The 107,723-nt window shown below is 40.6% G+C and overlaps 2 protein-coding genes across 2 annotated transcripts; one reads left to right on the top strand and one right to left on the bottom strand.

The window, feature by feature from the left end:
* Window positions 1–13,896: 13,896 nt before the first annotated feature.
* Window positions 13,897–54,078, top strand: DISP1 (dispatched RND transporter family member 1). Its single transcript, XM_034061074.1, has 8 exons — window positions 13,897–14,024; window positions 21,080–21,616; window positions 37,271–37,300; window positions 41,331–41,454; window positions 42,706–42,833; window positions 43,277–43,374; window positions 45,440–45,537; window positions 50,423–54,078. The coding sequence occupies exons 2-8, from the start codon at window positions 21,111–21,113 to the stop codon at window positions 54,065–54,067; spliced, it is 4,629 nt and encodes a 1,542-aa protein (XP_033916965.1). The 5' UTR covers window positions 13,897–14,024; window positions 21,080–21,110; the 3' UTR covers window positions 54,068–54,078.
* Window positions 54,079–83,843: 29,765 nt separating this feature from the next.
* Window positions 83,844–87,470, bottom strand: TLR5 (toll like receptor 5). The gene has a single exon (XM_031051634.2). It carries the CDS (start codon window positions 87,468–87,470, stop codon window positions 84,888–84,890), a length of 2,583 nt encoding a protein of 860 aa, XP_030907494.2. The 3' UTR covers window positions 83,844–84,887.
* Window positions 87,471–107,723: the final 20,253 nt, after the last annotated feature.

The following is a 107,723-nucleotide window of genomic DNA, read 5'->3' on the forward strand; positions in this document are numbered from 1 at the left end:
GTTGTTTAATGCTTGCATTTTGTTCGTCTTTCCTTAGGTTTTTTGATTAAGCTTTTACTGAATCCTTATCTATAACAGCAGTCTAATTCTTTGAAAGGTAAATTGAAGTGGCATATAGGGTGAAATAGCTTTTCAACAGCTTAGTGCTAAATGCTTCCAGATAGAGATGCAATTTAATCACATCTGTGCTTTATGACAAATGTAAATCTGCAGTTTCCTAAAGAATGTTTATTAATACCTTTAATGTTTATCATTGTGCATGAGGAAGGTATGTGCATAATCTCTCTGTGTTAGAAAGCCCCTTCGATTTAAATTTATTAAAGATTACTTCACCCTGTCATGACCAAAGTGTCCCCTAAATCCAGTTCCCTCTCATGAAAGCGTGAGAATTTCTCCACTACTTGGGGTCTGTGCAAATCATCTGCACTACAAAAGAACCCCGGCTCCTTCCATTTTAGGAATCTGGGAAGGGTAAATATTTAGAAGTGCTGGCATAACAATAGCAGAAGTAGAAGGAAATTAAAGTTTGGGATCCAATACTGAGACATGTTTGGTTTAAACTGGTGAGTGGAAAGAAAAATAAAAGCTTTTTAGTGATTTGGTGAAAGGTTACAATTTTTGTTTTTGGATTAAGGAATAAGCAGAACTGTTTGATGTAGAATAAATTACCCAGTTTCACAGACAAGAAGTCTCAGTTTTGCAAAGGTGGCCTTTTTAGTTCTTGTTTAGGTGTTTTGCTTATTCTGCCAGACTTGACTATGTTGTTGCTCAGTCAGTTTATGACAGGTTGCAGGAACGGGTATTTCACTGAGCAAAGATTAGCACTGTGAAGGGAATAAGTCTTTTTATGGAAGACTGCTGATGGTATGGGAACATCTTGAATGTAAAGGTTAGAGGCTCCAGGTTGGATGCATATGTAAAGTAAACTGAAATTAAGACCATGGCATAGAAATTGATTTCATTCTAGAAATGCTGGTGTATAGGTTGCTAAATAGTTTACTCTATAAAAGATTCTATTGTAGAATCTCTTGGAGAACTTCCAGCATCTGTTGTTTGCAACAGCTGTTAGATGTTGAGCAGAAAAAGATGTCTGTCCTCAGAATAGTAAGGAAAATGTATTCTTTATCTTGATAAATTCAGTTCAGGTTGAGTAACTCTTCGGATATTAAAACCAGTTTTCCTCATGGATTTCACTTATCTTTGGGAGATTTTTGGCACTCTGTTCAAATACCTAAATGTGGATGTTCCAAAGTCTGACGTCTGTTTCTGCCAAAATTTGCCGCGTGACTTATGAGCCTATATAAAGACCATTACAGTAACTTAAGCTGATACTTGGCTTGTGTTTATGCAAGATATCTCCAAATAATCCTTTAACTTAATTTTGAGCAGTGCTTTGTTCTTCAGAGAGAAACCTTATAGAGTTGACTAAAGAAAGGGATCTGTGCTCTTGCAATGAATTTCAGTGTTTTGAAAGTAGATTTTTATTTTTTTTCTTTTTAATCTCATTTAAAAGTTAAACCCCAAAATTCTGCATTTCATTGTAGAAGGAAATAGTTTCTCTCCAGGGCATTTATCCCCACAGGTAGGAGACCCTGCTGGGTAGCCTTATCTGATGCCTCAGGGCTCTCAGCTCACTCTCAGCTTGCTCTGTGGGTCATCTGAAAAGGCAAGTTTCCAGTTAGTTCTATTGGATGGCTGTCAAACTTTACCATCCCCATCATGTTTTAATAGTATTTTTTGTTACCCTTCATATAATTTTGATTTTTATGGTTTCCAGATGGTAGGTAATTCAGCACAGCCCTTGACGCAGTTTGCATTCCAGATCACCTAGTGTCTTATAGCCTGGCAGAAACTTCAGATTTAGGTGCCAGTTGCTGCAAAGGGACCCACAGAACATACAGTGAAATGTATTAGTGAAATATAGAGTAAGAGTATTTGGAGATAATTTAGACCACTCCAGCACTTCAGTGCCTGAGTTTTCTTGTGAATTTCTCTGTATTTTGGTTACCTACCTATGTGGATATTGGTTATCTAGAAGTTTCATTTGTGGGGTGACAAACACTTCAGTATTTAAGTGCCTGTCCCCTCTTCACTTACTCTTACTGAGAGTACTCTGCAAATTCAAACCTGAAGAGGTAAACCCAGTGCCAGGAGGTAACTGAACATTGCGGTTTTACTCTGTAGCACAATGATACAGGAGCTGGCACAGCAGAGAAGAGGTGTTTGCCAGCATTGTTCTGAAGCAGATGTGCCCAGCACAAAAGGTGATATTGAATCTCACAGTTGCTAAATCAAGCACTTTTTTCCAGTGTTTTACATCATTGTCTGTTACTGGTAAAATAAATTATAACAGAGCACAGCTTAAATCTATTTAAGGGTTGTGGAACTATGAGAACTTTGGTAGGTACAGTACTACAGTACAGTACTGTACTGTACTACTGGACATGGCTCAGTTGTGACCAGTGACACCCATGGAAGATTCACCAGGACCGTTCTGTGGGATGTTCCATTTCTACCCCAGTAATTTGGTAATAGCACCATTTTACCAGTCTGCTCCTTAGGAACCAGCAGAGTTAAAGGTGTTTATTTTACCCTGTTTAAAAATAGAGATTTCAAAATTTTTAGCTAGGGTAGAGCATCATTACTTGTAGAAGTTCTTAAAGTAACATCTGACGAAGTAGATCAGAACTTAAGGAGGGACAACAGGGATGAAGTTCCTGCATACATGGGGAGGAGTGGAGAGAGCTTGGCCAAAGGTCCTTGCTCCAGTCCAAGCAGCATGGTGTACTGATGTGTTGTCGAGCAGAGGCTATGCCCAGTGCAGGTTCTGCATGCTCCAGTGTCCAAGTGCTGCTCCAATAGCAGTGAAGAAGTGTCTACAGATGCCTTGCAATGCTTTGATGGAATTGCTGGACAACTGATTACTCCAAAGAAAGGATGAGTTGGATTTTATGCTGAAATCCATCTGAAGAATTTCAAGCTGAGGTTTCTCACCAAGCAGTGCTCTCTTAACTGCTCAACTGTTCACTGGATTGGGATCAAGGGCATCCGTTGTACAACTAGGAATACAAACTTTATAGGACCCAGAGTGAGGGAAAGCACAAGCAAGAGAAACAGGACTTTGTTATGCAATGATGAAGTCACTTACCTGGGAGGGGGGAAACACAGGCTGTACTTTGAGGACTGTGTATTTTACATTAAACAGTACAAGAGTTTATTAGCAGTTTTGGAAGCTTAAACAGAACTAAACATAGCCTATAAAATAGTGGCTTAAGCAATTTCTATCTAAGGTTCTTTGTAAATAATTGAGTGAAGCTTTAAAATGACAGTAATAAGCATGGAACGAAAGTAAGATTTTTGTGCATGTAGTTTCTTGTTTGGTGGTTGGTTTGTTTCATTTTTCTTTTTCCCAGATCATTGATATTTGTGATATGGGTTAATTTCATATCAGAATTTTGCATGGTGAAAGCTTCTGTTTAATCCTATTTTAAGCCTCTGGTTGATCTTAGTTTAAATGTGCTCATCCAGCTAGGGTTTATGTACTTGCCAGAAGTGATTCTTGGTCTGTGTTATAGTTTTAAGAGAAATGAGCATATTGAAAGTTAATCGAAATTCTCCATCTACATCTGTGGATATAAAAGGTTGATGCAATAGTGATGCATACCAGCAGTCGTGTGCTGCTCAGTTTATAACTTTGAAGTGAAGAAAATGCAAATGAATTGTACTTCAGTGCATGACTGAATTTAGGGTGTTAAACCAGGTTCTTTATTGTGTTTACCTCTAATTGTGATGGTTTAAAAAACTCACTTATTATTAGCCAAATTTACAATGGCAGTTTTAGGTTTCTAGGAAGCTCTAGTGACCTCTGTAAAGGGGTAATTCAGTGAACCTGTCACTAATAATTTCATTCTGTAGCTAATAGTAATGGGTTTAATCCAGAAATTATGAGCTGGGCCCCCCTTTCCTGAGGGAAGTATTTCTTTCCATCTTTAAATGTAAGGGGGGTGAGTAGTAAATTTAACAGGACCTGGCTGTTCTTTTATATTTGAAGTCAGGAGGTTTTGCTAAGTACTGTGCAGAATGCAGTAATGCACAGCACGGTTTTCCTTGCTTTCCCTCCATCTGAAGGCAGACACGTTTCTCCCATGCCATTTGAATGCAGTACAACTTTGTTTGCTGTTGCTCATGTGTTTACCTGCACCTTGCAAGCTAGCCCATGGTGGCTGGTATGTTTTAGATGTACTCTGTGCACAAGAAGCATTACCGTTCCAGTCATGCTATGACTGAACAGTATTGATGGCTCTGCTCAGTATTTCCAGTAGCCATGCAAGTAAGTTAGTAATGCAGTACTTGTGAAGAAAGTCATAAAAGATAGTGGCATTGTGAAAGCGTTGACTTGTTTAGCTCTGAAAGAAGTGCAGTCATTCACCAACAAAGCAAGAAACCTGGGAAAGTGCCTTCAATAGCTTTACCAATTGTACCCTGCTATGTTTTAGTGTTGAATTAGAATGCTAATCACTGAGTTCTTCTCCATCTTGTCCTAATGAAAGAAGTTCCTGTATGTAGGGGACTGGCATTTCAGTTTGTAAGCATTTCAAACACAGCCCTTTGTTTCTGCTTTGGGTATTTTGTGAGAATTCTAAACTAGCTCAGCAATAACTTCTTTTATAGAAAACTTGCACCAAAAAAATATGCATCATGCTTATCCCTTTGATTTGCAGTTTACATTTTAGTTACATTCTGTGTAGTATGTTTTTTTTTCTTAAGCACATTTTTAATAACTTTCTACTTTGTGCTAATATCAACTCTAAAGCCTATTGCTTTTACAGTATGTTATAATATACACATTATGCATGTATACTCTCCTAAGCAGAGTGAAATCATTGGTGCCTCTAAAAGAAGCACATCTCCACATGCCTGCTGGTTATTCTTGGCTGTTATGGTGGCCATCCTTCAGCCAGCAAACAAGCTTGTGCAGGTATGTGGTGAACTGAAGTTGGGAAATTTTATTGGGATTAAAACTAATGTATGAGGAGGAAGTGTGTGGGTGAGCGTTTTAGCACATGCTCGCGTGACAACACACTTGCCTCTTAAAATTATCGCCTAGCTTTGAAATTCCTTGTCCTCTGACCTCAGCCAAGCATTCCAGGTTCCTTTCTCTTCCTTCTTCCCTGCCCCCTTCCCCCTGAAATGCGCAGCTTGCTCTCACCTCTGGCTTGTAATATGCCAGTAACCAAGGAGCTGAGGGTCACCAGTTTCCCCTCACCATACACAAATACTGCTGTTGCTGCTCCTGCCCCACATCTCTCACTCAGTTGTACAGGAAAGGCAGGAAGAACACTGGTGGATATTAGTCTTTTCTAGTGCCTAGCAATAACCTTGTATGCATTTGGCTTTGAGTACTGTCACCAGATCCATGGGATACTTTTTTGTCCACTGTGAGGAAAAAAGGGTAGCAGATACGTCATGCAAGCATGAAGAACCAGTCACCCAAAATTGATTGGGATGCTTTCCTCAAGGTTAGCTTATTTTTTCCTTATCTTCGTCTCTAAAGCAAACTCTTTGGGGAAGATTTTTTTGCTGGTAGATTTACATCAAAGTTGTTTTGGCAAGGGATATGCAAGGATGAATATCTTCTGACAAACAGAACAATCTATCTGTGGCTGCTTTTTGCTTTCAATAGCTGATTGGGCTGCAAGTTCTTGCTGGGAAGGTCAGTATCTTATGTGTGCATTGCTCATTAAAGTAGTATTTGGCTGGTGACTGTTAAATACTGTAGACTAAACAAGGCTGTTCTGTTAAATAAGATTTAAAATAGTAAAAAGAATATTCAGCTTTTAATATTTGAACACTGCTATAAAGGTTCAACGGCCTGGTAGTAAAGCGATTTCTTAGCTTTATTAAAATTAGCAGTGCCCGTGCACTGGAACAGGTACACAGCCCAATTAACTGAGCTGGAAGGGAGAGAACTGCAAAGGGACCAAACACTTCTAGCCATGGAATGGCTGTGCAGCTGCTGCAGCCGCAGGGCTGCCAGAAGCCTTCTGCAGCTGCTCTATGCCTGTCCCTGATACAGAGGTGGTTTACTGGTGCTAACTCTGCAGCTGGGGTGCTGCTGGCATCTACCCAGGCACTCACTTTGCCAGGATATGAAAAAATATCTTCATGCTTTTACTCTGTAATGACCTAGTGACTAGTGTTCTCTCAGTTCCCATAGCCTGGTTTCCTGTGCAGACTGGTATCAGTCCTGGCTGCTTCAGAGTCCTGGAATGCTTCATGATCCACAAATCCTGGGTATGGAAAGAAACTGTACTCCTAAATACATTACAGCATATGAGCCTCTTCAGGTTCCTTAATTCTTATGTGGAGAGAGTTACCTGATACTACAGTTCACATCACCAGTAGAGAACGAAATCATGTTCCAACGAATCTCCCAGAAACAGCATGTATAGGACATACAAAATTGGTAGGCTGTAGTGACAGGAAAAAACATTATTGTCTGACTGAATTTGCTGCATACATCACAGACTGTAACAGAAGTAATCTGATTGAGGTCTGGTCTTGAATTTGATCTTTAAGCAGCTATCCAACTGTACTTACCAAATGTAAATCTCAAGTGGTACCATCACAGTTGAAAAGCCTTCAAGTACATAGTCTTGGACATTTGGTCAGTACTAGACATCTTCAATATAAAACTTTGGTTTGTTAAATGGACCTCATGCAGAGAAATAATATATCTGGGTTTGTAATACAACTGTAATGCAGTTTCTGTATCTGCTGTGCTTTTCCAAAGGTTGTTTTAATTTGAGAACTGATCAGGAAGGTATAGAGCTGCAATTTGGTACTAATAAGAATGTAGCTCAGAACTGTGTGGCAGAAAATGCCAAATCAGGTTTCTGAGAAAATAAACTTCAGTATCTGTAGGCATAATACAAAAAGGGTAGTGATAGTGTTAAACCTCAAAACCAAACATGATGGGGAATGCTACTGTGTTTCATAGTTTAGACTTGTCTCAAGGTTTTTGACGTAGACTAGCACATAAACCAGACACTTATCAAGCTTACTTTAGTGAAGAACTTTGGAAATGATGTGACTTGCTTATGAGAGGCAATAACTATAGTTTAGTCTAAACAGCGTGAAATCAGAGGGTCAAGAGAAATCTGCCATCTTCTAAGGCCATGGAGGTTGGTGCTCTGAAAGGTCTGGTTCTTGATTTATCTGAATGTATGAGAAATTCCCAGGCTCACATCTATTTGCTAAGAGACAGCTAGAAAAGATTGACTTCCCATTGCAGGAGCTGTGTTTGGGTAACCCTCTGGCAGGCAGGCAGCCTAGTGAGCAAACATTGAGTTTGGGCTCAAATAGCTTTTTCTCTTGCCTTGTCTGTCAGGCCTTCCTTAGTGTGTCAGGAAAGCTCACACCAAATAAAAGCTCCTCTGTGGGCTCTAGCATTGCTTGTTTACTCCAAACACTTAGATCTTTCTTTTTCTGAAAAGAAAAAAGATTAGCTTTGATGCTTATTTCACTTTCCTAATGAGGAAAGGTGAAGGTGTGATGTGGGTTGTGCACAAAAGGGGGGAAGCTCTTTCATGCATTATTTGAAGATATAAAGCAGTTAATTTTGAAAATCCTTTAGGAAAATGAATAATTAAGCAGCTGCTAGGGGGCTTTCTCCTGTTACTTTTACTAAGCGAAAGGAATAGCACTAGGTTGAAGGTTGAACTTGCAATAGGTAGAACAAATGCTTCAGAACTACAGTTGTCGCTTAATTTGCTCTTAAAAGATTAGCAAGAACCTTCTGCTTTCTTTGCTGTGAACATGAATGAAATGAACAACAAAATGAATGGTTTCCTGATGTGTGCAACATAAGTGTTTATTTTGCACATAACTGTTTATACTGCAAACATACTATATGGCAATATTTACGCAGTTGCAATAAACATTGATACTACATTATTAATTTCCCTGAAATGAGGTGCAAAACAATGGTCCCTACCTTAAAAGTCATTGATACCTTAGTGTTTTCAAAGCATGTCTTATGTTTCAAGACTTTGTTCCTGAGCTGTGAATATGAATCTGAAAAACTGACTTTTTCTTTGCTTCTCTGGTTGAAATAAACAGTGGTAGTTGTGTTTTCTGGACTGTTGCTATATGAACTCCTCCAGATGATGGGAGAAATTCAGCTCTTTGCTATTTCCTTGGTTACAGACAAGTTAATATAGTTGTTCCTGTATCAATGTTGTTAAAGTGCATTTCTCCTTTACTGGGAAGAAAAATAGACTGCAGTAGTTGCGTTCACTATAACGTCAGGATGGTGGTTGTAACTTAAGTGCTGGTGTTGTGCAAGTGATGGAATTACTGAGTTTTATGTCACTTGTTTATTTTATGCTCAGATAAAGCATTCTGTTAGTTTTTCCCTCTGGTCAGTCTGGACTATTTTACAAGTGACATTATACATGTGTGCGCTTACATAAGATAGGCTTAAGTGTAGTTAATTCATAGTGGAAAAGGTACACCTGTGAGAAAGGAATGTGAATGAGAAAATGTAACTGTGTAAACATGTTTATGCAGCTGCATTTTAATGTAACTTATTGGAGTGCTGGGTTTGGAGAAGAATAAAACTGCTACAACTGAAGACAAGCTATTAAACATTCCTTCAGAACATTGGGAGCTGTAGCTAAATCAAAAGTAGAGGTCTTCAATTCTGCTTCCACATTTATTTGTACTTTTAACAAGTTTTCTTCATGTTAATATCTGAAAACTGGTTTAGATGCTAATAAAACCATCTTAACTTTCCATATTAAAGTATTTTGCAGAGTATCACATCTGGGTTTTTTCTGGTTTTCATGATAAATACATAACTTTTTATTTTAGCTATGTAAATAATTGCTTCCAATGTGGGGGATTTTTAAACTTAATAGCTTTTTTAATCTTATGTGGGACTTAAATTACTGTGGAGCCTCAAGATAGGTATTTCAATTCAGAGTGCTTTGGAAACTTGCAAAATAAAAGTTGTCTCGATTAGATCTTCTTTGCAAAGAAATCATTAAATTGATGTTAGTATTTCTGTTGTGTAAGTAGATAAACCGAGATGGTCTTATATTTCATACAGCTTAACCTTCACATGTCCTGGTTTAAACCTCAATGAAAAAAGTTAGACAAATACTGCTGGAGTGTGTCTCTTCAGCTGGGGGAGAAGACTGGAAAATGTCACTTTCGTACTTAGAGCTTTTTAAACAATCGATAAAGAGTTTAGAATCCTGATGTAGTTGTTTGCAATATCATAGTGAACTGGCTCTTTAATTACACTTGGGACTGAGAGGCCATTGTTCTAGGCACTTCATGGACAATAAAGAACCCTCTTTGCCCTCCAAAATTGATTTCTGTGCTTTGACTTTCAGTGATATTTAAGATGATGTGACCTTAAATATCCAGTTTCCAGAATATTAAAAGAATGTGTTGGTATCTGTTTTATTGAATGTAATGTGGAGAGTTAAAATTGCCCAATTGCATGCCAGGAGTCCTCTGTTTATCTAAAAAAAACTCCAAATAGAGCATGATCAGCAATAGTGTCTTAACATTTCCCCTCTCACTAGTGCTGGAGGAGACTGCTTTGTAAGGCTTAAAGCTTTTTTCAGCTTCTCTACACACTTAACTCACCCTTTCTTGAGGATATCTGTTATGAAAGATTTTGTGATAAAGTCTGGATGAGTGGAAACAAGCATTTCTGGACCCAAGAGCACCATAGAGGCACTTGGCTATCTCTTGAAGAATTATCAGGTGTGACACAATCAGTGGTGGTCTAGACTTGGCAATCTCTGATGGATCAAACTGACTCAATCCAATTAACTTCCTCAATACTGTGCTCCTGCATGTCCCATGTACTGCTAGAATCTGGAAGATCCCACTATGGGCCCTGTGTGCCCCTGAATAATTAAAGTAGTTGCCACTCTCTCAGTATTACCTGAAGTGCAGCACAAAAGTACACTGTAGTGCAAAAAGCAGTAAATAAATGGTTGGTCCTTACTATGTTTCTCTTACTGCATTGTTTGTTTTACATGTCATTTGGTAAATTTCCTACGTGAGTATGGCACTCTAGCAGCTAAGATGTAGTAGAGAATATTGCGTCCAAGGCAAAACCACCGGTCAGGAAATTCTGTAGGTGGATAGGAATTATAATAAAAATTCAATGTAGCTATAAAATGTGCCATGTACAGAACTCATGCTGTCATTTTAACCTCTCATTAGCTCTTTACTTCTAGTCCATATTCCCTTATTCTCTCCATTTCATTACAATTCAGCAGAACTTCTGCAGCACCTCTGGTACCCTGTCTGGCCTTCATAGGTTTCAAAAGCCTCTGCACTTTTTCCCTGAGCACTTAAATAGTACTTCAGCATCAATCTGTCCCTAGAGCACCCAAAGCTGTCACCAGCTCTCCTATTAGTGTCCAACACTGTCAAAGTCCTTCAGCTTCTTCTAAGTCTCTCTTTCTCTTTAAAAGACACTGCTGTGACAAGAAGAATCTGTGATTAACATCATGTTAAGCGTCAAGAGTGCGAGCCAAGAAAAGGCTCAGAGAATGTTATGCTGATATAATTGGCAGGGTGGTAACTTGGGAGCAGCTCTTGAAGGTGGGCAGCCAAAGTTTGCAGAAGTGGTTGGCTCTTGATAGCATGGCCTGGGGTAACTCCAGTTTAGGAAAGGCTAAGAATGGATCATGGCCAAGAACTGCAACTCTTGATACCTCACTTAGAGAATGGTCAGACCTCATACACTACAACAGAGTATGTCAGCTGTACTTTGTAAATATGAACATAAGCTTCAATTTTTTAGTCTCATCTTCTTAAACCATGACAGTATTTACAAACTGATTTACTTGAATCTCTGATGTAGTTATCGTATTCTATGATTCTACAACAGCTGTTTTGGGTCCCCCCCAAGGATTGTATATAGAATACTGCAAACTATATTAGTATTTTTACTACTATTTGGTTTTATTAAGTATACTATGAAAAATATTTTAAAATCTCAGTTAAAAAGCTGCTTATTGTCAGAAGTTGATAAAAGATGCTTTGCCCATTTCTCTAAGTTCAAAGGATTACTCTTTGAGCAGAGCATGCAGAGTACTTTTGCTCAGAGTAGCACGTCTCTCTTCAAAGACCTTGAAGTTCATATCACAAACTTTTAAGTAATCACTGAAATCTAAAGATAATAATGAATTTGCACAGTGGTCAAATTTTATTCTGCTCATTTCCTCTTTAATGCCTAGTGAAGCTTTCAGAGTTTGTTTTCTCTATGATAGAAATACTGTCACTTGGAAAATGCATTGCTAGATCCGTAGGTAGGTGGAACTTTCTGGTGGATCAGGGATTGTATTGACTTAAGCCAAGGCTGAATTAGTAACGCAGCTGTCCTGCAGATTCTCTGCACATGTGCATTTCCAGGTGGTGGATAGAGCAGAGTGTTAACTCATTTATCTTTTTCAGGCTTCTACAGATTAGATTTGACATCCTGATATGCCTTTAATCAGCCTAAATTCTCCCATTTCTTTCCACCTTCCCCTTGTTCCTGGACCTGTGCTGCATTGCTCAGTCCTATTTCCTGATCACTTACAGATAAAGAAGTCAGTATTTGACTGCTATTGCTGGAGATAAGCAGTGGGATGAGTAGCAACATTCAAAGTTGAATGAAGAGGATGTGAAAGGGTGGAGGTGTCCAAACCAGGAGTGTGCCAGGGGGACACTGGACAATTAAGGCTCTGCAGGGACAGAGGGTAGCATGGGGAAGAGGTTTCTCCGCACTCATGCTGCCGAGATTGCCCCTCAGATACTGAAAGGCAATAATTCACACAAACATGATACATTATATAAGTTGCACAGGAATCATTTTATTAAGCATAACCTATGAATGTACATTATGCATTCATTTTACTATTGTCCAGTAAGTTGATGTGCTAAGATAGAGATATACTATTTTGTGCAGTGCATATAATCTGGGAGTTTTAATAGACTCTAAATCCTTTAGCTTTTGATAGCCCTTTTCCTCCTAGGGATCAAAGCAGTGAGATATATGCCTCTTGTCATCTCTTTGAGGTGGCTGGTAAATAGAAGTGATGCAGTACCTGGTATACAGGCACATTTACACATTGAATAAATACTTTCATTAGTAGATAGGTTTTTCAGGTATATGTAGAGTTTGTGTCTTTGGAAAAGTAGCTTTGAGATTATTGTTGTGACACTTCTGGGCTTATTCTGTGTTTCAGCTGCTCAGAGAGTGAGTATCATATTGTAGTCCTGCTTCCATTTTGAGTTATGGTTGAACGTTATCTGCTTTGTAGTATTGCTCTTTGTTCAATGAATGCATGTGAGTTTCTTGTGTAAGAACTGTGGGATGGAAAGCAAGGTTTCTATTAGAGAGCCTATCAGTGTTAGAAAAATGTTGTTCTAGGGAGGATGCCGATGGTATGTGGGAGGTGGAGACAGGGCAGCTGATGCCTGGAAAAGTGACATTTTCCAGTTGAAGCTAAGTGAGAAAGGCAGGGAACAGTGGTTTAATAAAGTAATGTTTCCCCTTAGACATGGAGAAGCAGCACAGTCCTTCACCACCTGTTAGAGACCAGATCCAGTAAGCAGGAAGAGCTGCTGTGTGTAAAAACTTAGACCAAAGTCAGGATGAATAATTCTAAGGTCACACCAAGGGAAACAAGAGTTCCCTTTGGTAAGACTTTTTTGCTTTACAAGGAGTAAGGATGCATGTAGATGAGAGATTCCTTTTGCTACAAGTTCATCCTGACCCTGAAATCAGAGCTCTTGTGTTTCGCAGAAGGGAAAGAGAGCTCTTCTGAAAAGCCAGTCCCAAGTGGGTTATGATCTGTTTCAGATCTGGTTTATAAGATGTGCCCCAGGAAGATGCCGGTTCTGAGGTTTGCATCTAAGATACCCAGAGCTGAGGAAAAACCAGAGGTTGGCTCCCAAAGCACGAGGCTTGTGAGCATGTTCCTTTAGCAGTTCCTTTGAGCATACCCTGGCAGAGCAGGCTGAGAGCAGCCTGTAGCATTTCCCCTGCTAACAGTTTTGTAAGCTCCTCATAATACAGCTTTGTGAGCAGAGTGAGGACAGCGTTCCCCACCTTAACACTGAGCTCTTCCAAAACTCAACCTGTCACTTTATTTCTGGGGTCCTACAATTGAGGGTTCACATATCCACATACTTTGGCAATCTGTTGTTTCATTTTGGCTCGTAAGTGACCAGGCAGTTTTCAGCTTTTTGCATGAACAGTCTGTAGTAATTCAGTTTCTGTGCATAGAGCCTTTAAGAAGATATATCTGAAGAGAGTGTGGATAAGTTTACTTTTGGACTACTGGGTTCTCAAGTGCTTGAGTGTGAAGGAAGCTCAAGAAAAGGTATGTAAGGTACAAATATCTGAAAACCTGGTGGGGGAAAAGCACATTTTTTTTCAATTCGTTTTATTTGTTGCTGTTGGAGTGTCAGAGGTATTCTGTAAGAAATGCCTGACAACCAAAGGATGAAGTAAAAGCTTGGGGCTGGGGGACGAGGCGTTGCCAGGAGCTAATGAGGCCCGAGGTGAGTTTAAAAACCGCTCTAGATGACTCTATTTCCCAAACGCCGGTGGCGAAGTGCTGCCGCTTGTTTGCGCTTTCCGCCTAAGGATGCGCGGGGCAGCAGGGGCATGGGGAGAGGCAGGGGACGCGGGGCGGGCGGAGCGCGGCGCTCATCTCCACATCAGCCTCAACCCAAGCGGATCAAAGAGGGCTGGGACCGAGGGCGGGGAGCGCCCCGGGGCTCCCGCAGCAGTGGGGAGGAGTCGGCGGGGCGCTGCCAGCTCCCTGACCTGCAGCGGGGAGGGGCTGGCTCGGCTCTGTGCTCCCAGCCGGAGTTAGGCGAGCAGCGAAGCGAGCCCGGCTGCCGGTGGCTGCGGGAAGAGCGGGCAGCTTCCCCCGTCAGTGAGCGGGGATACCTGGATGAGGAGGGAGCTGCCTTCTCCCTCGAGCTGATCACCCCTGGTAAGCGTTGAGGACTAGGTTCGTTGTGTTGGATCGTTTCAAATCTGGCCGTGCGCTGCCGTGCTGTGCTTTAGGTTACAGCTGCAGCAGCTCGGGCTTTCAGCGAGCGTTAGCGCGGAGGTTTAAGGCTGTTGTGTACCGTCGGTTTATTTACACTGAAATGTTACTTTGTAATGCAAGGAGGGTCCTGGGCTTGTAAAAGACTGCAGCTGGGCAGAAATGCCGGAGAGCTTAGAGCCGGACCTTCCTAGCGCTGAAGAGCCTGGTGAGAAAGAAAAACACCCCCCGGGGTGGCGAGCCAGCTATTTCAACACATGTGCTATTATTCAAGTGGTGTATGAAGTTTATCTTTTGGCTCAGCAGACGGGAGACGTAAAACCTACATGGGACATGAAGCGGGAGGGAAAGAAATCAGTTATGGCATGTTTAGCTTTCGAAGAAAATGATTGTTGGGCTGCTCGCGTAAACTGCTCTGCTGTGTCTTCTGTAGCTCAAGGTGAAGAACGCTCTGCTTACCAGCTAGGTGTGAGCGTTCCCACCAAGAGCTTTGCTTGTTTAATATACAGTAGTTGTAAAATTGTTAGGGCTTCTGTTAAAATACGAAGAAAAAAGCGCAATTATCAGTAATAGATTCTTTAAAGAGGTTCAAATGTAGCATTTGAATTTGGACAGAAAACACAAATCTGATTCTAAACAGATGGTCCAGAGGTTTCTTAACCTCTTTGGTAAGGCTGATATGGCCAAGATGATGGTAGGCATAGCTGGAGCTGTGTCCTTAAGAAGTGCTTGTGTCCCTCTACAACTGTAATACTTTAGATGTTAATCCCACAGCGTGATGTAGTCTGTGGAACTTTTAATACGAATAACTCCTTTTACATCCAGTAAGAGACATATTTTGGTTTCCCCCACTTCTTCGAGCAGGATTAGAGCTATTTTGAAGCCAAATATTTGCAATTACAGAAACTTAAATGCCTTTCATATGGTAATGGAAAGGCTGCAAGTTGTGTAAATAAGATTTAGTGTGATGACAGTCGCAGTTTTAAGAAATGTTTGGGGTGGTTTTTAACAGCTTTCCATGCTCTTAAACTGTGCCGAGATATACCTGCTCCAAAGAGATATGCATGTTATTTCTTGTAGTACGTTTTGTTCCAATCACTTCTGCTTGTAGCTGTATCTCATTCCAAAATTCAGGGTATTTGAAGCTCTTTCTGTTCTTTTTTTTTTCTTCCATTTCCCCCATATATATAGATACCTTTTCATCGAATTTTAGGCTGGTACAAAACTTCCGGAAGAGAATTTTCAGGGCTCCTTGTTGTTGCTTCTATCTATAGTTTAATTACTTATTGGCAATTCTGACTTTGAAAAGACTCTGTAGTTAAAGCACTGCTATTGATTTCTTTAGTCAAAGCCCTGCAAATGGTCTGCTGTTGTTTTACTGTCTGTGCCAGAAGTAACTTTAGCTTAAAAGCAAAGCAAAATCTATTTCTGATGTTCTGTTTTCCCCACTCTTCTCAGCCTTTCCCAGCTCCCTCACCTCACAGCTGCTGCTGGTGGGTCAGTTCATGTGCCAGCTTTTGGCAGCACTGGTTCACTGGTGCCCATCTGCAGCATGAGCTGTGGTCCTGGCATGGTGACATGTGGAAACTCCCTGTCACAGGAACTGCAATTCCCCAGCAAGCCTGCGACGCAGGAAATGAACTCATGTTGTCTGGGGTGCAGGATGGGGCAGCTGCTCAAGTTCTGAGGCTGCTCAGAAGGATGGAGGTGCTGCAACAGCTCTTGAAACTCCTGGTACAAAATGAAGGAAGGGGGGAAATTCGTCTTCTTAGTTGTCTTCTAACTACTAGTGTGTGGTGCAAGTACTTAGATTGCTGAAAATCTGCTTGTTAATAGGGTGACATTAGTTGGGAAAATGAGTATTTATGGACTGTGCAGAAAATAAACTGACCCTAATGGCATTTCTCAAAAACAGGAGCTACACGTCATGAGTCCTCAAAGCCAGATGGCTGCATTAATAAATATATCAGGTAAACTTGTGTACTGATGAAGTCAGAATTCTGGAGTCTTCTTGGAGGTGAAATACACATACTTAAAACACACTATAATACCTGAAAAAGAAATGGAAAGGGCAGGGAAGGCTTGTTCTGGTAGGTGACTGTATTTTGTGTAGTGAAAGCTTTTCAGGGAAGACCCACTGTTTAAGAACTGAGATGGAAAAGTAAGAACCAGGCTATTGAGAGCAACCAAGCACCGCATATGAACACATAGGGGTAAGAGCTAGAGAATTTGAAAAATGCCTAGCTGAGAGCCAAAATAGAGCTCAACAACCATAAAACATGAAAAAGCTGCTTGACTTGCTAAAGACCATTGCAGTGATAGATAACTAGACGTCTCCCATAAAACCCAGTATCAACCACCAGGCACCACCTGCTACTCCTGCGAGCACTGAGAAATAGCAAAGATGCAAAGAATTTCGGTGATGTGAAGGAGGAGAAAACCCTCCTTAAGAGTGGCTGTTCACTGGTTGGCACAGCAGATAGCCCAGAGAGGATTTAACTGAGTTTACACATTGAGACCATTTGCCACAATGAAAAGCTTCAGCGTCTTAAGGGACTACAAGGCCATTATAATATTTCATCTGGAACGAGACTTAATAGGTAGCACTGGGATTGTTAAGCGTTGCTTATTTCAAGAATGCACTGCTTTTAGAATCCAGCTGGTTTAGATGAACTTTTGACATGAAAAGACTTTTGTTACTTCAGACATCATGTTCATCTCAGAACCGTGACAGGTCTGGAAAGCTGGTTCAGCTGGCTGAGTGGCATGATGCTTTAGGATAGCATTTTAAATGAAATGTGAGTTTTGTCCTCTATTAAATGGTAAATGTAAAGTCTTATAACCAGCTTAGGTTTGGTTTAGTGCAGTGTATAGTTTGTTTTCTTATATGGTAAAAAGACCCTTCAACAGTTAGCTGTTCTCCATCATCTTCAAAGATCTGTAGATTACCTGTACTAATACACTAGTTTATCCTAAAATCCTACAGTTTCAGTGTGGTACAGCATTACTGTATTTGCTGAAGTGGATGGCAGATGTCTGTTGAGTAAGCTGTGTTCATTGTTATCCCCACAAACGATAGGGGGATTACTCCATGAAACCCTTGCCTCTGCAGACCAAGGTAGTTTCCAGATATGACACTCCTCCCAGCTGCTGTTTTGAACCGTGTGCCTAAAGTGCATTCTTAGCAGTTACTCTTAAGAAGAACGCAGTAACTAAAGATGATTTTAGTTTCCTTAGCAGTCCAGCTGGCATCATTTCTACATAGATGTTAATGTTTGAAATGTCTTGTGTCCAGCTAGAAAGGTGGCTACCCAAGTGTGATGTATTAAACATGTAGATGAGTGCTGTTTCTAATTGTTTTTAAGCTTCTCTTAAGTAGGGCTGCCTATATTAAACCTGTATTATTTGCAGCCTCATTATTCAGAATACATGTCCGCTACTTCAAAACCTTCAGGTAGAAATTGATATAAGCCTGAAAAATCTCACTCAATTGAGAGTTTGCTGTTCCCGATTGGAGAATAGCAAATACTAACAGTCTGAGGAATGCAGCAAAAATAAATGTCAACAGTGAAAGAATTCAGAATTCTCTAAGAGTGTGTTTTCAAAGATTCTTATTTTTAGATGTTTTTCATCATGTTTCTTCATGATGAACAAATTGTTTGATTCCCCACATCCATGTGTTATTAAAATCTGTGCTTGTTGCATTTTAACCAGCTTAATTGTGCATCCTCTAGAAGAGGGATTCTCAGTTAACTCTTGCCTTGGACCATTAGTACATTTCTTAGTAAGTTCCCAGTCACTGTAGTTATGCCAGAGGAGACAATACAGCAGAGAGATAAGACTATAGCCTAAGAACCTTTTCAAGGCCAGGTTGGATGAAGCCTTGCGTGGCATGCTTTAGTGTGGGTGTCCCTGCCCATGGCACGGGGGTTGGAGCTAGATGATCTTAAGGTCCTTTCCAACCCTAACTATTCTGTGATTCTATGATTCTAAGAATGTATTTTGGTACAACAGCTACAGGTGAAGTTTTGCTGTCAATGGAATTGCAATTGGTTGTAGAGAGACACAAGTGCTTAATTTTTAACACCCTCAAATGTGAGTGAAACTAAACTCAGATGACATTAGACTTGTCAAATGACATCAGCCATCTAGCGTCTGTTTAAAGGAAAGCTGCTTAACCAAACACAAGTGTACATCCCAACTCATTCTGAAGAATTAGCTTGAATCCTGGTTCTTAGTGGTGGCTGAATAAAATACTGAATTGGATGGCTACCTTAAGTATGTGGAGTATTTTGTCTGGCTTTAATATGGCATTGAAAGACCTTCAAGATAAGCATGTGCTTCCATTGCCTTGCTCAAAGACTTTGTGAAAATGGACAGAACTCAATAGTTTCTCAAGGCTTTGGAAGAGAGAATCAGCTTGATCTGTTAATATTTTTGTAGCTTGAAATTGTTCATGAATAGCCTTGTTCAACAGGAGAACAAAGGCAGAATTATATGTTGTGCTAGGGATGATGATGATCCGTGGCTTTTCTTTGAATGTATTAGTTTCTGATGAACATTTCTGAACACTCTACTGAAACTGAAAAGGCATGTAGGTAGATACTGCATTTGTTGGGAATACTGCATTTTATCTTTGATCATATTAAACGGAAGCTGGCTGGAACAAAAGTTCTAATTCCCATGTTGGTGTTCATGAGGGGCACAGATGCACCGAAGGTCCCAAGCCTCTGTGTCTGTGCTGGGATTGCCCAGCTTCTGTGTGCGTGCATCTCTGTTTGGCACATGTGTGCTTTGCATGTAAATGCGTCGTTTCCTTTATAAACCGATTTGAAACAGCTACTAAAAATTATGTCCTGTTATCTCAATGGCTGTATGCTGCAGATATCCTGGGCTTAAATAAAAGGATGGTGCATCTGCCTTCTTGAAGGGGTGAGCTATCTGGAGTATTTCCCTACCTAGTTTTCAGTTACAGTAGTAGTCTGTGGGACAGTAACTTTGAGTGTACAGCATTTTCAAGTGATACAGATGTGTCAGACTAACTTAGAAACCAGAATGTAACAGCATCACTGTGCAGTCTATCCCAAATATAGAAACAAGCAGCCAGAAATTCCCAAAATGCTGCCAGATGCCTCAAGAGGAGCTTTCTCTGCCTTAATGTCCAGCTCTTGCTCTGTCCACTTCAGCAGGCTTTGAAGCTGCCTACAGTGCAAGAGGGAAACAGCCTGTTCAAACACAGTGGTATTTCACACAAATAATATATCTCTTCAGACCGAAGCAAAGTTTAGCCAGCCACTTGAATTCACTCTCTGTGCTCAGCAGAGAGTCCTCCATGGGCTTGACTTACCTGCGCCAGGGTAGGGGGTACCCGGCAGGAATGTGTGGAATTGAAGGCTGGAAAGAATACACTCGTTGAGCAGCATATTCTCCTGTTCTGAGCAGTTATCTACATGCAAGTGATTTCCCAGGGCATCTGGCTCTGCACATGATCTAGAACAAATAACAGAGGATTAATCTTCACTTCAGAAGTGAAGGATTTAGCTATGTCTAGGAGAGATGCTGTGTGGAGCGGGGGTGCTGCCGGGGGCAGCATTCCACTCTCCAAAGCACTTGCTGCTCAGAATTGGCATTCAGGTAATTAAGTAGCTCAGCTGGCTGGGCAGGCTCAGCCCTCTGAGCACTCAGCAAAGGTATCAGCGAAGAAAATGAGTCAGAAGCTTCCTCGCTTACCTGTTCTAATCTGTATATTGTCTTTCTGTGAAGTTCAGTGTCTCCAATGCAAGCCTTGCAATTTGGGTTTGGGATGATTAAACTCAGTAAGCAGTTATATTGCTTAAATTCAGTGTTAAAAAGGTAATGTTAAGTTAGCCAAAGCAGTTGCAATTAACTGACTTTTTAAAGCAAGAGTTAATTTATTCTTCTAAATAGCACATAATTAGTGTTCTTTCTCCTCTTCCCTCCCCCCCACCATGTAACTTGGGAAGTAAATTCCTATCTGAGTGTGATGTTTGACCTTTCGTGTTATTTATCAGAATAATAATCTCCAACTTACTTATTAAAACATGATTACAATTAACAGGGGGGAAATTGGCTGCTGCAGGCACTTCAGGCGAGTTCTGATTTTGAGCCAAGCTGTTTGGTCACCCTTCTAGTGATAACAGTTTTTTTACCTATTTACATTCTGCTTGAAAAAGACAAGACTTTGGAAGAGAATCTTTAATATCCTTTATTTGCAGCACAGTGCATTTCTTAACTGCCTTTGGAATACGTGTCACTCAGAAGCATGAGTTTCTCAGTCAGCCTTAGTTGAATCCTGAGTCTGTTTATTTTGGAGCTTGGGAAGAGCATGGTTGTGTTTAGTGTTTGTAACAATTCATTTTGAGCTTCTGCTAAAACCATAGTCCACCCTCCAGAAATTCTGACAGATGTCTGCTGGAGTGGTTTGAGTTATTTAAATAAGGTTTTTTTAAGGTAATTCCTTCCAAAATACAAATATGTCTCATTTTCAATAGAAATTTGAGATGGGAAGGGAGGTTACTGAAACCGGCACATTAATGATTATTAAACAACCTCTACTGTGTGGTCCTGTCTCCTGCTGGCTTTCAAGGCACACAGGCAGATTGCAGTGCAAAGTGTGGATGGTTACACAGGTTATACCAAAATCTGTTTTCATAACCAGAGGCTGTTACTTACTCTTGTTCCCGTGCATCTCAGTCACTACTTGTTAGCTGTGACCCAGAGACTGTCAAGTGTCTATTCATTTGACTTATGCCTTGGTTTATTCACTGAGCATTTGTTCAACTTCACTCTTAGCTTTTTGTTAAACAAACGAAAGTCCTTCAAAACATCCCTGGCAGCGTGTGAATGACTCCTTTCTATTTCCTTGTCTTGTATAAGGTGAAGATGAGAGAGGAGCTTTACTCATTTTGATCTGAAGTTATTTCGAAGCATCTGAAAACACCACAGCTCTGTAAACTTTGCTTTATTTGTTTCTTCAGGAACACTGCATATCCACTGAGAACTTGGAGCATGGCTATGAGCAGCGTCAGTGACTCGGTGGTTCTGAGTAATGGCAGCATCTTGTCAAACGCTACTGGCCCAGGTATTGTTGCAGCTTCTGATGGAGATGTCACGGCCCAACAACTCCCATCCAAGGAAACACCAAGAGCAAAAGCGAGTCCAAATGGCTGCCTCCAACTTAATGGTACAATCAAGCCATCCTTTCTGCCTTTAGACAACCAAAGAACTCAGCAGATGTTGTCGCAGTGCTGCCACCCTTGTCCATACCATCACTCTTTAAGTAGCCATAATAACAAGCAAGAATGTCATTCAGTGGTTGGCAGCTCAGCACCATCTCCTATGACTTCGTGCTGCATGCAGCCACATACTGAGTATTCAGCATCTATTTGCCAAAAACACACCCCCATATATCAGCCTGCCTGCTGTCTTCAGCCTTCCCCATCCTTCTGCCTTCACCATCAGTGGCCTGACCATTTTCAGCATCAGCCTGTACAGCAACACGTAGCCAGGATAAGGTAAGCAGACTGTCTTATTTGTTAGTTCTCGGTGTGGGTAAACTTTTCCAGAATTATTTCATTTTCTTACACACACAGAAGATGAACCAAATTTGTTCCCCAGTGTTTTCACAAGTTAATCTGTGCTGTATTACCAACTTTTTTCTTTGCTGGAGAAGTCAGGTTGGGGAACTAGTTTTGCTGGGCCACATGAATAATCCTGAAGTAAATCAGCTCTTTTGGGGGGTGGGGGGAGGATGTTTTTTCTTCTTGGGGGTAGTTTGGAAGCTCAGTGACTCTTTTACAAGACATAGTGTGCACCTATATTTGTGTAAGACAAACCAATACAGAGATAACTAAGAAAACTCTGGCACAACTGCTATTTCTACGTAGTCTAATCAAACCTTATACTTCCTCAAAAAGATGTGTTGAAAAACACTTGCAATAATTCTAATTATGAGGGTGATTTTTCTTCGTCATGTCAGTTGGTTCAGTGAGTTGTCTCCATGGCTTCTCAGTTTATGTATCTGCTGAACTTCAAAGCTGTGCTCAGATTGAGGAATTCTGGATTGTTTCAGGTTTTAATCCTTTCTATCCTCCACTTCATATGAACTTGCCTCTTTATCTGTTTGCTACCTTTGGCATTCCAGTGACTGTAGTCCCAGCTATAAGGAGCAACAGTCATAATCTTCTACAGCCAGCAGATCCTGGGCAAAAGTGGTCCATTGAGGAGGCAATGTCTAAAATCCAAATTCCCTGTTGTAGTAAGACACTTCTAAGCTTTTATGCAGGGTTATTTTTTCCTGGGTTGCTATTGAGCCAAACTGGGTGAATTTTCATGGGGGTAATAAAATCTGCCCTTCTTCCTGTCAGCCGACATCTGCATCCTTGCCTGAAACCTTGGAGCTCTGAGTGTATCTTCAGTCAGTTCTAATCGTTTTACCTTGATGAAATGTATGAACTAATTTTAAACTTCTGAGAGTATCAGTCTGGGACAAATATGTAATGTGGAAAAAGTCAAAGTGAATAAAGCTTTTTCCTTGAGGTGAAAGCAGATGAAAATAAGGGTAATGATACAATGTGCAAATCAGCTTCCCTCTGCCAGAAAATGGAAAAAATCTCAGCTGCTGGAACTGCTTATGATCAGACATGTTTTTTCCACCCCATACTTGTTTAAATGTTAAATAAAGATGAAAACTCTCATATAATTTTGCATGCAAAGGTATGCAGGATGTTGAGCCATTACAGAATCAGTCATACTTTTCAGACTGTCAGAATGGGTGCACTGATTTCACTGTTTTATTCCCTCTGCAGCAGGACTGTTAAACTTCATCTCTATTCCACAGTCTTAAGGGATGGAACAAATATGATCCAGAATCTGGATTTCTGTGCTTACTCATAAAAAAAAAGAACAGATACGGTAAAATAATGTTTTCCATAGCACTTCATAAATACAAAGACTTTGTTTGAACTGCTGTGATTGGGATCTTAAGCCAAGATGCCTTTTTTTCATCTTGCACTTCCTTCCCATAGTGTGCATTTGTACATAAATGTTCAGAAATTAAGTAATGATTTATGATAAATGTTCATCTTACTGTTAGCAGTCAAAATGAGGATACAGTCTCACCTTTAAAGCATCGGTACTTCCTTACTCAACTGTAGGCATTAGGATACTCTATGTATTCCTATCAGATAGTTACTGTTTAATTTCTGGGCTTGCTTCTAGATAAGGCCATCAGTTTTCTCAGTCAGACGATACTTGCAGTATGGCTCACAGGTCAGCTAATCAAATGAGTCCATCTTCTAAAAGCCACCCAACTTCGGGTAGCCATTACTTGTTCTTTTAGCTCTAAATATGTATTGAATAGGAGTTGGGTCCTGTGTCATGTTGGGGAAGCTGGACTTTCAACTCTTTAAACTGGCCATGGCTGCATTAATGGACAGTGCATGCATCTGACTGTATCACTTATGTAATCAGCATGGAACCAAAGACATCTTTTTTTTCTCTGGATAGTATACAAGGCATGTCTAATGTAATGGTGTCCTGTTGCGTTGTGAGTCTGGTTTGTCATACTGAGGTGCCACTGTCAATGAGACATGTTGGTAGATGGTAAAAACAGGGAGTGACTGGATGTAGCCTTATAGGTAGATTAATGCATGCTTAGGAAGAAGCAAACTGTCTGGTACTTTGCAGTGCTGAAGAGAGTAGGTGATAAATATGTATTAATTCCTTACATGCCCAGGTAACTTTCTATATGCCAGAAGAGTAATGCTTCGGGGTCTGATATTTTTACATCATCTTTGTTCCACACTCTAGTTTTATTACATTTTGAGCCTATAATCTGCACAACAGCTTCTTCTCCAGATACTTTTCTTATGAGGCTAGTTGGAAATCATCCAGTTTTCTAACATGTGCATGTTTTAACAGGGTTATTTAAAATGCAGGTTCTCATATGATACATTAACTTCAGTGTGTAGTGAAACTGGCTTTCATTTTGGTTCTTTGTTTTTAAAAAATGCATTCAAATGTTGTTGTAAGTTTAAGTGGGGGGGAAGATGTGATTAGATAGAGGGGGGTGAATGCTTTCTGCAAACTGTATCGCTAATGCTTACAGCTCTGGGCAGGTAACCAATTGTTTCAGCACGACAGGTTTTGTCAGGTTTTGAAGCCCAAGGCTTAACGTTTGTCAGTGACCTAATATTAAAGGAATGTGGCTCTGGTATATCATTGCAGATTGGAATATATAAAGAAGACAGATTGAAATAATGCCACACTTGTCCTATCCTCTTAAAGCTGGCTGGATCTGGAATTTTGCAATGTGTTCAGCTTTGAAGTTTGAAGTAAATTACATGCAACTGTCATCTCCACATCATAACTTGAATGTCTGGGCAACTGGTACCTTTTTTAAATTGGTGAAAAGAGCTTTGTAGCCCAAAACAAAATATTTGTAATGGTTTACAAAGTGATTGTGGTAAGAAATTCTATTGTAAAAGTAGGTAAAATACCTCAGCTGTTGGTTGTAATGATTCTGATGTAGATTAATCTGTAGATGATTTTGTAAGGCTGGAAAACCTTGAGCAAAGTTCTCTCTATTGCTTTGTGCACATATTTAAGATGTGGTTCATTCAGACATATTCATACCTCTTTTTGTAGTGGGCATAATATCTTGACCATGCAAATACTCCTTGAGAAATTCCAGCTGTCTGTCCATATCGGAATGTAATTGTCCAGGGACTTGATTTGCTCTCTTACAACAGTTTCTATACTTACCTGTTTGGAGCGTGGCATGAATAGTTCTTCTTTTCAGGTACTATTGGAAGATTTTTTTTCTACCTCATCCCTTTCGAGAACTCATGCTGAAGTAACCCTTTTTGTCTGAATGCACTTATGTATGTCTAGAAAACTGTGGGTCTTAGAGGCACTGGAAGGTGGGTAGTTATTGCCCCTGCTTTGCTGCCCTCTGCTTCTATATTCATCAGCAACCTTCACCAGGTAGATAGCAGAAATGAGAAAGGAGAACCAAGTAAGACTTAGTCTGAAGAAGTGGAAGAAGAATGAAGACTGATGCTTGACAACTGAAAACACCAAGTTAGGAGTCACTAGGGAAGAGTAAAACTGTGCAGCCCACCAGCATGTTTAGTGGGATGAAAGGAGAATAAAACAAGTAATGAAGGGCTGCATATTTTAGCAGAACTGAATACTGCAGTAAAGAAATGCAAAACCAGAAAACTCTTAAAATCATTCCTGGTATTTTTCAAAATCTGTTCTTTATATAGGCATGTGTGCATGGAAATAGTGCATTGTGCATAATAACTTAAGTACATTCAGAAGAGGAAGAATGTGCAGAGATTTTTTTAGTAAGTCATCTCAGGGTTGTGGAAAGTGTGGGGTAACAGTGCTGTGCATAGCTATTGTCTCTGGTACCAAGTTGAACTGCTTCTCTCAGACTTGTATGTGAAATGGGAAAACACCAGTTAAAAGCTGCTTGTGTCCTTACTAATCTTGGTGTCAGCTCTTTTGGGATCTCTCTTTGGTGATACAGTTTAGACCGATGGACTCGGAGACAAAAGGTAGGGGAGAAAGAGGTCAGGGAGCTGCGAAAGAACCGATGGATGCTGCTGCTGAAAAGGAAGCTGCTCTAAACTGCCAGTGCCTGTAGTGCTTGTGCTGCTGCAATATCAAACCAGTAAACTCATACAAATACTCTTTGCTCAGAGGAGACCTGCTCTATATCACCTACCGTTATTTACATTTCAAGACTGTTCTGTTAATGCTTTTAGCTGAAGCAGATAAGTAAAAACAAGTGTTCTGAAAAGCGTTGTAATGATCTTCGGTAAAAAGGACAGAACAAAAGGCCATGTGGGATAGAATAATCTCACCATGATCATGCAGTCATCTCAAACTAGAACGCAGAAATACAATCAGTTTAAAGCCTCACAGAACCATTAGCTTGACTAAAATTTAAGATTTCAGGATATATGTGAATTGTTCCTCATCCCTCACCAGCCTCGTTTGGAAGTTTTATGTCCTAAAGCTTTGATAGTTTGAATTGCTGGGTTCAAAGTTTTTGCTTGCTAGACCAATTTCTGTTCTAAGCAAGGCAAAACCCCTAGTGCTGTAGAGTCTGGTAAAGCATTAATATGTCCAGACTTACTGTGCATCTTCCTTTCAGTTAGATTTAAGCTTTCTTTTGAACTGTTTTGGCATTTCAGATTTATCTGCTGGTTCTGGGATTCTAAGTTCTGCTCAGAATCAGAAGAGAGATCAGAGTGAGTTCTGTGCCGCACACTGTTTAAACAGCATTGCAGATAGACTTGAATGCTTGCACTTTAATTAATACTTTAAAAAGGAGATCTTCAGAAATGAAAAGCTGTGAAGTGAGGGCAGCGTTGTTGCTGCCTCTTACATTATAGATGCCTCTTTATATTTTCCCTCTAGTTACTTGGCATAAAGATTAGAACCAGTAAGAAAGAAAAAGCCCTTGTTTTTTCAAAAAGCAAGGGAATGTTTGCCAAATACCAATCCTAATAACATGACTTTGTTATGAAACAGCTCCCTGCTTGATTCCAGGAAAAGGATAACTGTTATCTAGTACATTCTGCATGGCTTGCAGAGCTGATTATGCGTATACACGTGTATGTAATATTTTCAGATATTCTCATTTCAGCAATATTTGCTCCACAAGAACTATGTGGGTTTTTTTAAACAAAGCAGTTCCCACCTGTCTCAATTATTTTCTCTTTTGGAAGTTGTTAGCTTCTTCTGTATCTGATGCAATAAAAGATACTTTTGGGTTTGCTTTTTATATGAAATGTATGTTAATGTCCTTTGTACAAAACACATGCATATACTGTGCTATGAATGAGTAAGACTTGCTCCTTCCTCCAGGAAGATTAAAAGTAGGTATCTTTAAAAACGAAAATGCTTAGGTCAGGTTTTGGAGGTTGTTTCTGAAACTTTGTATCAACCTTCTATGAACCTTGAGCCACTAGAAGGCAAAAGCTATTATTATGATTTCCAGAAAGGCTGGTTCAGATGATCCTGGAGGTCCCCTCCAACTTGGTATTTTACGATTCAGTGTTCAGAGTATTGCAGGTATCTTGATTTGTGCTGTAGAGCAGGAGTTCCTGCATTTTGGTAATTTGTATGGAACCAGTACAAATTCCATCTGTATTCTCATTTAAGCTATATATTCCTTGCTAAAATAGGAATTCTTTAGCTAATAGCTTCCCAAAATGGCAAGGCTGGAGGCACAAGGTAATCACAATCTAGATGGTCCCTTTTGTGTCACAACATTAACAGTCCAGTGTCATAAATGGGGATTTTGATGTAGTTAAGAAAAGGAAAGGGCATGTGTAACATTCTCATGCATCCTTCTCAATCTGAGTCCAAATGTGGGATTCTCTGTTGCACAGATGTGGAGGAAGAGCTCTCCCCGTGACCAAACAAATGAACTGGTTCTTTTTGTTTCCTGGAAATAATTCTTCATGGCAGTCAGTAATTAGAGCTCTGTTTTCTCAGTTTTAGTCATCTTGCTTACTTTTTACTTTTAGTCTTGTGTTATCCCTCAGTGTGATACCTTTAGCATTTTCTTCTGGTTTTATTAAATCACTTACCCTTCCCATGATAATTATTGTGCATTGTTTGCTGTGCAAACACCACACTGCACTTTCCATTAGTCTTGCACAGAGCTGAAAGCAAAGGGCTGACGTGCAGAGACCAGAATACAAATAAAAAATGCTATTTATAATGCAGTGGCTGACCAAATTAAAAATAATGCGCCTAGCAAAATATTAAGTGCACTTAAACCCAACCTCAGTCACTAGGCAGTCCAGGGGATCTTTGCAGGCTTTTAATTGTTCTCATTAAGCATTAATAGTTGTCTAGACTTCAGATTGCTCTGAAGCAAGCAGTTTTGCAGTATGAAAAAGGGACTTGGAAGGTTCCTACTCTGGTCTGAGTGTGGCTGAGTACCAGCCTGGCCCTCTTTTGACCTTTAGTCTCTGCCACTTACAGAGTCCAGGTTCTGTGTGTGCTTGAAGATGGATTTCCCATGCCCTGTATCCCTCACCTTTCCTTGAACAACAGAAGAGCTAGTACTTAACTACCAATCTGCCGGGCCTTTGAAGTACAGTCTTCAGAAGAGCTAAAGCTGATAATGTGAGGGAAGTAGTAAAACATCATCCTTTCTTTTGTACTTAAATTGACTGGAAAACCAGCATGGGCTGTGTTCCTTCTTGAAAAGGTCTGATCCATGTGAGGTTTGAGATGACTTAAAACTGAGCATTTATATACAAGTATTTATCAACCCCCACCCATACAACAACAGCCAAAGGATGGCAGCTTGTTTGAGTGTTTTGCCCGTGAGTAGTTGTTCTCTTGCACTTTTAATAGTAGGTTGTGATAAGGTTCAAATGTGAAACAAGACAACACTAGAGAAGAAAGATCAAATGTCTGAACTAAATGGTGCCAGTGACCTGTTTCAGCACTCTTAGATGGGGTTTGAAATATGAAAAGTTTCCAGTCTTGCTTTTGATGGGAGAAAAGTGCAGAGTGAGGGATGTCAACTTTGGAAAGCTCATTGTAAGTTACTGTCATTCTCTCTATCTCTAGCTCCTTCCAAAATCACTCATCCTTCCTTTCTGGTATGTCAATGTTGTTTTCATTTCCTAGTAAGTAATAATTGATGTGCAACCCAAAACAAACCCTAAATACAATGCAAGAGGGAAATACAGAGAGCGCCCAAAGAATTTGGCATTCATTTTGCTGCACTAAGGTTGCTGTGAGATTTCTGCCCTGGTTGTCTGCTGAATAAAGAAGTCTCTTAAAGACTTGACTATCAATGAAAATAGAAATGAGATGGTACCACTAACAGTACAGGTGAGGGAAGTTACAGGTACAAATCCCAGTCATGTTTCAGAAGACTTGGTCTGTCTATTTGGAAATTAGGTTTTGGTTTTTAATAAAATGATGAAGAGCTGAATGTACTGGACTAGAAAAGCTCTCATGCATCACTGCTTTGGCTTTCCCAGTACTTTCAGTGATATTAATGGAATACCTTTCCACAAAATTCTTGCATTACATTTGCAGTTTTTAGGGTGTTTAGTTCATTCAGTCAAATGGATGAACTTTGGTTAACGGTTTTGATTTTATTATATCTGTTTAATGGTCTGGTTAGTCTTACAGTGCCTGTTTAATGCCTCAGCTACAACATTGAAAAGCTTGAAATGTTCAGTAAATATTCCCTTTTTTGCTTGCTTACTGAGCAAACACAACAAATTTAATCTGAGAGGTACAGAGGGTGATGTTGCATTATATATGTAGTTTTTCATCGGTGTCAGCATAAACTAGAGAACCTTCTTTGTACAGCTGCTGACTAAATCCTTTTAACTCTAATTGTGTTGAAGAGACTCTTGGTTTCTATAATTTAAAAAATTATGACATTCTAAATGACTGCATTCACAGACATTGGAACAGCAGCTCAACACCAAAAGATATGTTTGAAGTGAAACACTTTGCTGAATTTAGAACAAAATTGCTTAAGTAACTGTATTTTCATTTGCTGTAAGAGTTTAAATATGTAAAAAGATAAAAGCTAGTGTTTGTCCCCATAGTCAGTAGAATAATTTGGAGCAATTGGAAGGGCTTGTAGTCTAGCTTCAAGAAAAGGCCTCGAGTTAAAGGAGGTTTTCTGAGAGCAAAAATGAACCCCCTGGTGACTTACATTCACAAATTCTTACATCTGCATAGGAAGGAAGACTGAAGCATGTACCACTTGAATTGTGATATATGACAGTCTGAAGTCTCCCAAGTTCAGCGTAAAACTTACATATGCTTAATGTCACTCATTAATGCCTATAAAAGCATGGATTTCAGCCTCTGTGGAGAAATACCTTGATAGAAATAGGCACTTTCGTACATCTTTCATTCTCTTTAGTATCATGGGATGGAGTTTTTCTGGTGTGTATGTTGTGATTTCTTGGGTCATGTTAATTTCCTATCTGTCAGAGATATACAAGATGTGACCATGACCTTGCGTTGCTCCATTCAACTGGGAAGTGTAATAAAACAGCTTTGAAATAAAATATTTCTAAGGAAAGAACTTTCTGCTAATAAAAATGCTGAAAACTTCTCTGGTCGTCATTTAAATCCCAGAACATATTTATTAATTTCACTGTAATTACCAGGAAAAGAAAAAAGCCTGATAGTTTTAGACTTGTAAAGGATCTTGAAATAATATTAGTCTGCTCCAAATTAGCTGTTGGCTTGTTTTCAAATAATGATTCATGGTGGTATTTTACTAACCCTATTTTATTGTCTTGAATAGTTCAGAACTTTTGTTTAACTTGCCAAGCAGTGCTGTAAGTAGTCCTGCCCTTAGTACTTCAGAACTTAAAGGAATATATATATATTTTTTGCTTCAATTAAGCCTTTTGAAGAAGAATCCACTTTATATTATGTGTAAACTTTGTCATTTAAAGCTGGGACAATCCAATTTGAGTATGTGTGACGGCAGTTTTCTTGACAGCTGTGTTTAAAAGTGGCTACACTCATTGGAGAAAAGTTTAGGGAAAGATGAATGCAAGAAAATTAGGGTGTATGTTACCTGGCTTCTACATACACTGTCAATACTTCCTACAAAGAAGATGATTTACTTCCCCTTCAAGACAAGTGAACCAAGTAGGTGCTCTTGAGAAAAAGAGCTTTCCTCATAGATAATAATAATTAGACAGTTGATGATGAGAGAAAAGGCATTAGGAGTCAGTATTGGGAAAATTGTTTTCTAGGGTACCTTAAACTGAAGGCTTGGCACATAAATCCTGGGCTCCTGCATGTAAACCATCCGTACGGAGCAGCTAGGAAAAGGAGAAGTGGGGAAAAAAACCCAACAAATTCTGAAGATGTTTGTAGGAGCATTTCAATTTCATCATCTGTATATTATAAATTTACAGAAGTTTTAATTTTAGCACATAGTGAATTATACTGGGGTAGAAGACAAAATACTATTTCAATTGGAAGAGAACTATTCTCTAATCAAACTGCCTTAGCAAGTTGGGGTTGACCAAGTTGAAATGTGTTAAGGGTGTTGTCCAGTTACCTCTTGAACACTGACAGGTTTAGGGCATCAACCTACATTCTAAGAAGCCTGTTCCAGTGTTTGACCACTCTCTCAGAAAAGAAATGCTTACTGATGTCCAGTCTAAACCTCCCCTGGCATAGCTTTAAACCATTCCTACATGTCCTGTCACTGGCTACTAGGGAGAGAGCTCAGTGCTTTCCTTTCCACTTACCCTCCTGAGCTGTAGAGAACAGTGAGGTCACACCTCAGCCTCTTTGTCTCCAAACTAAATTGGGGGTTGGAACTAGTGATCTTTAAGGTCCCTTCCAACCCAAACTATTCTGTGACTGTACAAAACTAGACAAGCCCAAAATCGTCAGCTGCTTTTCATGGACTTTCCTTCCAGCCCTGATACTAAATTTATCAAAATAACTCCCAAAAGAAAATACCTGTGTATGGGATGTCAATATGATTTGCATTCACCTTTTCTGTTGACTTGTTGGAAACATATTATCCTGTTGTATACTGATACAAGTCAGAAGTCTGTCGCTGGGAGATGTCAAGACTACCTCTTTTAATATTGATTTCAGAACAGAAAGTAAGTAAGCAAGACCTTGGCTTAGTTGAGTATATATTTTGCCACTGGTGCTCAAGGAGTCTGGTTTTACCCAGTGTGCATGCCATAGGTCAGTAAAACATGCACTTTCATGCTAAATTTAAATTAGCACAAGAATCACTTGGACAATGATTTTATTATTGTTAACAACTTCCTTACAATTGTTTTCCTTGTAGAAAGGGAATGTTATTTGCTCATGTTTTGAATCATAGAATAGTTAGGTTTGGAAAGGACCTTAAGATCATCTAGTTCCAACCCCCCTGCCATGGGCAGGGACACCTCACACTAAACCATATCACCCAAGGCTTCATCCAACCTGGCCTTGAACACTGCCAGGGATGGAGCATTCACAACTTCCTTGGGCAACCCATTCCAGTACCTCACCACCCTTACAGTAAAGAACTTCCTCCTTAGATCCAATCTAAACCTCTGCTGTTTAAGTTTGAACCCATCACCCCTTGTCCTATCTCTACAGTCCTTAATGAAGAGTCCCTCACCAGCATTCCTATAGGCCCCTTTCAGATACTGGAAGGCTGCTATGAGGTCTCCACGCAGCCTTCTCTTTTCCAGGCTGAACAGACCCAACTTTCTCAGCCTATCTTCACACAGGATGTTCTCCAGTCCTTGATCATCCTCGTGGCCCTTCTCTGGACTTATTCCAACAGTTCCATGTCCTTTTTATATTGAGGGCACCAGAACTGCACACAATACTCCAGGTGAGGTCTCAATGAGAGCAAAGAGGGACAGGATCACCTCATTCAACCTGCTGGTCAGGCTTGCTGTGAATGTAGAGCAGATTCTCAGGTGGAACTGAAGAGGTAGGTAAGAATGCAAGAAAAACAGACAAGAACTTTTGTAAAGCTTGATATTTCAACTATAAAAATGTGCATTGACATCTATAATATATATATCAATTTTTGATCTTTCTACTACAAAGGCTTTCATTTTGCTTAATTTTATGCCAAAGAATAGTCTTAGCAGAAATAATTCCTGAATATACAGTTAAGCAAAGCTGCAACATTGAGATTTCATGCTTTGTAATGGGATGAAATAGCAGTTAGTCCCGCATTATCTCACCCTGATAATCTAGAGATAAAAAATTCCTTTTGGATTGTTTCCTAACATTTTAAGCGGGACAGAATAAGAAAATTCTTTGCATTTTTCTTGCTTTCAATAAAACCTTAAAAAAAGCAACTTATGAAATTGAACATCCTTCTGCTGTGGATTGTCTGATTCTTTAAAGATGTAAATAAGTAAAACTGAGTGCAGACAACTAGAATAAACACTATGTTTAAAAACAGCTAGAGAGCTCATGATTAGAATCAAGGGAAACTATGCATAGCAAAAAAAAATGAAGTTGGGAGGCTTGTAAAAGGTTTTTTGACAACTTAATCTGTTGGATTTGTCTGAGTGATTGCAGTGATTGTTAAAATGATAAAGTACATAGGTGTCATATCTGATATAGCAGCAAAAGCTAGCTTGATATTTGAGAGCAATTCAAACTGTTCTTATGGGTCAGTGACATTCTGAAAACATGAGAATTTTTTTCCTCTACAGAGATTTAGTTTGTATTGTATGTTCTAATGGAAGATGTACAGTATGATGCGTATCCCACTCAGTGCTGCAGGGATTTAGCTTACCCGTGAATGGTATAATGACAAAAAGCTATGTTTTATCGCTTCTTGTAACCAGATCCACCAACAAAGGGAATAGTTTCCCTCTGGCAAAGTAAAGCATTGAGGTTAAACACCTCATAATCCTTCAACAGGGGAGTCTTTATATTGATTCCTCCCTTTCCCAGTAAGTGCAGGTATTTATTGTAACTTAGCATTTTTTACTCCAGTGAATAAGTGAAAAGTAAGAGTGCAAAATAAGGTCTTCTGCTATATTATTTTTGTATCAGTATGTTTAGACACCTGTGGTATACACAGTACTTCAAAAAGAAGATACAGTCTATATCCTAAACTATTTCACAAATAGGCTCTGTGTTTTTATGGATGTAATGTTACTGGTATCAAGAGAAATAACACATCCCTCTTATGAATATGTGCATGAGGAAAGTACAATTAAGATTATACACAACTATCAAGTGTTTGTCCGTGCTGCCAGAAACTGAAGGTGTTACAGGTCTACTGCAATATCTACAGTTCTCATTTACTCCATCCCCAGTTTTGCTGGAGCAGTTGTCATGATTGCTTCTGCTGCTGCTTTATCTGCAGCACTGTTAGTGATTGCTTTACAGACCCGTGACAACTACTTTGTGATAAATAGCTGTGAGAAATACGTTGATTTTCAGCTTTCTGCAGTTCAATGCCAAATGCAGGAGACCAGCCACCCTACCAGTTAGTTTTCTCTGAGTGATTGGAAATTGGGCTTTTCCTACTCCATCAAGTTTCTGTCACCATTTTTGTGCTACACTTGCACCTGGGTTGAAGCCCTGCAATTCTAGTTGGTTTCGCTGTTCATGTTCTAATGTCAGTGAGCCTGGATCTCAGCTGGATTTTCAAAGGGATGGTGTTTATCAGCAGCATGTTTTCATCTGAGACCAGTTCCTGCAGCAAAGTAGGGAACATGGTTGTGCATGTCTCTTTGAGATGCTTGTGGTCCAGTCAGCTGGGGGTTGGTGACACCAACAGTATGAGGAAGAGTAGGACTTCCTCAACGAGGGCTGGTTCCAGCTGGGAGATGGCACCTTTCAGGAGAAGCACCTGTAATGACAGTGTCAGGTTTATCTGTGGTGCTGTTAGTTATTTCCTTACACCTTAGAACAGGGCACAAGAGTCCCAGGCAGTGCCTCTGTGTTGCCCCATGTCAGGGCAGTAACCCCAGAGGCTGTAATTTTAGTCCAAAGTTCAACAGGTTTATTGTTCCTCCAGGGAAAATGATGGGAAAAGTACTTCTACATCCGAGCTTCAGTCTCTGCATCTGCATGCTGTGAAATATAAAAATTAGTTCCATATAAGTAGTATGAAATAAATCAAAAATCAAACAGCCAGGGCAATATAAGGAGTTACAATAGGAATTTATAAAGTTTTAGGAAGGTATTCTTTGGATAAGTTAGTACAAATGTTTTGGAGTGTATTTTTAACAGACTTAAAAAAGAAGTTACTATTGGTGTAGGCAGGAATATTCCTATTCAAAATCATATTGGTATCTCTTTCAACCTTTCAGGTTATTGGCAGCTGCTAACACAGGTAGAGAAATCTTCCAAATATGCTTCAAAACATGGGCTGTTCTCCTAATTTCCTGTTTTATGGCTACCTTCTGCAGGGTTTTTTGTACCTGCTGAGGAAGCAGCTAGCATTTATCCTTGTAGTGTGAGGTGAAGAGGGATACTTACCTTTCTCACAAATGACGTTTCTGAAGAAAGACTGCAAAAGAGTGTCTTGGAATATCTGGATAACTCTAGATAAATTGTTCTCTGACACATTCAGCTTTGTATTCCCCTGAAATGCATTAGGTTAACAAAACAAATACACTGCAAAAGCAGTAAACCATCCACAGTTTTTATCATTAACTGTTAAATTCATTTGGAATGATCCCATGCTGAGGAACAAGTTCATGAAACATGGCTTCGTGCCATGTAATGTCCAGGTAGGTAATGTGAAGGCTGTAGAACTTGCTTTCAACTCCCCTGTAACACCCATGCCAATCTATTAACTCTCATGAGAAAACTCCTTCAGTGCTGTAACTCGAAAGGAAACTTTGGCTTCATTGAGAACCTAAAGGCAGGATGTGGCCGAATGGCCACAGTGTTCCCTCAGGAAACCAGATCACTAGTCATCATCATTCCCAGGCTGAAAAATATGTAAAGCAGTAGGAATTTTTTATGTGTGTGAACTGCCTCTATTTAAGTTGATATTTACACAAAGGCACAAATGCTTTCTGTTACCTCGTTGTTCAAAATACTGGTAGAAATGCTGAGGTTATAAGTGCTTATTTAGGCTGGAGTGGTGAGTATTAGAGCTGTCATAGTCCATTCCAAACCAGTGCCCTGGTCATCCTCCTGGTATTATTATTTCCTACATTAAACTTTCAGCTGTTATAACAACACTTTGTAAAAACACCACTTTTCCTTTTCACCATGTTGCATAGAAAGATGCTGGACAACCAGGTACGAGTAGAGAAATGTCTGGGGTTTTTGACCAATCTGTTTCTCTTTTCTTTATGTAGTTCCTAATTGCACAATGCTCAGTCTAAACTCTGCCATTACGAAAGGACGGGATAAAGCAAAGAATCTGTTAAATAGGTGCTGAGACTTGCAGTAAATGTCGGGAGAATAGAGCCTGTCATTTTCTTCCCCATTCCCTTCTCCCCCCTTGGAGCATAGGTTAGATTTTAATCAGTGACTGTAATTTATGTAATAACTTGGTTGTGCTAGTCCCATCACAAACAACTGTGATTGTCACTTTCTGCTATCAAACTTGTGAGAACGAAGCATGGAGGTAATTTAATACACAGATCAACTTGGCTTTTGTCCCAGCAAAATAATGGAATTCACCATTTCTTTCTCATGAAAACTGATGAGGATGGTTTTTAATTCTTGTCTAGACTTTTTTAGAGTGATGTTATTTAAACTGGCTACAAGAAAGTGTAATACTTCAAAAATTAGATACAGCAGCATTAATTAAGTGGGAAAGATCCGGTTTTGCCATGCATTTCTGTATTTTAGAGCATAACTAAAGAATTTGGGGGGGCATAGTTTTCAGGGATAACTTTTTCCTATTGACCAGTATAATAGAGTCATCACAACAGCTGCAAGGGATTGGTTACACTGGTGGAATTCAGCCGGGTGTACACAGGGGTTTTTAATGCATGCTTTGCGAAACAAAACAGTTTGATAGCAGGTGTGACCTTTAACCCACCCGAACTTTGAAGAACTTAATCATCATCATTTGTTCAGCACTGAATATATTTTGCAGGTGGAGGAAGCAGAGGGAAATGTAGTTTGGGTTTGATGGGAAAAAGGGGAGGATGGGGAATGGTCATGTTTGGTATTTTACCCCTTTTGGGTAATCCAGATTAGTTAAAGTTAACTTTTGTTAGTTCTGCGTAAACGAGGTTGTACATTGTGCTGAGAAAATTTGTTTTGTCACATAGTTACAGAGGCATAATGGAAAGACAGTAAAGCTTGAAGAGATTTAAAACCCATTTACTAAGATATTTGCATGCAGAAGGGGCTGTGAGAGCTGTGGAAACATACAAGAACATACAAGAAGAAACATACATGTGAACATACAAGAAGATGCATTGAGAAGGCACCTGCATTGTCCCCACAGCTTTATTGATCATGTTAGTCCTTCCCAACAGTTTGTCTTGCCAGCTTTTTGAGGACAGAGGCTAAATTGAATATGAGTGTGTGCTGTTTAAATTAATTCACATCTTAAAGTATCTGGTTTTTATAATCTATTTGCTTATTCATGTATGGGAAGAATTAACTTGACATGTGTATGTGTATTTCATGCATTTTCAATTACTCTCTTTTTTTCCTCCTTCCAGGCCAGCCAGACCATTCAAGTTACCAAAAAGGTGAGGTCTAATACTGTCACATGTGAGGGTTTTGGAATTATAAAGGCAGTAAATGAGCTGATAGCAAAGCTGTTATGCCACACACAGTGCAAGAATAAGGAATGTTCAAGGAAAATAGTAGGCAATCAAAATAAAGCAGTTTTAAAAAGAAGGATGTATTTCCTTATGCAGTGGGTAGTGGATTTCTGAAACTGCCACAGGAGATTGTGGAGGCAGATAGCATCAGCAAGTTCAAACAACATTTAGAAGACTTGATATGCAGTGGGGTCCCTAAATAAACACTGAAAGAACGAGCCAGGGACGACAAGCACTTTTAACATCTCTAAGCACACATCTGTGACTCCTGGGGGAGCAGGAAGGGGATAGGACCATAGGAGGTCACCAAAGAGACTACATGTCTCCATAAAATCCTGTCCATACTGTGACAGGATTTTAAAATCTGTGCTGATTTCAGTGTTCCTTGTTTTCAAATAGTTTATGACATTTTGAATCACAATCTGCCATTCTCTGTGTGCATGTACACTTTCTGTACAAGCTTAAAAGCTCTGTGACTCAGTCCCTTTTTGATTAGGGGTTATTCTGAGAAGCAGCTTGGCTGTGTCATTAGTAATAATAAAATAACCTTACAGAAAAGGTCAGAAGATTTAATTGTAATGATCTTTCATCTTTCCTAAAGCCAGAAACCCCATGCAATCATGAGCAATGACTTGGACTGTATATGCTCTAAAAAATGGCAGTCATAGAAAACAGAGCAACTTAGCTGAAGCTGTTAGTGCATCAGTAATAGTAACCAATAGGAAACCATTTCAAGTGAAAATACATTAGAAACATAATCCACCTTTAGGATTTGCTTTCAGTAAGGAACAGGCCTGTTTGCTAAATACCTGTTTTGAGTTACATAAATGTTAGTATGAATTCGGTCATACAAATAGCTGTAGATCATAGCAATCACTTCACAATATACAGTATGTTTCTGTCTCTTTATGTGACACTGGGTAGTGGTTTAACCTGAATATTTCTGCATGTAAGTACTGAATTGAAAAGTTTAACACTATCCACGTGTTATGCTGTTTCTTCCTGGGAAGGAAAAGCAAACACTATCTGTTTTTTTACTTTCTCCTTTTGAAGATGGTATCTGAGGTCTTAGATCCCCCTGGGGCAAATTGCTTGAAACTAGTCTTTTAGTGGTGCTAAATGGGTGAGATAACTCGAGATTGAATTACTGACTGTATCTCCTAAGCATTTTTAATTATTTAAAACATGAAAATAGAAAAAAAAAAACAAAACCAAACCTTTTTCAGGTATGTGAAAAACACGAGGAGGAAAGAAATGAATGAAAAGTATGTGCATTTTAATAGTACAAGGCAGCTTGAGATAGTGTTACTATAATATTATAACAACTGGATTGAAAGCAATGAAATGGAATAAAAGAGATTTCAGTCAGTGTCATAGTTATTGAGAATTCATTATTCAGTTTGGAGGAAAAAAGGAAAAGAACGTGTTCGTGTAGCTGTATGTCCAGTTTATTACTCAACTGTAGTTTTAAGTAGGCACCAAAAAGCAAGAGGTATTATCCTGATTTAGGAAAGTGCTTAGCACTAAGGATGCCCTTTTTTTAACGTGATTCCTTGTCTGAGGAAGTGATTTAAGCGTTTTTCTTTTGGACTCAGACGTTTTCAGGCAAGTGGTCATTTACACAGAGCCCGAGTCAGGGCAGTGACTTACTTTGCACAGAAAATAAAAAGTAACTAAACTCATTTTATAGCTTTTTAAGGGGTGAAAAATAAAATCATTGCCATCTGTTTTTCCGCTTACGGTGGGTTGGGATCGAGGCTGGCTGTAGGCAGCTTGGTTTGAGCCAGAGCCCTCAGCAGCACCAAGTGATGCTCAGACAACATTAAAACGTGCCGTGTTTAGTGTTTTTAGCAATCTAGCCCAGGTCAGCTTTGCAGGTGTAAACAAGCACTTACTGTTTTCTGTCTGTGCTTTGTTAACATGTTAAACATATCACCTAGGACATAGTGAGGGAAGAATTTAACCAGTGTAAGGTCTGCCAAGCTGAAAATGGAAGTGTAGAGGCAACATGTCAAAGTGATAAATCTGGCTCTAGTGATGAATAGGAAAATAAATATTTTGGGTGTAATTTTTATGACTTCAGAGCAAATGTCTGTAATAACTAGTCCATCGAGCTTGGTGTTTAGGAAAACATTTAGTCCTATAAATAGGAAAATTCTATTAGGTCATTTACTTCCCTTCACTTTTACTTTGTACAATTGCTCATTTGGCAAGCTGCCCCTTTGTGATTCAGTTTAATAAAAACTTACGCTTCAGATTACTTTTGAAGCTTTTGCTAATTAACCTCTTGTGTGAGAACATAAGAATTATTCCACGTTTACCCTAACGGGAAATTGAGGTGCACCCAGCTCTTTGCATTTCCTTGCTCCTTAAAGCTGTTCTTGGACCCTTAGTCATACCTGTTTCCACATGCAAGGGCAAGTCAGCAACAAGCTGGCTCACTGCCGTTGCTTTTACAGTTGGAAAACTGGGAAGCTGTTGCTAGAGTGAAGGTCTGGGCATTCCCCCCCTTCTTAGCAATGGGGCAGAAAATTGCTGTACAGCCAATAATTCAACTGTGTGTAGATAATGAGCTGCTCTGAACCGAAAATAACCATAATCTTGTAAGAGAGTAGAAATAAGTGAAGGAGCACTCTGCTATAAACTGTCATGTTACATTGCATGTGAGTTGAGGAGGAAATAAGAGCATAGATCTTTCTGCTCTATATTTAGTGTGTACAGAGACACACTGTATCAGTATTGAATGATTCATAGCCTGTAATTATTTTGCTAATGCCTTTTAAACTTGATGGACTTTCTGTACTCTCTTTGCTCAACAGATTAGACAGTGTTGCCCTTGAAACATAAACTCTATGAATTCAGGTCTTTAGTGTTAAAGGAGTTATCCAGGAATTAAGATTTCTGGGTTTCATTTTTATTTTCTGCTACTTTCTTATCAATTTAACTAATAAAATAAATATTTTATTTTTATCAAATAAAAATATTTGATAAGAATGATGAAAATAAGTTTTACATACAGAAATTCTTTCATGCTTAAATTTTAAAATTAACTAAGAGTTAAAATCCAAGGATATGATTTATACTAGATTAAATTAATGCTGACTAGTTTATGTATCACATCACAACTCCCTTGCGCCTTTGAATTTACAACAGATTTTATGGACCTTTGGTATTTCGGGTTTGAGGTGTTTTTCTTTTAATGACTTTTAAATATAGAGGAAATGTTTTCCATTGGACTCTACTTTAAAAATTATTTTTTCCTCTCTTTGATATTCTTCTTAGAAAAGCTTAAGCTTTCAAAGAAGAAACTGAAGTTTTCTATCATTAAGTCTTGAACAAAGCATCTATTTTCTAGTGGTCCACAACCATGGATAATATCCATCCTAAAAGCTAAGTACTAAAGTTAAGGAAAAAGTAGTCATAAAAAGAAGTGTGTTTAGTCTTAAACATTTTTCACTTCACATATATACCCTTTTTTTCCCCCCCATTTTTTAATGTAAAAGCATTTTATTTAAATCATTGCTATGACAGTCTTAAATGCTGAACATGCACTAAATAATAGAAATGGCTGTTTCAGTAGCTCATAATTAATTATCTCTGTAGCAGCACAAATTAAATCTAGGATAAAGCCTACGTTTTTGCCAGAATTCCTAGGGGGAAAAATAGCAGTCTGATAGGAGAAGCTTTCCTATACAACAGTAAAAAGTTTCGTTAGGGAGACTTGATAGAAAGTGTTGGGGTGTTCTTTTGTTTTCTTACTTCAGTAAAATAAAGGAGTAGAAATAAATTGTTTCAAAATGGTTTCCATCCATTTATGATAGCTACCTTAATTTACTGGAAGTATAACAAAGAAAACAGGTCAGTGTTTCAACACGGTTCTTTAGACAGGCATGGATTAATTTTGTGTATAACTTTTGGATGTGTAACATCTCTTTCTCTGTTCCTCTCCATGTAGCTATGCTGCACTGATAGCAGACTGGCCCGTGGTGGTCCTGGGCATGTGTACTGTGTTAATAGTGGTGTGTGCACTGGTTGGAATATTAGTTCCAGATCTTCCAGATTTCTCTGATCCATTGCTGGTAGGTAAATATTAATTGTACAGTCAGATTAGTATTTTCTGGTTTGCTGTTTCTTCAGTGATAGCAGTAAACAGTAGATGCAAGTGCAGCAATTAGTACAGTGCTCTTAAATTGAGATCTGCCCTGAGGAAAATAATTCATCACTAATATGCCTGAAAAGGTTCCCTGTGCTGTGAATCTGTTTGGGAATCAATTTCCAGAGACATTCAACTGGTAGCAAGCTTGCAGAAGCAAGTTCTACCTAATGAACCCATGAAAGAAATGAGCTATTAAAGAGCCTTGTAATTCTTCTCATTAAAAAAATAAGTATTAAATCTTGATATTGGAACAGCTCACTGTGATATGAAGATGCAGTTGCCATTGGGGGATCTTATCCACTGTTTTAAATTCCATCTGCATTTTGCTATTAAAAGGTCATATGTCCTTCAGCAGAGCTGCTGTAGATAAATAATCTAAATTCATCCCAGTTTTAGATGTACAACACAACGCAGTACAATACATTCTAAATCAGGTTTCAAAAAGTGAGGGGCAGGATCTGTTAAGGAAAAGGGGATTCAGAGTGCCTTCTGAGGATGAAATGATATCCATATTAAAAGACTCAAAGTGACTTTTATCATATTCTATTAAATACTGTGCTCATTTCTTACTTTTCATGAGCTGTCTTACACATGAGTAGGTTTTGGGACTTTTATTGAAAATACGGTATTTCATTATCCTCAAATCAAACTACACTGTCCCTGTAAGTTGTTGTTACTTACATTATAGTGAGATATATCTGTACATATCCATATGTAATGGATATTTCTTGAAAACAGCACAGTTATTAAAATTGTTTCAGTCACTTTCAAAATTACTTCAAGATTTACCTTTCTGTTAGAGAAATAGAGAAGACACATTTGAGTGCTTTTAATCATATTTAATCATTAAAAGTTGCTAATCGAGATACAGAAAAGGACTCTGCAGAACGCCCTTGCTCTGAAAACTAAGTGTTGAACATTTGATAGACTAAATCATCATTACTTCTCAAGGAGAGCAGCAGTACGTGCAAGAATTCTTAATCCCTTGTCACTCTGTACAGTTGGTCATTATTTCCCCTGACCTGTCAGAAAGCGTTTTACCTTTAAAAGTAGACATCTGGAGTAACTATGCTTCATAATGAAAACTATCCATCACTTTGATTATGTTTCCATTTTCTCATTTGAGCTAAAGAATGAAAAGTATTAATGGAATTTTGTGATGCTCTTCTCTTAGGGTTTTGAGCCAAGAGGGACGGCCATAGGACAGAGATTGGTCACATGGAACAATATGGTGAAAAACACAGGATACAAAGCAACACTTGCAAACTATCCTTTTAAGTATGCAGATGAACAAGCTAAGAGGTAAGAATTTGTATTAAAAATGTATTGTATTTTATTTTATTAGGAGTTTTTAGTGTGTACTTAGTGCTTGCTCCAGAGCCCTCTGACATTAATATATATACTGCCACTGATTTCAATAAATATTGAATCTGATAATCCACAATTCTTAAAGCCTTTCACATGGAAATAGATCTGTGCTGTTGTCAGCTCTTTAAAAAATGTATTATTTTAGTTTTCTCTTTGAATTATGGTTATTTTCACTACTGAGCATATTTCCTTTGAAGTCTCTAATTTAAACAGAAAATGCAATGAATGTTCCAGTTTTTGTATACCAAAGTCATGTTGGTAAAAATACATTTCCTCATATATAAGAACTGTTGAGATGTGTGACTTGTTTGGATCCTCTTTCTGTTAATAATCCCTTTGCTAAGGTAAGGTAAATGAACTATTTGTTCTTTTTTCAGTCATCAAGATGACAGATGGTCAGATGATCACTATGAAAGAGAGAAGAGGCAAGCAGACTGGAACTTCCACAAGGATACGTTTTTTTGTGATATTCCAAGTAAGTGGAGTACGGATGTAAGGAAGGCTAAAAACTTCTACCAGTTGAATGATTTTTGCACTCTTCTGTATATTGTATGTGCTATTAGGAAAATATTTTATGTTTAGCATATTCACAACAAGCACCTTCTTTCTGAGTGCAAAAGTCTGAAGAAATGGGGTTGAAATGCAGTGTTCTATTGGCTCTTCCTAGGAAGCAGCTGAAAATGCTTCCTTTAAGTGGTTCAATTTCCTATAAAGATTTGTTTATTAGTTACTGGTAATATGATCATTGTAAAAGGGGCATTTGTATACGACTACAGAGGTAGCACTTAATTCACACCAGGGAAGAAGTCGTGTTAAATCTGCGCCATTAACTTACTTATAAAAAACCTAAATCAAAATACTTTTTCTGCATATGGAAAGACATAAGAAGACATCTCCAGGTCATGTCTTGCACAGAATACAGGAGTTTATTTAGGAAAAAAGAGCAAACAAAGCCCCCAAAATGCACAAAACCCCCAAATAAAATACACCCTTAAACAACCAAAAATAAATACAAAGTAAACCGCCTTAAACTAGTGAGGGCTTATGAAGCTGTCTAAGTTAAACTGGAGAACAAAAAAAGAAGTCTTTATTGCCTTTTTCCAAGGCATACTGCAAAACTTTGATAAGTCCTGTTCTGGCAGAGAGCATGCATTGGCAGATGGAGATCTTGCCTTTATTCATATAATGACCCGGGCTCTTTTGCTGCTGTTCCAATATGTGAAGACTGATAACAGCACAAAAACACAATTGTGGAATTACTTGTTTATATTACTTGATCTGAATGAGCAAGGACCAGTAAAAAACAGGGTGGAAAACAGATTTATGGTGGTGTTGGTTTTCTTTTTTTTTTTCCAATTACAGTATAGTCTTAAATCTAAGTGAGAGGATGTGAGCAAGGTCCTAATTTCTGCTCCTGTGAGCAGAACCAAATTAGGCTGAGCACATCTTGTGTGAGGAAGAGGAAATGTACTTGAAACTCTACTGAGCATTAACTGCAACTTGCCGCAGAATTAACTCCTTTTTCTCCTGCCCACTGTTTCTGTGTAGTCTCACTCTCATTCTTTCCACTACAGTTTCTGCGTAGTCTCAGTTGTGGCAGTCAGGAAGGAGTTGTGATTCTATGGGAACGTTTGCCAGTCCTTTATGTAAGGAAAATAGTTGATTTCCACTTGACCCATTTTTATCATTCTTGGTATCTGTCTTTGCCTGCTCCAGGATCTATAGATTTCTGTTTCCTTGATCCTAAAGCATGGCCAGAGATCATAAAGCACTTCCCTTGAGTCTTCATTACAGTCTTGTTAAAGGCAACAGTTCTGCAGTAGGAAAAATTCAGCCTTTTGTTTTTTTGGGCATATTGTAATTAATGTGATAGTATTTCTTAACTCAAAGTACCGTATTGTGTTACATAGTACTGCATAGTTGTGTTTGTGTATATGTTTCCCCTGTTAGCTATTCATAAAGATTTCACAGCCACTAAGTAATTATTTCCTTTTCTAAAAGCTGTCTTCCAATAAATGTGATTTAATTTGTAATTTAAGCTGTATGTATCTAAACTGTAGAATTCTTTAAAATTGCCTCAAGGATATCACAACTTCCACTGCAGTCATTTGCTTCTAAAGCAAAAACAGTCTTGTAGAAACAGCTTTATAATTATTATTTATATTCCTAAATGACTTACTAAATCAGCCTTTGATTACTATTATCTGTGTGCTGCCATTATGCTGTGCCAAGAATTTCATAGTTTGCTGATTAGATCATTTGATTTTTGTCTGTCATATTTCAGAAGATAGTTGGCTTGAATAGAGCTCCTAAGTGATATAAAGAATTGAAGATGCGATATTTACTATAAGCATGTTAATGAAACTGAAACTTTCATGTGGACTGAGTCTTGCAGATAAACAGCTCGTCTTGAAAAGGAGGTGGATTCCCATGACCTGACAAAGATTTTGTCTGGGTCATTTGAATGGTGGGATTTTGCCTCAGTCTTTGATGCCAGGCACACCCAAACAGCCTGTAACCCCCCCATCCTGTAATTGCAGGTGATCGCTATTCAAGAGTGGTGTTTACATCAACAGAAGGAGAGAATTTATGGAATCTGAATGCAATTAAGTCAATGTGCAATGTAGATAACTTGAGGGTAAGTGAAGATGGCATTTCATTTGTTTAACTTGCAGATATGAAGCGTGTATTTGAAACTTTGTTTTGCTGCCCCTTGCCATCTGGTAGCATACGAGAGGACTTCACACTGTTCACATCCTTTTTGAATGGTCAGTCAGCATGCAGACAAACTTAAACAACTTTCAGTTGTAAAACAAATTGTACAAGGGAATTTGGTTTTGCTACTAATTACAACCAGAATAGGTGGAAGAGTGTTGCAGGAAGAACTGCCTTAACTTTTGCTGTGTGCTCCCTTTTAAAATATTATTCCATGGATTTTTGTTCTTGTTTCCCAGCAAATAATTCATCTTTTCTTGCTGCATTCTCATAGCCCATGCAGTTTTCTCTGACACCCAGTTGGTCACTCAGCATTTTTTTTTTCTTTAGGTCAAAAGAGAATAGATTATCAGAAGGACATCAGAGGAACATGGATATAGTAGCTAGAAATATAGCCCAGCTAATCATGTGTTGATAGTGGTACTTTCAGGGTAATATTAATTTTCTCTTTAAAACTGGGAAAATGAAAGGAGACATTTTGGCCTTGTCTGTCTGGCCCTGTTACTATTTTTCTTGGCTTTCCTTGTACTCAGTACCTTGTGTAGTCAAAATAACTATTGTAATAGCCACCTTCTGAGCTGACATAGCTTCTTTTACATGTGTTAGAAGATAATTGAGTACTCTGATTGAAATCAGCATCTGGTTTCAACTGATGGAAGTGACAAAGGTTAAAATAAAATAAGCGTTCAGATGGTGTATTTATAAAATATAAGCTTGTCACTTGCTGGAATGAATTCCTTTGAGCTGCTGAGTAACCATAAATTTGTGTGAACTGGTGGCTTTGCATGGAGATAAAGCAATGTCATTTTCTTCTGTTAATAATTATCTGATTATTTCCAGTTTTTCTTTTTCCTCCCAAACAAATTTCATGTTGAATGTTTTGTTAGTTTTGTTTATTGTTGCCCTTTTAGACAACTGTATTAATATAGTAAATTCCCAAACTGTTTTCCCTAACAGCTGGCATTTGCTTGCTTAAAATGTTGAGCTGTAGTGAAACATTCTGTAACAGATTTCCCTTGGCAGTCTGCTCACAGGCATTTTGTCCTGGTTGGCCTCTGTTGCTGTAAGTGGTTTTTGTCCTCACACTCTCAGGAAATGATCCTTATTTCCTCATCAGAGATTATTGCACCGGCAGGACTGTTCATGTCATTATCCTTTATCTCTTTCAGTCAGAATGAGCCAGGTGAGCAAAGTACAGTATTTAAACTAACCCAGCTCAGTTTGAATGAACTGAACTAGGGGTAATCATATCGGCACTTCAATCAGGAGATACAGTGAAGAATAACCTTTTACAAGGGTAAAAACTGAGTTATCTCTGCATTTGACCATAGAAGTTTAGTCACATAGGCAGCTGGTGCAAGTAAATCCCAGGTAGTATAGATCATTGCAAAGCAATGAATAATAAAATACTTCTCTATAACAGAGTAAAGAGTTAATTACCTCTGAATAATCATCTTTTTAATAGACACATTACTCTTGAGGAATCTGGGGGGTTTTCTTCCCTATTTGCACGCTTTGATAATGATGTATTTTTTCAAGTACATTTGAAATACATTATTTTCTGAGGAAGGATGAAAATACTTCAGAGAAAAAACAAACAACCAAGCACCATGCTTCTTGTAGCCGTAAAAAATAGCTCTTACTTTGAAATAAGAACACTTCAGAAAATTAAGTGTTGGCTACTTCAGCTACACCCACAGTTATTTGCGTATTTATAGAGGGGATTGTTGCACGTAATGTTTCTGTGGATCTTTCCTGTAATTGACTTGAGAATGTAGTAATTGAACATCTCAGCTGAGTGAAATGACAGTGCATCATGATAATAGCAGTGTTGATTTTTAGTTAGTAGACAAAATCATAGACTCATAGAATAGTTAGGATTGGAAAGGACCTTAAGATCATCTAGTTCCAACCCCCTGCCACGGGCAGGGACACCTCACATAAAGCATGCCATGCAGGGCTTCGTCCAGCCTGGCCTTGAACACTGCCAGGGATGGAGCATTCACAGCCTCCCTGGGCAAAAACAAATGGATATGGTTAAGTTTTGCACTTGTAGTTCTGTGTATGTAAATTTATAATAAAAGTTAGATACTCAGGGATAAGAAAGTGCTGAATCTTCTTTCATTATTTTTTTTAATGCTTGTTCCTTACAAGTGCCATGTTTAAACAATTGTCACGCTTTCTAACAATTCGTAAGCACCTCTAACACTTTTTAAGCTCATGAATTGATCATATGACTCGGAAGTGCTGTGGTATGCCCCTCTTTTGAAGCCAGTTCTAGAGAGAATGCTGACTTGCACTGCAGCTATCAAAAGAAACTGATGGCTTGGGTGACACTCTAGTCTCTTCTCTCTGTAGTTATGTTTGTTGTTAAATTCATGCCTGTGTAGGAACCCTATTCTGTTGAAGTAAGTGGCAAAGCTTTCTGTATTCCAAGCCAGGAAGATCAGAAGCTATTTTCTGGAAATATAAACTATAGAATTTTAGTATTGTTCTGATGATAAACAGGATTTCAGCACCGACTAATATTTGCTTTAGTATGAGCCAACAGTATATCCCAGGTGTGTTAATTGTATTTCCATCTGCTTGTAACTACTTTAACTATATGTTTTACTGACACTTAGGGGCTCCATCCTGCAGCTGCTCAGCATATGGTAGTCCTATAATCTTCATGGAAACTTTATATACCAAATAGCTATAGGAAGTGTTCTAATTTTTTACTACTTGGATAAGAAGAGCCCTTTTTTTTTCCCCACCTGTTTATTGTAGAATGTTTTCCCTGTAAACTGTAAACAGTTATTTTATAAACTTCAAAGGCTGTAAATGATCTCCGACTGCTTCCCCAAACCGGTGTTGTTTGTGATTCACACTGTGTGGATCCATTTGGGCAGAGCTGCCCACAGATACAGCATGTGCACAGGTTGCACAGCTTAGTCTCCTTACTGGATCCAAAATAAATGAAAACGTTGCCAGTGGCAGGCCAAGTTTGGCAAAAGCAAAATGGCCTTTTCAGTTCCTTTGGATCGCCAACAAAGCCCAGTGCTACAATATATTAGCATTTTACATAGTGTTTTAATGAGCTATACAGAGCTAAATTTTGTATTTTAATTTCTAATTTCCAGCTGCCAGCTCATGTTACTTTATCTTTGGCAACAGCTACTTTACTGATGAATGTGAATGTTTATGGCCTACAGCGACTGTTGGAGAACAGCATATAAACCTCATTGTCCCATCTTGAACTTGAATACATAGAGAAGACAATACAATCCTTTCCTCCCAATTTGCCTATTATATCCTCCTAGGATTAACCTGGAGATGTGCCATGAAAAATACAGATATGCTATTCCAGTGCTTCCTTTTATTTAGTAGGTTGTTCAGTTTTTCCTGAGTTTGCATGTGTTAGTGTTTTTATCTGGAAACAATCAAATGTGAATTATCCTGTGTTTTTGGAATGCCAGGTTGTTATTGTTCAGAGACCAGGTGACAAAATTCAAGTCCACATTAAAGCTTTTAGAACTGCCATGAGAATCCCCAAGTGCAGGTTTTTTGTCTGCATTATGAAGGATTGTGCAATTTTGCTAACAAAAAACCAGCTCCAAGCAAATAAAAGGAACCCCAAAGTGGTATATCTTAAACCAGCTAAATTTAAAACACACATAGATAACGGTTTCAGGGCCCACTCCTGTAAGCTCTTAGGCACATGGTTTTATTAATGTGAGTGTATTAATATGTATTCATTCTATGTAACTTGATTAAGACTGAAATTTTACACATGTCTATTTGAAGGATTAATTCTAATTTGTCATGTATAAAAAGCCAAAAGTTCTGTCTTTTAAGACTTCTGTTCTCTGTGCCCTATCAAGATTGAGTTTTCCCAGCTTGGGAAAACTTTCTTGACCTAACCTTGTTACTTAAGAGGTTTAGTTCGATTTTATGGATACTTTCAGTTTTGCCTTATGAGTATTTACTTAAGTTATGCTCTACTGGCTTCAGCTGAATCTGGAATATTCAACTGAACCTGTGAAAGAAGAGTACCCACATAAGGGATTAACACTCATTTAGCTAAGAAGAGTCTTTAACCAAAGTGTTAAAATTGCTGTCATTTCTGTAAAGCTCAGGTAGGAGTTCCTAGGCTTTGGGCAGTCCCCTGAGCTGACAACAAGCAGTTGTCCCCCATGGCCCAGCTGTGTTTCCTGCCTGCACTTGTCCCTGAGACTTCTCTGGCCTTGCTGCTGCTGCATCTTCTTCCACTTTGCTCCCAAGTCAACTCATGGGACTTTGTCCCATGGTGGATGCAGTACCCAGAGGCATGACCATTGTCTTGGTGCAGCAGGGATTATTTTGGGGTGCCTAAAGTCAGATGAGGAAGTTGTTATAAAGTTGTTACATCCTAGCAAGTTCAGTGTATGATTCCAAGCAGAATGAAGCTTCATTGCTGTTTATTTTCAGACTCATAACATGAGATAATAAAAGAGAATTAATAGTCTTCAATCTTGGGGAAAAAAAACCAAGACCTCAGTGCATCTTCAAACAAAAGAATTACAATATTCCTAACGCTTCTGCCAATGTTACGCTGCTGTGGTGAATAGGTGTACTGAGTTACTGCTGCTTTAGTCTGCTGCATGTAAGAAGATACTGATCAAAACCAACGTGTGTGGAGATAAGAATTTAAAATGGTAACACAAAAGGATCATAAGGTGAATTTTCATCACTTTGGAATGTTTTATCTGCTTAGTGGGTGAATGTTTTTAATAATTCAGACTGTTACTTTAACCTGGATTTTTTTTGCCCTGCCTGTCTTTATACAGATCAGATCCCATTCCCAGTTTGGTGATCTCTGCCAGAGAGCCACTGCTGCTTCATGCTGTCCCAGCTGGACACTGGGCAACTATATTGCTATTCTAAATAACAGGTCATCGTGTCAAAAAATAGTAGAACGGGATGTCTCTCACACCCTAAAGCTGCTTCGCACATGTGCCAAATACTACTACAATGGAACCCTGGGGCCAGACTGCTGGGATATGAATGCCAAAAGGAAGGACCAACTCAAGTGTACAAACGTGCCTCGCAAATGTACCAAGTACAACGCTGTTTACCAGATCCTTCACTACCTAGTGGACAAGGATTTCCTAAGCCCAAAGACAGCTGACTATGTCTTACCAGCTTTAAAATACAGCATGCTCTTCTCTCCGACTGAGAAAGGGGAAAGCATGATGAGTATTTACCTAGATAACTTCGAGAACTGGAATGCTTCCGATGGTGTAACAACCGTCACAGGGATTGAGTTTGGAATAAAACATAGGTTGTTTCAAGATTACCTGTTGATGGATACTGTGTATCCTGCTATAGCCATTGTAATTGTTTTATTAGTTATGTGTGTATACACGAAGTCCATGTTTATTACGCTGATGACTATGTTTGCAATAATTAGTTCCTTGATTATTTCTTACTTTCTCTATCGGGTAGTATTTAATTTTGAGTTTTTCCCATTCATGAATCTCACAGCATTGATTATTCTTGTTGGGATTGGAGCAGATGATGCTTTTGTCTTATGTGATGTTTGGAACTACACGAAATTTGATAAACCTCATGCTGGAACCTCTGAGACGGTGAGCATCACACTGCAGCACGCTGCTCTTTCCATGTTTGTCACAAGTTTTACTACCGCTGCTGCCTTCTATGCTAATTATGTCAGCAATATCACAGCAATCAGGTGTTTTGGTGTTTATGCCGGCACTGCTATTTTGGTGAATTATGTTCTGATGGTTACATGGCTACCTGCTGTAGTTGTGTTACATGAACGATACCTTCTCAATATTTTCAGTTGCTTTAAGAAACCTCAGCAGAGGGTATACAACAACAAAAACTGCTGGACAGTGTTGTGCCAAATGTTCCACAAGATTATTTTTTCAGTTTCAGAGGCATCTAGGATATTTTTTGAGAAAGTTTTGCCATGCATTGTTATCAGATTTCGATATATTTGGCTTTTCTGGTTCCTTGCCTTAACAATTGGTGGAGCATATATCGTGTGTGTAAATCCAAAGATGAAATTACCATCACTGGAGCTCTCAGAGTTTCAGGTATTTAGGTCTTCTCACCCATTTGAACGATACGATGCAGAATACAAAAAGCTTTTTATGTTTGAGCGTGTCCACCATGGAGAAGAGCTTCACATGCCAATAACAGTAATCTGGGGTGTCACCCCTGAGGATAATGGTGACCCTTTAAACCCTAAAAGTAAAGGAAAGCTGCAACTAGATAGCAGTTTTAATATTGCTAGCCCAGCTTCACAGGTTTGGATTTTGCGTTTCTGTCAGAAGTTAAGAAATCAGACGTTTTACTATCAGACTGAAGAACAAGACTTCACAAGCTGCTTCATCGAAACATTTAAGCAGTGGATGGAAAATCAAGACTGCGATGAGCCATCTCTTTACCCGTGCTGCAGCCACTGGAGCTTTCCATACAAACAAGAAGTTTTTGAATTATGTATCAAGAGAGCTATAATGGAGCTAGAAAGAAGCACAGGGTACCACTTAGATAGTAAAACGCCAGGGCCCCGTTTTGACCTAAATGACACCATCAGGGCAGTAGTGTTGGAGTTCCAAAGCACCTACCTCTTCACCCTGGCATATGAGAAAATGCATCAGTTCTACAAGGAGGTGGACTCGTGGATTTCAAGTGAGCTTAGTTCTGCTCCAGAAGGCCTTAGCAATGGTTGGTTTGTGAGTAACCTCGAATTTTATGATCTTCAGGACAGTCTTTCTGATGGTACTCTGATTGCCATGGGTCTTTCAGTTGCTGTTGCATTTAGTGTAATGCTTCTTACAACTTGGAACGTAATTATAAGCCTTTATGCAATAGTTTCAATAGCTGGAACTATTTTTGTCACTGTAGGTTCTCTGGTTCTCCTTGGATGGGAGCTAAATGTGTTAGAATCTGTCACTATTTCGGTGGCTGTCGGCTTATCTGTAGACTTTGCTGTTCATTATGGAGTGGCTTATCGCTTAGCCCCTGACCCTGACCGAGAGGGAAAAGTAATTTTTTCTTTAAGCCGTATGGGTTCTGCTATTGCAATGGCTGCATTGACTACATTTGTAGCTGGAGCAATGATGATGCCCTCTACAGTGCTGGCATACACGCAACTTGGCACTTTCATGATGCTTATAATGTGCATTAGTTGGGCTTTTGCGACGTTCTTCTTCCAGTGCATGTGCCGATGCCTTGGACCCCAGGGCACTTGTGGCCAGATCCCACTACCAAAAAAACTGCGGTGTAATGCCTTCTCTCAGACCTTTTCAGGAGGCCAAGGAGGCAGAGGGCAAAATAAATCACATCCCATTAGCAAGTATCAGCTGGACTCCAGAAGTCAAAAGCCAGAAATGGAGCATGAGCACTATGAGCTTGAGCCTCTGGCATCACAAACTGGTATTTGTAACCCTGCAGAGAAAGTGGCCTATGAAGAAACTCATATCTGCTCTGAGCTCTTCAGCAGCAGGCCCCAAAACACATGTATGCCTGTGCATTCAACCTATAATAGCGAAGTAAGCAAAAGCATAAAAAATGTTGCTAGTTCAGCTGTGCTGCAGACATCTATTGACCAACACACCATATGCCCTATTTTCTCTCAAAACAGGCAGTGTAGCTGTCCCGATGCATATAAGCAAGTGGCAGTGAAGTGGAGTCCACACTCATGCCAACAGTTGAGCGATGCCTTCTGTTACCAGTGTTCTCCTTCACAGGGAACTGTACAGATACAAAGCTCCATAGCTCCTATAAATGCTTTACAGCAGGCTGCTGAAGGTTATGTGCATCCAGTCCAGCATGTCCTCCACTGCAGTTGCCTTCAAGGAAGGCTCAAAAGAACGATGACGCAGAGCTCTCTGCCTAAAAATTTCTTCCTCCAGTCCATGCAACAGTTCCAGGCACATCAGAGAATAAATAGGACAGAGTCACAAGCTCATCCAAACCCAGAGGAGAACCTTAGAACTGTTCCAAAGGTGATGAGCACCTCACAGTTTGTCTGCCACAAAGCAGGACCTCTGATAGTGCGTTGCTCTGAATGTGAGAACAGTGTATTAAATAACCAAAAGGGATTCTGTCAGCAGGCAGACAAGTGTGATGAAAAGGGTGGTACAGAAGCGAACGGGGTTGAAAGCAAGAAAGCCTCTCTGTCAAAGCAAAAAAGGAAAGCTGAGAGCAAGATAGATCAGTGTTCTTTGCAGAATGACCGGGTTTTGAAGGCTGACCAAAATGATAAAAACCATCTGCTGAACAGGTCAGTGAGAGAGGCTCGCTACGAGGGTTGCCGTGAAAATCCCCACTGCTGTAGCAAGGCTATCACAGTGAAGTGCAATTCTGTTGACTGTCAAATGCCAAACATCGAAGCCAATGTGCCTCCTATGTTAATGCGCCCAGAACTTTCCAATGAAAGTTTGTTAATAAAAACACTATAATAAATCTTTAATTTGGGAATCCTGTGTCTTTCTTTTGAAAAGGAAGTTTAAAACACCAAAAAGGCGAATCCTGAATAAATATGAATTACAGTTTGCGTTTTGGAATGAAACATGTATTTTATAGAACAGTAACATTTATACATTTCATAAAGCCATTACATGTAGTAAAGCCTCATGTTGTCCCGAATGTTTTTTTTGCTGTAACTCATAAGATGGATTCTGCTTAATTTAGTTTTTGACTCAGGGCCTTAAGAGTTTGAGTTCTCCTTATAAACCATCTCAATAAATAAAGCATGACAAACTCTCCCAGAAAAGGGGGAGTTTCTTTTTCCCCAGGGCTTGTGAGGTTGATAATGTTTGGGGTGGGCTGAGATTGCCACATTTTCAGAGAACATTATTTACCTTTATTCTACCGCTGTCCTGGCAGGCTTGTGTGCACCTTGGACCAGCAGCAGGGCCATGACTGTGTTCAGACAATCCTGATGGTCTGAAAGACCAGCTCTGCAGGGTAGCCTGTTTGGGGAATTGCTTTCAAATATTTAGCCAAACAAAATCTGAAGAAAAGCTTTAGGATGTCAAGGGCACTTTTTGAATATCTGTGTATGTAGTGCAGTAAAACATTTTAAACTGCCCTTTCTGCCAGTTCCTGCATAGTCTTTACTGTTAAATACCAGAGAATATAGGTGGAAACATAGTAAGTTAACATTATTTACTTCTCAGTGATGACATGAAAAGTGTAATTCATGTGTGTGACACATGTATGCATATAAAAGCAGGAGTTACAAAATTGGGCCTTGCAGCACAGAACTTTTCCCCCACAAAGTATGGAAATCAGAAGTAAATCTGCTGTGGAGAAAGGCATAGTTAAACACGTTCTAGAGTTACTGTCAGTAGTATCAGATTAAGTCAATTCAAAGCCTCAAATACATAAAATATTGTGCTCTGAGGTTTCTTGCCCACGGAAGCTCCAAGATGTAGTTAAAAATCCTGAACTAAACTGTGTAACCAAGACATTGGATTTCTGACATTGTGTTTGCGTAACTGAAGGGTTTAGTCAAATGACAGCTATGGTTTGGTCGTGGGAACGCTTGCTGGTCTCACCATTCAGGGAGAGTGGATTTGAGAGCTGGAATTTATGTAGTATGGCATAATTGCTATGCACCCTAATGACAAATCTCTCTTCATATAATCCTTTAGTTATGCTGATTATGTTGAATTACAATACACAGATAATAGAAGATAGATTTTATGGACTGATGTGGTATCACGCACTCGGTGTGCTATGAATCACTGGAGGAACAGCCTGCCTTTTTCTGTTGTCATGTCCATGTTGAAGGGATGTAGATTAGTATTGTACAGCAAACCATTTTGGTTTCCCTGGAAGTAGTGATGTTAGTGCTTATATATCTCAGTGACTGGAATGGAGTATGAAGTTGAAATCTATATAAAAGACTAAAATAGTTTTACGTAGTTTAAGAAGAGTAGCATTCTTTCTTAGATACAAAATAAAACTCACTAAGTTCTTTTAAAACTCATAACTCAGAGCCAGTTTCTCTCTAAATGTTTGTAAATGATTCAGGGTTTTACTTTCAACACCATAGAGGCCATTAATGCTAAAGAGCTAAGACTTGCAGTGCTAGCGGTCCAAAGAAATTAAAAGGCATAAGAAGTAAACTGGGCTGTTGCTGTTGTCCAGCTTTCTTCCTGACCATTCCACCTGCCTGAGCGCTGTTTCTGTGAGGGGTGTGTGTAGCATGCTAAGCAATAAATCCTCCTAAAATAAAAGCAATGTTACAGTAGTTTAATTGACCTGCAGTCAGACCTTGCTAAAGCAACGTGTAATGCTTACGTAGTGCCTGGCACATCAGCTGTCATTCACAGCTGTGCCTTTGAGACATGGGCCTTTAGGGGAGGTCCCCAGCTAACACATTTACAGAACATAGGACATTTTGAGCTGATGAGCTCAAAAGTGAGTTTTTTTCTAAGCCAGTTTCCCATAACTGCATTTTGTATAAGGAAACCCCTTTCGACTGCTTAAATTAGTAACTGATTCTATAATGCTGGGGTAAGTGATGGAGATTACTATTGTATTTTCATTATGATTTATATGTTCTTAAAGGTTGATACAGTGAAAAAAAAATGGGGCAGATAAGGAGCTGTGATGTAATGTACTCCTAGAAAAGATTAAGATGAGCTAGTACTTGGCTAGTGAACAGTACCATTGGTGTATTTGCTCTCTGTGACTTTGCCATTCTTTCCCTGCGAACTGCTTTATCCTTGGCAGTGTTCAAGGCCAGGTTGGATGAAGCCTTGGGTGATATGGTTTAGTGTGAGGTGTCCCTGCCCATGGCAGGGGGCTTGGAACTGGATGATCTTAAGGTCCTTTCCAACCCTAACTATTCTATGATTCTTTCCAAATCACTTAGCTGGACAAGGAGCCATTATTGAAATAGTTAATACTTAGTATGTAGCACCGAGTGTGTGCCGCATCTATGTCAACTCATGCAGAGACTCTATAATCCAAACCAATGCAGCTCCTGGAGAGTGGAAGAGAGGAGTTGGTTCCAGTGACAATTGAAGGCTGGTAAGGCCATGTATTACTCTATCCCCAGAAAACTCATGAGAGGAAAAAATACAGTTTAATGCTAGAAGGAAGTGTGGAGAGCTGGGATCCTGTTCCATTCCAGGAAGTTTTAACAAGGATGATTAGATCCTCCTGAGGCACCTCTCCAAGACTTGCTGATGATTGCCAAGTCCCAAGGGAAGCTGATGAGTTTAGAATACTCTAATTTCCATTAACTGATTTGCTGTCATTGAGGTTCTCCCTTGCATTGGGCTCACATGGTGAATCTGGGTGTGTGCGTCTCTTGTGTAGTGCTTAGTGCTTTTCTTGTAGGCTGCCCACTTGGGGTAAGGGCTCTACCACTGGTGCTGACTAGTGCTTCCTTCATGAAGTGATGTGATCCTGGCTTTAGAAGATTCAGATCTGTATTTCTATGGATAACCCATGCTGGGTTATTAACCAAATTGGGCAGGGTATTTGGTAACTGTTCTGGCAGTGATAACCTGTAGCTTGGCACATGATGGATGAGCTTTCTGCCTTTTCAAGGTCTAGGGAAGACTTTACTGTGACTTGTATGTGAAGTGAACCTTAAAGGTGACACCTCTGATTATCCGGGAGAAGAAAGACTTTATGTAGGAAGACAGAGATCTGTTTGTGGCTCTAATGTTGCTAGTATGTTTTCTTCAGGATTATAGTATACAAACCAGAATATTCTGGGAGTGGGACTTGCGTCTGAAACCAACTCCTTCAAATTCACCTCACCCAGGGAAAAAAAGTTATATTTAATGTATTAGATACCGTGGCTGTCTGTATTGTCCTTAGAGCTTGTGTTTTGCAGATTCCAATCACATAGTGTGGGTAATGCAGTGATTAGTTGAACAAAAAAGTACAATAATTTACAAAAAGTCTTTTAAAATATTACATTAAGCTCAGTATGTAATCACTCTGAATGCAGGTACCTCATACAAGGTGGTTGGGTAGGTAGCTGGTATACTAAATGTAAAAAGGTTTTTTAAGTTACTGTTTCATTGTGTGTTACAAGAAGATTAAAATCCATCTTTTTCCAGTCACCTACAATAATTTTAAGTTGATTTTTCTTTTTTTAACTAATGTAGGAGAAATCCTTTTAAATGTTTTGGGTTAGGAACACTTATAATTTTGCCAGACGGAGCCGTGGCAGTCAGTCCAAGAAAGCTCTAAAAATACAGGTTGACAAATGACTAAAAGTTTAGCACTGTAAGAAATGTCAAACATCATCAAAATCGAATTTATTTTATTTATATAGAGAATGTTATACTACTTAATATAGGGAGCAGATGGGCGATTCAGGCCAAAATCACACTGACTTCATTGAATTGGACCTTAAATTCTTTCCACATGCTGGCAAGCTATATTACATTTTACTTCTGCTGTTAATATCTGAAGTGCCTATGCATCTAGCATTTGATTTGATTTATGATGGTACATTGGGATACCATCCTACTAAGTATTGCGTATTCCCACAGCGTGACACAACACTGGCCTTTGCAAAGAAAGCTCTCTCTACGTAAGAAAGAGAGGCTGGAAGAAAGGCAATAACTTTTCTGAGTTCAGAAAAAATCTCCACAGACCCCTCAATTTGGATCCAGTGTCACTATTGCAGAACTGCCTTCGCTTTAATGTTGTTACCCTTTGGCTCTTTATTCTATATGTTGTATCAGTCTGGCATCAGTTACCCTGCCTCTGCACCTCACCAGTTCACTCTATCAGAATAAGGTCTCTAAGGTCTGGGGAGGCTGTAAAATAGATTGTGCACAGCTTAGAGAGGCTGCAGTTTTTAGGTCCTACCTTGCTATAACTTCTGAATACTAAGTAGTCTTACACACCAAAAACTCCTGGCTTTGCTGTTTCCCTTTACTTGGCAGCTTGTATTCTGAGTCTAAGTCTCCACTTCAGAAGGTTGCAGAGACTCAGGTGCTTCCTGGAGACATGGAATTTTGATTAATTCCCTAAAAAGTATGAAAGGTAATATATCCACCTTGGGTTTGGATTCCATTTATTTAGAGTTTGATAAATGTCACTTCACTCACAAATGGACAGATATATTTCATAGATTTAGTTCTCAAACTGTTAATTAAAGCTAGTGCTGATTTGTTGTCTTAAAAGCAGTAAGGATAGCACTTGCTCTCTTGCTGGCTACAATGATGGTAGTGTTAGAAGCTGAACTCTTCCAGCAACGAGTCTTTAGAGCAGATGGGTGGCTTTGCTTTGAGGCCTAAACAAACTTTCTTAAATCCTTGTAAAGCCTTAACCAAAATTGCCTGTAGATTTATCTCAATAGCAATTGTAGCACATTTCTCTGTGGCTTAGGAAAGGAGCAGATTATTCATAACTGACTCTTTAGTAAAGCTGATGATATTACAGTCTCCTGATCCTCCGAAAACAGTGTGACTAAAATATAAAATGATTAATGTCAGACCCTTACCTAAGCCATGTCGTCTGCATACAATAATATTTTGAAAGTATTAGCCAATAGTAGGAAATGTCATAGTTTAAAGATGGATGATGTACTGAGATTATTAGTGAGTTTATGTACATTTGAAGTCATTTTCAGGTCAGATGAAAGACTTGTGAGGACAGCTTGGGTTTGAATGACTGATGAGGTGTCTGCCCTCACCCAACCTTAGCACCAGCTCACTTGAAATCACCTTGTAACAGCAGTACTCAGAAGGTGACAGAGGAGCAGCCAGGTACCTGCGGCATGGGAGGAGCAAAGGACAGTAGCTGCATCAGCCACTTTTTCTCCCTTTCCCTCACTGGTGAAGGTCTTCATTTTGGAATAAAAGCCACCTGTGTGTTGCTCACTGGGATAATAATTCAACTCTAACGGTATAAATCAAAAGTAAGTTAATTGGAGTTACTGGAGCTGTGTTGGTAGAAGAGGGATATTGCAACTGCTGAATTCTTGGCTCATAATTCCTAATACGCTTTAGTGTTTGGCCCTATATCCATTTTCAAAGAGAGAAACCATGGATGTCCTTACAGTCTGGGGAAAAATGAACAGAAATTGACAACCGAAGGCTGAGTGAACTCAGCACTGAAAAGATTGACAGCACAGACAGCTTAGTTTAACAGTGCTTTGAGTGGAGAGTTCTGTTGGTGCCATCCTGAAGTAAAAGGTTAGATACTCTCCCTCACTTTTTCTTACAAAAATAGTCTGTGTAAATATATAATTTTAAACCTATATCTTAAAAATCTGTTTTATAATACAGGATAGGATTTTCCCAAATATTTTCCAAGTGATCTGATAAGGCTTGGCTGAACATCAAACCTTTTTCCTAATATATGCTCTTTTCAATCTGACAGAGCTTGAGCTCATGGCTGTCTTAGCAGCAAAGCTGTCAAAACCCCTTATTCACCCTTTCTTCTACTCTGTTCTTAGTTAGGGTTCTGTCCCATCTGACCTTCAAATTCTGGGCTTTTCTCTGATGCCCTAACAGCGTGATTCCTGACAGAGCACTGAATCTGTTAAGTGCCAAATATAGCTCATTTTGACACTAATGTACACTAGAGGTAGCCAATTTTCTCTGTATTTCATGTAGTCATAAAACTGCTTATAGCAGGCTTTCCTCTCCTTTTGTTGATTCCCATTTGTCTTAAGGTTTTGAAATACAGCTTGTGTAGTTCTGTAGCATAATCTCTTTGATCCTTTCTTATTAGTGAAGCTTTATTAACATTTGGGGAGTATAATATGTCGGCTTTTTAGCACTTCACAGCAGTATTACACTACTAATATGGCAGAAATAGAAAGTACTGGTTTATACTGTCACTAGTTTGGATACTTCAAGATGTAGGTAGTTACATGATTGAAGGTATTTATTTGGCATAGCACTGGAAGAGTGTAATCTTTACAAAGATGGGTGTTATGAATTTTGTAACATAAATGATAGACAATAATTGACTCTCACCTTCTTTTGTGTAGCATTAACTTCACACAATGAAACGTAAGAAATAATTGAGGAAGTATTAAGCAAACCAACATAAAACTGAAATACAGTGGCTCCCCAGGAGTTAAGCTCTGCTACTTTCTCAGTTCTATAAGGACTTCTAAATCCACCTAGCTTAATATATCTCAGGTGAACAACACGGTGTTGTTGACTGACAGTTCATGAAACTGTCCTCTGGTATCTCTTGTACATAGAATCATAGAATAGTTAGGGTTGGAAAGGACCTTAAGACCATCTAGTTCCAATCCCCCTGCCATGGGCAGGGACACCTCACACTAAACCATATCACCCAAGGCTTCATCCAACCTGGCCTTGAACACTGCCAGGGATGGAGCATTCACAACCTCCCTGGGCAACTCATTCCAGTACCTCAGCACCCTAACAGTAAAGAATTTCTTCCTTAGATCCAATCTAAACCTCTGCTGTTTAAGTTTCAACCTGTTACCCCTTGTCCTATCACTACAGTCCCTAATGAAGAGTCCCTCACCAGCATCCCTGTAGGCCCCCTTCAGATACTGGAAGGCTGTTATGAGGTCTTCACGCAGCCTTCTCTTCTCCAGGCTGAACAGCCCCAACTTTCTCAGCCTGTCTTCATACAGGAGATGCTCCAGTCCCTGATCATCCTCGTGGATGTCCTTTTTATGTTGAGGACACCAGAACTGCACACAATACTCCAAGTGAGGTCTCACGAGAGCAGAGTAGAGGGGCAGGATCACCTCCTTCGACCTGGCAGAGTAAATGTCTTGAAAATGTGTATAAACCATAATATTTGAGACAACCATAACTTTTGTGATCTTAGAACAATAAGCATGAAACAGAGTTGCAAACAATAGCATGTAAAAAGTGGTTGGTGTTTAATTAGGAAATTGTAAACTTCCATGCATTTGAAATCAGTAGGTTTTGAAAAGGACACATTCCATGAAGCTGTAATAAATCACAGAATCATGGAAATTATTTAGGTTGGAAAAGACCTGTAAGATCATCAAGTCCAGTCCATTCATCACCACTCTTTGGGCCTGGCCAACCAGCCAGTTTTTTACCCCTCAAACAGCACACCCGTCCAAGTCATGTTTCTCCAGGAGGATGCTGTGAGAAACAGTGTCAAAGGCTTTACTAAAGTCTAGTTTCTACTAAAGTCTAGTTTAGTCTCCTAAAGGCAGACAACATCCACAGCGTTTCACTCGTCCACTAAATGGGTCACCTTGTCATAGGAGCTCAGGTTAGACAAGCAGGACTGTCTTTTGCAGACCCATGCTAGCTGGGCCCAGTCACCTGGTTGTCTTGTATGTGCCACATGTGATGGCACTCAAGATCTGCTCCACAACCTTCCCTGGCATAGAAGTCAGAATGACAGGGCTGTAGTTCCCCATATTCTCCATCCAGCCTTTCTTGTGGATGAGGATCATATCTGCTAACCTCCAGTCAGCTGGGACCTTCCTGGTTAGCCAGAACTGCTGATAAATGATGTAAGTGGCTCAGTGAGCACTTCCAGCAGCTCTTTGGGTTTTTATAGCTATGAAGTTACTGACATTGAAACCGATTGTTTGGTTTTTCACTTCACCCAAGTTAAGTGTAAAAAGTAGCCTGATCTGCTTCTGGTTTGGTGCTCTCCAAGAAACACTAGGCTCTTATGTTTTAAGTTCATATTTATTTTAAACACATAAAATCTAGAATAATATGCCCAAGTCTTAAACTCCTATTATTATAAACTGATGTTTAATACTGTTATGACTTCCATTTTTTAATGCATGGTTCAGCACAATAGGGGCATATTAACTCTCTTTTCATTTGTCATATTTAGTATTTCATGACGCCTTTAAAATAATGAATTTGAAATGCTAGGCCTGGATGCACACATGATTCAAAGTACCTCCAGCTAAGTTTAAAACTGTTTGAGACAACTGGGGGAAGAAAAACCACGAAACACTTTGTAATAGTAAAACAGAAGCAAAATATACTTTGATTGCTAGCGAATCTGTATACACATGCCCCATGACTAGCTTGGCTTTTTCACAACCCTCCTTTCAACATACTTCCACCTGTGTCCTGTCTTCAAGTTCTTCCCAGCTCAGCTCTTGTTTCCTTACAGTGTCTGAACACGCATCCTAAAGGATAAGAGCCGGTTATCAGACTGCAAGGGGCCAACCAGTTCAGAGGGGCTGCAATTATGCCATTGTGTGCTTGCTTTGTAAGTGTATGTTCCCAGGCACAGAGCTTGAATAAGAGCTGCTATTATATCTGGCCTGGTTCTCTGACCATGAGGGAGTGATTGATGTCAAGCAGCAGAGCAGGTGCGATGGCCTCTGCAGCAGGGGGTACTGGGCCATGCAATCCCTGAGGATTAGTCTCCCGTCATGAGAACTCTCAGCAATTTATCTCTCTGATATTAGGCTGAAATTTGCCTTTTGTCTATTGTCACTGGGCTACTCTGCAAGTTATCCCCCCTCCTTTGGGCAACGGAGAGTGGCTCCCTCCCGGTGCTTGAGTTCCTCAAATCTTTGCTGCATGCAGAGAATCCCTGCTGAGGAAGGAGCCCCTGTGCTTGTTTGCAGCCTTGTCAGTGGAGGAGGGCTGAGTCATTTATTTAAGTGGCCTTGCCCCAAAGACAGCTATTGTTTGCACTGTAATGTCCTCTGCCACCTGGGGACAGGGCAGCTTCTGAGATGGACTGTAAATATAAGTATTGTGGATTTAAACCTGTTTTGTCTTCTGACTGTGCCAGAGCTCGGAAATCATCCTGACAGCTAACATTTGCTGTCTCACTCCTGTTTTTTGATACACTTTAGCCTGGAAAGCCCAATTGATGTGAACCCCTGCTGGAGTCTTCAGCTTTCACACTTGCTCTGGTTTCACGTTGCTGCATTTTAAGATTAGCAGGGAGAAGATTCATGTCAAATGTTGCTGCCAGTGTCTTCCCCCTTCCCTCCACCCAACTCCAGGCTATCTGGAAATGGGTCCACCCTTCCTTAGGAAACCCAGACAGTGAGGAACCACAGCCTCTTTATGTTTTTACATTTAGGTGTGCCTGACTGAATGTAGATTTCCTCCAAGCTATCGCTGCTCTCAGATTGGTTTGGTTTTACTTCAGAGATCTGAAGTCATATCTTAGTGTATCCAACTGGAAACAGCTTGTTTGTAACCTCTCCTACAGTGGAAGAGGAAATGGGGAAGACAAAGTGGAACTGTACCAAAAGACTCATTCTCAATCTCTTCCATCCCTTCTGTACAGGACAGTGGCTGACCTGTAGTTGATGACCTGAACTGAGACTTTGACTCCCAGCTACCAGGTTTTGCAATATACTGAATTAGTTCAGTAAAGTATGATCAGAGAGCTCCAGCCTGTCTGTGTATGAATGCAGCAGACAATAAGAATGCCATCACTTAGAGCTGACTGTTGCCACTATGAAAAAGCATGTACATCCCACACCATGGTGTCCTTCTTCTTCAGACATCCAGTCCAGATGCAACCTTATGGAAGCACCAGTATCTCTTCCCAGTGACTGTCCAGAGAGCCTGAGATCCTAAGTTAAGAATTGTACCTAACTTAGAATATCACCCTCTGAAGGTTTCCAGAGGCTGCAATGCCTTTTCAGCTAACAATACAATACAGAATCATAGTATATTTCTCTCCTGTTAACTAACTGTGGTTCTGAGTTACCGGCTGGGCTTAAACCACGACACTAACATGCAAGTGGATTGAAACCTGAAAGTGGAATAACATGGGAAAGCTGGACAAGCACAGGAACAGGTGCTTGTCAGCCTTAACTGAGGTGCTCGCCCTGCTCCCGTTAGCTACAAAAGGAATCAAACTGGGACAAGACATGGTCTGGCCTGGCTTATGAATGCTCCACCCCTGGCAGTGTTCAAGGCCAGGTTGGATGAAGTCTTGGGTGATAACGGTTTAGTGTGAGGTGTCCCTGTCCATGGCAGGGGGTTTGGAACTAGATGATCTTAAGGTCCTTTCCAACCCTAACTATTCTATGATTCTATGATTCTGCCTTCAGTACCAAGCTACCACATACATCTCTGTGGTGTGCTGTGGTCTGCAATACAAAATAAAGCCATAAGCCAATATTAGCTTCTGGAAGTCATCCTATACAATAGTCTTTTGTAGTTGTCTTTTAGGGAGAGAACACCTCTTTTTCTGAGTAAATGTTTACCTTTTTCATGATAGAGTAGAATCAGTGGTTACAGTGGTTCCTGGGCCCAGTGCTCTGAGCCCAGCTCTCATCTCATGTCTTCCCCATGCTGATGCTCTAAATCTACTTCATCTTCTTGCTAAGTCAGCCATCAGCTGTGTGCTGGCTTGGGAAAGCTGGATTCAGTTGGCTAATCTCTTGTTCTCATTTATCTGTGTAGGTTTGAAAAGGAAGAGGTGTAGGTTTCAGCCTGTGGCAGCAGACAGCACTCACCCAGGACACTGGTAATACTTCTTTGTATGCAGTAACCATATTAACAAAAAAGTTTAAAATTCTGTGTGCTTTTTGTAAACTAATGCATTGGATTTCTAGTTCACAGTTTTCCATTATGTAAGTATAGAAGCTAAGAAGTACAGGTAATTACTCTTCTTACAGAGCAGCAGTTTTCTTGCACATCTCTGTACTTACACACAGGAGCCATCACTTGATTTAGGTTTTCAACAAGCTATCTCTGACCCTGCAATTTACAGTCATCCTTTCTGGTAAGAAGAAACCAAGTGAGTCATTTCCAGTGGGAAACAAGTTTTCTGGTAAGGTTTTAGCATCATATACATATATGTGTGTGTATAAAAATCTAAAATCAGGCATAAACCCAGATATCCTTAAAGCTTAAATCTGGTCATAAAGGTTGATGCTGTTATAAAAGCAGTGTTGAGGTGAGCTGAAGCTTTGAGGCACATCAGTACACTCAGGTTTACATTAGTTTCTAAAAATGTAATCTTTTGCTTCCAGCTTTCTAAGAAAGTTTGGCCTTTCTTCCCTAACACAGCATCTGGCTACATTATGCCAATTCATTCATCACCTCTAGATTGTGTGACTGTGTTTTGTTGTATCTAAAGCTGGGTTTGAAGGTGATGCACTGATTTCAGTGAGGACATGTGACTGCCTGCCTGCCTTCTCTGTGCTTGAGGCCACAATGGAAAGTGCTGCTTCCCATTAGTTTCAATACCAATTTAAGGCACAGACCTAGTTTTCAAATCAACAAATGAATCAGGTTTAGAAGCTAAATATTAGTTTATATAAGACAGTGGCTGCTTCATTCTTGTAGGACCACACCAGACACACAGCCAAGATATATTATTTCTCTTGACAACTGATAGAAAATCCTCTCAAAAGATATTAGATGAATATAGAATCAGGACTCCCTGAGGATACATTTCAGAGCTTCCTTAGAAAGTCCTTTTATACTTAGGTACCTAAATTGTGAACTTCATCTTTGTACCTCTGTATTTTCTCCCACCTGCACTTTCTCTACTAAAATACCCCAGTGAATGTTGACCTTCAAGAGGGAAGACTGCCAGGCACTACATGGTATTCTGGACACAATCCTGAGCAGTGTTCTCCAGGTGACTCTGCTTGAGCAGGGTGTTTGGAGTATATATCCGCTGGTGGTCCCTTCCAGCCTCAACCATTCTGTGATTCTGTGGTATCTGCTTAATTTCTGTGATATTACAGATAGGGCAACAGTGAAAAGAATGCAGAAATAATGCAGATAGTTTGGTTGTCCAGCATTTTCAGTTCTGTATTGCTTCTGCAGCCTTTTGTGGTTGTTCCAGGATTTACAGATAAGTACAAGGTCAATTCTGAAAGGCAAGGATAATACCAGAGAGAAACAGATAGAAGAACTGGGGAGAACCAGGTAATTAATATACCTATTAGCTGCTCCTGATTCAGAATTTGCACAGGTCCAGGTGAAGGCACAGTCTCCTAAATTACATCTCCATTGTGACTGCATGATTATTCTTATTAAAGAAGATGTATGAAATAAAAAGACAAGCCTAATTCTCAGATAATGGGTTAAATCTGCAGCACTGGCAGCCAGATAAATCCTCCTTCTGCCTGCTGAAATAAAACTGAGACAGAACTAGCTCCTCAGAGGTGTATTTAATATTGACTGAACAAGGAATAAAAGAAACATATGTAGAGTCAGACTAGTTGAGCCTGAGTTGTACGTGTGCCTCTGGGAGTATGTATTACTGTCTTGTTGTTTAGTAGACTTCAGTGTGTTAAGAAGTGAGTTAGGAAGGACTGCCAGACTCTAACAGAAGCAGTTTGACCTTGCAGGACCAGCGACTAGAACAACTGGAATCAGAGTGTGCTGAACCGTAATATGGGTCCACAGTGGATATGCACAGTACACTGTAAAGAAACCATAGTACATCAACAGACACTCATTAATGTGTTGGCATGAATCACAGCAACCAGCCCTATGTGGCTCATCTGCCAGCATTTCAAGAGGAAAGCCAAAATTTCTTTATTGCCTTGGTCTGGATTGCTACCCTGTCTATTTTTTGTACTGCTGTAGGGATTTTTGAGATGAGCGAGTTGCCTGGTCAAGTGTTTTCTTCACAGTGCTTCCAATTGTGCCTGATTCAACAAAAGCAAAAAAGGTTGAAATGCTCATTGTGTCCCCATTGTAATGACATCGATGTGTTGTGTGGCCGAGGGTGGGGAAGCTATTTCTTCTTGACCTCAGCTGGTGATCAGTTTATCCCCTTCAACCATGACAGTTGGTATCTTTAGACATTTTTCATTAGGTGGTGCAATATTAGATACTATTCTTATTTGTACAAATGTCTAATCCAGCTTTTGTTCTCTGAGCTGGCTCTGCCAGAGGATATCCGAGCTGAAGAGAGATGAAGAACAAGGAAGACAATGTACTGATGCTGTGTGACTGATGTTATGGGGAATGTATAACACTAATTGCAGGGTTTTCCTGCCCTGGTTTCCTCTTCCTGTTAGTACTGAAATTAATGAGGATTTGAAATAATTCTTCCATGTTGTGTTTGTATAATAATTATTGATATTATGAACAATGAAGGCTCTAAACATGCAACATATTGACATGCCGTCAGGAAACTTTAACTGTTGTTGCTGGGGGGTTGGTGGGGTCACGTAAAATACAGCGCAGACAGTATTTGTTCAAGTGAGGCAGGAAGTCAAAACCTTCTCTCAGCCTTTATGGTTCAAGATTCTGTGCTAAATTTTGCCAAGAGAGCAACTTGTCCAAGAAAGCAGTTTCTGGAGTAAATCAAAACCTTTGCTGCCCTTAGGGCCTCACTGAGATGTTCATCTCGGATATCAGCTGCATGAGAGATGAAAATATGTGTATCTTCCTGACTGGAGAGAATTAAAATCACAGGCCCAGAATGAATGTGGAGTAGGCAGAAATCTCAATATTTGGGAGACCTGAGCCTTAAATGAAACCCCCAGAACATGGCTGAACTAGGAAATGCTTAAGGAAAACACAAATGCAAGAAACTTGTCCATTTAAAGAAATAAACCCTTTTCCTCATCTGGAGATTACTGTCTTTGGCTGTGTCTGGCAGTAGCAAGTGCTAGCTTTGTTCTGCTTGCCATTCAGCGTAGGATACTAAGCAGGAATAAGAAAGAGTGAACCCCCTACCCCTGTTATGTTGTCTTGAAAAAGAGAAGCTTGGAGAGAGAATAAGATATAAACAATCATGTTAGGCTCTTTGTTTTCAACCTGATGCTGAGTGATACCTGAATCCAGTGTTCTTTTAAGAAACATGTATTAATGATGGTAGAAAAATGATCTTTAGAAATGTTGATAGCCTTTGCATACAGCATGAACACCTTATTCATTGAAAAAACCAGCATTTGTACAGGAGTCTCTGTGGCTGCTGGGTCTTTTCTCTTTCTCTCTGTCTCTCTCAGTCTTTGTATTTTGCCCCTGAAAAAGTGAAAGAAGAGAAAAAACGATGAAGGAAATCACCCAAACAAAAAAAGAGAAGAAAACTGAAGGTTCTTAAATTGAGCTGTTTTTTTCTTTCTAGGATGATGATTCTGAGCGTAAGCTTTTTTGCTGGAAATCAATATTTTAAAGGTTTCCTGAAATGAAAAAAAGCCTCAATCTGATAAGGATAGCTTGTTCTGCTTAAGAACTTTGATCTCTTCCCTGCCTCTGGCCTTTGTGCAGCTTCGTCTCCCCTTTGTGTAAATCACAGGCTGGTCTTTTCACTCCAATTTGGGAAGAATGCCAGGTATGCCTGTGTCAAATTGTCCACATAACCTTCATTGCTTTAAGGCACACACTGACATTAAGTTGTCTCTGTGTAACAGTGTCTAAGGTATCTGGTTTATCTCTGTCACCTTAAGGTAAAGACACCTTCTACATTGACTTTTTCAGGTAACTTGATTAAAGCCCGTATCTGCACAGACTCCTCAGCTCTGCCATGAGTGCATAACGGCACGGCAACATGAGTCTCTGCAAACAGACACCACAGATGAAATCCAGTGAAGTCTGAATTCCTGTTAGTTCTTGCAATATAGGATCTGCAGAAAAATGCCTTTTTTTTTTTTAACTCCCATTTTGCTGAACTTTCTCTGTGGAGATGCCTGGATCTCCAGAATCCTTCACCTTTCTTCTCTTAGGAGAAGTTACATCATTCAAGAGCTGGCACACACACAGCCTATTAGCTCAAAAAAATCAGAGATCACTCTGTGGTTTCAGTGAGGTTATTTGGGTAGGTTTAGATGTTCATATAGTGTTGTGCCCATTTCCCTTGCTGTGTAGTTAGTTCTGCTTCTTTGCTTATATCCATGTTTCACTCAAAACCTGGTTATGATATTTCGCTTAACAGAGTTACTTGGAAATTAGGAGCATTATAAGAATAACTGTGCAATGCAATGACTTCTTTTATTTAATCTAAGCCAGACCTCTCTCCCTGTGAAGCAAAAGGCTGAAAAGAGACAGGTCATCAAGACAGTTACAGTGCAACTGCTATCACTGAAAGTTACTTCTATTCCCTACTGAGGTGCTGAGGGTGTCCACGGAACAGGCCTTTGACAAAACACCAGTTAAATTGTTAAGTGGAGCAAAATCCAAACTATTTGATTATTCTTTCAAAGGATTTTGGGTGGTTAAAGCAAGAAACAAGGATTGTGATTCTGACACAGATCCTTTTGCAATGACTTGTACTATGTATTTTCTCTGTGCTGTCAGATCTGAGCAGTGGGGAAGGTAATGCCGATAATTCAGAGAACTGAGGAAAGTTTACAAAGTCCTCTGAAACTTCAGACTGCTGTTATATAGCACAAGTTGTTAACAGTTCACCCAGGCATTCCTAACCTGCTCCTGAAAGGGACTGCCTAGATACTGAATACCAACGGGAAACTCTCATCATCTCCTAACACAGATGGGATGAATTGGCCATGAGGAAATGTGCAGAGGTATGAGCAGAACTTCATCTTGTCATCCCACTGCTGTAGTTACAGAGCCAACAGGACTGAGATTTGGTCCTTACTGCCTCTTTGGATTTGTCTTCTGTTGGAGAGATTCAAACCAATAGGTTTTTGAGTGTTTGGGTTTGGTTTGGTTTGTTGGTTTCGTTTTTTTCTGTACGAATTGTTTAATTCCCCAGAATTCTATACTGGATTCCATTTTACATCTTGCACCTTGAAGCTCTTCAAAATCTCCGTACAGTGTTGACATACTTGGAGATACATACTCGCTTACATTCATCCTGCACATCAGATGTTACTTGGAAATTAGATAGAAAACAGTGTGTTGGAGTGTGACTTATTCCACACAATAACTAATGCTTGTATAAAGAGAAATTATAGATGTTGAAAACCTTCCATGACTTAACTGAGCTCCCAGATACTGGCACATAACCATTCTCTGAATCCACTTTGTCCTAGGTCACTTGTGTATGTGCTTAGCTTGTGGAAATTCTTTTGGTCTGTAGCATGTGCAAATGGTGTGGAAGTCACAGAAGACACTCATGTAATCTAAAGCCAAATATAGCACTCAAAACTCAAAGAATTTTGCCTTTAAAGTGTCCTTGATCGATTATCCAGTTCTTCCTGTTCCAATAATAGCTTCTCTGATTCTTTCTCTGAAAAATGAAATCACATTATGAAATTACATTAGTGTGCATTGAGAGAGGACCAGTTATCTGATATGACATTTTATATATTGATTGAAATGCTGAGAGACAAGGAAGTCAGGATCTATAACAGTACAGTGAAAAACTGAGAAACAGATGAGGTCAGGTCACAAGACGTGAATGGTAAATGGGAGCTGAGCACACTCAACTCCTGTGAAGCACCAGCCTGACAAGGCTGCTTCATCTGATGGTAAAGAAGGATATGGTGGGTTCTTGTTCCCCAGACCAAGACTGGTTTGCTTAGCTGTTTTATTCTTCTGTGTAGTCCTACAACCTATATGAAACAAAACCTGCTAATATAGTAAGAATACATAGTAATATCTTTATTTATAGGGAGCCAGGACAGCCCTCAGCACTCATGAGCCCCAGTTCAGAAATCATTCCTGTTGGCAGAACTGCCTCTAATTGTGATAGCAAGGAATGGTGATGTCAGGACTGTGTTACTGTCCACAGTTTGAAATAGCTGGGCAAGTTACATTTAACTTGAACTGGTTTGTGTGGCATGTTTGGCTTTGCCAGCCTGCCAACCCTGGTCACTGAGGAAGAGCACAGAGTATCTTTGAGGGGAGGGTTTTTTTTAAACAAGATTTCTATTTTAATTGCTATTTACACGTTCCACCCTTTGCCCTCTTTCAGCTGCAGGGAGATCTTGTTCTATTTAAAAGCTAGGGCAGGAACTTGAGGCTAGAGACTGCAGCCAAATCAAACAGGAATCTCACCAACCTAATAGAGGGTTGGCTGATAATAAAGGCTATCTTCCCAAGCCTTTAAAGCCCTCTTCTTCCAAAGACACTCTCTTATCTGAAGCCTCTGGCTTCCCCTGAGAGGGTATAAACATCTTGGATGCACCAGGGTACCTTTGACATTAAGAGGAAAGCACAACTCAAGATAAGTTGAAGAGGCTTTTATGTCTAATCTCAGTAAGCATTCAGAGCTGTGAATGTTGTTGAGGTTTGTTTTGGTTTTTTGGCTGGGAACACGTTTTGCTCGGAATTTTATTACATCCCTCATGGCTTCTTATTTTTTTTAGCTGAGCTGTCAGTGCAGTGCTTGTTTGGTCAAGACTGCTGTGTTTACTTGGCATCTTCAGGATATAAAACTAGCGCTGTTTGCATGGCTTCTGTGCAGCCAATTCTGCTAATATTTTAAGGCTCTGACTAATGTGGCTTGAGGGTAAATGTTTCCTGACTTTTAACATTGTACCTTGCTTGCAGGAGCCAGTTTTGATGGCTTTTTTCATTGGCAGAGCTTTCCATTTTGTCAATTCACTGCTATTCCTCTGGTCTTTTTAAAGAGGTGGCAAAGTTTTTATTCTTTCTTTTATAGCTGTTGGGATCCCATCAGTGAATAGATCATAGAAAGCTCAGCTCACTTTCATACAGATGCATTAGTATATCCATGTGATTGCTGAAGGCAACACCCTGTAATAATAATCTCCTCTTCCAGGAGTGCTGGGCTCTCATGCGCTCTCTGGGAGCTATTCACTGATCCTTGTTTCATGTCCAGTCCCAGCCATTGCATCCCAACCACCGTTACAGCTAATGCAGACCAAATGAGTTCTCATTCAGAGCCTGGCATTTATCGTCCTTAAGAACTGAGGCTGAAGGACGTGAGGTCTTTCTTGCCAGCCCAGGGCTGTACACTTTGCTTCTACTGCACTGCAGACTGTCTGCTGGGAAGATACTGGAATTGACCTTTCCCTCCCAGCAGCAGTGCCAAAGGCCTCTCTCTTCTGCTCACAGGGAGCCCATTAGAGAGAAAACAAAGACATTTCACATAAACGATAAGATTCACCCCTGTGGCTTAGCAGCAGTGGTGAACATCAATGGAGACTTTACTCAAAGGCAGTCTGGAATCTCCTCCTTCTCTCCCATTAATGAAGACTACGAGTCCCTCACCTGTAACCACTTTCCACGCTTGGTGTTCTCCCACAGCCACCCTTCAGCTACTTTCATTGCTTTCAAAAGGAAAACATCCCTTGAGGCTCATGATGTGAGCTTGTTTTAAGATGAAGCACATGTATTCAGCCACCATAAGTAGCCTTCCATTTTAAACCCTCTATTTCCAGATCAGCTCCCTACAGGCTGATTGTTCTGTTTGCAGGAATGCCTGAGTGATGCACAGATGCTCTGTCGGGATACTTCACCTATTCATTAAGTTTGATTAGATAGCATTTGCACTCTGCCATCTAAGAGTGCACCACTTTCTGATATAATTAGTGTTCCTCCAATTAGGATAAATGGCTGTTTCATTACTTTTAAGTGGGTCATTAAAGTGTCATTCCTGTCTCATGCCTCTGAAGCTGACAAGAGTACCTGCACACACCCCCTCTTGCAAAGTCAAATCTAATTTCAGAAGGCTAATGGAGAAGGTAATGTACCAGGGCAGATGTTGCCTGTGACTCCTGCTGAGAGCAGTTCCTGGGTAGTTGATTTTCCTGTGTGCTTGGAACTCTGATTTACTGATGAAACAGGAGTACCTATTTGCTAGAGGACCTTCTTAATAAATTTCTGGAGGCATCAAAACTGGGAATTATTTTAAATGCATATTGATAAGCTTCTGTTACCATATGAATTCCTGTTACGAGTTTGGAAGCGTGTGGTTGTCATGGGGAAAACACAGAGATTGTGCCTTATTGAGAGCAATCCCTGCATCCTTTTTTTCTCACCCCCCACATTCATCCACAAGGATGTCTTCTCTCCAGGGGTCTTGCTATTCGCTTGCAACCTGGGTGTTGCAGCCCTTTCTGCTTCCATTCCTGACTCATTAGATACTGCAATGCTCAAAACACCATTTTCTGAGAATTGGAGGGCAGATTTCTGGCCCACATCAGAAAATTGTGACTCATATTTTGGGAGGGGATAGAGACATCTCTTGTGAGGGAGATTTAAGAGCAGTGAGTCACCATGGTGGTGGTCCCTTTCTGTAACTTCTCCTCTTAGATGTGGAGTTCAGAGACAGCTGCGTATTTAAAAGATGCTGAAGGCCACATCTGCAGGAGAATAATCTGGATCATTTTGAATGCTCTAAGTCAGAAGCTGGTCCAGGGCTGAGCTCATCCAATTCTCTCCATCAAGATGTAATACTGTTTTCAGAATTCCTTAAGAAGGTCTAAGATTTTGGAAAACAAAGATTATGCTTCTTGCTTTGGGATCAATCTACTCAAGATGCAGTAAAAGTTCCTTTTATTTTTAAACTATAATACTTATTGAACTTCCTGGGTATCTTTCTATTGGTGAAACTGGGTCAGATCTTAGATTGCTTAAAACATATAAAGCCCTTTGTTTTTCTCTACATTTTTTTGGTTTTCTCTAGTTTTCCCAGATTTTCAAGCCCTTTTGTTTTCTTCTGCCTTGTGGTCCTTGGTTCTTCTTTTACCACAACAGAACTGTGTAAAGCTCATCCAGCTTACAACCATCTAGGCATTTCTCAGGCTTTCATCTCAGATGACTCATCAAAGCCAAAACACCCATTAGCCAGTCACCCATCTTCCTGATTAGGCTTATTTCTAGGACGTGTATTAGTACTGAAGCAAAAATGGTTCAAAGATGTTTTTCCCATCCTCCTCAAAGTCAGTGGATTTAGGGCAGGTGGGCTGCAACCATTATCCCCTTTGGCGACTTCTCAGTGGGTAGATCGAAACCTGCAGAGTAGTCACAAAAGGCAAGAGGGAGCTAGGCAGGAGGGATTAGATCTTAAGGAATTCTATTTAATTAACCTTCCTGCTAAAGCAATCACATCTCACTCCTCAGACTCTTACCCTCCTAGGTCATGTTTTCTCTGTCAAACTGTGAAGCAACACACAGACTTATATAGCCGTCGTGGTGGGTTTGATTTCTTTATAAATACTTATGAAGTGACATGAAAGTATAAATAGATGGAGCATGAAAATATTTACTACTGCATAAATAGTTATCAGTCTGTCAAAAACCAAGGCAGCTGCTGGATCTCTGTGGGAGGCAAACCTGAGTCTCACACCTTGAGCCACTTGTGACAAAGGGTTGCATTGATCGCAGATGCTGCTTAGAAAACTGAGGTTTGATACATCTCAAGCCTTTGCAGGAAGTCAGAATAAATTGAACAGCTTCATTTAAAATCTCTGCTGGTTTTGCTGTGGATGGGTTTGGTGGTGTAGCAGCTTTTAGTGAAGATGCTGGCTTCAGATACACGTCAAAAGGGAAAAGAATGCTGTTTTGCAAAGCTGAATTTTGGTGACTAAAGTGTCAGACACATCATGATAGCTCATCAGACAATATTAATGCATGTATTCTGGAGGCCTAAAGATAAGAGGGTCTGGCCAAAGGTTCATAGGTTCAGGCAGGATGTGCTGCTTTGTCATGCCAATGAAATACAGTCAACAGGATATGAGGAGATCTTCAACCTGAGTGTAAGGGCTACCAAAGGGTCACTGGAAAAAAAAGCTGCAGCTTCCATAAGAAGTACAAGCTGTATCCCTCCAGAGCATCTCCTGCTAAGCTTCTTCCTTGAAGTGGTAAAGCCAGGGTCAGAGAGCAGTAAGTTATTGAGTAAAAACCTCTGTATTCTGAGGTCATCTGTGAAGCGCCAATCTACAGCATGGTGAAAGGCAGAACAGCCCAGCCACACTGGGTATTTGCAGCTACCTACTTAGGAAAGCATTTTTCTGCAGATACTCCTGATAAGTCCCTAAGATACTCCCTAAGGTGCCCTCTTTCCCAAGGGCTTGCAAATACCGAGTACATGCAAACCTGGGAGGAGCCATGGGATCCTGACTTGGGCCCTCACGTCAGTTGGTGGTGTCTGAGCAGGTGTCCCTGGTAGCCTGCTGGATGAGAAGGATAAAGCTGGTAATGTGGCCACTGCCATGTCCTCATTCTGCTGCACCCACACTTTGATTCAAGTCTGGCAACCACCAGTGTCAGCAGGATGGACTGTCCCCTGGACACCTCTGCTGAAAAGGTACCTCTCCGGTGCCTTTGGCAGCTTCCAGCAAGTAAGATGGAGCTGTATAGGAAACTGCAGCATCTTATGTGTTCTTCCTCAGGCTTCACCTGACTTATCTCCTGACAATTCTGGGACCATAATACGCATGCTGACACAGTGGAATTGTGCAGGGGAAGTGTCAGGCTTTGTAGCTATGTGCTTTATAATGCTTTAACATGAATAAGATAGTTTAGTTCTGTCCCTTTAGCTAACACCAGATGATGTTCTCACCCATCCTCAGATAGGCTACCATATTCTGTATACACTGGCCCTTCCTCCTTGTGGGACACAGTACTGGTATTGGAGCAGTGGATGGGTCTGGGGACCCATGTGTGTGTGTTGCAGTTGGCCTCTCTTTTCAGGGTCAGGCTGTTGGCTGAGTGTGTCAGTCTTCCCCCTACTATTTACTACGACTACTCTCAAACATTTTATAGGCCTTCCTCTTTATCTCTTAGCTTGCAGGTAGCTTATTCCTCTCTCATGAGGTGCATGATGCATATTCTGACAGCATATCCCAGTGCAGAAATAGCCATGGTGCCAAATCCTCCGAATATTGTAAAATTCCAAGAGCCAGTCCAAGGCTCCTAAAATAGCACGTCTGAGCAAACATCCTGGGGCTTTTTAAACAGCCTTCTGATGTGTGTGCTGGGTATGAATGGAACTGTGGATCTCTGAAGTGTCAAGGGGGCGAATGTGTGTATACCCAAATGAGAATATTATGAATGAGTCTCTTCAGAGAAGAACACTGATGAAAAGGACACTGTTAGCAAAACCAACCACAGAAGTATGAGCAAATACTCGAAAGGAAGAACACCCAGGGGGAGCGCGTTCCCACTTTCGAGTGAACTGCATCATTTTCTTTTCAGAAGTCCTGCTAAATAGGAAAGATTTTCCAGTTTTAGTGAAAAAGTGAAATAACGTTTGTCCTCAGTGGAAGTGTTGGGTATGAGGACAAATGCCTGTGTTCTTCCATGGCCGTAGGGACAAGCCTATGGATTCCTATCTCAAAAGGGGGGTAACTTAAAGTTAAGCTTTTATTTGTCTTTTGGTTTACATTGCTCCATCAGCATGGTGCTTGAATGTCTCTCAATTTTAATGTGCACCCTTATAGAGCACCCTTATAGAGGGCTTGTGCTAGTCTTCCCATGAAAAAGATGAAGAAGTGAGGCATGGAGAGGGTGAATTGCACAGGATTCATTAAAAGTTGTATTTAAACCTTTTATTTCAGTTCTCTCATAAGGTCTCTCATACCATTCAGGTCTCTCATACCATTCTTTACCTTTCATATAGTCCCTGAATTTACAATATGAATAGATAATGATTTTGCAGGTATGGTGACCAATGTGCTAATGTAGCTCCCCTCCTTTCACAGCGGAAACTTCTGTTAGCTTCAGGTAGTATTTTCTTGCAGCCATTGTTGTTGTAGCTGTTGTGCTTCTCTAGGCTCTTCAGCACTTTCAGATCAGTCTACAGACCTTTCACAGCCTGTCTCTTCTTTCATGATTTGTTGCATCTAGGCTAGAAGAATTGCACAAAAATGGAAAACAGGGCAGAAAGCCGAATGGGCTTTTCAAATGCCTGACTCAAGATTTAGGAACAAAAAAGAAGTAAATCCTGTGTTATTTAAACTGTCCAAGCCCGAGTCATTCCCAGCTTGAGCCTGTTCTTCATCAGCTCACATTCCAGATTACTTCTGATAAAGAATTGTAAAGACTGAACCCAGTGAAATACTCCACTAGCTTTGGAGTAACCGACAGCCTATGTTTTCCTTTTGCTGGATGTGTCCCTGGAGAGTACTGACGGATTCCTGTAAAGGTTCTATGTGTTCTGGATTTCTCTTTGTTCCACATGAGCTTGTATCACCCCTTGTGCCATGAAGTCTGTCAGTGGCAGCACTGGCTGAAGACTGAGCCATCGTCTCTGGCAGGAAAAGTGCAGTGAGCCTTCAGAGACATGAGAGAGGGCTGTGATTAATCAGAAGTCTGGGTAGTGAGTATAGTAGACACACCTAGCTAAATGGTTTGTATATCTTTCCTAACATGTATTTAATCACACACACATTCACACTATGTGCTGTGTATGGCAGCTGGTGTCAGTCCTCACTCACAGCATAACATGGTCCTTTCTTGGATGGGTCTAAAGATGGTCCAGGGATGTTTGACAGCATGGAACTAGAGAGGTTACACAAAGCAGTTTAAGTCTGAAATTAAAGCAGCTGACACTGAGCAGCTTCCCACAGGAGCAGTTGGAATGTGTTCACTTTGCAACTTGATGGCTATTCTCCCTAGAAAAAGAGTGAGAAATTCAAGGCCTGCTTTTCAGGAGGGCTGAATACTTATGGCATGGTGCTAACACTCTCATAGTAAAGTAAGTGATTTACCCTGGTGTTTCTCACCATCACAAAGTGAAGGCTGGGTGCATGGGCCTGGGGTTTTCCTTTCTGATGAGCAGTTGTGAGAGTGAATTCCAGAACACCAGATCTTTGGGAAAAGGAGGTGTAATGATTTTCATTTCTCGTACTTCCTACCATTAGTTGTCTCATCTTTTCTTTTTTTCCTTAGTCTCATTAAATTCTTAGGCTTCGTTGTTTTGAAGGATCATATCCACATGGCTCATTCCAAAGCTTATTCTTTCCACTGATGAAATTTTACTATCTTAAGAGCTCTCGAAACTGAGTTCATGTCTTTAAAAATACTTTGCCTTCTCCTTATTCTCCCTACTCCATTGCTGCCATTCCCATAGGTGCATCTGCATCTGGGCTAGGCTGTACGTCCCCCACTGTTTACTTTTCCTACTGTTCTCAACTTGCAAGCCCTCATCAGAAATACAAATCCATATGGATACCTGAAAAGTGTTAGCAGCTCCCACTGAAATGCCCACTGAATCCTTGCTCCAAGGCTCAGACCATCCCAAATTCACTGGCACTGGCATTAAATGAATCTTCAGGCATCTTTTCTTTCCTGTAAAACTGCCCCATACAGGCAAACTGGTGGTGCATTAAGTGGAGACCTTACACTGTTAGTTAGTTCTGCAGATAAATAGAATACTTTAATTTTCCAATTAATAAAACTTGATGCTGTAAAACTCATACAAACCAGAGCAAACAGACCTACTTGATTACCCTTTGTCAAACCTGAGTTCTCTTCTCAGTGCTGCCCATGATAAAAGTTGTGAAACTTCATTCTCTCTTCTTCAATCCCTCCCTCTTTAAAGACAAGATAATAAAATGTACATATCTTTATAATTCACTATTATTGATTTTACTATTACTACACAGGTACCAGATAATCTATGTTTTGATATTGCATCTAATCACAGTGCTGAAATTACATTGCCAATTCATTTTTTAGGAGCAGTGTCAACTGCTCCTTCAGACTTCATAGCTTGAAGTACTTAGCTTTGGGTGGTAATGTGGAAAGGTCACACAACCTGGTATGTGTCACCCTAGTGCAGAAAACCCCCTGCCATATCAAACTGTTGTTTTGTGTGGGGATTCTCTGTTTGCTCTACCCCTCTCCATCACTGCTCTCCATTCAGGCTTGAAGAAGCCTGATAATGCTGTTCTTACACTGTGTAGGTGTTCATACAGGTGATCAACTTGTGCAGTGATTGCCCATAAATCCATTTTTGCAAGAGGCTGGTGAACTGTTAAGGATATTCTAAACAGCAGCGTAGTATCTGGGACACAGTAAATAAAGAGTGAAGTCTTCCTTGATACTTACTGATGTTTACATACCATGTAATTATTATTATTATCATTGAAAATCCCGACTTCCTTTCTTTGAACATAGTGTCTAAACAGGAAAAAGCCTCACCTTCCTGTTTGGAGAACTGTTAGTTTCAGAAGAAATGGATTTTTCTCTCTTATTTGCAGTTTTCAAAGATTTTATTTTTAATACAAATTGAAAAGGAAACAATAGGCTATCTAAAAGGAAGGAAAACCACGTCTGAAACAAACAGAGTCTGCTATGAATAGATAGTCTTTGCGCTATGAAATAACTCATGTCATACCTATATACTGACTTTTGCATATTGGGAAAGGAAATGTAGACCTATTTTTGGCACACACTACTCTGTATATACACAATGCAGATGGCAAAGTTAAGGTTAGAAAGGGAAGAGAAGCCTCCTGTCAATCTGCACAGACAGCAGGAAGGAATCATGCAGGAGCTGGATTGGCCCTACAGTAAGTGCACAAAAGTTTCTGGTACCCGGTTAGCATCCTGTATTCCCTGTGGTTCAGGTCAGTGCTCACAGTGGCCTTCTGGGTAAATCTCAGCTTCTAAACTTTGCTTTCCCAGCTTTAGTTGAAGGAAATACTGGTGGAGCAGCACCTGCAGCTCTGTTCCACGTATGTGGAATCTTTGATGCCTGTGAGGTGCAACACGGTGGGACTGAGATCAAGATGCTCAGCTCATCTTCATAAGGAAACAAACAGAAAACTGCTAACTGAAAGCTGTGTATGAAAAAGTGCTTGTACCCAAAAGCAGAATGAGCTGTTTGGCATCCCAAAGGTGTTTGATACCTTCTTGGAGACTGACAAGCAGCCTAATGGAATAACTACATCAAAGGCCTTGTAAGAGCTGTTGATGTAAATAAACCTTTCTGGGAAGTGTTCCTATTGTCCTCCTTCAGCTTCTCTCTTATCACAGCTTCTCTGGGCAACCTGTGCCGGTGCCTCACCATCCTCATAGTGAAGAACTTCTTCCTAATATCTAATCTAAATCTCCCCCTCTTTGAGCTTAAAGCCATTCCCCCTTGTCTTATCCCTACAAGCCCTTATTAAAAGCCTCTCTCAGATTTCGTGTAGGACCCTTTAAGTATAGGAAGACTGCAAGTCTCCCCTGAGACTTGATTTATTTCTTAAGGCTTTGGCTTTTGTATTCATGGACTGCACTAATATTCACCTTCTTATGAGCATGGAGAAAGTGTAAAAATATGGTCTTACAGGGTCAAATACCAGACATTTATAATTTTGTTTCCTAATCTTTTGGATTTTTAACACCACTGTTTTGACTTTGGAAGCCTTGTTTTACAGCACTGCATGCTTGCTTTTGGCAGTACTGCACAGTGCAAAGAAACCTTGCAAGTATTTGGTGCTCCTAGTCCTATTTTAAGTTAACTCTGCTTACTGTACTAGGGCATTATATTTGGTTACGTTTGTAGAGTCAGACCCTAAAGATGTATCTTGTTCTTTGTCTTTGCTTGCTCCAGGTTTCCACTTCTCAAGAAGCCCAAGTTCCCTTCCATCCCCAAGATGCTTAGACCACCATGTGTACCCTTCCTAACTTTGCTGCTTTCCCAGAGATGGGCATGTGCTGTTTCTGCTCCATTTGCAGTGTCTTCACCACTCACTCCTGCCACTCAGCTGCATACAGCTCATCATCTGTAAGTATTTTACCAGCTATGAGCCTTGCTTTGTGATTTAACTGGACTGCTGCTATTCACAGTTCCAGTAAGAAGAGAGCACATTAAAGCCATTGTAAAATAATCAGCACCACATGAAATTGAGAAGGTGGGATCCAATAATCTGAAACCCAGATGGTCTCTGGCAGTGAGAAGTAGGAGAGCTGTCATGCTGAAAAAGACCCAGAAGTCAGTAAATGAGCTGAGTTAATGATGTGACACAAAAAAGGCAAAGGCAGAGTGATTCTAAGCAACATATGTAGGAGTGTCTCCCCTGAGAGACCGAACATTCTGTAGTCTTATCTGTGCTAGTGTTCTCCATGCAGGTACTTGCAAGCTATTGTACTATGGAAGCAATGATGGATACTAACTGTAAATTAATAAGGTGATATATTTACCAGCATGTGGAACAGTCTCTCTGAGGAGGGATTAGCAATTGGGATCAGCAAATATAATTGGACAATGCTTTCTGGGACTAATATGCCTGTCAGATGGGAGGAGAGAGGAGAAGCCTGATTTCACTGTATGTGAAATAATCATGTAACATGGGAAATAATATTTGGGCCTATTGTTGTTGGCCTCCATAGGAATATGTTTGTAGAATCTTTGTTCTGGTCCTCAGTGTTTTGAGTAGGAGCCCATGCAAACTTTGGACTCTTTGGACTGGCTAGGTGTTGCTGTTGAACAACACTGCCTGCTTGACCAGCTAGTGTTTATAGTACATGTTGCAATGGTGAAGGTAGTCTTTTACAGTTAAATATCTGAGCTGATACCATGGGGCACTGAGTCACTGTCCTCTGAATATTCCCTGTGCTGCTGCTGCAAATAAATTCACCTGCTTCCGTCTTAATAGCTCGCTTTAGATCCAGTGCCACACTTCACACCCTATTCTGGACACTCTCCAACAAGTTAATGTCTTTCACTGAGGAAGGTGAGTAAAACTGATGAGAGTATCCTTAACTAAGGAGCCATAAAATTCTAATAGAGCAGTAATGTTCCCAGTGAGCCTGAAGGGAATCTGATCAATAGTTATGAGGTTGAGGCTCAATTTATGGCCTTAATTCATCAAGCATAGTCATGCTCCATTTCTGTACAGGATGCTTTTGTGGTTCCTGCTGAGCAGAGGAGTATAAAGTCTGCGTAAGCTCTTTCTTGACAATTCCCCAGGCTCTATCATTTAGGAGTAGGTGACTCTACAGAGGTGGTGATCAAGGTCCTGTGATCTATTTGAAGTCAATTTTTCATTGTATAGGACAGACTGTACCAACTGCATTTGTTCTGAGAGGCTTGGAGTGCTTTCACAGTGAGTGAAAAAGAAAGTTATTTTGGATCTTTCAGAAATTCAGCACTGCAGTTATTCATATGCTCTCCAAAAATCCCTTTACTGCCTTTTGTAGACCCCTTCCAATACAATTTGCAAGATGGGGACTGGGCTATCTCTGTGTTTCTAAGTTGCAAGTGTGGTAGAAAGTTTTCCCAGCTGCTCCTGACACAGGTTTGATCTATATAAGTTTCCAAAATGGAAAGGGAGGAGGCAGAGAATGAAATTTCATCCAAAGGTTTTATTACAACCTCCATGTAAAAAGTGAGAGCTTTCCAAAGACAGAAGTTAAATGCAAGGTTTATGTAGCCACCTCCCACCAGTGGCTTAAGCATGAAGTAGACAGAAGCATGTCAAACAAAATGGAAAAGTTGTGATTAAAGCCATCTCAGTAATTTATGCATCTGCTTGTCATTCCTGCATGCATAGGCTAGCAGAAGTATCTGAAGTGATATAGGAATGTCTTACAAGGATACAATAAGGTCCTAACTGGAAAGGGCTCTCAGTCAACACTTGACCAAAAATGTTTTGTGGCATTCATTCAAATACCATTTCTCAAGCATGCTTTAAAAATTCCCATCTTCTACACCATGTACGGATCCATATTCTAACAGCCTAGTCTTGCACATGGACTTTGTTGTACAGATCCATTCTGCTTTGCCTATCTGTCCATGGTTTTGATTGGGAATAATCCCAGTCTAACCTCTGGCGTTAAATGATGCCTATAGATATTTGCACTGGTTGGGGGAAAAAAGGAAAAAGATTGGACATTTTCATGGTCTTGAAATGCAGGTTCTGACTTTTCTGACAGCCCATGGGGGCTATGGGAGGTCGGGGCTGCTGATTCTTCTTCGGAGCTCCCTCTGCAGCAGCATTTTGTACCTAATGCCAGCAGCTGCACTGGAGGGGAGGCAGGATTTTAGGGAGCCCTAGCGGTTACCTGAGCCAACAGCGACACCCAGGGCCGCACCAGCACAGTCACTCCCACTTGGATCTGCTTCCACACACCCCATGCCGCCTGGAAAACTTCCCAAGGTTTAGCCCTCTTCTGTTCCTGAATGAATACCCCAGTTGAGAAGGAAGCAATATTTTACTGTAGTAATTTTATCTATAGAAATCCTGTCTACTGGGACACTGAGAGAAAATGAAGTCTGCCAGAGGCACATCTATATTCAAACAACTGTATTTATGTTAAGTGGATTTTATGTTTCCATCTCCATCAAAATAGTTCAGATAGATAGTATTATTTGTTTGCAGCTAAGGGCAGCTTATAAAACCTCCCATTCCTGCTTCCTTACTAGAGTGAAAAACTCACCGAGACCATACTGGAATTATTTTGGTAAACTTTTGTTAAATAAAGGTATAAACCGAGCGGAGCAGCACACTCGAGGAGTATGTGACTGTTGAAATGAGAGGTGAAGGTTCTGTAACAGTGAACACACAAAGTCAGGCTTTTATTAAAATCACCCTGAACAACCTCCTGGAGACAGATAGCTAACAAACAGTGGTAAAATGATTAGAGAGGTACCAGGAAATAACGAAAAATAGTTCAACAGAAGCAAAAATAACCACCCCACCTTAGAACTGATCAGGACACAGGATGAACAACCCAAATTACACACCACTTGTCTGTACTTTCCACTTCCAGGGTGTGGGAAAGGTGTCAGGCAGTCACTGCGTTTTCGGCCATGTCACCGGTGTACAGCCCACACGGCTGTTGAGGTAGTTTCTTGTTTGCCTTTCAAGCTCAGCCTTGTCAGCTCTTTGGGGATACCTGTTCCTCTCTGCAGGGCAGGAGGCAGCACAACTGAAAAAGCACTTGGCTGGAACAGCAGTAAGTAAAGTAGACCGATGACCCTCGTTTTACCACCAAGCAGAGAAGTTGTGGAGGGGAAGGGGATGAATGAAGTTCAAAGTTTGTACATTCTGGTTGAGAAGCTGAGGCTAATTGAGTAGATAAATACATGAAATGTGTTACACCCATTTAAAGTATAAAGGTGCAAAGCTCTGGTTCTACTTTGTGAGCATGAAAAGTTACTGAGTTCAGAAAGGAGCAAGTAAGCCGTGAACCCATGGTCAGGCTAGGCCATACATGACAGCATACTTGGTCACTCCTGTACAGTACTATGGACTCTGTTTAAAACAACAAACTTCTCTAACTGAAACAGACCTGTCAGTAAGTAGTACTCCAAAAATCTGAATTCTTTAGTGTCTGAAGCTGAGCATCCAAAATGTGAACCATCTGTGATTCATTTCATTCTTCTGAAAATGTGGATCATAGCCCATAAAACAATTGCACTTGCACATATTTGCTGACTGCTTTTAAACAGTCTCCATGTTTAGTAGGATTTATACTGAAACAGTTATCTTTCTGCCTGCTTTTCCCAGGAAAGATGAAGCCAACTTCTGTTTATTCCTGCCATGGCACAGCTTGAAATGGGCTATTTAATGAGCCAGGGACCCACACACTATCAAGAGAGTGTTGCTACAGTCTGCAGCTCTAGACCATTGTCTTTCTTTTGCACTTTCTTTTCCTTCAGAATTTGGCAAGAAAGGCTATTTAAAAACCAGTCCACATCTTGATAATCCTCAGGCCACCGCAGATACCGACTCCTTCGTAAGAAGTTTCGAATTGGTTTGTGTTTCATGAGTTGATATTGAGAAAGAGACCCAACCACTACCATAATGAGGACATCCTTCAGATCACAAAAGTACCTGCTCTGGGCAAAATTAAAGGCTTCCACACACCACCCATCTTTGAGAAACTGCCTGGTCACAACACAAATTGTTTTCCTGCTGTTCCAAATGGCATCCCGAATATTGTTGATATGTTCTTCCCCAGGCAAGAAGTCTCTTTCCTCAAAGCACAAGGTAAACATGTTTTTATCAAAATACTGTGAATCCAAGTGCTTCAGCAAAGAATTCTGGACCCACTCAAAGTCATTTTTGCTGTAGCACAAATACGCATCATATTTGTATTCACTTTTATCTGCTACTTTTGGATGCCTATCTATCACTTTTTTGGTTATAGTTTTATACCAGACAAAACAAATCCCCCGACAGCGAGTAAAAATGATGACTGCCATCAGAAATATTAGAAGAATGACAGAGGTGAAGACAAATAATGAGAACCTGAGTGTCTGCTGGAGTTCATCTTCACTGCAATCATCATATGTCAGAGATGACAGTGGTACCCCTTCAAATGCAGGTGGGTATACACAGTACATGTCAGAGTCTGAGCCAGCTAGGGTTACGTTGGTTTCATTTAGCCACACCAGTAGGCCCTTTAAAGTACAGTCACAAACATAGCTGTTATGTGTTATATCCAAAATACTCAAAGTCATAAAGACTTCAGGATCAGGGGAAAAAAGCTGGTTTCCAGATAAGTTTAGGTTTGTTAGGCTTTGTGGGAAAATCCCAGAAGAAAGATGAGACAATAGGTTGGAAGCTAGATTAAGTCTTTTTAGGGATGTTAAACCTCTAAAAACCTCCTGTGGAAGAGCACTAAGGTAGTTGTTATTCAGATGTAGAACCTGAAGTTTGGACAGTCCATGGAACACATCCAAACATAAATCTCTCTCCCACACAAGCTGTAACATATTTTCACCTAGATCCATATAGATTAACTGATCATTTTTTATAACGTTATCATTTTTCACACAATAGGAGAAGCGATTCTGTTTTAAGAAGATATACTGCACATCTGGAACTTTGAAAAGGATGTACAGGTCACCCAGGTTTGCCAACCAATTTCTTTCTAATTCCAGGTATGTTGCTGCTAGCCTTTTGCCAGCTATGGACATTAGTTTATTGTCACCTAGAAAAGCAGAGGTCATATGTGGAAAGGAAGGGAGTATTTTAATGGCATTGTCTCGAAGGTCAATTATTTTTAGACTTACTATATTACTGAGTGATTTTTCTTGAATTATCCCAATATGATTTTGCTGTAGATCAATATACGTGACGCTATGGAGACCTGCAAAAGTATAATCGTACAACTCGCCTAAAAGATTACTTGAGAGATTGAGAGTTTTTAGGTTTCTCAAGCCAAAAAATGCTTGCCTTTGGATTTCATTTATCTTGTTTTTGAAAAGGTTCAGCAATTCCAGACTACCAAGGCTTTGAAAGGTTAAAGATTTCAGAGAGAAAATGTAACCATTTGAAATATCAAGCAAACGGAGATCACTTCTTGCTAGTCCTGCAAACGTATTCTGATCTGGGTTTTTTAAGTTATCAAAGCCAAATCCAGAACCCATTATATGAAAGCTAAATATCAAAGAAGCTATTTGCGTCCCTTTAATGGCTGAAGAGAAAGCTTGGACTTTCTCTGTGGTCCAGCCATTGAGACCAAGGTCTAGTGAGGTAAACGTGATGTTGTTGAAAGGATTTGGGCATTTGGCCCAGGTTGTTTCATCAGTCTTGTACAAGTAAATTGAATTGAGGTTAAAAAATAAGAAGTGTTTTCCTTGGAAGCTGGTCAGATTGCTCTCACACAGGTTGGATATTGGGTTGAATTTCAGGTTCACAGTTTTCAAGGCTGTCAGATTATAAAACAAGGGATGAGGCTGAAGTTTTGTGATCTGGTTCCCTGAAAGATCCAGTTTTTCTAATGAGATCAAATCTTGAAAGTAATGTTCCTCCAGGATGGAATCTCCAAGGCTGTTCTGAAACAGACGGAGTTCAACCAGGCTTCGCAAGCCCACAAAAGCATCAATATCCAGTAGAAGAATGTTGTTATAACCCAAGTCTAAGATACGAAGGTTTGGCAGGTTCCTGAAAGCTCCTTTTCCTATGGTAAGAGGATAGACATACTGCGTTCCGATTTCCAACAGAAACAAGTGCTCCAGCAGTGGAAATGAAGTTGCAGTCACTTGTGTGATATAGTTGAAAGTTAGCAAAAGCTTCACTGTATCCTTTGGCACAGTTGGAATATCTGTGAGGTTGCAATAATAATATATGGAGACTTGGGCTTCTGAATAACAGGTTCTAAATGCATGTACATCACTAGCTAGTGATATTCCAAAGACAAGTACTAGCAGTTGACATAACATCATGGACCTATGTGAAAAAAAGTGAAAATAGTGAAAATAGTAAGCATTAATTCTGTAGTTGCCTATTTATCTATGCAGTAAGTTGTAGAGCATGTTGTTAACAGTTTTAGAATAAAAGACTAATGTCACACTAAAAATTACTAGTGATTTGGCATTTATCCTTTATCTGAAGTCTAACAGGCAACACCTGATGGGCTGGCTGGTCAGAAGATGTGTCCAAAAGGGATGCAAGCCCCTCCTACAACCTCAACAGTGACCCTCCTTTGTGTACCTTAAGGGCAGCACCAAATACCAACTAGGTAAGCACAAAAATCTTGGCCTAGCTATTTAATTTGTGTCATGAAACTGATAATGCTGATGTGTCAGCTTTATTCCTTAATCAGTTATACAAACAGGTTTAACAGTTTGGATTACCAAAGTACAGTGCAGTCATCCAGTCATCTCAAAAGAGCTCTTTCCCTGAGCATTCCCTTTGTGAGGGCAGATGTGCTATTTGGAGTTCAGATTGCTGTCCTAACAGCCATGAACGTTTAAAAGGGGGACTCCTTCAGAGCTCCTAGAGCCTCAGGTTAACCCTGCAATGTGGAATTGGCTTATGAAAAACTATATTTCCTGAACCATAAATTATTAGGGCAAAATATTAGCCCTAAAGTAGTTGTTTGGGCACTGCAGTTAAGAAAACCCTTACTAAGATTGCAACCATCCATCTCTGCTTTTAAAAAGCACTGACTGAAATGGAATGACAACCCAGTTGAAGAATTTTTGTGCCCTCCAGCACAATCTGCTTAAAAATACTAAGTGTAAATCCTTGTGGAACCAAACCCTCAATGGCCATCTAACGTCTGCAAAGTAGATCTGCTTCAGAGAAGAGAAAAGTTGGGCTTAGAGACAGTAGTAAAAAAGAGGTAAAGTCCACAATTAGTAGTAGTAGTAGTATCATTACACACTGCTTCTCTAAAGCACAAGGACCAAATTCTACGCAGAACACTGCACTTGAACTAAAATAAACTTATGCTTGTTGCCATCATACAAAGTGATCTCTGGGAAATGAAAAAGTATGACAGTAGAAACCACTATGATAATCCCATTGCAAAGACCGGGTGAAAGAGCTAGCCAGCTCTTTCTATCTGCTAAAGAAGTACAAGGATAATGATGATAATACCATCAGATCTCATAGCTGACACAATCTCACTGTACCTAGTACTCTTGGTGATGTTCTTAAGGTCATATAGTTATACTAAAACCTTCACTTGTAACAGCTGTGACTACCAGAGTGAGTCTACAAATCTCCACCTCAAACACTAAGTGGAACACACATATACCTTGCAGCTTAAATAGGAATCTTGTCATTTTTTAAGAGAATTTCATGGGCTTGGGACAAGATCTGATTCTTGAAAGTAAAAGAGATTATGAATATAGGTCAGAATGCTGAATTATGAAATCCTGGCATCCGAATTTCATTCACATTTTGCCTCATTAATAAGTATAGGATGTGCTGCAAAGAAGAGCAGATTGCAGACAGTGAGTATCACAATTCTGTTAAGAGATTTTAACTGGATCTATGGGGAACAATTCCTAGTTATGCAAAATAACTGTTTTCTACCCTCCTCTACTTAGCATGCACTGTTAAAATGGGACACTATAAGCAGTAAATTATATTATGTTTGTCTTTCTGACTACAGAACATTGTAGGTTATTGAAAAAGACACAAGTGAACATAGAGCAGATAATTTAAGATCTTGTTTAGTTTTTACTTTTCTCCTTGCTTGAACCATGAAAACAAGACACCAGGTTTCATTTCATTGTTTGTTAGCTATTACAAAGGTTCTTGTTGACACCATAACACAAGCTGTTTAGCACAAAGAGTTTTAAATTACATTTATCTTTCAGATGCTTACATTTCCATTCCTTGTGTTTGCTCAAATACTGTGGCTGTTTTTTAAAGTATGGGCAAAATCACAGCATCACCAGAAGCAGTGACAAACAGAAAGTACTTCGGAAGTAAAAATTTAATAGACATGTGTCAACCTATCACCAGAAAAAAGCTCAAACCAATTGAGGTGGAAGAATTAGGAAACATTGGTAGTAAATTTTGAAATGTAGGTTTGTTTTTTATCTTAGAAAATAAGTAAATGGTGAAATACTTCAAGCTACCTTTGCTTTTTACACTTATCTGCTTTTTCATGTTCTTGTAAGTTAAAGAATTCTTTAACAACCTATTAACAGTTGTTACACACCACCTCTGTTCTGGTTTGGTGACAAGGTTCATTTGTAAACTCTTTGCTCCCTCAGTTTCTTCTTCGTAAGACATTACCTTTTCCCCAAAACTTGGCCTTCCATGAGTGAAGAAGGATGCTGGCAGCAAGTAATGCCTCTTACTGCTGCCACGAGGACAGCAAATACTTTTAATTTAACAGAATCCCTCCACCTAGCATCTTATACAAACCGTCACCATCATACATTAACACCTAAAAGCTTTTGGGAAGAATACTCTTCCCACAAAATTACCATCATACCATTCAGGAAGTTCAGGTCAGAAATAAGGAGGAAGTTCTTTACTGTGTGGGTTGTGAGGCACTGGCACTGGTTGCCCAATGAAGTGGTGAATGTTCCATCCCTGGCAGTGTTCAAGGTCAGGTTGGACAGAGCCTTGGGTGACATGGTTTAGTGTGAGGTGTCCCTGCCCATGGCACAGGGGTTGGAACTGGATAAGCTTTAAGGTCCTTTCCAACCCAAACCATTCTATGATCTATGCCTGTGCATGGACATCGAGATGAAAGAACGTGTAAATGCCTCATTCATTATTGAAAATTGGAGCAATGAAGTTTAGACAATCAGAGCTCATCACGGGAGATTTTGTTTCCTTCTACTCTGTTGATGTCAGAAGGGAAAAATAGTAAAGGGAAGGGGAAAAGGAGGAAGGGGTGAAAAAATGCAGCAAATGCTTTCGGGATGGGAACTCCTAAGCAGGATATGTTTCTGAGCAATGAAAAGGACTTTTGCAATATAGGGTGGATATTCTATCTAGATCTAAAATCAGCAAGCAAGCGCATGCAGAATGGAAATACCCTAGCTTTGGTCTCAGCCTCCTTGTGAAGTGTGTGCCTGGATCAGGGAAGGCTGATGCAAATACTCAAGAGTCATCTGGAACTGGCCCACACTATTTTATTAACTTTTTAAACTCAGTTTTCTTAACTTGGTTTAAAATCACCTAGAAACCTCCACTAGTGCAGCAAAAGAGTAATGGAACTGGCAGTACCTGAGAGTGGATGTTGTAGCAGTGCCTGTGTATCCCCTAGGGCATCCACAGAGGCTGCCAGAAAGCAGGGCCTGAAGTAGCTGGAGAGGAGGACTAAGATTGTGTCCTTTTCAATGTACACAAGACAGGAAAGAAGTTGGAACAATAATTCTCCCATGGAAAGCTGGAAAGCACTTGCCATTCCCCTTTCTACACCCCCAGCAAAAATGCACTGGAATCCACATAAATAAAGAATGGGTTACATACCCTATTTTTGTCCTTGCTGATAGTTGGGAGTATTGGCTTGCTTTTTAAGGGATTCGAACAGAAAATTTCATTCTCAGAAGTGGTTTTGTGCAGCATTCAGTGGTAGCGTGCTTGCTCTCTTCAGCAGCCTCCTGTGCTTCCACCACATAACCCTATGAAGCAGCACACACCAGTGGAAATGAACAGTCATGTACTATATGTGCTTATGAAATGAGGCAGTGGGCCTGAATGGTTCTCAGCTGTCAGCCATAGGTTTTGGGGAACCAAGCAGCAGAGGCATTGGCTATTTGGGTGGACTCTAGAAAAGACCAGTTTGATGTAATCACCGATAAGCTTTAAAGAGTTTACATATACTTTTAATAACCTATTGTAGTGACTATGATCCCCTCCTAAGTAGATTTTGCTAGATGACAACTCAGTCAGCCACAGGAACTGTGCAGACTGCTTGAAATAAGGCCACAAACATGAAGCCCAAGAATACTGGTCATTTAGGTGTTTGGATGTGGTTGGTAGATAAAAAGGTAAAGTTTGTAAATTATCCATTATCTCTACCAAAAAAAATTGTAACTGTTTTGCTTATGTTAATTTTTACAGAAATAGGCAGGCCATTTTCTGTAGGTCACTGAATCACAAAGGAATAGGGTGCATATATAATAAAGCAAGGTGTATATATATAATAAAGTAGTGGTATCTTTGGATGAGTGTGTGAGAATCTCTTTCTAATTGCCACAAACCTGCTTTAGGATTAAGGGAGAAACAAACATTAATCCTACTGCCAAGTTGGAAGGCCTTTTTTCCCCTTTAGCTAAGGGTCTTGCTGTTTGGACAGCAAGATGTAAGAGCTCAGTTGGCGCTAGCCTGAGTGCTGCTTAACCCTAATGTCTGTGAAACACTACTGGTTGTCACAGGTAGCACAAAAGCTCCCCAGAGAAAGGGAAGAAAGAAAAATAGGATTAAACAACTTCAGGGTGTGTTTCTTGCCTGTAAAATCAATGCACAGAAGACAGTTCTCTCCACATGCAAAAACATTAGGCACAAATAGACAAAGACCAACTTGGTTGTGCCTTAATGGGTTTTTTCTATAGTGAGATGGGTTTGTGTATAAAAATCACACTGATTTAGCTTAAAATTTGATATGCACATAAGCAGTTTACAACTTTTCTGGAAAATGTATTTAAGCCAAATTCTATATGTACACATCCAGAATCCAGCTAACCGAAGAGAGACTTTCATATTCATCTAACCTGAACTACACTGAGTTTACAGCAGTGTTTATGAACAAGGTTCTAGACAGACTGGTGCCACACTTTTGCTTTCTGGCAAATTCTAAGATTTGAAATAGTTCTCTGGTTTCAAATCTAATCAGCAACAGAAGTTTATGTATAGAAAATCGTGTAATTTCAAGGGATTTGCTTCCAATTGTTAGGTACTAGATAGATTATTGCCAACTTCTGTCTCCCTCCTACGTTCACCAAAGTATCTGTCCTGCCAGTTAGGGATGGACATGTTTACAGTTGTGATGTAATGAACTGGGGGTCCTACCCATATAGAGCTTCTGAACTCTGCTTGAGGTGGTCATGCTTTTATTGTACAGTTGTTCTGTGCTTTTACATGGCATCCAGTGTTACAAACAGAAGCTGCAGGTTGTCTTTCCTACACCCCAAACAACAGTCAGTTGTTAAATCCTTCTGGGGCAAGGGATTAACCAATTCCTACAAGAGTTAGTTAACACCACATCTGGAAGCCGGAAAAGTGCACTTCTCACAATAGTATCAGCAAAGAAACTGACTGCAGGTACGAAGCACATGGTCATGAAAGAGCCACTGGGAAAAGGACACAATGAACAGGAGGAGCTGGGACCCTGCAGGTGGTGGGTTGATCCTGCATGGACATCAGGTGCCCACCAAAGCAACTCCATCACTGCCCTCCTCAGCTGGACAGGGGAGAGGAAACTGGAAGGCTCCTGAGCTAAAGGCAGGGAGAGATCACCCATCAATTATTGTCAGGGACAAAACAGACTCGACTTGGGGAAATTAGTTTATTACTAATGAAACCGGAGTGGGGTAATGAGAAATAAAACCTAAATCTTACAACACCTTCCCCCTACCCCTCCTGTCTTCCTGGGCTCAGCTTCACTCCTGATTTACCTTTTTCCCCTACGAGGCACAGGGGGTTGTGGTCAGTTCATCCCACGTTGTCTCTGCTGCTCTTTCCTCCTTAGGGAATGACTCCTCACACTCTTCCCGTGCTCCAGCGTGGGTCCCTTCCACGAATGCAACCCTTCAGGAACAGACTGCTCCAGAACAGTCTCCTCTCTCCAAGAGGCCACAGGTCCTGGCAGGAGCCTGCTCCAGTGTGGGCTGTCCACAGGGTCACAGCCTCCTTTGGGCATCCCCCTGCTCCAGTGTGGGATCCTCCATGGGCTGCAGGTGGAGATCTGCTCCAATACGGACTTCCATGGGGTGCAGGGGCACAGCTGCCTCACCATGGGCTGCACCACAGGCTGCAGGGGAACCTCTGCTCCAGAGCCTGGAGCACCTCCTCCTCTCCTCTTCACTGACCCGAGTGCCTGCAGGACTGTTTCACATATTCTCACTCCCTTCTCTGTCTGCAGTTGCTGTCGCACAGTTTTCCCCTTGCTTTAAACCCATCACTTCTTCTTTCAAACCCAATTCGCTTTTGAAAATGAATGTTTGGAAAGCGTTTGTGTCCTGATAGCATTAAAGTTCAAATAACTGATCTTTGGCCACGTTGCATATAAGGTGCTTGGAATGGCTCCAGGAAAGGGGTTATATTATCACTCACCCATGCTGACAGGACAAAGCTGAGCTGTAAGAGAAAACAAAACACACATACAGCCTGTTGGCAGTTGGGACTGAAATGGTATCTCACAGATTAGCAGTGTGGGATGGCTGAGCCAACCAAACAGTGCTGCAGGAGCCTATGCAAGACTGCTCCTGACCTGAGACTTGGTATACCAATGAGTGATCACAGTTCCCATCTCCATCTTCTTTTCTTCAGTCCCTTTCTCTTTTCACTATACCTTGGCTTAGGCAAAGATCAAGCACATCAGCATATAGACGTGGTTTAACTCCTACATTAGTATGACCTATTGCATCCGTCCCCTTTCTACATTGCTGTTTAGTTTGGATGTAAAGGTAAACCTTAAGTTATCTGCCTGGGGAATTTTGGATGTTAGTTGCCCAACCAGAAAAGCAACCCCCAATCAAAGTCTCAGAGTGAAGCTAGAAAACATGCACAAACCTTATGCAGCCCACCCCCAATTACGTGTCCTATCCTTGGTACATGGCTAGTGTGACTTTTCTCTTACTTAGATTGCATTGATCCCCCTGTGGAAACAGAATGAAGCAGACTTGAAAACAAACAAACAAAAGAGGAGAGTCACAAGCAGAGCCCATTGCAAACAGTGGAAACTTGTGTCTCATTTTTATGTCACAGGGATGAGACTTCCTCTGAAGTATCTAAAGCAGTTGGGCTGGTTACCTAGGACTTCCAAGTTTTGTGAGAATGGCTTGAAGCTATTGAGGCTAAAGGCTGTAACTTCAGAAACTGGAACCCCAAAGTAGAAGGAGAGGCTAAAAGAAGAACTGAGGAGTTAACTATAGTTCTGCAAAACAAGGGGAATGTAGACTGGATGCAGCACTATGGCAAAGGCATTCACTGACAAAGGGAAGTAGTGGACAGTAATATCAGTTCCTAATTCTGTACTCAACACTGGACTCTAAAGATGAAGTTAGCTGTGGATTTTACCTAAACTAGCATTTTGGATTTAGCAAACAAAACGCAGCAAGCAATGTTCTATTTCAAAATAGTTCAAGAAGTACATCTTCCAACTGCTGCTCAGCAAAAAGTCCTCACAGCTTTTGCATTCTTTGCACAGCCAAGCTTCTGCAGGAGATACATGAGGTACTGTTACTTAACACACTTTCATGCTTATGGCCTCATCCTTAAAGCAGTTTCCTTGTGTGAGAACCAGACCAAAGCTTCTCAGACTGAGGAAGGCCAAGTACCCAGGTCTTCCACTTCCTTTAATGGTCTGATTCTCAATATCATAGTATCAGAGATCTTTTCTTGGCTAAAGTTTGAGAGAAAGCATCCATGGCTAGTGCTAGTATGGCCTGAACTAGACCCAAAGCTCTGCCAAGGAGGCCTGCTTGGGGACATGTTCTTCATAGTGATCTCCACATCTGCAGGGCTCTGCAAGGCTCCTCATCCTGGGGTGCTCCTGTGCAATGGCTTACACATACTGGAAGCAGCAGTAGAAATGGTGGTGCCATGTGGGTTTATGACTGAAGGAAGGGCCTTTTGGGTCAGATTCTGGGGCCTTGTTTGCCTAAAACCTACTGAAACTCACCTGAATAGACAAATGTGTCTCAATCTCATTCTTCAGTTCTTGAGTCCCTTCTTGCCATCCAAGTGAAAGAGTCTTCCTGTTCAGCTTCCCCTATCTATTTACAATTCTGCAGGGAACTCACAATTCTGTAGGGAATGGAGAGTTATTCCTGCCTTCTGGAGAAAGTGTCAAACAAGTAAAATATACATGTCTAATACCCTAATATCATTAGTCTTCACTCATAGCAACATTATGGGTCTCTTTCCTAGAGGCTGGCGATATACACAGACTGTGAAGGCCTGTTTGGGTTTGGCACTTGATAAAATTTCTCAGTAAAACCCACCAAAGACCTTCAGAGAACACCCTTTTTATCTAACAAAAAACCTACCGACAAGGAGTTTGTTTGTAATGTTTACCTAAGCCATAAAAAAAGATATCACCAACAGTAAGTCTTTGTTCTCACACTGGCCAGATAAAGGCCCACTGGCTGTTATGAACATTTATATTGCTGTTATTATGTGATGAGATCAAATCTACCCACCAAACCCAAAATAAAGCTCCAAGCTTTTGCCCAGGCTCTAAGCCATCACTATATCTGTATTTGTGCTTGTAAAAAGCTGTGCAGTGTAAACACGGTTTTCTGCATGGGGACCTTTGAGCCAATTGCAGTCTAAAAGAGAAACAATTTAATTCATCACATGCTTAATATGCCCCTTCCCACCCCTCAGCCTCTCCCTTAAGTTGCTAGGGTGCTTAGCTCAACTACAGCATTTTCCAACTTGAAATCAGAAAGCATGTTATAAGGCAAGTGAGTTCCTGTCACTGATGGGGAAAATCTAAGGCAAGAAAGAATTTAACAGCCTGACAGAGCAGAAAGACTATAATAAACAGCCACTGGTTCAGGTAATTAGAAGCCACCTGTGGGACATAATGATCTAGTTCTGTTCATCATCTGGATGTATTTGTTTGCAGTTATTTGTTTGGGTTTATATCCCCTCAGATTACATGAGATGCAGTCTCACAAAGACAATGTGATTCCTCTAGTATTACAACAGCTCTTTAAAAGAAACCACTCTCCAGAAAGATGGGAAAATAAACTTTGAAAGCATAGGCTGAAACATGCTCTGGGCTGCTTCTTTAGGGGACAGGAGTAAACTGGAGAGGCAGGGGAGGGTGCTGTAGCCCCTGGCTCCAGCTCAGTTGATTTTAGCTGCTAGCACAGCTTCCAATGCCTCTCTCCTGAGTAGCCCACTGAGCCAGTCATTCCAAGGCAGCATCCCAGCCCTGGGCACTGGTCCAACTGTGAGCCCCAGCTCCTCTGCTCACATGTCTGGCAGGGGATGGTGCAGGCAGAGAGTGCCTCAGCTAGGCTTGAGAATAGGACCAACAAGGTTTCTTGTGCTCTTCCAGGTCCTAAGGAAAAGAACCTCTTGAGGCTTCAGTGAGGACAGTGAATATTCCTGGGTTTAGTTTGGTTTTCCACTCGGTGCTACAGTTGTTTCCCAGCAGAGATGCTTGTTCAAAGCCACACAAACCACCCATGGCAGTCCCACACACCACTCAGGTATTTATGTTGACTTCTTTGAGAACTGCCATGTGGTAACTACCTGGTCTAGTCTAGAAGCCACTTGAGGCAAGCAGCATTTCCTTCCTGTTAGCTTCCTTTCCCTCTTCGCTGTACTTTTGGCCTGTGTTTTTCACAAGGTGGGTTTAGTCCAGAGATAAAATGTCCCCTTTTTTGTGCTTGCAGGAAAATTAGAAGCAGCCAGGATTAAACCCCTCACCTGGGAATGATAAGAGTGATAATAGGAAAGGACTTTCAAGGATGGCAGCTGAGTTTCTAACTTACAGGAAGCCACCTTTCACAAACAGCACAGAAATTCCTGAGGAAGCAGCATTCAGAGCATAACTCCCAGGGGCACGAGCAGAGCTGCATGCTGCCTTAGCTGCAAAGTTAAAGCTCATCAGCCACTGAAATAATGATCAGGCATAAGAGAAAGGTAATGGTTTGGTAGCTGAAGTCAGCAAAGATGACTAAATGGCTAACCCAAGGGGAAACTGCGTGGTTGCCACATCTGTACTCCTGGGACCCAATCTGGGCAAGTGATTTGTTAAGGAACTATCAAAAGAGTATGGTGCCTAAATAGGTGGACCCAAATGGACCATCTGATAACACACAGCTCTTGGCTTTTGCAAGTATGATTTTTTGCACATGCATTTAAAAGAAAAGCAATCAAAAGATAACAAGCTGCAAATGTCCAGTGACAAAAGGACCATAAATACAATACAGAAGAGAGAGACAGCCAATCTGCCAGGCATTAAAGTGAGGTTAGAAACCTGTTCCACTCTTTCCTAGTATGAAGATGTGACAGGATACCTTCTCAATGTGTTTGAAATAGGCTTTAGATCAGAATAAATTTTAGTTAGCTCTTCCCTTGTCAGTCGAGGGGGAAAATGGGAAAATTGCACTCCCAGGTGCATTTGTTTTCCACTCGGTGCTACAGTTGTTTCCCAGCAGAGATGCTTGTACAAAGCTGCACAAGCCACCCATGGCAGTCCCACACACCACTCAGGTATTCATGCCTCACACCCCAAATCCATATTGACTTCTTCTTTGAGAACTAGTTCTCAAAGTTAGCTGCAAACAGTGCAGGACCTGTTGTGCAAAGGAGACCTAACAAGTGAAGAAGGTAGAAAAGTAGCTAGTATCTAGTTCCTGTGTGAGCTACAGCTATTTCATTGACTCACAGCATGGTAGTAAAGTCCTAGGGCTCACCTGCATGTCTATGTCCCAGGTCAAGTACTTACCTACTCATTACCCTTATCCAAGTTAGTAACTCTCCTGTTATAGGTCTTTCAACTGAGTGAGCAATGAGGTTTGCTAAATCAGATATGTTTTACCCTAGTGAGAGGCTGGGGGATGCTTTTAATGGGAGCCAAGGGAGAGGAGGGAGGGAATCTGCGCTGTGTAGCTTCCATGACTAGATCCAGAGATCTGCTCTATGACAGCTTGTGGACAGTGTCCCTGACTATTGCACATATTCAATGCAGAAACCATCCTCAAGAGAACAGCCCAGAGGCCATTCTGACCCTCCCTTGTAATTCCTGTCTCTTATCACCTGAATCAACTCCTGAAGTTCTTGCACAATGATTACACAGCTTGGAAAGGAAGCTGAGAAGTGCCAAAAAGAGCCTGGTGCAGTTAGGAGGAAGACTGCAGGTCTCATTAGCCCTCAGGCAGAAGATGGAATTGAACAAACCTTCCCCTGACTCAGGTGAATGCCCCTCGACATAAGCCACTGAACTGAGGGTGCACTGTAACCCTTCACCCCTCCACTTTAAAACAGAGCAGCAGCTCCTGCTGCATTTGGGGCTGGCTCTGAGCTAGAAGCCTGCCTGCATCAAAACACCCGTGTGACAGAACTGGATAGCTTCTGGTTAACTCGGGTACCTCTAACAGCAAACTCTTCCATGCTCAAACACTGAAACCAGGGCTGTGGAACCCTGCTGGCATCCAGTGGGCTGGACACATCCAAGCTCAGGTGCAGGTAAGGCTGTGCCTCATCAAACCCTACCTCAGATGCTTTTGTGCCTTTTAGGAACTTTACAGCCCACGTATCGATTTCTTCGTCATAAAACGAGTGTAACAATCCTTGTCTGCCTCGGGGAGAAATGAATGCTAACCAACATACCGCCTTAAAAACGCGAAATGCAGCTCTGGTGCCAAAACACCTCCGCTGGGCTGGATAACGCGTCTTGAAGGGGAACGGCAGCGGGTGGAAGGGGAAGCAGCCCGACACCTGGCTGCGAGGATGGGCACAGCACTGCGCCCCGCTCTGCCCTGCGGCTCCCGCTGCCCACCCACAGCCCAGCCCGGTACCCCGGGGACCCCCACCAAGCCGGGGCCACAGCCACCTCTCGCCATCCGCTCTCACCTCCGCCGGCCCCGGCCAGGCCGCGCCGCCGACACCGCCTGCGGTCACCCCGCCCCGGAGCGGGGCGGAGCGGAGCGGTCGGGAAGGCGACGGGGGCGGTAGAAGCGGGGGGCACAGTCTAGGGGCTGCGGGGTCAGGGTATGCTCCCGGTTGCCACCCCATTCACACAGAGGCCGTCGGCTTGAGACACAACCCGTGTGACCAGCGGAGGTGTTTTCCACAGGCTCCTTCTAAAGCAGGTTCCACCCCCACAATAGTGCTGCAATAAGGTTGTTTCTGGAAACACGTGTTTCATACCTTGCATAGGTGATGGCATTAAGTTCTTGTGTACCGTGAGTCTCAGTCAGAATTATCATATTAAATACCAAGAATTACTTGATTTATTTCCCACCTGGATTTCACAGCACACAGGGAAATCTGTGATCTCCTTAATAAACTCCCAGCTTAACAAAAAACCCCAAACAACAAAACAACAGCTAGTATGGGGTGTGTTGAGTATGTGGCTAGTTATTAGTGCTTCAGGGAGCTTTGATCAAAGCAATGAGCTCAACAGTTTGTCCACAGAGTGGATAGAATGAGAAAAAGATGAATTTCTACATGTAAAAGATAATTATTGTCTCTGTGCACAGAGAAGGCTCCAGACCAAGTCTTTTTTTTTCCTGGTGTTGGTAGCATTGATTTGGATGTGCTTTTGTGAGCTACATTCCTAGCAAGACTTCAGGCTTCGGAGAGGCAGGTTCTTCCATTTATGTGCCTTTATGTGTGAAACCTGTGTGAAACGGTTGAGGTGTTGAGTAGCTGGCAGCTGGGTAGTTGGGGCTTGCTAGCTGGAGCAGGCAGCCCCAGACGCCAGCTTTCACAGTGGCCACAAGCAGGAAAGTTTCTTCAGGTGCTTACTTCTGCAATGCCTTGGTGAGCAAAAGCCAGCTCCATGCAGAGGTGGGGGAATGAATGGGGAAAACAGTGATTATGTGGATATGCAATGGAAAAAAACCTGAAAGAAGAAAGGTAGCGATAGCAATAAGGAAGCAGTGGCAGGTGAATTCCTTAGCAGGATGGAAATCCTCCCTGGCTTTATAACACCAGCTGCTAGATACCAAGGAGGGCTCATGCAAGGAGAAACCAAGCTGAGGGGTACAGCTGTGCACAGGAGCCAGCTTTTATGGGCTTTCCTCTGTAGGCATTTTGATCTGTAGATGCTGACACCAGCTCATTTCAGTCCAAGCAATGTGAAAATTCATGTTGGTGGGTGGCTCAGTGCTTGAGCTGTTTCTTCAGGTCCTTTGCAGGTGGGAAGAGATGATTTATCTCTGTCTGTTGCCTCCAGTATGGCTGACTCTCTGATGTGCACTTAATCTGACCCAAGGCAACTGTAAGTGGCTGGTCCTCTGCTCGCGTTCTTACCCTATATATGGGTAAGAAATGTGAATGGATAGAAAATGGAACATAATGACCCTCAGAAAGGTCATTATATTCAATTTTCTACATTACCTTATACTAAGTGGAATACTTAGCCTTACTAAAGAAGTCAAGATTGAATGATAGATCTGGAGCTGAAGTGATTTATTGGCCTATTACTGTAATTCTCAAAGAGGAATCCAGGAATGAAAGGGGGGGGGGGGGGGGGGACAGGGCCAGCTTTATTTTAAAAAAATACTTCAATTTAAGTGTTCATTTTGCATGTGAGTACAATGTCTGGAAATTGAAGCTGTTTGGAAAAGTGGCTGCTTCTCAGCTTAAGTGCGCTGTTTCCTGGCCATGCCTGCAAGCAGTGAGCTGGGGATTTAGTAACATTATATGGAAGATATAGCTGCCTAAAGCATTGCATCTACAAAATACATCATGCTAACCAAAGCATGATCTGATCTGGACAGTTGGAAATGCAGAACTGAGGGTCATATCTGAAGATTCACCTATTAAATAAAATAGGGCTCCAGTTACATGCTTAAGGCAGCTCTTGCTCACAACTCCCAATAAGTTGTAGACCTCCTCCTAATCCTCCTTCCTCTTCCTAATAGGATCTGAACTCTACTTCTGTCCTAGGTGTCCCCTGATATCCCACCAGGCCACAAGAGTATCTAGACAGGAAATTTTCACTCTTTCCTCCTTAAACTGTTGTGCTTTGCATGGAATCCATTGGGCTGGAGAGGACACCAAAGTGCCCGTCTTCATGCTAATCTGGGTTATGTATCATTAGTTACTGGTACTTATGTTGCTCCCATATTAAGTTCTTCTAGGTGACGCATGTATATGTGTTTTAATGATAGCAATGCACCTCTGTTTGCCGGTGATGTATTCTACTTATGTTAAATCATGGGAGAGATTACAACACACTCAGGCACTGAAACAATAGGTCAAAGGCCACTGAAAATAGGGCCTGCATATCTAGAGAGAAGTAATTTTGCTGGATCTGGAATACTATGTTTAAATGAAACACAGGAGACGGGACAAAACCTAATAAACCAGTTTAGGAAAAGTCCTGCAGAATTCTGTCAGGTCATATGGGATAGTCGGGAAGGATCTGGAAGCACCCATTGTTTTGCACACAATTACACTGTAAGGAAATGGTTGTGATACTTATGCTCAAATATATAACAGTAATTTTCTGTTCAGTCCTGTTTCTCTCTTTTCCTAACAGTTCAATAGATGGAACTGGATACCTGAAGTTCGGCATATTTTCAGGATTACTCTCTGCTGTATTTAAAAGGAAAGACAGTGAGTCTGCGGTAAGTCTCATTTCTCCTGAGCCTACCACTATAGCACCTCTTTCCAGGTGGTGACAGCAAGAACCAGCATCAGGATTTAGACATATTTGCCCCTGGTTTACACACTTCTCAATGTGTGTCTAATGTGAACACTTCCTTTGTAATCCTGTTGTTGTAGCTTGCTGATGGAGGTGGGAAACACCTAGGGGTTTTGTGGATCCTGTTAGCTTGGGCCTCTGTTTGCCCACATATATAAGAGATTGAGATACTATATATGGACTTTATACTGAAGTAAGGCCTAGGAGCCAGTGACAGCTTAGGTGCCAGCTAAGCCCACTTCAGATTGTCAGTAAAAGCTTTAGAAGTGGCTGCTGCAGCAAGTAAGCAGGGCTGCTGTCCTTTTGTGGCTGCAGTTTTTGAGCATCTCTTTGTTTCATGTACATTTCAGCATGGAAGCAAGGTATTCACTGCTGCTTGTTGTGTAAGTGGTCAGAAATATACAGAAGTATCTTTTGCAAAAGCTCTTGCCAAGTTGTGGTTGTTGAAATTCCAGCCTGGAACTCTAGTTTGGTGCCCTGACTTTGATTTCTCACGAGCAATGCTCACCCACTATTGTTACAACTGCAGACTTGCTTCTGGATTAAATCTATTTGATTTGGTTATTAAAACCCCCCAAGTTTAAAATGTGTAAATCACAGGACTCTATAAAAGATGCCAATATATTCAGCTACTGTGCTGCTTGTAACTCAGAGAGAAGAGAAGCAGTTGTCTGTTTCTGTAGCGCTGTTCTGACACCTGTAAGTACCTTCCTGCACAGAGGAAGTAATGTCATTCCAAATGATGCAGATGAGCGTGATAGATTTTGGTGGCAAAAGGCAAACCTACACAAGCATCTTGTGTTGTTCTGTCACTTGCAAGAAATGATGCAAACTAAAACAAAAGTTGGCTTGCTGTCAATGTGTCTGTGTTAAGCAGAGAGATGTTTGTTGCTCCTCCATTATCTTATGCAAGTCACATACCCAGGGTGAGCTAGACACCTAGTAGATACTGTAATGGATTAGGAAGGAGGGAAAAGAAAATGTATCCTCTCCAGTCTACACATGAAGCCATCAACAATTAGGAACAATTATGCACAGAATTTTACCGTGTCCTAGATTTATGCAGCTGCTTGAAATCAAGCATGTAGATACCTAATTTTAATCACATTACTAATTTCAAGAACATACCATATATGAAGGTTTAGTTATGGAGGGTCTGTAAATGCTTTAACAGATTTTGTAACAAATAGTCATTTGCCTCATATTTTGATAAAGACTGCAACTGCAATAAATGGGCTATTTATTGCCATGGTTTATCACCAGCTCTGATGTCTTGTACTGATGTGCTTGTAATATTTCCAGTGTATCCCACTCCATTTTAAACACGCTAATAAAAGACATTAATAATGTGCAAGCTTTATAAGCCCCCTTAAAGTGCAACTGGGATATAATCTTTATTGAAATAAGACCTGAACAGGTGCTCTCTTGTATTTAATGGAGTGGATTTAATAGTGAAAAAATGGGTTTCCAGCCAAAAAACAGACCCTTGTGTGTACTGGTTGTGCAAACATTTGCCAGTTGTAATGAACTCAGACTATGAAATTCTAATAGCCACTGAAGGTTATCTATGGCGAAGAACTAATACCTCCTAAATTAAGGTCTATAATTGCACTCTAGTGATTAATGCATCAAATTACTGATGTCTTACATGTAAGATACTTACCAAATCTGTGTCTTATTGTACCTCTGGGCTCACCTAGTGTGAACAAAAGGCAGGTGAAATACATGAGCATTTCACACAAGCTCCTTCTAAAGCAGGCTTCCACCCACATAAGATCAGCTCTGCAATAAGGCTGCTATTTCTGGAGACACGTATTTCATATCTTGCATAGGTGATGGCATTAAGCTCCTTTATGTCACGAGTCTCAGAATTAACATATTAAATACCAAGAATTACTTGATCTTTTTTTCCCACCTGGATTTCACAACAAACGTAGGGAAATCTGTGATCTCCTCAATAAACCTCCAGCGTAACAGCAGCAACACCAGCCAGCATGGGGGGTGTTGAGCATGTGGGGAATTACTGAAGTGTTTCAGAAAGCTTTTGTCAAAGCTGAGAACTCAACAGTTTTACATGTAGAAATTTATCCTTTCTTACGCTATTCGCTCTGTGGACAAAGATAATTATTCTCTCTTTGTGCATAGAGAAGGCTCCGAAGTGAGCCTCTGCAAGTGATTTTCTAGCTGGTGCAGGTAGCATTGATTTTGATTTGAATGTGCTTCTGTGAGCTTCATTCCTAGTGAGACTGCAGGCTTCAGAGAGGCAGGTTTTTCCATTTATGTGCCTTGGCTACCACTGAGTTCAATTACAAATGTGTCTGTGTTAATTTGAGCAAAGGAGACAAGCAAGACCAGTAAAGTTTAACTGAGCAAAGTCTGATCAATTGAAGAAAGTGCTTCATCAGTCTCAACATCAGAATAATTCAACATATTACATTTTAGCTTGACAACATCCATATTTTCATTTTAACACATGTTGAAATTGGTGTCATCTGTTGAAATTAGCAGGGTTGGATCTTGGCAAAAAGGCTCACGGCTGTGCTTACCCTGCTTTGGATTCTTAAAAATAAGGTAAAAATATGCCAAAGGATAATGTCTGAGTGGGTTGTAAGAGAAAAATGTAATCCCAGACTTGAAAATACATACATAAATCAATAAGAAATATAAAATACAGCCCTGGATTGTCTGCCCTCCACAGCTGTACAGGGCAAACCCTATTTCAGGCCCTGCTGCCAGGCCAGCCAGATGCAGGGGCAGCTTCCCCTTGGGGACACTCAAGAGTAGGAGACCTTTGTTTAGGCAGCACCCGCTGGCCAGGCAGCTGTTGCCTGTATTGTGCAAATAAAAGCTGAAACCTGGTTTTATAATAACTAAGTTAACTAACTAACCTTTCAGCCACTGGGGCTATAGTAAAATGGCCTGTGACAGCTTTCATGTCATTGCATTTTCTGGTATTTGTATGCGAATGCACTAGTGTAAGCTCAGGTCTATACCCACAGAACTCCCCTAGGAATCACAGGGCACATGCAGCATGAAGTAAGACAGGAGATAGCCCCAAGAAATAATTCCTGCAGCTTTAACAGAAAGGGAAGGTGAAGGTTAAACAAAACGCACTGGTAACACCAGAGGAAATGTCCCTTGAAACTGAAAACTGTACATGCTGACAATATGCCAAGGCTCTGCATGCAACTGGGGTTTACAAGTCAGCGCTCCCACAACAGCTTCATGCCCCCTGTTGCACTCAAGACATCTGTCAGTTAACAACAGTGCATTCAGCTGACATGGCTGGATTGCTCCATTCTGACCACTTCTCCAAATGTGAAAATGACAGATGAATTGCAACATGTCATGTTGTACTACTCAAAAACACAAAGGATGAGGAGAGCATAAAGACAGCACATCACTTCTTTCACTCCCAGGAATGTTAACCTAAGAATCTTCGAAGTGGTTTATTAACAAAGTATATAATAGAGAAAAAAGCATTTGTTTCTTCACACAGGAAGATTCCTGCAGGCATCAGAATAATAACCTAAATAAGTCTTTATACCAGAATACCAGGATAGAAAGATACAGCAGTTGTGCTGCATCTCATTCCATCTCACTTGATGCCCAGTGTAGCCAAGCTTCTACCAGTGCTGCTTCCACTCCTGCTTTTATGCTGAGTAACTTGGAGCAGGATGTCACACTGCTTCTGGCTTCGTCCACATCTGAGTCCAACCTTTCTGACATGAAGTGTGTTTCCCTTTTGTATGGCCTCTTCCTGTGTTTTCCCTACCTGTTTTACCTCGACAGCAGGTTCTGCTCACTGTGTGCTATCAGCACAAGCCCTAAAACACTGCTCTTATCTACACCTGATACCGCCATGGAAAGTGCTGCCTAAGGAAAAGAGAGATGCTGCAGAGGCTAAGCTTCCGTGAGTCACTGCCTGTGAAGCAACCACCACCTCAGAAATCACATTTGCCTGAAAACAGCCCCATGGCTTGCTGGTATTTTTCATTTTCTTTGTGCATCTGAAACAACTTTCTGTCTAGTCACATTTGCTACTGATGTTGCTGGCTAGCACACCACTAACTGTACTGATGGAGCTGCGTGGATCAAGGCCCAGTACAGATGGGCCATAATAGCATAAAGTTGGGTCTCTTTTGCACTAGTGTACATGGTGCAAATCCAGTAACAGCCTTCAGCAGTGAGCAGCTGTTGTTTCTAAGAGAGCAGAACCAATTCTTTATGACCGTGCCAAAAGGTAAATATACTCAAGTAGAGTGTTTCCCAGTCATTGCAGATTTGTGCTTTTGAAGTTCTTTTGCATTTCCTTCTTGGAATTACATAGAAACAGTTGCTTTTGGCATCTGCACATGTGATTCCACCTATATTTGATATTTATTCCAATCTTCTTGGCATCAGTTTCCCTGTCAGCTTTTGCATATACTTACCTCTCTCCAGAGTCATTCTTTGTTTCTTTCTCTCTGGCCCTACTAATTAAAGCAGCTTAGCTCATTTTTCCTTTTAAGGTCCAAACCCTCCTCACTCTGTAAGAGAAAAGCACTCATCAGATGTCAAAGGTCTTCAGATTGTTGTGTTTGTGTTGCAGGCTGTGATGATTACACAGGACTCTCGGCCCAGCAGCCTGCCGTGTATGCCTTTCTCATGCAGTAAACAAATCTTTTCCACAGAGCTTAAATGTGTAATTGCATGGCACAGGCTGGGTTTTTTTCCCCAGCAGAAACAGTTATAAACACATCTTGCATTAACCTTTGAGATTTCAATGCAGTCATGGGCTCATATTTGTCTGGTTTACATGCTGCTTTTTCCTTCCAGTGCCCCAGTTCCGAACATGAGATTTGGCTGCCCTTTAGTGAACTTCCTATCCCTTGAGTGCATGACTAATCTGAACTGAAAAATGAATGCACATGGACAACACAACAACAAGGTTACTCCTGAGCTTGATTTTTTTCATCTAAGTTCTTTTGTTGTTGTGTTTGCTTTGGAGCTGATGGGAGTTCAAAATACTACCTCCAACAGCTGAGCCCAAAGAACATGCTAATACAGTGACCTGGTAGTGCTGAATGCTGCCAATGCAAAAACCTGAAAGGACAAACCAAGGGAAAGAATGCTCTCCCCCCATTGCATGCAAAGGCATTGGCATCCCAGTTAAGGTATGCAGATGTTATGTGCTGCAATCATGGGTGCTCTCAGAGACCCAAGGCTCATTGTCATTTCTTGCTGATTATTTGGGGAAGAAAGTTCCCTTTCTACTTACGGCATGTTCAGTCTTGGACAACAGAAGTGAAGTGCATGGGGTTCAGCCTTCTTTACAGCCAGTTAAATTATCATTTAATTTAGAATCATAGAGTGATTTGGGTTGGGAAGGACCCTGAGGTCACCTTGTTCCAATCCCTTGCCATGGGCAGGGACACCTCACACTTAACCATGTCACCCAAGGCTCTGTCCAGCCTGGCCTTGAGCACTGCCAGGGATGGAGCATTTACCACTTCCTTAGGCAACCTATTCCAGTGCCTCACCACCCTCACAATAAAGAACTTCTTCCTTATATCTAACCTGAACTTCCCCTGCTTCAGTTTAAACCAATTACCTTTTGTCCTGGCACTACAGTCCCTGATGAGGAGATTTATTGAGAGTTAGATTTTATTGAGAATTT

Source organism: Melopsittacus undulatus, chromosome 3 (assembly GCF_012275295.1).
Source record: "Melopsittacus undulatus isolate bMelUnd1 chromosome 3, bMelUnd1.mat.Z, whole genome shotgun sequence".
In the NCBI taxonomy this organism is placed as follows: Eukaryota; Metazoa; Chordata; class Aves; order Psittaciformes; family Psittaculidae; genus Melopsittacus; species Melopsittacus undulatus.

Bases quoted from the DNA above. Each gene is read 5' to 3' on its own strand.
- DISP1 (XM_034061074.1), top strand. From the start codon at position 21,111: ATGGCTATGAGCAGCGTCAGTGACTCGGTGGTTCTGAGTAATGGCAGC. The intron at 21,617-37,270 runs GTAAGCAGACTG...TCCTCCTTCCAG, and splicing joins CAACACGTAGCCAGGATAAG to GCCAGCCAGACCATTCAAGT. The intron at 41,455-42,705 runs GTAGGTAAATAT...CTCTTCTCTTAG, and splicing joins ATTTCTCTGATCCATTGCTG to GGTTTTGAGCCAAGAGGGAC.
- TLR5 (XM_031051634.2), bottom strand. From the start codon at position 87,470: ATGATGTTATGTCAACTGCTAGTACTTGTCTTTGGAATATCACTAGCT.